At 47.9% G+C, this 143734-nt stretch overlaps 2 protein-coding genes and 1 pseudogene across 2 annotated transcripts in view; 2 read left to right on the top strand and 1 right to left on the bottom strand.

Annotated features, from left to right (window-relative positions):
• RAB10 (RAB10, member RAS oncogene family) overlaps positions 1-49416 on the bottom strand; it is a 78519-nt gene extending 29103 nt beyond the window's left edge. The window contains exons 1-2 of the mRNA XM_060754797.2: positions 48991-49416; positions 7692-7752 (exon numbers count right to left, since the gene is read on the bottom strand). Of these exons, the coding sequence (XP_060610780.1) occupies positions 7692-7752; positions 48991-49117 (188 nt within the window). The 5' untranslated portion in view covers positions 49118-49416. The remainder of the gene's footprint in view (positions 1-7691; positions 7753-48990) is intronic.
• A 13358-nt stretch (positions 49417-62774) lies between these two features.
• On the top strand, positions 62775-74512 carry LOC132761729 (zinc finger protein 431-like; annotated as a pseudogene).
• Positions 74513-81104: 6592 nt separating this feature from the next.
• Positions 81105-142358, top strand: KIF3C (kinesin family member 3C). Its single transcript, XM_060754805.2, has 9 exons — positions 81105-82987; positions 115125-115226; positions 116375-116497; positions 116721-116839; positions 121463-121582; positions 125390-125428; positions 131692-131836; positions 132992-133167; positions 140779-142358. Exons 1-9 carry the CDS (start codon positions 81341-81343, stop codon positions 140885-140887), a joined length of 2580 nt encoding a protein of 859 aa, XP_060610788.2. The 5' UTR covers positions 81105-81340; the 3' UTR covers positions 140888-142358.
• Positions 142359-143734: the final 1376 nt, after the last annotated feature.

Genomic DNA, 143734 nt, shown 5'->3' with positions numbered 1-143734 from the left:
AATCTCCCACCAGGCACACTACCCTATTCATCCATCTCACCCAGGATTTTTATATTTTGAATTCTACCCCTTGTAACTTGGTCCAGCCCACTGTGCACATTTTTATTATTTTATTTCATTTCAGTGTTTGATTTTGTATTAATTTGTTTTGTTTACATTTCATTTGCTGTATGTATTTTATTTTGATTTGTTGCAATTGTTGGGCTTAGTCTCACGTTAACTGTCCCGAGTCCCCTTGGGGAGATGGTGGCGGGTTATAAATAAAGTTATTATTATTATTATTATTATTATTATTGACACAAAAGCAAAGTATGTCACACCAAACGAGATCTATATGCTGGATTTTGTATCACAAGTCGAACACTTCCCAAGAGTCTAGGACTGTGTGATGTATTTTTGGATGATGCGCGCAGATCCAAGTAAGGTGGCCTTTTGCAGTTGACAGATCATGATTTTGTCGATGTTTATTGTTATTGTTGTTATTATTATTATTTCCCCTGAATCCCAGAATGGCTTCCACCCCTCCAGAGGAACAGTGATATGATCTTTCCAGCATGACATCCTCTGTACCTGGCATTCATCAAACTTGCGAAGGCCTTTGACACCATGAATCGTAATGTTCTCTGGACCATCCTCTTGAAAATCGGATACCCTGATAAATTAGGGAACATCATACAGCTCCTCCATGATGACATGACAGCAACAGTCTTTGACAGCAGTGGCCTGTTTACGATGGATCAGGTGTCAAACAGAAATGCAATATTGCTCCAACCTTATTTTCCATCTTCATAACAATGATTTTGCACCTTGTTGATGGGAAGCATCCCACTGGGGTGGAAATCATATATTGGACAGATAGCAAGCTCTTTAACCCAGCAGGCTGAAAGCCAAGAACAAGATCACAACCGCTTCCGTTATTGGAGTTTTTCCAATATGCTGATGATAATGGAGTCTGTGCTCATTCTGAGAAAGACCTACAAGCCACTTCAAACACCTTCTTTGCAGAAGCATATGGAAAGCTTGGCCTCCCACTGAATATTGAGAAAACCAAAGTGCTCTATGAGCAAAAGGCTCAGACCAATGCCAGAAATACTGCTTAATGATGTAACGGTACAAAATGCTGCCAATTTCCACTACTTCAGCAGCCACTTTCTCAAAAAGTTGACCTACAACACCCATTTGAGCTCTGCAAGTATAGCATTTCTTTCAAATGAAAGCAAAGAGCATTCAAGTATTGGGACGTATAGGAATAACAAGGTACTAGTTTATAAGACTATTGTCCTTCTAACTCTGTTGTACACCTGCAAAACATGGACCATCTACAAACATCACTCTTGACTTCTGGAAGAATTCCATCAGTGTTGCCTCCAAAAAAAAAAAATCCTGCAAATCCCTTGGGAAGAAGACAGGTGAACAAACATTAGCGTTCCGAAAGAAGCAAAGACCACCAGCCTTAAAGCCACAATCTTCCTCCATCCACTTTGCTGGACCAAATGCCACATTGTCCGAATGGCCAAAGATCACCATCTCCCTCAGCAGTTCCTTTCCTCTTAGGTCAAAAACTGAAAATGGAATGACGGAAGGCACCTCACGAGAACCCTTGTTGGGACCCGCCTTCCATCTGGAAATGTCTTCACTGCAAAAGAAAGCTCATGCAGATCCAGAATAGGTCTCCAAAGTCACCTATGGACCCACCATCAAGACTCTACCCTTGGAAGACAATCATAGTCAGCCATAGGGGACCATCAATGATGGATACGAGCCTCTGTTGGTAGGGCTTGGTGGGTGCCTTCCTGCCTGGCAGAAAGAAAGGGCTTTGGACTGGAGGACCCTTGCTCTTCTAACTTGGTGCCCATGATCCTATGAGGAGCGTGCCTTTGAGGCTGCCCCGAGTGGGACCCCCCCTCCCCAATTGCGACGCTTCAGAGAAAAAGAGCCCTTACATGGCACAGGAGGGGCTGCAATGGAACCTGTATTTGGGGAGTGGGGGGAGGATCTCAGGGCCCCCCATGAAGCCAGTCAGTCTGTCAGTCCGTCCGAGAGTCCAGCGTAGGCCACCCCTCCTCCCTCTTTCTTCCTCCATCCTTTGGGAGCGGCCCTCCCTCCCTCCTGCCCTTGCTGGTCTTGAGCGAGAGAGTCCCGGACCCTCCTGGGGGCCCCCCACTCGCGGTGGAGGAGCTTCTCTCGCAGGTGTAACTCCAGGAAGCGGCACTGGTCCTCTCCTGGAAGGCAGGCCTCCTCTTCCTCTACCAGCTCCTCTTTCTGGGGACCCTCACCCCCTGGAAAGGCCAGACGCCGGTGCCTCGGGGCCAGTGGGGCTGGGTGGGGGGCCTCCCCTGAGCTTGAACCTCCTCCTCCTCCTCCATCACCAGGGGCCCGTTCTTCTCCTCCTCTGTGTGTCTCTGGATGGAGGGCCTTCTGGAGCTGGCGGGGTGGCCCCCATCTGCGGTGGAGGAGCTTCTCGCGCAGGTGCCTCTCGAGAGCCTGGCGCCGTTCCACGGGGAAGAGGGGCCGGTGGGGGCCTGGGGGTCCCCTCAGCGCCTCACAGGGCAGGAAGGCCCTCAGGTCCGTCACCTCTGCTGTCGCCGAGAAGGCCCCCAATGAGGAGCGGACCACTGGAGGGATCCCCCAGAGCAGCTGGAGCCGCTTCCGTTGGACGTGGCCCTCGAGGGTCTCCTGTGCCTCTCCGCAAAGCAGCAGCGGGTCCAGCAGCGACGCCTCCAGCACCGCCCCACTCCCTCGAGATACCGCCGGAGGAGGAGGAGGAGGGGACTCGGGCCCAGGGTCCAGGTAGGTGCAGAAGGAAGGGGCCAGCCGATGCATCCTGCGCTCTGCCATCTGCCTGATGCTCTCATGTGCTTCCTGTCTTTCAGGGGCTGCTGGAATTGGGCTCCACTGGGCTGAGATATGGTCAAAGGCGCCTCTTCCTTGTCACCGACCTGGCAGTTCTGTTGACCTCGTTGCCAAGGAAATGCATTGTGAGGTGGGGCCCACCAAGGAGGAGGTGGAACCAGAATCCTAGAGTTAGAAGGGACCTCCAAAGGCCATCCAGTCTAACCACCTTCTTTCTCTCAGGAAGGAAGACACCATTCAAGCCCTTCTGACAGATAGCCTTCCAGTCTCTATTTCAATGCCTCCATCCCTTGGTAAGAACCCTTCCCCCCGCCATTGGAAACATGGACCCAAGGGAAACCCTGCCAGCCTTCCTTCTGGCAGTGGGCTTAGGAAGCATCCCCTTCAAACTACAAGAGAGGAGATTCCATCTGAACATTAGGAAGAACTTCCTGACTGTGAGAGCCGTTCAGCAGTGGAACTCTCTGCCCCAGAGTGTGGTGGAGGCTCCTTCTTTGGAAGCTTTTAAGCAGAGGCTGGATGGCCATTTGTCAGGGGTGATTTGAATGCAATATTCCTGCTTCTTGGCTGAATGGGGTTGGACTGGATGGCCCATGAGGTCTCTTCCAACTCTTTGATTCTATGATTCTATGATTCCGCCTGGTCCTCCAGAGACATGTGCATTCACATGTAATATGAAGTCCCGTGTAGCATTTCAGGAGCAACTTCTTTTCCACAGTTTGAGGTACATAGAAGAAAAATTCCCAAACACTTCCGGGGGAACTTATGCACCTGGAAGGTTCACATAGGAATGATGATAAATGGAAGGAACACAAACAAGCTCATTTGCACAAGCAACTGGGTATTTAGAATCATAGAATCATAGAATCAAAGAGTTGGAAGAGACCTCCTGGGCCATCATCCAGTCCAACCCCATTCTGCCAAGAAGCAGGGATATTGCATTCAAATCACCCCTGACAGATGGCCATCCAGCCTCTGCTTAAAAGCTTCCAAAGAAGGAGCCTCCACCACACTCCGGGGCAGAGAGTTCCACTGCTGAACGGCTCTCACAGTCAGGAAGTTCTTCCTCATGTTCAGATGGAATCTCCTCTCTTGTAGTTTGAAGCCATTCCTCCATTGCGTCCTAGTCTTCAAGGAAGCAGAAAACAAGCTTGCTCCCTCCTCCTCCCTGTGGCTTCCTCTCACATATTTATACATGGCTATCATATCTCCTCTCAGCCTTCTCTTCTTCAGGCTAAACATGCCCAGCTCCCCAAGCCACACGTAATATGAAGTCCCGTGTAGCATTTCAGGAGCAACTTCTTTTCCACAGTTTGAGGTACATAGAAGAAAAAATCCCAAACGCTTCCAGGGGAACCTATGCACCTGGAAGGTTCACATAGGAGTGACGATAAATGGAAGGAATACAAACAAGCTCATTTGCACAAGCAACTGGGTATTTCACTGCAGTCCTTAGCAAATACACACACACACACCCCTATCTGTAGTCAATATTTAGCTGGGCTCTGGAGGGAGGGCCCTTGCTTTTCGTCTGCTTTGCTTTGTGGGGTGGCAGAAGACCTTGAGGCGGCATCTAGACCGCAGAATTAATCCAGTCTAACACCACTTGAACAGCCATTTCTCAATGCCAAGGAATCCTGGGAGTAGCAGTTTGGCAGAGGAGGCTGAATCAAACAAAGGAGTAAACTACCGTAAATCACTCTGGTTTTATAGTTTCAATGGTTTTAATCTATTGCTATTTGTTGTTGATTTGATATGTGATGTTTATGTCCTGAGATGGTTTTTAAGCAACTTTTAAGGTGGATATAAGTGATTTTAATGTTTGTATATATTTATTTGTTATCAATAATTACAACCTAGTGGCATTTTTTCACCTAAACATTCAATGTCCTGGCATTGAATGTTTGCCGTATATATGTTGTGCTCTGCCCTGAGTTCCCTGCGGGGTGAGAAGGGCTGAATATAAATGTTTATATATGTGTGTGTGTGTGTGTGTGTGTGAGAGAGAGAGAGAGAGAGAGAGAGAGAGAGAGAGATTGAATTTTGCAATTGATTATGTTGTGAACCGCTTTGAGTCCGCTCCCCCCCCCCCCCCCCGGGGGTGAAAACAGTGATATATAAGTGCAATAAATAAATACATAAATAAAATATTCCATAGCATTGAAGCATGACGATTAAGGTGGTGTCAATGTATTTCTTCTACAGTGCAGATGCACCCTGTGTTCCTCCATCAAGGGCCATAGGCTCAATGGCCGGACAGGGGAGAACCAGATACGGTCCAGCTTTTGTGTCCCAGCAGCTGTTTCTGCTAGTTCAGCAACAAGAATGCACAATGGAGGACCTCCTTGTGGCAACCCCAGAGGCACTCCAAGTGGCCAGATACTGCTCAAAGGACATTTAATCAACTACCAAGTTTGCAAACTTTGTGTTTTTTATCTGTTTGTTTGTTTTGTCCTGTTAGAAATGTAATACAATGGTCTGGTTGCCCCTGACACGATAAATAATAAATAAATAAGCAACAAGAAGAGTCCTCTTGCTCAGTGTCCCCCAGAAAGGATAAGGAGAATCTGTGATCAAACTGTGAGTAGAACAGGCAGTGCAGACAGAAGGTCCAGTTAAGTCAGGAGATAAGATGACCTAGAAAGCAGCTTTGATAAAGAGGCAGTGTCTCACTTGGTCATAAAAGAAGCAAAGCGGGAGAAGTGATGCGAATGGCAGAAAACCACAGACCCAGCAGAGAAGCAAAGGGTGCAAAAAGAGAAAGTTCAAAAGGGAGAAAGGAGAGAAGGAGGGCCCAGCGAGTGCAGCAGGTGAGGCACCTGGAAGGAAGGAAAGGCAGCCTCCCAACAAGGAGGGAAAAGGGGCCATTTCAACACATGGCTCTTTTGTTTCCACCACACAGAGCAAGTTCTTAGGTTCCTAGGACACCTGGGGGGGGGGGGGAGGGGGTCAAGCCTTGGGATCGTCGTCCTTCCCTCGAAAGAAAGTGCTCCAGCGCACTTCCCATCTGGGATGGCCTAGAATCCTAGAGTTGGAAGAGACCTCCTGGGCCACCCAGTCCAACCCCATTCTGCCAAGAAGCAGGAATATTGCATTCAAAGCACCCCTGACAGATGGCCATCCAGCCTCTGTTTCAAAGCTTCCAAAGAAGGAGCCTCCACCACACTCCTTCCGGGGCAGAGTGTTCCACTGCTGAATGGCTCTCACAGTCAGGAAGTTCTTCCTCATGTTCAGGTGGAATCTCCTCTCTTGTAGTTTGAAGCCATTGTTCCATTGCGTCCTAGTCTCCAGGGAAGCAGAAAGGAAGCTTGCTCCCTCCTCCTCCTCCCTGTGGCTTCCTCTCACATATTTATACATGGCGCTGATCATATCTCCTCTCAGCCTTCTCTTCTTCAGGCTAAACATGCCCAGTTCCCTAAGCCGCTCCTCATAGGGCTTGTTCTCCAGACCCTTGATCATTTTAGTCGCCCTCCTCTGGACACATTCCAGCTTGTCAATATCTCTCTTGTGATGCCCAGAATTGGACACAATATTCCAGATGTGGTCTAACCAAAGCGGAATAGAGGGGTAGCATTACTTCCTTAGATGCTCCTATTGATGCAGGCCAAAATCCCATTGGCTTTTTTTGGCTTTTTTTGCCGCCACATCACATTGTTGGCTCATGTTCACCTTCCTCCCCACGAGGACTCCAAGATCTTTTTCACACGTACTGCTCTCGAGCCAGGCGTCACCCATTCTGTATCTTTGCATTTCATTTTTTCTGCCAAAGTGGAGTATCTTACATTTGTCACTGTTGAACTTCATTTTGTTAGTTTTGGCCCTTCATCTCTCTAATCTGTCAAGATCGTTTTGAATTCTGCTCCTGTCCTCTGGAGTCTTGGCTCTCCCTCCCAATTTGGTGTCATCTGCAAACTTGATGATCCTGCCTTCTAGCCCTTCATCTAAGTCATTAATAAAGATGTTGAACAGGACCGGGCACAGGACGGAACCCTGCGGCACTCCGCAGGACAAGAAATGGACAGCGGAGAGCAAGGGATAATAGAGGGTTCTCTATGATCCCCGGTGCGGAGTACCACCATAAAGTCCTGGAATGTACCACCATGAAGGCCTTGGCCTTTGTAAGCCGCATCGAGTCCTTTGGGAGATGCTAGCGGGGTACAAATAAAGTTTAATAATAATAATAAAAATAATAATAATGTATCCCCCAAGGATATGGGGGTTGAGCTGAAAATAAAATGGATCCAAACTGTTTAGTTTCAATGTATTGTCGAAGGCTTTCATGGCTGGAATCACTAGGTTCTTGTGGTTTTTTTTGGGCTATAGGGCCATGTTCTAGAGGCATTTCTCCTGACGTTTCGCCTGCATCTATGGCAAGCATCCTCAGAAGTAGTGTTTAGTTTCACTTATGAAAAATATGGAAGAAGAACATTGCCAGGCTCATTAAAGACTCATTTGGCATGAAGGTCAACATATGTTTACCTAAGTACAAACACATTATCTCTGGGTTTCATACTGAATGTCACATCCTGACTTTTTGGGCATCTTCTCTGTGTTTTAGTTATGACAACAACTTGTTTTGTTTCTGTACATATTACAGCTTGTGAAGTAGAAAGGTGGGGGCCTCCAAGGCATGTCAACAAGACTTTTTCAAAACGTTCTTCCTTCATATTGAATTTGTGGTATTTTTTTTCTCCTTCTGTGGTTTTGGTGTTATTCCACAACCATTTCCAACATTTGTGTAGACAGATGTTTTCACCTGCTTTTGATACAAATCATTTCTGAAAGTGTTTGCAATGCAAGCCAGACAACATGCAACACATTCCAAAAGCATCACTTACCATATCTGTAGTTTTATCTTCTTTCCTTGCAATTCAACAGTCTTGATCTTGAAGTCTATGCCTAAGAATCAAACAAAAGGAGAGGCAAAATCAGCCATCTTGAGAAGCAACGTTTGCACAAACCCAGGGAGTGAAAATATGGCAAAAACCTCATACTTTATCCACAAATATTCCAGAAGGCCCCAGCCAGTGCCTCCAAAGCTAAGTCTGCAAGCGCAAGTACAAAGCCATTCAACTTTATACCAGCAAACAGCAGTGTGCAACTAGGATGGCTGGAGCATGACAAACCGCAGAGGCAAAACTCCCCAAATTTCATGGCCTATGAAGCAATAATAGAGTGTGTGAGAGTGCAGGGAAATTTATGTGTGGACATGAGGAAAGGACAGCAGGAAGGACACAGGGACAGAGGAAGGACATAACTCTAGACTTCTGTAGGAAACCAACAATCTTGCTTCCTTTCAGGAATGAATCACTTTCCTGGCCCAAGCAATGCCAAGAGAAGGCTGGGGGAAGGCAAAGGTCTTTCATATGTTTTCAGGAAAGGCTTCAGAATCCCCCCCCCCCCCCACCCAAAAAAAGCGGACGCATGTCAAGCCATGAGTCATGCGCCTGAGTCAGGAGGAGGATCCCCGTTCTGCTGACTTCAACTTTCCCCCAGTACTTTCCCTGCAAGGGACCCGCAACCGAGATCAGATTGCTGGAAGTTGCGTACTGAAACCAAAGTGTTTCTGCAAGCAACAAGGATTCATAACCATGCAAACCCCCCATTTTGCAATAATCCTATTGGCCTCCTCACCGTTCCCTTTCTGCTGCAGCGTTGGGCTCAAGATTTAAACTATGTACCGGCAATGAATCATAGAAAGAGTTGGAAGGGACCTCATGGGCCATCCAGTCCAACCCCATTCTGCCAAGAAGCAGGAATATAGCATTCAAATCACCCCTGACAGATGGCCATCCAGCCTCTGTTTAAAAGCTTCCAAAGAAGGAGCCTCCACCACACTCCGGGGCAGAGAGTTCCATTGCTGAACGGCTCTCTCTCACAGTCAGGAAGTTCTTCCTCATGTTCAGGTGGAATCTCCTCTCTTGTAGTTTGAAGCCATTGTTCCGCATCCTAGTCTCCAAGGAAGCAGAAAACAAGCTTGCTCCCTCCTCCTCCCTGGGGCTTCCTCTCACATATTTATACATGGCTATCATGTCTCCTCTCATCCTTCTCTTCTTCAGGCTAAACATGCCCAGTTCCCTAAGCCGCTCCTCATAGGGCTTGTTCTCCAGACCCTTGATCATTTGAGTCGCCCTCCTCTGGACACATTCCAGCTTAGAGTCAATATCTCTCTTGAATTGTGGTGCCCAGAATTGGACACAATATTCCAGGTGTGGTCTAACCAAAGTGGAATAGAGCATGGGGAGCATGACTTCCTTAGATCTAGACACTATGCTCCTATTGATGCAGGCCAAAATCCCATTGGCTTTTTTTGCCGCCACATCACATTGTTGGCTCATGTTTAACTTGTTGTCCACGAGGACTCCAAGATATTTTTCACACATACTGCTCTCGAGCCAGGCATTGTCCCCCGTTCTGTAACTTTGCATTTTGTTTTTCCTGCCAAAGTGGAGTATCTTGCATTTGTCACTGTTGAACTTCATTTTGTTAGCTTTGGCCCATCTCTCTAATCTGTCAAGATCGTTTTGAATCCTGCTCCTGTCCTCTGGACTATTGGTTATCCCTCCCAATCTGGTGTTGTCTGCAAACTTGATGATCCTGCAAACTTGATGATCCTGCAAACTTGATGATCATGCCTTCTCGCCCTTCATCTAAGTCATTAATAAAGATCCTGAGCAGGACCGGGCCCAGGACGGAACCCTGCTTTGGGCACTCCACTCATCACTTCTTTCCAGGATGAAGAGGAAGCATTGGTGAGAATCACCCTCTGGGTTCGTCCATTTAACCAATTACAGGAGAGGTCTACGGCAATCGTTTTGAATATTTTATCAGTAATTACAGTTTAAATGTGTTTCGAATTGTCCTCTTCAATAATCTTGTTATTCAATTGGATTCTAGAACCTTTGTAAAATGAGATTTTAATTTAATTTCGTTTTAAATTCCTGTAAGCCACTTTGGAACCCATCCCGGGAGAGAGGCGTGGTCTAATTGGATAAATAGGCGCGTTTCCCTCTCCAAAAATATCCGCAGCGGTTCTAAACGAAATGGGAAGGTCTGGTGGTGCCATGAGCAGGTATGGAAACTGCACACATGTTGGCTTGGCAACAAGAAACAAATAAAAAAATGGGTTGTTGTAGGTTTTTTTGGGCTATATGGCCATGTTCTAGAGGCATTTCCTCCTGACATTTCGCCTGCATCTATGGCAAGCATCCTCAGGTCCCTTCCTCCAATTCTGGGCACCACAATTCAAGAGAGAGATTGACAAGCTGGAATGTGTCCAGAGGAGGGCGACTAAAATGATCAAGGGTCTGGAGAACAAGCCCTATGAGGAGCGGCTAAAGGAGCTGGGCATGTTTAGCCTGAAGAAGAGAAGGCTGAGAGGAGATATGATAGCCATGTATAAATATGTGAGAGGAAGCCACAGGGAGGAGGGAGCAAGCTTGTTTTCTGCTTCCTTGGAGACTAGGACGCAATGGAACAATGGCTTCAAACTACAAGAGAGGAGATTCCATCTGAACATGAGGAAGAACTGGATTGGCGATTTGGCATAGGAAACTGTAATGATTTAATGATGTGGTTTTTACTGTACTGAGTTGTACTATTTTAATATGTAATGAGTTGTATTTGCTGTTTTATCTGATTGTATTTGATATGTATTGTAAAGCGACCTGAGTCCCTCGTCGAGGTTGAGAAGGCCGGTATAGAAATCTTCTAAATAAATAAATAAATAAATAAAACTTCCTGACTGTGAGAGACGTTCAGCAGTGGAACTCTCTGCCCCGGAGTGTGGTGGAGGCTCCTTCTTTGGAAGCTTTTAAACAGAGGCTGGATGGCCATCTGTCAGGGGTGATTTGAATGCAATATTCCTGCTTCTTGGCAGAATGGGGTTGGACTGGATGGCCCATGAGGTCTCTTCCAACTCTTTGATTCTTTGATTCTATGATTCTATGATTCTATGATTCCAGCCATGAAAGCCTTCGACAACAAATAAAAAATTGACCCGGTTCTGCAAAGTCTTTCTGACCTGAACTGAAATGTATTTTAACAGGAGGAGACAAAATGAGTGACAGAATGGGTGCCAAAGGGGAGGAGAAGGATTACACCGTGACAAATTCTGCTGTGGCCTTCTACAATGGAGGAGCTTAGTCTGTCAAGACAGGCTGATGACACATTCTTGTATCATGGACGCCTTCCAGGATTGGAAACAGGGTCCCTAAACACCAAAAGGATACCAACCATCATACAAGAAACACGTCATTAAAACGACAGAATTCACAATGACAGTGCAGCAGAACTGCATCTTGCATTATTTAATAATAATAATAATAATAATAATAATAATAATACTTTATTTATACCCCGCCACCATCTCCCCAAGGGGACTCGGAGTGGCTTACATGAGGCCAAACCTGACAACACAACAAAAGGACAAAAAGAATAAGCAAATAAAACAATACAATTAATATTAGAGAGATGGGCCAAAACTAACAAAATGAAGTTCAACGGGGACAAATGCAAGATACTCCACTTAGGCAGGAAAAACGAAATGCAAAGTTACAGAATGGGGAACAATGCCTGGCTCGAGAACAGTACTGTAAAGTAGGAAAATAAGGTACCACCTTAAAGTGTGGGGAGGCTAAATTAACTGATTTATGAGGCCATAAAGAGGCCATAAAGCATTCCAGCAGGGGAAGCATGCGGGGAATGCGGAAGTGCTTCATCAGCGTCGCAGATGGACTAGGAAAGCGACAGCTCCCCTGGCGTCCAGAAAAAAGTTAAATAGCCTCTGTCTATGTCTGCATATGTTTGTATGTCAAAAATTGGCATTGAATGTTTGCCGTATATGTGTACCCTGAGTCCCCTGCGGGGTGAGGAGAAGGGCGGAATATAAAAGCTGTAAATAAATAAATAAAATAAATACGTGTGAAAACGATCTTGGCGTCCTCGTGGACAACAAGTTAAACATGAGCCAACAATGTGATGTGGCGGCAAAAAAAGCCAATGGGATTTTGGCCTGCATCAAGAGGAGCCCAGTGTCTAGATCTAGGGAAGTCATGCTCCTCATGCTCTATTCCGCTTTGGTTAAACCACTTTACCTGGAATATTGTGTCCAATTCTGGGCACCACAATTCAAGGGAGATATTGACTCTAAGCTGGAATGTGTCCAGAGGAGGGCGACTCAAATGATCAAGGGTCTGGAGAACAAGCCCTATGAGGAGCGGCTTAAGGAGCTGGGCATGCTTAGCCTGAAGAAGAGAAGGCTGAGAGGAGATATGATAGCCATGTATAAATATGTGAGAGGAAGCCACAGGGAGGAGGAGGGAGCAAGCTTGTTTTCTGCTTCCCTGGAGACTCAGACGCAATGGAACAATGGCTTCAAACTACAAGAGAGGAGATTCCATCTGAACCTGAGGAAGAACTTCCTGACTGTGAGAGCTGTTCAACAGAGGAACTCTCTGCCCTGGAGTGTGGTGGAGGCTCCTTCTTTGGAAGCTTTTAAACAGAGGCTGGATGGCCATCTGTCAGGGGTGATTTGAATGCAATATTCCTGCTTTTTGGCAGAATGGGGTTGGACTGGATGGCCCAGGAGGTCTCTTCCCACTCTTTGATTCTATGATTCTAAGTGTGAACCGCTTTGGGTATCTATTCTGGAGTAAAAAGCAAGGTAGTAATAGTACAAACAACAGGCGCAGCTTTGAGTTGAAGGGAGAGCCCCTTCAGGAGATTAAACACTGTTTTTCCCCTTCTGAAAATGTGCAGGAGGAGCCTGGCACAAAGACTAGGAACAATTTCTAAGAGAAGTATATTTAAGTGAGATTAATATGCAATTATATATGTAAAGAGCTCGGAAAGTCCTCAAAGTCCATGTAAACAAACTCGGGCCCAAACTGACGCCATATTAATCCTTTCCTGTGAGATTCTTTTTCTTCTTCAAACAAGGGATGGGCCTCTTCATGCTCAACGCAACCAAGACACCTAGCGCCAATCAAGGCATGCGTGCCATCCCTTATCTGACTGAGTCTGTAGTCAAACTGCCTCCAAGATGTTCCCAAAAGCCTACTTTCCCCTCAAAAGAGAAAACCAGAGAGCTGAGCAGTTGTGGTGACTCAATAAACTCCCAAAGCACAATTCAAGGTGTACAAGGCCAGCACTGGGAGACAATGCGCAAATGCCCTCCCAAGCACCCCTTTAAATGCTCCTAGTTAAGAGGTCAAGAGCAGACATGCGCAGCCCTTCTGGGGGTTTCCTTTCAACTGGAACACACAACTGCAAATGCAAAGAGACAACCACATTCATTTGGTATCAAGACAAAATCCAGATTTATTTCAGGAAGGTTTTTGCATCTAACTCCGGCATGGGCAAACTTCAGCCCTCCAGGTGTTTTGGACCTTACCTCCTACAATTCCTAAAGAGTTGAAGTCCAAAACACATGGAGGGCTGAAGTTTGCCCGTGCCTGACCTAACAGATTTCATCCAAGGCTGCAACATGCTCTATGGCTGCTTGTCGTAGAGTGGCTTCATGCCGTTTCTGACTTATGGGAACTCTAAGGCAGTGGTTCTCAACCTGTGGGTCCTCAGGTGTTTTGGCCTTCAACTCCCAGAAAACAACAAGGGAGGAGGGAGCAAGGGAGGAGGGAGCAAGCTTGTCTTCTGCTTCCTTGGAGACTAGGACACGGAACAATGGCTTCAAACTACAAGAGAGGAGATTCCATCTGAACATGAGGAAGAACTTCCTGACTGTGAGAGCCGTTCAGCAGTGGAACTCTCTGCCCTGGACTGTGGTGGAGGCTCCTTCTTTGGAAGCTTTTAAGCAGAGGCTGGATGGCCATCTGTCAGGGGTGATTTGAATGCAATATTCCTGCTTCTTGGCAGAATGGGGTTGGACTGGATGATGGCCCAGGAGGTCTCTTCCAACTCTTGGATTCTACGATTCTATGATTCTAACAGCTGGGATTTCTGGGAGTTGTAGGCCAAAACACCCGGGGACCCACAGGTTGAGAACCACTGCTCTAAGGCAAACCTATGACCAGGATTTCTGCCTTGGCCTTCTTCTGAAGCTGAGAAAGTGTGACTCACCCAGTGGGTTTTTGTAAGCCAAAAAGGGGCTTTCTACAGTTGCACTGTTTTGTTTATATTTTTAGCCTGTTTGAAATGGCCTTTTATTTTTAGTATGTTTTTAATCTTTACTTTAAAAATAGTGGAGAAATACATTTAAATCTTTTGTAGATCCAGGGAAGTCATGCTCCCCATGTTCTATTCTGCCCTGGTCTGACTACACATGGAATTCTGTGTCCAATTCTGGGCACCACAAATGAAGCAAGAAGGGAGCACCGGGATTGTGGCGCAGCTGGCTGAGTGTCAGCTGCATTAAGATCACTCTGACCAAAAGGTCATGAGTTCGAAGCCAGCCTGGGTTGGAGTGGGCTTCCAACCAATTGTGTAGCCTGTTGTCAACCTTTGCAACCCGAAAGACAGTTGCATCTGTCAAGTAGGAAAATTAGGTACCACCTTAAAGTGTGGGGAGGCTAAATTAACTGATTTATGAGGCCATAAAAAAGACTCCAGCAAAAGCACGCGGGGAATGCGGAAGTACTTCATCAGTGTCACAGATGGACGATGAAAGCGACAGCTCCCCTGGCAGCCAGAAAAAAGTTAAATAGCCTATGTGTATGTCTGTATACGTTGTATGTCAAAATTGGCATTGAATGTTTGCCATATATGTGTACATTGTAATCTGCCCTGAGTCCTCTGCGGGGTGAAGAGAAGGGCGGAATAAACGACTCCGGCCCAATTTACCTGTCCAAACATATCCTCCCCTATGAACCATCAAGATTGCTAAGATCATCTGGAGGGGCCCTGCTCTCGATCCCACCGGCCACACAGGCGCGGCTGATGGGGACGAGAGACAGGTCATCTCGGTGGTGGCCCCTCGACTCTGGAATTCCCTTCCACTGGAGATCAGAACTGCCCCTTCGATCTTAACGTTCAGGAAACAGGTGAAAACTTGGCTTTGGGGATTGGCATTCGACGAATGAGCCATGATCCTGTGATATGGATGGATGACGTCGAATAATGATTTTTGATGATGACTGACCACTGTAATTATATGATTGTATTTTGCTATTTTAATGTTTTAGTGTGATTTAGAATAAGATGTTTTAATGACTGTCTGTAATATTGATGTTGGAAACCGGCCTGAGTCTCTTGAACGGACTCGAATGTTCCTACACCTACAAAACTGCCAAATAAATAAATAAACAAACTGTAAATAAATAAATAAATAAATAAATAAATAAATAAATAAATAAATGTTGCCTCTAGGCTGGAATGTGTCCAGAGGAGAGCAACTAAAATGATCAAGGCTCTGGAGAACAAGCTCTATGAGGAGCGGTTTAAAAAGTTGGGCAGGTTTAACCTGAATAAGGGAAGGTTGAGAGGAGCCATGATGAGGGTCAGGTATAAATATGTGAGGGGAAGTCATAGAGAGGAGGGAGCAAGCTTCCTTTCTGCTGCCCTGAAGACTAGGACGCAATGGAACAATGGCTTCCAGCTACAGAAAATAAAGGAGATTCCGCCTGAATGTGAGGAAGAACTTCCTTGCTGCAAGGAGAGCTGTTCAGCAGTGGAACTCTCGGCCCCAGGGTGTGTGGAAGCTTCTTCTTTGGAAGCTTTTAAGCAATGGCTTCAAACTACAAGAGAGGAGATTCCACCTGAACATGAGGAAGAACTTCCTGACTGTGAGAGCCATTCAGCAGTGGAACTCTCTGCCCCGGAGGGAGTGTGGTGGGGGCTCCTTCTTTGGAAGCTTTGAAGCAGAGGCTGGATGGCCATCTGTCAGGGGTGATTTGAATGCAATATTCCTGCTTCTTGGCAGAATGGGGTTGGACTGGATGGCCCACAAGGTCTCTTCCAACTCAGTGATTCTATGATCCCCCCCAGGCAAGAAGCAGCCAGGTTTTGAAGCAGCAAGACCATTCATAGAATCATAGAATCCTAGAATCAAAGAGTTGGAAGAGACCTCCTGGGCCATCCAGTCCAACCCCATTCTGCCATGAAGCAGGAATATTGCATTCAAAGCACCCCTGACAGATGACCATCCAGCCTCTGTTTAAAAGCTTCCAAAGAAGGAGCCTCCACCACACTCCGGGGCAGAGAGTTCCACTGCTGAACGGCTCTCACAGTCAGGAAGTTCTTCCTCATTTTCAGATAGAATCTCCTTCCTTGTAGTTTGAAGCCATTGTTCCATTGCGTCCTAGTCGCCAGGGAATCATAGAATCATAGAATCAAAGAGTTGGAAGAGACCTCATGGGCCATCCAGTCCAACCCCATTCTGCCATGAAGCAGGAATATTGCATTCAAATCACCCCCGACAGATGGCCATCCAGCCTCTGTTTAAAAGCTTCCAAAGAAGGAGCCTCCACCACACTCCCTCCGGGGCAGAGAGTTCCACTGCTGAACGGCTCTCACAGTCAATGCTAATCAAGCTGACCAACTGCAATATTCACACTTGCCTCAAACAGACAAGAGTTCTTTCTCCCACCCTGGACATTATTCCACAGGTGTATAAACTTGATTCTATGATTCTAATTACTGTTATTAAGAGACTGTTTTGAACTGATGCTGCCCTGGCTGTAGGGTGGGATATGAATATTTCAACGAAACCCATAAATAATATATACATTAGTTGGGAGGGAGAGAAGAGGAACCCAGGGCGGCCTGGTGGGGAACCTGTTTTTCCACTCCAGAGCGGCGAGAACTCCATTTGCTTCCCATTAAATCTCTGGAGCACCTTGTGGCTTAATTGGCAGCCGGGAGGAGGGCTTGGAGGGCCATCTGTGCGCCTCCACCGTGCTCCAGCGTCATGCTCAAAATGTCACTGCACTAAGCAGTAGGGCTCCCAAGCCACAGAGCCAACACTCACAAGATGAAAGGAAATGCACAGGCTCCTCTCTCATGCGCCGCGCTAGGGTTAAACCCCACGGCTTTCTTCCCTGCGAAGAACAGAAAGCTCTGCATCCTTGGACACTCTCTTCCTAGCAGTCTTAAAAGTGAGAAAGTAAAAGCATTTGGAAAACTAGAATTGCTTGCTGAGGAGACTGGGAAATTGTATAGGATGTTCCACACAAAAGCATCACACACATCTGCTGACCGATCATAGAATCATAGAATCCAAGAGTGGGAAGAGACCTCCTGGGCCATCATCCAGTCCAACCCCATTCTGCCAAGAAGCAGGAATATTGCATTCAAATCACCCCTGACAGATGGCCATCCAGCCTCTGCTTAAAAGCTTCCAAAGAAGGAGCCTCCACCATACTCCGGGGCAGAGAGTTCCACTGCTGAACGGCTCTCACAGTCAGGAAGTTCTTCCTAATGTTCAGATGGAATCTCCTCTCTTGTAGTTTGAAGCCATTGTTCCGCGTCCTAGTCTCCAAGGAAGCAGAAAACAAGCTTGCTCCCTCCTCCCTGTGGCTTCCTCTCTCGTATTTATACATGGCTATCATATCTCCTCTCAGCCTTCTCTTCTTCAGGCTAAACATGCCCAGTTCCCTAAGCCGCTCCTCATAGGGCTTGTTCTCCAGACCCTTGATCATTTGAGTTGCCCTCCTCTGGACACATTCCAGCTTGTCAACATTTCTCTTGAATTGTGGTGCCCAGAATTGGACACAATATTCCAGGTTAAGTGGTCTAACCAAAGCAGAATAGAGGGGTAGTATTACTTCCTTAGATCTAGACACTATGCTCTTCTTGATGCAGGCCAAAATCCCATTGGCTTTTTTTGCCGCCACATCACATTCCTGGCTCATGTTTAACTTGTTGTCCACGAGGACTCCAAGATCTTTTTCACACGTACTGCTCTCGAGCCAGGCATTGTCCCCCATTCTGTCTCTTTGCATTTCATTTTTTCTGCCAAAGTGGAGTATCTTGCATTTGTCACTGTTGAACTTCATTTTGTTAGTTTTGGTCCATCTCTCTCATCTGTCAAGATCGTTTTGAATTCTGCTCCTGTCCTCTGGAGTATTGGCTATCCCTCCCAATTTGGTCCCGTCTGCAAACTTGATGATCCTGCCTTCTAGCCCTTCATCTAAGTCATTAATCAAGATGTTGAACAGGACCGGGCCCAGGACGGAACCCTGCGGCACTCGCAAAACTCTGGTCTGTGCTGATCACTTGCAAACTCTGTTCTGTGCTGAAATGCTTCTGAAACATGGAAGTTTATGCAGGATGACAAACCCACTGGCCTCTTTTCAGATGCACAGCAGAGAGCAAGGGAGAGAGAGAAACAATCACAATTTCTCCCCCAACAGCAACTTCCAGGAGAACCACAACCCTCTGGGCAAGCGGCAGGAAGTGGAATCAGGAGAAAGGTCAAGGAAGATTTTGGTGGTGTTTATAAAGAAAGAAGTTGGATGCATGGAGGATTGGGAAGGGCTCTGCCGACACCTTATTTTCTCCAAGAGATACTGAGCACTAGGCAGGGCTCCCTCTCGGTGGGGACACCTCTCCAAATCTCACTAACATGGACTAGATCACCAAAGTGAGGAAGAAGAGTGACCCACACCAAAAGACCTTCCTGTAGTGTAAAGGGGTATCCCTAAGCTGGCATCTGATGTGCAAAGTTGGTTCTTGAGATGATGGGGTTGCCTTTGAAGACGGCTCGGAAGCTCCAATTAGTCCAACGCTCGGCAGCCATGATACTAACAGGAGCGGAGCGCAGGGAGCATACAACCCCCCTGTTGCGCCAACTCCACTGGCTACCGATTTGCTACCGGGCTCAATTCAAAGTGGTGGCGTTGGCCTTTAAAGCCCTAAACGGTTCTGGCCCAACCTACCTATCCGAACGTATCTCGGCCTATCAGCCCACCAGGACCCACAGATCTTCTGGGGAGGCCTTGCTCTCTATCCCGCCTGCTTCACAGGTGCGGCTGGCGGGGACGAGAGACAGGGCCTTTTCTGTGGTGGCCCCTCGGCTATGGAACGCCCTCCCCATGGAGGTAAGATCATCCCCCTCGCTGATGGTGTTCCGAAGAAGATTAAAAACCTGGATGTTCGAACAGGCATTTGGTTAATTCGGTGCAGTTGAATGTGATGATTAAAGGATTGGTAATACGGACGACGAAACTGGATCGCGATTTTAGTTCGAAGATGCATTGGATTGTTATTGATTGTGTATTAGGTTTTTATGGTTTTAAATTGTATACTGTTGACTGTTGTATTTTGTTGTAAACCGCGTTGAGTCGCCAGTTAGGCTGAGAAACAGCGGTATACAAGTACAGTAAATAAATAAATAAATAAATAAGAATCCTTTAATTAATTAATTTATTTATTTGCTGCATTTGTTGACCGCCGTTCTCAGCCCTTTAGGGTGACTCACGGCGGTGTACAACATATAAAAGACAGTTTACAATAAAGCACGACGAAAAATCAACATATCACTAATACACACTAATATAATTACACTAAAAATAATCCGCTCCGTCTTATCGTAGAATCATAACCAAACTCGTAATCCATATTCCGTTCCAGTTGTCATTACCAGTCAATGTACACTCAGTTAAATCCCTTCTCAAATAGCCATGTCTTCAGGCTCTTACGAAAAGACATAAGGGAGGGCGCCTGCCTGATGTCAACAGGGAGGGTGTTCCACAGCCGGGGGGCCACCACCGAGAAGGCCCTCTGCCTCGTCCCCGCCAGACGTGCCTGTGAAGCAGGCGGGATCGAGAGAAGGGCCTCCCCAGACGATCTCAAGGCCCTCGTGGGCTCATAGGTCGAGATGCGGTCCGAAAGGTATTTTGGGCCGGAACCGTTTAGGGCTTTGTAGGATAACACCAGCACCTTAAATTGGGCCCGGTAGCATATCGGCAGCCAGTGGAGCTGGAACAACAAGGGCGTTGTATGCTCCCTGCGTCCCGCTCCTGTTAGTAGCATGGCTGCCGCGCGCTGGACTAGCTGAAGCTTCCGGGCCGTCTTCAAGGGCAGCCCCACGTAGAGAGCGTTGCAGTAGTCAAGGCGGGATGTGACCAGAGCGTGTGCCACCGTGGCCAAGTCAGACTTCCCGAGGTACGGGTGCAGCTGGCGCACGAGCCTAAGCTGTGCGAATGCTCCCCTGGTCACCGCTGAAACCTGGGGGTCCAGGCTCAACGATGAATCCAGGGTCACACCCAAGCTGCGAACCTGCGCCTACGCAACTTGTGGCCCTCCAGCTGTTTTGGGCTTCAGCTCACTAATATAATAATAATAATAATAATAAAACTTTATTTATACCCCGCTACCATCTCCCAAGGGACTCGGTGCGGCTTACATGAGGCCGAGCCCACAATACATTGATACAAGCAACAGCAATTACAAAACAAAACAAAATACTAATACTAATACAAAGCAATTAAAATAAATCTCATACACAAAAGAGCATAAACATTGAACAGTGGCACAAAACACATTTAAAAACTATGGCTGGGCCAAATGTAATTAAGTTAAAAATAATGCTGGGCATGAACAAGATAGAGGAGGTGGGGCGTTGGGGGAAACGTACAAGCAGTCCTAAATCAGTATAAAGAAGAGTAAGGCTGTGAAGGAAAGAGGGATTTGGGGAGGACTCACATTCACTGGATCTACGGGAATCAAGGCAGACTTGAAGAAGAGGAGATGGGAGAGACTGCTGGCCAATAGCTGGAACCACTGAGACTTCCTGCCAGGGCAGTCCACGGGTCAGGAATGATGAGAACTGCGTGGGACTTCCCCTGGAAGGATCTGAATGGCTCCGTTCACAGGCAAGACCTTCTGACACCGCTGGCAGAGAAGTCAGTGAGGCAAGGAGAGCATACCTTGACATTGGGAGCAACTCACCCACTGGGCCTTGAAGCAGGACAAAAGCACTCCAGTATCTCTGCCCAGGGGCTGCCCACTGGCGTGACAGACACCTCCAAGCCTGAACGCAAGCAGCCAGTGGCAAAGGCTGGTGGGATGCAGGTCATAAACTAGACCAGGACCAGTAAGACCCAGGCTAAACCTAGATTACATTCACAAAGGCATTTTCACTGGGATTGTGGCGCAGCTGGCTGAGTGTCAGCTGCATTAAGATCACTCTGACCAAAAGGTCATGAGTTCGAAGCCAGCCCGGGTTGGAGTGGGTTTCCAACCAATTGTGTGTAGCCTGTTGTCAACCTTTGCAACCCAAAAGACATCTGTCAAGTAGGACGACACCAAATTGGGAGGGATAGCCAATAGTCCAGAGGACAGGAGCAGGATTCAAAACGATCTTGACAGATTAGAGAGATGATTGGCCAAAACTAACACAATGAAGTTCAACAGTGACAAATGCAAGAGACTCCACTTTGGCAGGAAAAACGAAATGCAAAGAGACAGAATGGGGGACAATGAGGCCTGGCTCGAGAGCAGTACGTGTGAAAAAGATCTTGGAGTCCTCGTGGACAACAAGTTAAACATGTGCCAACAATGTGATGTGGCGGAAAAAAAGGCCAATGGGATTTTGGCCTGCATCAATAGAAGCATAGTGTCTAGATCTAAGGAAGTAATGCTACCCCTCTATTCTGCTTTGGTTAGACCACATCTGGAATATTGTGTCCAATTCTGGGCACCACAATTCAAGAGAGATATTGACAAGCTGGAATGTGTCCAGAGGAGGGTGACTCACATGATCAAGGGTCTGGAGAACAAGCCCTATGAGGAGCGGCTTAGGGAACTGGGCATGTTTAGCCTGAAGAAGAGAAGGCTGAGAGGAGATATGATAGCCATGTATAAATATGTGAGAGGAAGCCACAGGGAGGAGGGAGCAAGCTTGTTTTCTGCTTCCTTGGAGACTAGGACGCGGAACAATGGCTTCAAACTACAAGAGAGGAGATTCCATCTGAACATTAGGAAGAACTTCCTGACTGTGAGAGCCGTTCAGCAGTGGAACTCTCTGCCCCGGAGTGTGGTGGAGGCTCCTTCTTTGGAAGCTTTTAAACAGAGGCTGGATGGCCATCTGTCAGGGGTGATTTGAATGCAATATTCCTGCTTCTTGGCAGAATGGGGTTGGACTGGATGGCCCATGAGGTCTCTTCCAACTCTTTGATTCTAGGATTCTATGAAAATAAGGTACCACCTTAAAGTGTGGGGAGGCTAAATTAACTGATTTATGAGGCCATAAAGAAGACTCCAGCAAAGCATTCCAGCAGGGAAGCATGCGGGGAATGCGGAAGTGCTTCATCAGCGTCGCAGATGGACAATGAAAGCAACAGCTCCCCCAGCGGCCAGAAAAAAGTTAAATAGCCTCTGTGTATGTCTGTATATGTTTGTATGTCAAAAATTGGCATTGAATGTTTGCCGTATATGTGTACACTGTAATCCGCCCTGAGTCCCGTGCAGGGTGAGGAGAAGGGCGGAAGAGAAAAGCTGTAAATAATAATAATAAATAAGCTCATTGGGAAGCGTTCAACCTATCCTTTCCCATAGTACTGAGATGCAAGGCTGGAAGGAAGAGCTGAGAAGGCACACACTACACCAAATGGCACTGAAACATTTTGGAACTTGCCTTTATCCTCCCTTTTTCCATCTAGCCGTCTTGCCATCACCAAACTACCAGCAAAACAATGAGATGCAACCAAACACACACCCAGATTCCCACTGTTTACAGTCCTGCACAATTGCAAAAGTTTTCCACCCATTCTTATTCTTTGCAGTATAGAAATACGGCCACTAAAATGCACCAGCATAATATGCCTCATTACTGCCGCAATCTACACCACCAAATTTGGGGATCAAGCTATGCATTTTATTTATTTATTTACGACATTTATATGCCGTCCTTCTCACCCCGAAGGAGACTCAGAGCAGCTTACAAGATATATATACACACACACACTCACACACACATACATACAATATAGTACAACGTCAGTATTAAATCTATATAAATAAAAATGTAATGTTCGTTTCTGGGATTAACAGAATTGACACCAAATTTGGACACAAGACACCTAACAACCCAATGCTCCTGTTATGAATTGTAATATAAATATCTCATATGCAGGATGTATTTCATTCACTGGACCAAATTTGGCACAAATACCCAATTCGCCCAAATTTGAATACTGGTGGGGTTGGGGATGGGAGATTGATTTTATCATTTGAGAGTTGTAGTTGCTGGGATTTATGGTTCACCTACAATCAAAGAGCATTCTGTACCCCACCAACTATGGAATTGAACCAAACTTGGCACAGAGAACTCCCATGACCAACAGAAAATACTGGAAGGGTTTGGTGGGCAGTGTCCTTTGGTTTTGGAGTTGTAGTTCACCTATATCCAGAGATCACTGTGGACTCAAACAATGATGGATCTGGACCAAACTCTACACAAATACTCAATATGCCCAAATGTGAACACTGGTGGAGTTTGGGGCAAATAGAATCTTGACATTTGGGAGTTGTAGTTGCTGGGATTTATAGTTCACCTACAACCAACAGGTGTTGGAGGAAAGGTCTGAGAGTGCCTTGGACTGTGAGAAGATCCAACCAGTCCATCCTCCAGGAAATAAAGCCCAACTGCTCACTGGAGGGAAGGAGACTAGAGACAAAGTTGAAGTCCTTTGAATGCCACATCATGAGGAGACAGCAAAGCCTAGAGAAGGGAATGATGCTGGGGAAAGTGGAAGGCAAAAGGAAGAGTGGCCGACCAAGGGCAAAATGGATGGATGGCATCCTTGAAGTGACTGGACTGACCTTGAAGGAGCTGGGGGTGGTGACGGCCGACAGGGAGCTCTGGCGTAGGCTGGTCCATGAGGTCACGAAGAGTCGGAGATGACTGAATGAATGAACAACAACAACAACCACAGAGCATTCGGAACCCCACCAACGACAGAATTGGGCCAAACCTCCCACACAGAACCCCCATGTGGGCCACAGCAACGCGTGGCAGGGGACGGCTAGTATTACTATATTGTACTATACCATTATATTGTAATATTATTAGTAATATTACATGTAACATAAATATATAGTACCATATTATTAGTATTATATTGCATTACATTATAATATTATAAATATTATATGTATACACATTATACAGGGTTAGTCAAAATGCATAGGCCAATAAGCCATTCAATTGAATGGCTTATTGGCCTATGCATTTTGACTAACCCTGTATTATATTACATTATATTATTAGCATAGCACAGAAGACAAGGTGGAACTGTCCCCTGGTCCCCTCTCTCTTCACTCCAGCCCAGAGTGGCATTTGGTGCTGGGGGGGGGGGGTCCCCAACTGATGACTATGCATGGTGCCTTCCCCCTCCTGACTTGCCACTTCTTCTTTTCCTCTGCACCTCTTCTATCCATCTATGGGTAGAACTCTATGGGCTTACTGTGGCAGCCTGGCACCCTCCCATATATATGCCCCAGCCAAGAAGCCGGCCAAATTCTGGTGGACACAGTTAGGGTCATTTTCAAGACAGAATAATGGAGAAAAGACTCTACTTTCAGGAGCTGTCATCATTCTTTTAGCCAGACCAGGTAAAAGTATGCTTAGTACTTTTACCTGGTATCTTTCCACTCCTCTGACTGCAAGGCCAATCTTAAAATGTTACGTATGAAGGAAGAGGCTGGGGTTGTTTAGTCTATAGGGATAGTCAGGGTGGGGCGAGATACAAGGTGTTGGGACAATGCAGGAGAAGCACTTCCCCACAGGGACTAGTCATGTAGTTCACATAAATGATCAGCTTGTTACCAAAGAAGACACTGTGACTCAGAGGCAGAGGAAGGTCTGCAACGGCCACACCTTTTGGGGGGGGGGGGGATGATTAGGAGTGGCAATTCCCATCGGCAAGCAGGACCCTCATAGGCTGTGGATGAGCCAGTAGTGGCTGGACAGCATCCACTTGGACATCCAGGGGAGGGGGACTAAAATGATCAAGGGTCTGGAGGACAAGCCCTGTGAGGAGCGGCTGAAAGAGCTGGGCATGTATAGCCTGGAGAAGAGAAGGCTGAGAGGACACATGAGGAGGGTCACGTATAAATATGTGAGGGGAAGTCATAGCGAGGAGTGTGTAGGCTTCCTTTCTGCTACACTGCAGACTAGGATGCAATAGGACAATGGCTTGAAACTACAGAAAAGAAAGGAGATTCCACCTAAACATCAGGAAGAACTTCCTGACTGTGTGAGAGAGCTGTTCAGCAATGGAACTCTCTGCCCGAGTGTGGTGGATGCTCTTTCTTTGGAGGTTTTTAAACAGAAGATGAATGGCCATCTGTCGGGGGTGCTTTGAATGTGATTTTCCTGATTCTTGGATGGCCCTCAAGGGCTCTTCCAACGCTATGATTCTATGATTCTTCAAAACCTCACTTAACCTTTTAGGTTCATTTTCCATTAAAGGAAACCAAAACTACTCTTACTTATGACTCACTACATATTCTCACTCCAGAAGCGACCAGAAGGAATCCCACTGGAGCATTGCAACGCACCTAAATACCTGGGAGTCACTCTGGACTGTGCTCTCACCAACTAGAAGCACTGTCTGAACATCAAGCAAAAAGTGGGTGTTAGAAACAATATCATACGAAAGCTGACTGGCACAACCTGGGGATCACAACCAGACACAGTGAAGACACCTGCCCTTGCGCTAGGCTACTCTGCTGCTGAGTACGCATGCCCAGTGTGGAACACATCTCACCACACTAAAACAGTGGATGTGTCTCTTAACGAGACATGCCGCATTATCACGGGGTGCCTGCGCCCCACACCACGGGAGAAATGACACTGCTTAGCCGGTATTGCACCACCTGACATCCGCCGGGAAGTAGCAGCCAATAGTGAAAGGACCAAGGCTGAGACATCTCCCGCTAATCCCTTGTTTGGGTATCAGCCAGCATGTCAACGACTTAAATCCAGACATAGTTTTCTAAGATCTACAGAGATACTTGCTGGAACACCTCAGCAAGCGAGAGTCCAAAAGTGGCAGGCTCAAACCCAGAACCTCAATCCATGGGTGATACCAGATGAGAGACTCCCCCCTGGGCACACAGAAGACTGGGCGACTTGGAAGGCGCTGAACAGACTCCGCTCTGGCACCACGAGATGCAGAGACAACCTCAAGAAATGGGGCCACAAAGTGGAATCCATGACATGCGAGTGTGGAGAAGAGCAAACTACAGACCACCCACTGCAATGCACCCTGAGCCCTGCTACATGCACCATGGAGGACCTTCTCACAGCAACACCAGAAGCACTCCAAGGGGCCAGATACATTTAATCAACTACCAAACTTGCAAACTTTGTATTTTGTCTGTGTGTTTGTTTTGTTCTGTTAGAAATGTAATACAATTGACTGGTTGCTCTGACACGACAAATAAATACTCACTCCATACACAGTTGGCAGCCCATTCAAGTAAGGAGAAGGCCTGACCAGGTCTTATCTAAGAGCACAAATGCAAGCTCTGGAGTACAAGTTTCATTTGTTCAATGAGATCCTTCAAGAAAACTGCACCCTTTCAATTCAGAAGGACAAAAAAAAAGCAAGGAAGCTGGCTAGATAGCAAGGCAGACAGCCCGTCTGGGAAAGAACATATATATATCAGGCCCGTAGCCAGGATTTTGTTTCGGGGGGAGCTGAGTTTGATTTGGGGGGGGGCTGACTCTGAGTGAAAGGGGGTTTACCCTAGCAAACCTTTTGTATCGTTACCCCAATACCCTCATGCATATGGGATATGTTGAGCATGGTGATCAGATCATGATATGAATCAACATAACAGTTTAAATAATGTACCAGTAAGGCCTTTTCGCGAACCACCATGAGAATTTCGGGGGGGGGGGGGGGGCTGAAGCCCCTCAAGCCCCCCCCCCCGCTACATGTCATATATACACACACACACACACACATACATATACATACACACACACACATACATACACACACACACATATATATCCACAGTTGGGCAAGACTTTGATGATGGCCAATCTAAATGTCACAAAGGAGTTCTTGTAGTTTCCTTTTACAGTTCACAACACCCTCCTTGCAAAGTTTGTAGTCATTTTGATCTATCAGTCAAATGGTTTCGTTTGGGGACTAAAGGAACACAAAGACTCTCATTTGTCAGAAGGCGATACTTCACCAGATTTTGAGAGAGAAAAGGATTATTGTTTTGTCGAAGGCTTTCATGGCCGGAATCACTGGGTTGTTGTAGGTTTTTTCGGGCTATATGGCCATGTTCTAGAGGCATTCTCTCCTGACGTTTCGCCTGCATCTATGCCAAGCATCCTCAGAGGTTGTGAGGTCTGTTGGAACTAGGAAAAGAGGTTTATGTATCTGTGGGATCCTCTCGCTTCTGCATGAGTCTACCGTATACAATGCAACTGTGGACACGTCTCCCCAAACGCAACGTTGCCCAAATACAAATCAAGGAACATGAAAGGCACTGCAGACTCCTTCAACCAGAGAAATCAGCCATAGCAGAGCACCTGATGAACCAGCCTGGACACAGGATATTATTTGAGAGCACAGAAATGCTGGACCACTCTCACAACCACCATGTCAGACTACACAGAGAAGCCATTGAAATACACAAGCATGTGGACAATTTCAACAGAAAGGAGGAAACCATGAAAATGAACAAAATCTGGATACCGGTATTAAAAACTCTAAAATTAGAACAGCAGAACAACAGAGAGGAAACAAAGAAGGACATACAATCACCTCTCAACAAAATATTGCTCCAGGCACTGCCAGGCCATCAAATGCTAATCAAGGTGGTCAGTGGAAACTTTCACACCTAGCTCCAGTAGACAAGAGTCCTTTGTCTCACTCTGGTCATTCCAGATATATAAATCCCTTTTCCTAGTTCCAACAGGCCTCACTACCTCTGAGGATGCTTGCCACAGATGCAGGCAAAACGTCAGGAGAGAATGCCTCTAGAACACAGCCATATAGCCCGAAAAAAACTACAACAACCCAAAAGGATTATTCCTTCCTAAAGCCACAGCACTAACTAACTAACTTTGGGAAGTTTTACTCTCCCTGCAAAAGTACGGGGGGGGGGGGGCACTCTATGCCTATTATGGTCCCTGTGCCGCCGCTGAATGGCTATTTCAGGAGACCAGAGAAAAACAATGTCAAGATGATTTGCAATGCAGAGCCAGATTAGAGACAAGGGCAGGGCTTGAACAAAGGTTCTGCCATTTGCAAAGAGGCTGCGCGGCTTTGGGGTCCAAGGCCACTTCCCCCTCCTGGGGAGTCCGATCAAAAGGAAAGCCCAGCAATATTCCTTCCCATCCACGGACCAGCGGGGAAGAAGCAGCGAGTGTAGAAAAACACAACAGAAGAGTGTGTAAAAAGGACAGCCAAGAGCAGCCAACACTGGGGCAGTCACCATCAAAAATAGAGGTAAAAATGGTTCGGTTTAGACCTGAACCACAGATAATAATAATAATAATAATCCTTTATTTATACCCCGCTACCATCTCCCGATGTACTTTGGCCACATCATGAGGAGACAGGAAAGCCTAGAGAAGACAATGATGCTGGGGAAGGTGGAAGGCAAAAAGAAGAGGGGCCGACCAAGGGCAAGGTGGATGGATGGCATCCTTGAAGTGACTGGACTGACCTTGTGGGAGCTGGGGGTGGTGACGGCCGACAGGGAGCTCTGGCGTGGGCTGGTCCATGAGGTCACGAAGAGTCGGAGACGACTGAACGAATGAACAACAACAACCATCTCCCGAAGGACTCGGTGCGGCTTACAAGAGGCCGAGCCCAAATACATCAGTAAAAACAGCAACAACAGCAATACAGATAATACATAAGCTAGGTTCTTGTGGGTTTTTTCGGGCTATAGAGCCATGTTCTAGTGCAAACCTAGAACATGGCTCTATAGCCCGAAAAAACCCACAAGAACCTAGTGATTCCAGCCATGAAAGCCTTCGACAATACAATACATAAGCTCATAAACAAAGCAATAAACAGTAACAATAACACCACGACGCAATAAAAACCTATGGCAGGTCCAAATGTAATAATTAAAATTTAAAAAAAAATGCTGGGCATGACAAGGTGACATATAACTAGGATGGGTATTTGGAGAGAGATGGAGACAAGGGTCGCTCAGGTGATAATACGTTCATCAAAACGATATTGGATTTCTATTTCTGCAATTAGGAGTTTGGCGATTGTGCTAATGACGGAGTTCAAGGGGCAAATTGTTGCCGGCAAGCAGGCTGGCTAATGGAATCCGGTGATGGAGACTGAGCTATAGCCACTCCCAGGTCGGAACGCGGACACCTCCCCTCGGCTGCACAAAGGAAGACGAGAGTGAATTATCATTATGAATATGGATATAGGTATTCCTTACCTGCCTCTCCCTGTGTGTGGAGGCAGGGAACGACAAATAGCACAGCACATAACACCACTTAAAAGGCACAAAAACCAAATGCATTTAAAAGCATGTTAAATCCAGCGTTTAAAAATAATCTGGATAGGTCTGCTCAAAGCGCCTGGCCTTTTCAGTTGATTCACATACATACAGAATCTCAAGCTGGTGAATCTTTGCTGGCAAGTTGTTCCACAATCTGGGGGCAGCCAAAGAAAATGTCCTCCTGGTAACAGTCATCTTTCGTTTTGGCTGACTGCCGCAGATGCCTCCCAGAGGACCGGAGTGTATGGAGGAGATTATGATGGGAGAAGGCCGTTCTTGTAAGCAACCAGGACCCAAAGGCTACCATTTTAGAACAGTTCTGCACTGAAGCCAAACTCACAGCATTGCTGTTTGTTCCAGCTAGAAGAGGCAGAGATCAAGCTAAATCAGAGGCAGGCAACCCATAGCTTCGTTCTTGTGGGTTTTTTCGGGCTATATGGCCATGTTCTAGAGGCATTTCTCCTGACGTTTCGCCTGCATCTATGGCAAGCTTCCTCAGAGGTGAGGTCTGCTGGAGCTGGGAAAAAAGGGGGGTTTATATATCTGTGGAATGACCAGGGTGAGACAAAACTCCAACCATCACCCAAGTCAAAAAAGAAGCACCATCAAAGCCTTGGCAGACCGTGCAAAAAGAATCTGTGAACCCCACCTCCTCCAAGATGGACTGAACCACCTCAATTGGGCTCTACAGGCCAATGGAGACTCCACCTCAGACATCAGAAGAGCTGCAAGACCGAGAACAAGCCACGAGAGTCAAGATGAAGATCCACCCAGAGGAAAAGTGTTCCTGCCATACGTCAAGGGAACCACTGACCGCAGAGGGAAGCTGATGAGGAAACACAACATACAAACCATCTACAAACCCACCAAGAAAATCCAACAAATGCTCCGTTCAGCAAAGGACAAGAGGGATCCTCTCACCTCTGCAGGAGTCTACCGTATACCACGCAGCTGTGGACAAGAAGTCTACATAGGGACCACCAAACACAGCATTGCCCAGACACGCATCAAGGAACATGAAAGGCACTGCAGACTACTCCAACCAGAGAAATCAGCCATAGCAGAGCACCTGATGAACCAGCCTGGACACAGCAGATTATTTGAGAACACAAAAATGCTGGACCACTCCCACAACCACCATGTCAGGCTACACAGAGAAGCCATTGAAATCCACAAACATGTGGACAATTTCAACAGAAAGGAAGAAACCATGAAAATGAACAAAATCTGGCTACCAGTATTAAAAAAACTCTAAAATTAAAACAGCAGAGAGAAAAACAGGCAGGGACATCTAATCACCTTTCAAGAAGAGTTTGCTCCAGGCACAGTCAGCCCATTGTATGCTAATCAAGGTGGTCAGTTGAAAAGATTCACACCTAGCCCAACTTACAAAAGCCTTTTGTCTCACCCTGGTCATTCCACAGATATATAAACCCCCCCTTTTTTCCCAGCTCCAGCAGACCTCACCTCTGAGGAAGCTTGCCATAGATGCAGGCGAAACGTCAGGAGAAATGCCTCTAGAACATGGCCATATAGCCCGAAAAAACCCACAAGAACTGAGTGATTCCGGCCATGAAAGCCTTCGACAATACATTAAACCCATAGCTTGCTGGTATCAAGCCCCATTTTCCCTACGTCCTTATTTTATTTATTTATTTACTTACTTCATTTATATACCGCTTTTCTCAGCCCTCAGGCGACTCAAAGCGGTTAACAACAGCAAAATTCAATGCAAAAACATCACAAAACGAATATGGGACAGTTAAAAACAGTAGCACCATCAACGATTAAACATCAATATAACAATCATTAGCTTCTCATCAGTAAAATCAGAATCCAATCTCATCATCCATTATTCCGTATTCCTATGTTCAATTACGCTGCTTAATCGAATGCTTGTTCGAACAACCAGGTGTTCACTTTCCTCCGAAACGCCAACAGGGAGGGAGGGGGCCGATCTGATATCTGTAGGAAGGGCGTTCCACAGCCGAGGGGCCACCACTGAGAAGCCCCTGTCTCTCGTCCCCATCAGGCGTGCCTGTGATGCAGGCAGGACAGAGAGCAGGGCCTCCCCAGATGATCTTAATATACTTACTTACTTAGGCAATCCCTTGTTGGACGAGTAAGATGGTCTTCCATTATGGATTTCCTTGTGGGTCCGTATGTGGCTGTGGAGCCCTATTCTTGCTCTGCATCTTCTTCCGCAGTGAGGGCATTAGTTTCCAGGTGGAAGGCGGTCCCGGTCGGGGTTGGCTTGATGCGCCTTCCTCCTGGCACGTTTCTCTCTTTCACCCTCCACTCGTGCCTCCTCAAATTCTGCAGCACTGATGGTCACAGCTGACCTCCAGCTGGAGCGCTCAAGGGCCAGGGCTTCCCAGTTCTCAGTGTCTATGCCAGAGTTTTTAAGGTTGGCTTTGAGCCCGTCTTTAAATCTCTTTTCCTGTCCACCAACGTTCCGTTTTCCGTTCTTGAGTTCAGAGTAGAGCAACTGCTTTGGGAGACGGTGGTCAGGCATCCGGACAACGTGGCCGGCCCAGCGGAGTTGATGTTGGAGGACCATCGCTTCAATGCTGGTGGTCTTTGCTTCTTCCAGCACACTGACGTTTGTCCGCTTGTCTTCCCAGGAGATTTGCAGGATTTTCCGGAGGCAGCGCTGATGGAAACGTTCCAGGAGCTGCATGTGACGTCTGTAGACAGTCCACGTCTCACAGGCGTAGAGCAGGGTTGGGAGGACAATAGCTTTATAGACAAGCACCTTGGTCTCCCTACGGATGTCCCGGTCCTCAAACACTCTCTGCTTCATTCTGGAAAATGCTGCACTTGCAGAGCTCAGGCGGTGTTGTATTTCGGCGTCGATGTTGACTTTGGTGGAGAGGTGGCTGCCAAGGTAGCGGAAATGGTCCACATTTTCTAATGTGACACCATTAAGCTGTATTACTGGCCTTAATATACTAGTTGGTTCACAGGAGAAGATGCATTCAGAGAGGTAAGTAGGGCCAGAACTGTTTAGGGCTTTATAGGCTAATGCCAGCACTTTGAATTGTGCCCAGTAGCAAACTGGCAGCCAGTGGAGTTGTATGCTCCCTGAGTGCCCATCCTGTTAGCAACCTGGCTGCCGAACACTGAACCATTTGAAGCTTCCGAGCAGTCTTCAAAGGCAACCCCATGTAGAGAGTGTTGCAGTAGTCTATACAGGATGTAACCAGAGCGTGGACTACCGTGGCCAAGTCAGATTTCCCAAGGTACAGGCGCAGCTGGCGCACAAGTTTTAACTGTGCGAATGCTCCCCTGGTCACCGCTCAAACCTGTGGACCAGTAGTTTACAACCTTCAGCCCTGGAGATGTTTTGGGCTGAAACAATGGTCAGGAATCACAAGAGTTGAAATCCAACGCACCTGAGGGCAGAAGGTTGGGAATCACAGCATGGTTTTGACACTGAGGTGGTAGGAAAACCACCACCATCCCAGTGTTTTTCCACTGAAGTAAGAGCTGCGACTCAATTAAAAGGGGAAACTGCACTTTGTTCTCAGTGCCATTGACGCTCTCACAAAACCAAGGGCAGTTGCCACATAATGAGATTGGAAGTGGAATCAAAACAGTCCTCTTCTGACTTCCCACAGCTGATCTAAACCACAACTTAGGTCGGCTGGTAGGTTGTTAGGGATTGTGGAAGGTCAAAACACCAGGAGGGCCTAAGTTTGCCCATGCGAGGGCGGCTAAAATGATCAAGTGTCTGGAGAACAAGCCCTATGAGGAGCGGCTGAAGGAGCTGGGCATGTTTAGCCTGAAGAAGAGAAGGCTGAGAGGAGATAGGATAGCCATGTATAAATATGTGAGAGGAAGCCACAGGGAGGAGGAGGGAGCAAGCTTCCTTTCTGCTTCCCTGGAGACTAGGACACAATGGAACAATGGCTTCAAACTACGAAAGAGGAGATTCTATCTGAACATGAGGAAGAACTTCCTGACTGGGAGAGCCGTTCAGCAGTGGAACTCTCTGCCCTGGAGTGTGATGGAGGCTCCTTCTTTGGAAGCTTTTAAGCAGAGGCTGGATGGCCATCTGTCAGGGGTGATTTGAATGCAATATTCCTGCTTCTTGGCAGAATGGGGTTGGACTGGATGATGGCCCATGAGGTCTCTTCCAACTCTTTGATTCTATGATTCTATGTGAGAGCCGTTCAGCAGTGGAACTCTCTGCCCCGGAGGGAGTGTGGTGGAGGCTCCTTCTTTGGAAGCTTTTAAACAGAGGCTGGATGGCCATCTGTCAGGGGTGATTTGAATGCAATATTCCTGTTTCTTGGCAGAATGGGGTTGGACTGGATGGCCCAGGAGGTCTCTTCCAACTCTAGGATTCTATGCCTGACTAAGGTGAGACTCTGAAACTCATCACTCAGTTGGAAAGATGTCTAGATTTTGCAGCTTTGAGATGACACTGCCTTGTCTCTCAGTTCAACTCCCCAAATGCAAATTAAGGGCCTAACCACTGTGTCTTAAAGGAGCATAAGCTATCCTCTAATGCAAGACGCATGGCTCTCTCCGATATCCAAAGCCTAGTTGAAGAGGCAGTCAACTTGGAGCACTACAGACCAGCCCTTTGCAGGCAGGCATCCTGGAAATCAGGGCAAATGCTGGGCTCGTTGTTCACGGCTGTGCTGCTCTCCTGTTTCATCACGTTGCCTCTCATCCCGGCTTCCCTTACAGGCCCAGACAAGCAGTCCCTCTCAAAACTGTTGCAAAGCACTTAATAGGCTCAGTGTCCATTCTGATATTATCTAGATATGGAACCAAAGACACAGCTCTGAGCCTCATGGACACTGGCAGAGCCAGCGGAGTACCTGGAAGAAAGAGTTCCAAGTGGACCTCCCAAGTTCAAAGCATACATTCACTAAGATTATTCCTGCTTCTTGGCAGGGGGTTGAACTGGATGGCCCATGAGGTCTCTTCCAACTCTTTGATTCTATGATTCTGAACTAGCTGTCCCTTGCCACACGTTGCTGTGGCCCTATGTATATGCGTTTATGTGTGTGTATATATATGTGTGTGTGTCTGCGTGTATATATGGGTATATATATATATATATATGTGTGTGTGTGTCTGTGTCTATATATATATTTGTGTATTTTATATGTGCAAATGCATATTGTGTATATGTGTGCGCTTGTCTATATGAATATAGACAATATAGACACTCCGGGGCAGAGAGTTCCACTGCTGAACGGCTCTCACAGTCAGGAAGTTCTTCCTCATGTTCAGAGAGGAGATTCCATCTGAACATGAGGAAGAACTTCCTGACTGTGAGAGCCGTTCAGCAGTGGAACTCTCTGCCCCGGAGTGTGGTGGAGGCTCCTTCTTTGGAAGCTTTTAAGCAGAGGCTGGATGACCAGAAGTAATGCAAATAAATAAATAAATAAATAAATATGTCAGGGGTGATTTGAATGCAATGTTCCTGCTTCTTGGCAGAATGGGGTTGGACTGGATGGCCCAGGAGGTCTCTTCCAACTCTTTGATTCTATGAATATTTGTGTGTATATGTGTATGTATATATGTATGTGTTCATATGTATAAGTATATGTGTGTATGTATATGTATGTGTTTATATGTGTATATTTGTGTGTGTTTGTGCATATATGTGTGTGTGTATGAATGTGTGTATGTGTATCTGTATATGAGTGTATGTGTATCTGTATATATGGTGTGTTTTGGGTTTTTTTTTAAGTCTATTCCACTGGGGTTTATGTGTGTGTGTGTGTTAAGGGGTGATGGACACTTGTTAGACTGTTAGGTGTATTGTGTCCAAATTTCGTGTCGATTCGCCCAGTGGTTTTTGAGTTATGTTAATCCCACAAACTAACATTGCATTTTTATGTATATAGATCAGGGGTCCTCAAACTTTTTAAACAGAGGGCCAGGTCACAGTCCCTCAAACTGTTGGAGGGCTGGATTATAATTTGAAAAAAATATTAATGAATTCCGATGCACGCTGCACATATCTTATTTGTAGTGCAAAAAAACACTTAAAACAATACAATAATCAAAATGAACAACAATTTTATTAAAAAATGAAATGCAAAGATACAGAATGGGGGACAATGCCTGGCTCGAGAGCAGTACGTGTGAAAAAGATCTTGGAGTCCTCGTGGGGAGGAAGTTAAACATGAGCCAACAATGTGATGTGGCGGCAAAAAAAGCCAATGGGATTTTGGCCTGCATCAAGAGGAGCCTAGTGTCTAGATCTAAGGAAGTCATGCTCCCCATGCTCTATTCTGCTTTGGTTAGACCACATCTGGAATATTGTGTCCAATTTTGGTCACCACAATTCAAGAGAGATATTGACTCTAAGCTGGAATGTGTCCAGAGGAGGGCGACTCAAATGATCAAGGGTCTGGAGAACAAGCCCTATGAGGAGCGGCTTAGGGAACTGGGCATGTTTAGCCTGAAGAAGAGAAGGCTGAGAGGAGATATGATGAGGGCCATGTATAAATATGTGAGAGGAAGCCACAGGGAGGAGGAGGGAGCAAGCTTGTTTGCTGCTTCCTTGGAGACTAGGACGCGGAACAATGGCTTCAAACTACAAGAGAGGAGATTCCATCTGAACATTAGGAAGAACTTCCTGACTGTGAGAGCCGTTCAGCAGTGGAACTCTCTGCCCCGGAGTGTGGTGGAGGCTCCTTCTTTGGAGGCTTTTAATCAGAGGCTGGATGGCCATTTGTCAGGGGTGATTTGAATTCAATATTCCTGCTTCTTGGCAGAATGGGGTTGGACTGGATAGCCCATGAGGTCTCTTCCAACTCTTTGATTCTATGATTCTATGAAATATAAACTTATTAGTATTTTAATGGGAAGTGTGGGCCTGCTTTGGCTGATGAGATAGGATTGTTGTTGTTGTGTGCTTTCAAGTTGTTTCAGACTGAGGTTAACCCTGAGTGAGGGCCGGGTAAATGACCTTGGAGGGCCATATCCTGGGCCTTAGTTTGAGGACCCCTGATATAGATGGTGAACTAATCAAGTGATAAATCTAGCATGCCATGAAGCCAACAAAAAGTGTTTGTGCCATGTTAAGTATCTCAGAAATCAGTGCTTTATCTGAATACTGCCAAAGCACAAGCATGACCAGGGGAGCATTTGCACAGCTAAAGCTTGTGCGCCAGCTGCGCCCGTACCTTGGGAAGTCTGACTTGGCCACGGTAGTCCACGCTCTGGTTACATCCCGTTTAGACTACTGCAACGCTCTCTACGTGGGGTTGCCTTTGAAGACGGCTTGGAAGCTCCAACTAGTCCAACGCTCGGCAGCCATGATTTTAACAGGAGCGGAGCGCAGGGAGCATACAACCCCCCTGTTGCGCCAACTCCACTGGCTACCGATCTGCCACCGGGCTGAATTCAAAGTGCTGGCGTTGGCCTTTAAAGCCCTAAACGGTTCCGGTCCAAGCTACCTATCTGACCGCATCTCTGCTTATGAACCCACCAGGACTTTGAGATCTTCCGGGGAGACCCTGCTCTCGATCCTGCCTGCTTCTCAAGCTCGGCTGGCGGGGACGAGAGATAGGGCCTTCTCGGTGGTGGCTCCTCGGCTGTGGAACGCCCTTCCTACGGACATTAAACTAGCACCATCTCTAATGGTATTCCGCAAAAAGGTGAAGACCTGGATGTTTGTGCAGGCGTTTGAGTAATTTAGTGCAATCTGGTAATGGAACATAGGAATGGAACAATGGACGACGAACCTGGATTACGCTTGGATGATGAGAAGATTGGGTACGGTTGTTTTTTGTAATAATTGTGCATTGTAATTGCTTATTGGTAATTTATGGATAATGTGTTAAGTCAATTGTTATATGTTGTATGGAACCACTGCTGTTTCTACTGTTTTTACTGTTTGTGAACCGCTGTGAGTCGCCTTTGGGCTTGAGATATAGCAGTATATACGCAAAGTAAATAAATAAATAAGTAAATAAATAATGCTCCAGGAAACCTAACAGCTCTGTGCCACCTGCGTTTCTGGGCAATTGCAGATCGACCCAAGTTCATACCAAGGGGAAGGGTGGGGAAGATTTGGAGAAGCCCATCCCTAACACTGGCAAACCCGGACTCTGCAAACCAGCCCTTAACAGACGTGCGTTGCAACACAGAGCTTTCCCGGACAAGTTCCAATGTCACTTCTTGCCTTTGAAGAGAAACCCTCTGCTCTATTCAGGGAACTTGTGATGACTTGGGGATTTCAGCCCAGGCGTTATTTATAGCAACCCCAGCCAGGGTGCTGGAGTCATCTGCCCTGGTCCCCGGCATTTACTTCCCAAGCAGAAGTTGGACCACAACTAAAAATACAAGCAAAGTGCCCTAAATCAGCCACAGCTAAAGCTGCGCCAGGGCAGTGCCAAAAGCACAACGCTCTTCATTTTGGAGATCCAATCACCCTCCAAAGAGAAATGTGCCAGGGGACTGCACCAGATCCACGGGCCAGAAAACAGACCAACTCAGCCGCTGCTAAACGAGGCGGGCTCTCCTGATATCCTGCCCAACTTGGGAATAGGCAGATATGTTAAGACTTGTCGAAAGACTACCACGATGAGAAAAACCTGAAGTGCAAGAGCAAGAAAGCGCCCTGACTTTATCTACTTCCAGGTAAACAAGGGAAAGCTACTCTGGAAGTTTTCGTGAGTAATACACCTCGAAGTGCACACCTTTCAGTGAAGCCTTGTTTTCACAGAAAATGTCGCAGTTAACACTTTAAAAACAACTCATTTTCTGTATTGTTGAAGGCTTTCATGGCTGGAATCACTAGGTTCTTGTGGGTTTTTTCGGGCTATAGGGCCATGTTCTAGAGGCATTTTCTCCTGACATTTCGCCTGCATCTATCTATGTCAAGCATCCTCAGAAGTAGTGAGGTCTGTGGGAATTAGGACAATGGGTTTATATATCTGTGGAATGGCTGGGGTGGGGCAAAAGAAAGGAAGAGACCATGAAAATGAACAAAATCTGGCTACCAGTATTAAAAAAACTCTAAAATTACAACAGCAAAACAGCAGAGAGGAAACAACCAGGCACATCTTAACACCTCTCAACAAAAGATTTTCCCAGGCTCAGCCAGGCCTTCAAATGCCAATGAAGGTGGTCAGTTGAAACATTCCCACCTAGCTCCAGCAGAGAAGAGCTCTTTGTCCCACCCCAGCCATTCCACAGATATATAAACCCATTGTCCTAATTCCCACAGACCTCACTACCTCTGAAGATGCTTGCCATAGATGCAGGCGAAACGTCAGGAGAAAATGCCTCTAGCCCAAAAAACCCATGGCCCTATAGCCCGAAAAAACCCACAAGAACCTAGTGATTCCAGCCATGAAAGCCTTCGACAATACAGAAAATGAGTTGTTTTTAAAGGGTTAGCTATGGCAGTTCTTGCCACAAGTCTCCCAGATCCAAGTGGCATGAATCAGGTGTTTGCCTGGCAAATGCTCCCTAAATTGAGATGCCACTCCTGGAATGTCAATCTATATATATAAAAAAATGTTCTGGTCATAATGAGTACCTTAAAAACAAAAGAACCAATGAACGAAATCACACCAAATTTGGCAATAAAACATCTCACAACACAAGGAGTGACCATCACTCAAAAAATTATGATTTTTTTTTCATTTGGGAGTTGTAGTTGCTGGGATTTATAGTTCACCTACAATCAAAGAGCATTCTGAACTCCACCAACAACAATGGAATTGAACCAAACTTGGTACACAGAACTCCCATGACCACCAGAAAACACTGGAAGGGCTTGGTGAGCATTGACTTTGAGTTTGGGAGTTGTAGTTCGCCTACATCAAGAGAGCACTATGGACTCAAACAATGAGGAATCTGGACCAAACTTGGCACAAAAATTCCATATGCCCAAATATAAACACAGATGGAGTTTGGGTGAAATAGACCTTGACATTTGGGAGTTGGAGTTACTAGGATTTATAGTTCACCTACAATCAAAGAGCATTCTGAACTCCACCAACAATGGAATTGAACCAAGCTTGGTACACAGAACGCCCATGACCACCAGAAAATACTGGAAGGGCTTGGTGGGCATTGACTTTGAGTTTGGGAGTTGTAGTTCGCCTACATCAAGAGAGCACTGTGGACTCAAACAATGAGGAATCTGGACCAAACTTGGCACAAAAATTCCATATGCCCAAATATGTACACAGATGGAGTTTGGGGGTGACCCCCCCCCCCGGGTCTTGACTTCCCATTTTGAGAAATGCTGCCTTAAGGCCACCCAGTCCAACTCCCTTCATCAGGGCAAGAAAACATAATCAAAGCCCTCCTGATAAAGGGCCATCCAGCCACTCTCTCACACACATATATGTATATGACAGATGCAGTATCAAAGATTTCAAAGGGACCCCTAAAAAAGGACAATGATATGTTGCATGTTCCAGAGTAGGCAAACCAGACACTCTCCACATCAACACTGACAAAGAAACAGCAAGAAATACTGTTTACCCAGAAGCATAAAGAAATGACATAGATTAGAAACCAACACTTTCTCATTGCTTTATTTTCCAGATCACCAGACTGGGCCACAGCAACGCATGGCAGGGGACCGCTAGTTAGCTCTAAAAAGGCTGCCCTTCAAAACTTTGATCAGTTGGCCCACTGATATAAAATAATAATTATAAAGGAAGCTATTTACAGAGTAACTGGACACAAGCAGAACAACTTCCTCCCACTGTGATTTGGGGGGGGGGGGGTATTCCACCTCCAAAATGACCTGGAGGTTACAAATGCTTCTTCCATGCTCTCCTCTGCAAATCCTTACCTTTGCATCTTGTTATGACACCAAAGAAGCAGGAAACGCCTCTTCTTCCTACAATTTGGGTCAGGAGAACGCTTGTGTTGTGTTTGACATCATTCCCCGGCAACTGCTTTGAGCACAAAGCACTACCGACCAGGGCTTAATTCAATCTCAGGGGCAGTCGGGTGCTGCCCAGTCGAGACCAAAGCCCCGCAATCTCTGCTGCCTGACTCTACAACCAGCAAATGAATCCAAGAGCCCCAGCATGCAGAAAACTGCTGTGCTTGCCAGGAAATAATATCAGGCCTAAGCTTGCAACTTGAGATCTCGGAGGAGCATTGCTTCAATCATAAGGAAAGCAGAGAACTCGAGCAGACTGGCTCAGTTTGATTTCTTCACAAAGACTCAGAAGTAGTTGTAAACAGAAACAGAGGTAGCCATGGTGCCTCGTCCACGATAAATACTTTGCATTTGTGTTCCCTTAAGACCAGAGGTGCCTGCAAAACCACATGCCAGCGCAGCAACTGCACAGACACAAATGGGTCACAAATTGATGATCTCAGACTAAAATCCAACTGCTAGTCCCAACCCGTGTTATGTGAGCTTTGCCTTGCGGAGCCTCACAGATGAGAGACCTCCAAGGAATCTTCCAAATCAATAGGAGCATAGTGTCTAGATCTAGGGAAGTCCTGCTCCCCATGCTCTATTCCACTTTGGTTAGACCACACCTGGAATATTGTGTCCAATTCTGGGCACCACAATTCAAGAGAGATCTTGACTCTAAGCTGGAATGTGTCCAGAGGAGGGTGACTAAAATGATCAAGGGTCTGGAGAACAAGCTCTATGAGGAGCGGCTTAAGGAGCTGGGCATGTTTAGCCTGGAGAAGGCTGAGAGGGAGGAGGGAGCAAGCTTGTTTTCAGCTTCCTTGGAGACTAGGACGCAATGGAACAATGGCTTCAAACTACAAGAGAGGAGATTCCATCTGAACATGAGGAAGAACTTCCTGACTGAGAGCCGTTCAGCAGTGGAACTCTCTGCTTAAAAGCTTCCAAAGAAGGAGTGTGGTGGAGGCTCCTTCTTTGGAAGCTTTTAAGCAGAGGCTGGATGGCCATTTGTCAGGGGTGATTTGAATGCAATATTCCTGCTTCTTGGCAGAGGGTTGGACTGGATGGCCCATGAGGTCTCTTCCAACTCTTTGATTCTATGATTCTATGAAAGTAAACTCCTGATATCTATCCAAGTGTTGACCTACAACAGTGTTTCTCAACCTGGGGGTCAGGACCCCTGGGGGGGTCGCGAGGGGTTGTCAGAGGGGTCACCAAAGACCAGCAGAAAATATGGTGTTTTCATTGGTGATGGGGGTTCTGTGTGGGAAGTTTGGCCCAATTCTATCATTGGTGGGGTTCAGAACACTCTTTGATTGTAAATGAGCTATAAATCCCAGCAATTACAAATCTGAAATGCCAAGGTCTATTTTCCCCAAACTACACCAGCGTTCACATTTGGGCATATTAAGCATTTGTGCCAAGTTTGGTCCAGATCCATCATTGTTTGAGTCCACAGTGCTCTGTGGATGGAGGTGAACTACAACTCCCAAACACAAGGTCAATGCCCACCAAATCCTTCCAGTATTTTCTGTTAGTCATTGGAGTTCTGTGTGGCCAAGTTAGGTTCAATTCCCTCATTGGTGGAGTCCATAATGTCATTAGGTGAACTACAAATCCCAGAAACTACAACTCCCAAATGACAAAATCAACGCCGCCCAACCCCACCAGTATTCAAATTTGGGCTTATTGGGTATTTGTGCCAAATTTGGTCCAGTGAATGAAAATACATCCTGCAGATCAGATATTTACATGATGATTCATGTAAATGAAAATCACAATTATGAAGTAGCAACGAAAATAACGTTATGGTTGGGGTGGTCACCACAACATGAGGAACTGTACTAAGGGGTCATGGCATTAGGAAGGTTGAGAAACACTGACCTACAGGTTGAGCATTTCATTTAGTTTCCCTCTGAAGAAACAATTCAAAAGCAAGCCAACTACAGCAGACTTGCTGAATCAAATGGTGAAATGTACATCAGGAGCTTTATAAACCTCAATGGGTCTACTCCAGGGAAGGGTAAGAACTGACATGCAGTTTCCACAAAAGACACAAGGTTATTGGGGTTCTGTAGGGGTTTTTTGGGCTATATGGCCATGTTCTAGAGGCATTTTCTCCTGACGTTTCGCCTGCATCTGTGGCAAGCATCCTCAGAGGTAGTGAGGTCCTACCTCTGAGGATACTTGCCACAGATGCGGGAGAAACATCAGGAGAAAATGCCTCTAGAACATGGTCATATAGCCCCCAAAAAACCTACAACAACCTTGTGATTCCGGCCATGAAAGCCTTCGACAAAACACCAGGTTATGCCTGACAGGAGTAGACATCTGCCTGGATTGATTAGTCCACAGCACTCACCTTTTCCCTCAAGGACTCTCTAGTTTTGTGTAGCTGAGAGTATACATAGCTTGGAAACAGCCCCAGTGATGGAAGCCAGCCAAATGTTAGCCCAAGCCACACCTATCTAGCTCAGCGCAGTTACAAAGAAAGCAAAACCCAGACTGCAATTGTCTTCCAATAATCTTTCCTAAGTGCACCACACCCATCACCCTATCGAGCCTGCAAAACCTCCAAGAAGAGGAATCCGGTTAACTACGGGAGCTTAACCCTCCCCAAACGAAGCACACTGTACTCCCTTTCCTCACATTTATACTGCTCTACCCCAAAGTCAACACAGCCTCATTCAGAACCAAAATTCAGACTTTTGGAAAGATCAGAAACCAGCAGCTCAGTTAATGTCAACTGACTGTATGTCACAGTGTGTCCTTCCTCCGTCTGAGTCAAGGTGGCTAATAGTACACTCCAAAGACACAAAAAATCCAGCAAAGACAGAATAGGAAGGGGGTGTGCAACCACGTGTGCCTTCAAATTGCCTGTTGACGTTTGGGGAGTTCATACATGTTCTAGTGCTTTCTCAGGAAAGGAATTACTTTTAATATATGTGTGTTATGGCAACAATTTTTATGCTTATATTTTGTTTTGTTAATCTTATGGTTATGTTGTTTTTTATTTATTTTATTTATTTATTTACTTTATTTGTGTACCGCTCTTCTCATCCCTTTGGCGACTCAGAGCAGTTAACAACACAGTTTCAATATACATGGTACAAAACCATTGGACATTTAAAGCAATAGTAAACAATTAATTAAACAGCAAACATCAACATCAATATCAATATTTTTACTTTGTATGTTTTGTGATGTTACCTGGGAACCACTCTGAGTCCCCTCGGGGAGATGGAGCGGTATATAAAGTTTTTATTATATTATTATTATTATTATTATTATATTATTATTATTATTATTATTATTATTATCTCTTGTTTGGGTATCGGCCAGCACGTCAACGACTTAAATCAAGAAATAGTTTTCTTAGATCTACAGAGACACTCGCTGGAACACCTCAGCAAGCGAGAGTCCAAAAGTGGCAGGCTCAAACCCAGCACCTCAATCCGTGGGTGATACTAGATGAAAGACTCCCCGCTGGGCACACAGAAGACTGGGTGACTTGGAAGGCGCTGAACAGACTGCGCTCTGGCACCACGAGATGCAGAGCCAATCTTAAGAAATGGGGCTACAAAGTTGAATCCACAACATGCGAGTGCGGAGAAGAGCAAACCACTGACCACCTGCTGCAATGCAACCTGAGCCCTGCTACATGCACAACGGAGGACCTTTGTGCGGCAACACCAGAGGCACTCCAAGTGGCCAGAGACTGGTCAAAGGACATTTAATCAACTACCAAGTTTGCAAAATTTGTGCTTTTTTAATCTATTTGTTTGTTTTGTTCTGTTAGAAATGTAATACAATGGTGTGGTTGCTGATGACACGATAAATAAATACATTATTATACCAGAGGTGGTTTGGCCAGTTCCTTGCCCTGCAACAGAGCCCACAGCACCTTTTGTGTACTGGGAGCTTCCTTTCCAACGACTACCTGGGGCTGGCCCTGCTCAGGTGAAAGAGAGTTGCCACTGGCATCAGAGGTGTGGGCTGTCTTGGCTGGGAGAAGTCAGCCCAAGGCAGGCGGGGGCAAACTTTGCTGTTAGGAATTGTGGGAATTGAAGTCCAAAGTTTGCCCATGCCTATCTCGCTACATGAACTTGCTCCATGGATGGGAATGAATGAAGTGTTGGGGAGCACATGAGAATTATTTATTTGCTTTATTTATATGCCGCTTTTCTCAGCCCTCGGGCGACTCAAAGCGGGATAACTGCCTCCTTCACTGCTACCAAGCATTCAGCAGGGAAGATATCCTGGGCAGATGCAGATTGGATGTGGGAGGGAGAGGCAGGGGCCACAGAGGAGCCACAGAAACAGGGAAACAAAAGCTTCGACAGCAGTGTGTGGGTGCATCTATATGGCACACTTAGCCCCATCTTGCCACTTTTTGCAAAGCACTGTGATTGTATCCGTGCAAATCCCTGCAGCCCTGGTTCACCAGGAGTGTATGGGGAAAAGTTAAACATTTTCACTGGAAGACCGGGTCATTTACGGTTGGAAATGAAAGTGATGTGGAATGGCATCAATGAAATGGGGTGGGGTTGAAACGAGGAAGAAGATGAGGAGAAAGACTGACCCAGAGAAAGAAAGCCAAAGGAAGGAGAGGGATTGTTAGCCACCTTGAGTCCCCATGGGGAGAAGGGGTACTAATAATAATAATAATAATAATAATAATTCAGAACGTTGACAAAATCATGACCTGTCAACTGCAAGAGGAACCCCGGAGTAAACAGACAAACTAGAAAATGTATTGTCGAAGGCTTTCATGGCCGGAATCACTCAGTTCTTGTGGGTTTTTTCGGGCTATATGGCCATGTTCTAGAGGCATTTCTCCTGACGTTTCGCCTGCATCTATGGCAGGCTTCCTCAGAGGAAGCCTGCCATAGATGCAGGCGAAACGTCAGGAGAAATGCCTCTAGAACATGGCCATATAGCCCGAAAAAACCCACAAGAACTGAGACAAACTAGAGTTGGAAATTGACCCAGGAATGGCCAAGACAATGTAATGGAGGAGGACTGAACGAGAGGACATAGTTCTTTTTAAATTGTTTATTATGCACTGTCGTTTATGTTTAATTGGCACTTAATGTTTTTGCTTTATTAATGTATGTATTTTGTTTCGGCACTGAATTGTGCCGACTATGTATACCGCCCTGAGTCGCCTTCGGGCTGAAATGGGCGGGATAGAAATAATGTAAATAAATAAATAAAATAAAAGGCCAGATTACTTGGATCTGCGCACATTATTCGAAAATACATCACACAGTCCTAGGCGCTTGGGAAGTTTTCAACTTGCGCTATGAAATCCAGCATATGTATCTCATTTGCTGTGACATACTGTGTTTTTGTGCCAGCAAAATAATAATAATTTAGGACAAATGGTGATGGACAAGAAGGGGTGACCCTACAAGAGATACCTGCTACGCCTTTGGTGAGTAGGTATACAACCTCACCCTATTGCTCAGCCTCAACATTTTTGTCATTGGAGTATACGTATCCCCCCCGCCCCTCATGGGAAAACTTGATTCCACAATCCCCATTTTAACCTGCTTCTCCTTTTATCTCACCTGTGTTTTTAATTAGTTTTTTAATCATTTTCTTGCACATGTAGCCTGCCCATTGTCATTGCGACTATGTTTATTGTAATCTTATATCGTGAATGTATTCATATATTTTATGTGATTACAATGTAATGTAATGTTACCCCTCTATTCTGCCTTGGTTAGACCACACCTGGAATATTGTGTCCAATTCTGGGCACCATAATTGAAGAGAGATTTTGACAAGCTGGAATGTGTCCAGTGGAGGGCGGCTGAAATGATCAAGAGTTTGGAGAACAAGCCCTATGAGGAGCGGCTTAAAGAGCTGAGCATGTTTAGCCTGAAGAAGAGAAGGCTGAGAGGAGACATGATAGCCATGTATAAACATGTGAGAGGAAGCCACAGGGAGGAGGGAGCAAGCTTGTTTTCTGCTTCCATAGAAGCTAGGACAAGGAACAATGGCTTCAAACTACAAGAGAGGAGGAAGAACTTCCTGACTCTGAGAGCCATTCAGCAGTGGAACTCTCTGCCCTGGAGTATGGTGGAGGCTCCTTCTTTGGAAGCTTTTAAACAGAGGCTGGATGGCCATCTGTGAGGGGTGTTTTGAATGCATATTCCTGCTTCTTGGCAGAATGGGGTGGGACTGGATGAGGTCTTTTTCAACTCTATGATTCTATTAATATTATTTGTTGCATGTGTTTTTGGATTTATTTTGCTGTAATTTGTTGTTCAGGCTTGACCTTGTGTAAGCCACCCCGAGTCCCCATTGGGGAGATGGTGGCGGGGTATAAATAAAGATTATTATTATTATTGTTATTATTACTACTACTACGACATTAGGAGATTCCATCTGAACATGAGGAAGAACTTCCTGACTGTGAGAGCCGTTCAGCAGTGGAACTCTCTGCCCCAGAGTGTGGTGGAGGCTCCTTCTTTGGAAGCTTTTAAACAGAGGCTGGATGGCCATCTGTCAGGGGTGCTTTGAATGCAATATTCCTGCTTCTTGGCAGAATGGGGTTGGACTGGATGGCCCAGGAGGTCTCTTCCAACTCTTTGATTCTATGATTACCCTTTTCCTGATGGCAGAGAGTTCCTTAGATGTCCAAAGGCAGTTCAATCAAATATTGGAATGTGAGAAAAAGGTTGGGATATTTTACTATATGTCAGTGGTTTTGAAAAAAAAAGGCCCAGAAATAATAAATTCAAAATATGTATGATGCTGAAAGGAATTATTATAGTTAAAAATCATGACCAGTCCAGAGTTGTATGTCTTGGGAATCCTGCACCATCAACCCGGAAGAAAATATGGAAGATGATAACTGCAGCAAGAATTGTTTATGCACAGGGATGGAAGGAGCCAGCTACCCCAACACCAAAAGATCTGCAAAGTACCCAAAACGAACAAACTGATGATGATGCTGATCAGGAAGAAATCCTCAACCAGCTTCAAGAAAGACTGGGATTTACCATCTTTTCACTGAAATGATGGGAGGGAATGTCAATTGTAGAATTCATGAATTAGACAAATGTTCTGAAAAGTGTCGTAATTTAGCAATACCTAAAATGAATGGACTAATGAGGGATAAAGATCAACAGCCTGTGAGTATGAGGTTTGCAGGATTTTCTCTGTAGTTGTGTGCTCAAGGGTTAGTACAGTTTGTGTTTGCATGTCAATAGAGGCATGTGTCTGATTGGTGTGTGGGAGTTGAAGTCCAAAACACTGGAGAGACAGCCAAAGTTTGATCACACCTGGTCTAAAGAGAGTAGGATAAAAGGAGTGTGGGGCTCAAAGAACAGTCTCTATATTTCAGTGTTTGCAGATGAGTATCATTAATGAAATAAAGGCATGTGAATAAAAAAAAGAGAGGCAATTTTTCCCAGTGGAAATGATGATGATGATGATGATGATTGGGGGGGGGGAGGAAGGAAGGACAGGTGGAAGGAAGGAAAGAAAGGAGGATGGGAGGAAGAAGAACAGGAGGAAGGAAAGAAGGCAGGCAAGGATAGATGGAAGGAAAGAATGAAGGATAGATGGATGGAAGCAAAGAAAGAAGGCGGGAAAGAAGGCTAGATGGAAGGAAACAAGAAGGAAAGGAAGGAAGGAAAGAAGGGAAGGAAGGGAAGGAAGAAAGGCAGAAAAGAAGAATGGATGGAAGAAACAAAAGACAGAAAAAAGAAGGAAAGAAATGGAAGGAAGAAGGCAGGCAAGAAATATAGATGGAAAGATGAAGAAAAAAAGGATAGATGGAAGGAAGGAAAGAACAAAGGACAGGAGGAAGGAAGGAAGAAAAGAAAGAAGGAATGAAGGAAGGCAGGAAAGAAAAAGAAGGAAGGAAAGAAGGAAGGAAGGAGGCAGGCAAGAAGGATGGAAGGAAGGAAAGAATGGAGGAAAGAAAGAAAAACAGAAAGAAGGAAAGAAAAGGAAGGGAGAAAGAAGGCAGGCAAGAAAGAAAGAAAGAAAGGATGAAGGCAGGCAAGGACAGATGGAAAGAAGAAAAGATGGAAGAAAGGAAGGAGGAAGGAAAGAGAAGGGAGGAAGGAAGAAGGCAGGCAAGAAGGACAGATGGAAGGAAAAATGATGGATGGGTGGGTGGGTGGAAGGAAAGAAGAAACGAAGGACAGGAGGAAGGAAGAAAAGAAAGAAAGAAAGAACAAAGAACAGGAGGAAGGAAAGAAGGCAGGCAAGAAGGATAGATGGAAAGAAGAAAAGATGGAAGGAAGAAAAGAAAGAAGGAAGAATAGATGGAAGAAAGGAAGAAAAGAAAGAAGGAAGGCAGGAAAGAAAAGGAAGGAAGGAAGAAGTCAGGCAAGAAGGACAGATAGAAAGAAGAAAAGATGGAAGGAAGAAAAGAAAGGAAAGAAGAAAAGAAAGAAAGAAGGAATGAAAGAAGGAAGGCAGGAAAGAAAAAAGAAGGAAGGGAAAGGGAAAAGTCAGGCAAGAAGGACAGATGGAAAGAAGAAAAGATAGATAAAAGGAAGAAAAGAAAGAAGGGAGGAAGGAAAGAAGGTAGGAATGAAAGAAGGAAGGAAAGCAAAAAGGAAGGAAAGAAAAGGAAGAAGGCAGGCAAGATGGACAGATAGAAAGAAGAAAAGATAGAAGGAAGAAAAGAAAGAAAAAAAGGAAGGAAGGAAGGAAGGCAGGCAAGAAGGACAGATGGAAAGAAGAAAAGATGGAAGGAAGGAAGAAGGAAGGAAGGAAAGAAAAGGAAGAAGGCAGGCAAGAAGGATAGATGGAAGGAAGAGAGGAAAGGCAAGAGGGAAGGAGGGGAGGGTGTTTGGGGTGCCCCCTTGCCCTCCCCTCCCCTGAGGCCTGCTCACCGATGGTGGAGATGAAGGTGGTGTTGAAGGCATCGTCGGAGAAGCGGAAGAGGACGCAGGTCTTGCCGACGCCGGAGTCGCCGATGAGGAGCAGCTTGAAGAGCAGGTCGTAGGTTTTCTTCGCCATGGGGCCCGACGGCGACGCCCCGCTCCGGGACACGCCAGGCCCTCCCTCGAGCCCTCCTCCTCCCTCAGGAGAGCCCCGGCGAGGGGAGAAGAAGAAGGAGAAGAGGGGACGAAGAGGAGGAGGAGGCACAAAATGGCGGCCGGCGTGGAGGAGAGGCCAAGCGGAGAGGGAGGCGGCGGCGGTGGGGTGTTCCCGGTGGGCTCCTTCCTTCCTTTCCTTCCTTCCTTCCTTCACGGCCGGGCGGCGCTGGGCCTCATGCTCGCTCCATCCCTTCCCTTCGCTTCTTTCCCTCAGGCTCTGTCACTGTCTCTCCGCCTCACGAGAGGAGGAGGAGCAGGAGAGTAGGCCGCACGCGCGCTCACGCCACACGCACGCAGCCACGGGCGCGCGCACGTCCAGGCCGGCCGCTCCCTTCTTCTTCCTTACCCCTCTCAGCTCTCAGCTAGTGCGCCTGCGCAGAAGGAGGCGGCGCCCGGTGCGTGCGCAAGCCCGACGACGCACGTACGCACGCACGCACGCAAGCCGGCCTGCCGCTCCCTTCCTGAGAGGGGAAAAAGAGCAAGCACGCACGCGCGCGCACGCAAGGCCGGCCTTTCCTTTCTCTCTCTCTCTCTCTCTGCTCTGACGTAAGAGCTCAGCTCATGCGCGTGCGCAAAGGAGGCCACACATACACACACACACACTGGCCAATCGCGTGGCGGCGAGGTGACTCAAGCGTGGGCGGGGCCGACAAGAGGGAAAAGGGGCGGAGCTCTGTGTCGTTCAAGCTCAGGCTAGTGCGCGTGCGCAGAGGGGCTCCCTTCTTCCCCTCTCCACAAGAGAGGAATAATTTGGCGTTCAAGCTCAGGCTAGTGCGCGTGCGCAGAGGTGTTCCCTTCTTCCTTTCCCCTCCACAAGAGGAAAAGGGGCGGAGCTCTGGCGTTCAAGCTCAGGCTAGTGCGCCTGCGCAGAAGTGCTCCCTTCTTCCCCTTCTCCACAAGAGAGGAAAAGGGGCGGAGCTCTGTAGCGTTCAAGCTCAGGCTAGTGCGCGTGCGCAGAGACAGGCGGCGCTCGGTGCGTGCGCAAGCCCGACGACGCACGTACGGACGCACGCACGCACGCCGGCCTGCCGCTCCCTTTCTCAAAGGGGGAAAAAGAGCAAGGCCGCACGCACGCATGCGCACGTCTAGGCCGGCCGCTCCCTCCTTCTTCCCCTCTCCACACAAGAGGAAAAAGGGGCGGAGCTCTGTGGCGTTGAAGCTCAGGCTAGTGCGCGTGCGCAGAGGCGCTCCCTTCCTCCCTCTCCACAAGAAAGGAAAAGGGGCGGAGCTCTGGCGTCAAGCTCGGGCTAGTGCGCCTGCGCAGAGGGGCTCCCTTCTTCCCCTCTCCACACAAGAGGAAAAGGGGCGGAGCTCTGGCGTCAAGCTCGGGCTAGTGCGCCTGCGCAGAGGCGCTCCCTTCCTCCCTCTCCACAAGAAAGGAAAAGGGGCGGAGCTCTGGCGTCAAGCTCGGGCTAGTGCGCGTGCGCAGAGGCGCTCCTTTCTTCCACCCTCTCCACAAGAGGAAAAGGGGCGGAGCTCTGGTGTCAAGATCAGGCTAGTGCGCGTGCGCAGAAGCGCTCCTTTCTTCCTCTCCACACAAGAGGAAAAGGGGCGGAGCTCTGTGGCGTTCAAGCTCAGGCTAGTGCGCGTGCGCAGAGGGAGGCGTGCGCAAGCCCGACGACGCACGGACGCACGGGCACGCAAGGCAGGCCTTTTCTTTTTCCCTCACGCTCTGCTCTGACGTAAGAGCTCAGCTCGTGCGCGTGCGCAAAGGAGGCCCCACACACACATATAGATATACAGACACATACCCTGGCCAATCGCGTGGCGGCGAAGTGACTCAAGCGTGGGCGGGGCATCCCCGAAAAGGGGCGGGGCTTCGCTCTCCCTCCCTCCCTCCCTCCGAATGGGGAGAGATCTCCCTGCGACGACGGTTGGGCCAACGGTCTGGAGGGGGCGTGGCCTTGTCCGCGCATGCGCAGGGGTTTATTTCAGGCTCACCTGTTTCCCCCTTCCTTACTTGCTTCCCTGAGAGGCTCCCTGTGGAACTGACCCAGGAATGAATCCCCAGTCGTCGAATTTTAGTATATCAATGTATGTTTATATATGTATACTCTAATATATATATAATATATAGGGGACAGCTCCACCTTGTCTCCTGCATTTGCCATCAGTTGGGGACCCCCCCCCAGCACCAACTGCCACTTTGTCTCCTGTGCTATTCTAATGATAGGTTATCATATAATATATTGTGTATACAGATAATATTTATAATATTGTAATGTAATGCAATATAATACTACGACTAATACTACTAACATTCCTATTGAATATCTGCTGCTGAGTATGCATGCCCAGTGTGGAACGCATCTCACCACGCTCAAACAGTGGATGTGGCTCTTAATGAGACATGCCGCATTATCACGGGGTGTCTGCGCCCCACACCACTGGAGAAATTACACTGCTTAGCCGGTATTGCACCACCTGACATCCGCCAGGAAGTAGCAGCCAATAGTGAAAGGACCAAGGCAGAGACATCTCCAGCTCATCCCCTGTTTGGGTATCAGCCAGCACGTCAATGACTTAAATCTAGACATAGTTTTCTAAGATCTACAGAGACACTCGCTGGAACACCTCAGCAAGCGAGAGTCCAAAAGTGGCAGGCTCAAACCCAGCACCTCAACCAATGGCTGATACCAAATGAGAGACTCCCCCCCTGGGCACACAGAAGACTGGGCGACTTGGAAGGCATTGAACAGACTGCGCTCTGGCACCACAAGATGCAGAGCCAACCTTCAGAAATGGGGCTACAAAGTGGAATCCTCGACATGCGAGTGTGGAGAAGAGCAAACCACTGACCACCTGCTGCAATGCACCCTGAGCCCTGCCACATGCACAATGGAGGACCTTCTTGCAGCAACACCGGAAGCACTCCAAGTGGCCAGATACTGGTCAAAGGACATTTAACCAGCTACCAAACTCACAAGTTGTGTATTTTTCTGTTTGTTTGCTTTGTTCTGTTAGAAATGTAATATAATAGACTGGTTGCTCTGACACGACAAATAAATAAATAAATATACAGTGGAAATGAAGAACAGATTTGAAGGACTAGATTTAGTAAACAGAGAAGAACTATGGACAGAAGTCCGCGACATTGCTCAGGAGGCAGCAACAAAGTACGTCCCAAAGAAAAAGAAAACCAAGAAGGCAAAATGGTTGTCTGCCGAGACACTGGAAGTAGCCCAAGAAAGGAGGAAAGCAAAAGGAAACAGGGATAATAAGGGGAGATATGCCCAGTTAAATGTGCAATTCCAGAGGTTAGCCAGAAGAGACAAGGAACTATTTTCAAATAAGCAATGCATGGAAGTGGAAGAAGACAACAGAATAGGAAGGACAAGAGACCTCTTCCAGAAAATTAGAAACATTGGAGGTACATTTCAGGCAAAAATTGGTATGATAAGAAACAAAGATGGCAGGGACCTAACAGAAGCTGAAGAGATCAAGAGAAGGTGGCGAGACTATACAGAAGATCTGTATAGGAAGGATAATAATATCGAGGATAACTTTGACAGTGTGGTGAATGAATTAGAACCAGACATCCTGAGGAGTGAGGTTGAATGGGCCTTAAGAAGCATTGCGTAACAACAAGGCAGCAGGAGACGACGGGATCCCAGCTGAACTGTTTAAAATCTTAAAAGATGATGCTGTCAAGGTGATGCATGCCATTTGCCAGCAAATATGGAAAACACAAGAATGGCCATCAGACTGGAAAAAATCAACTTATATCCCCATACCAAAAAAGGGAAATGCAAAAGACTGCTCAAACCGCCGTACAGTTGCCCTTATTTCTCATCATGCCAGGAAGGGAATGCTCAAGATCCTGCAAGGAAGAAGACTCCAGCAAGACATGGAGCGAGAGTTGCCAGATGTTCAAGCTGGGTTTAGAAAAGGCAGAGGAACGAGAGACTAGATTGCCAATCTCCGGAGGCTGCAGAATGGAGAAAGGCAGGGAGTTTCAGAAAAACATCTATTTCTGCTTCATTGACTCTTCTAAAGCCTTTGACTTTGTGGATCATAATAAATTGTGGCAAGTTCTTGGTGGGATGGGCATCCCAAGCCCCCTTCCCTCTCTCCTGAGGGATCTGTACCAGGACCAAGGAGCAACAGTCAGAACTGACCACGGAACAGGAGACGGGTTCAAGGTTGGGAAAGGCGTCCGGCAAGGCTGCATCCTCTCACCCAACCTTTTTAATGTGTATGCAGAACACATCATGCAAGGATGTGCGGGGCTGGATGAATGCAAAGCTGGGGTGAAAATGGCTGGAAGAAACACTAACAACCTCAGATATGCAGATGACACCACTTTGATGGCCGAAAGCGAGGAGGAGCTGAGGAGCCTTCTAATCAAGGTGAAAGAAGAAAGCGCAAAAGCCAGGTTGCAGCTAAACATCAAAAAAACCAAGATGATGGCAACAAGAATGATTGACAACTGGGAAATAGAGGGAGAAACCGTGGAGGCCGTGACAGACTTTGTATTTCTAGGTGCAAAGATGAGTGCAGTTGCAGACTGTGGCCAGGACATCAGAAGACGCTTCCTTCTTGGGAGGAGAGCAATGTCCAATCTCGATAAAATAGTGAAGAGTAGAGACATCAGACTGGCAACAAAGATCCATTGCCTAGTCAAAGCCATGGTCTTCCCTGTAGTCACCTACGGAGGTGAGAGCTGGACCTTCGGGAAGGCTGAGCCAAGGAAGAGAGATGCTTTTGAGCTGTGGTGTTGGAGGAAAGTGCTGAGAGTGCCTTGGACTGCGAGAAGATCCACCCAGTCCATCCTCCAGGAAAGAAAGCCCGACTAAAGCTCACTGGAGGGAAAGATACTAGAGACAAAGTGGAAGTCCTTTGGCCACATCAGGAGGAGACAGGAAAGCCTAGAGAAGGGAATGATGCTGGGGAAAGTGGAAGGGAAAAGGAAGAGGGGCCGACCAAGGGCAAGATGGATGGACGGCATCCTTGAAGTGACCGGACTGACCTTGAAGGAGCTGGGGGTGGTGACGGCCGACAGGGAGCTCTGGCGTGGGCTGGTCCATGAGGTCACGAAGAGTCAGAGACGACTGAACGAATGAACAACAACACATATAATATTTATAATATTGTAATGTAATGCAATATAATACTACTAATAATAATAATATGATATTATAATTATATATTTATATTAAATGTAATATTACTAATAATATTACAGTGTAATTTATATAGTGCAATATAGCAATATTTAAAACTGATATTGTACTATGTTAAAAATATATTGTATGTATATATATCTTGTAAGCCGCTCTGAATCCCCTTCGGGGTGAGAAGGGCGGCATATAAATGTCGTAATTAAATAAATAAATAATATTGTATATACATATAAATACATAGAATCATAGAATCATAGAATCAAAGAGTTGGAAGAGACCTCATGGGCCATCCAGTCCAACCCCCTGCCAAGAAGCAGGAATATTGCATTCAAATCACCCCTGACAAATGGCCATCCAGCCTCTGTTTAAAAGCTTCCAAAGAAGGAGCCTCCACCACACTCCCTCCGGGGCAGAGAGTTCCACTGCTGAACGGCTCTCACAGTCAGGAAGTTCTTCCTAATGTTCAGATGGAATCTCCTCTCTTGTAGTTTGAAGCCATTGTTCCGCGTCCTAGTCTCCAAGGAAGCAGAAAACAAGCTTGCTCCCTCCTCCCTGTGGCTTCCTCTCACATATTTATACATGGCTATCATATCTCCTCGCAGCCTTCTCTTCTTCAGGCTAAACATGCCCAGTTCCCTAAGCCGCTCCTCATAGGGCTTGTTCTCCAGACCCTTGATCATTTTAGTCGCCCTCCTCTGGACACATATAATATTTATAATATTATTTTAGTAGATCAATACATATTTATAGATTATAATGTGCAATATATTGGATATACATACAAATACATATAATATTTATAATATTATTTTAGTAGATCAATACATATTTATAGATTATAATATGCAATATATTGGATATACATACAAATACATATAATATTTATAATAGTATTTTAGTAGATCAATACATATTTATAGATTATAATGTGCAATATATTGGATATACATACAAATACATATAATATTTATAATATTATTTTAGTAGGTCAATACATATTTATAGATTATAATATGTAATATATTGGATATACATACAAATACATATAATATTTATAATAGTATTTTAGTAGATCAATACATATTTATAGATTATAATATGTAATATATTGGATATACATACAACTACGTATAATATTTATAATATTATTTTAGTAGATCAATACATATTTATAGAGTATAATATGTAATATATTGGATATACATACAAATACATATAATATTTATAATATTATTTTAGTAGATCAATACATATTTATAGATTATAATATGTAATATATTGGATATACATACAAATACATATAATATTTATAATATATTTTAGTAGATCAATACATATTTATAGATTATAATATGTAATATATTGGATATACATACAAATACATATAATATTTATAATTTTATTTTAGTAGATCAATACATATTTATAGATTATAATATGTAATATATTGGATATACATACAAATACATATAATATTTATAATATTTTAGTAGATCAATACATATTTATAGATTATAATATGTAATATATTGGATATACATACAAATACATATAATATGGTGTTGTTGTTGTTGTTGTTCATTCGTTCAGTTGTCTCCGACTCTTTGTGACCTCATGGGCCAGCCCACGCCAGAGCTCCCTGTCGGCCGTCACCACCCCCAGCTCCAATATTATTATCTATATATATAAAAATGCTGTGTGCATAATTAGTTCCTGAAAACAAAAGAACCAATGGACTAAATCACACCAAATTTGGCAACAAAACATCTCGCAACACAAGGAGTGACCATCACTCAAAAAATTATGATTTTGTCATTTGGGAGTTGTAGTTGCTGGGATTTATACTTCACCTACATTAAAAGAGCATTCTAAACTTCACCAATGATGGAATTGAACCAAACTTGGCACACAGAACTCCCCTGACCAACAGAAAATACTGGAAGGGTTGGGTGGACATTGACCTTGAGTTTGGGAGTTGTAGTTCACCCACATCCAGAGAGCACTGTGGACTCAAACAGTGGTGGATCTGGACCAAACTTGGCACGAATACTCAATATGCCCAAATGTGATCACAGATGGAGTTTGGGGAAAATATACCTTAACATTTGGGATTTGTAGTTACCGGGATTCACAGTTCACCTACAATCAAAGAGCATTCTGAACCCCACCAAGGACAGAATCGGGGCAAACTTCCCACACAGAACCCCCATGACCATCAGAAAATACTCAAGGCCATCCAGTCCAACTCCCTTCATCAGGGCAAGAAAACGTAATCAAAGCCCTCCCGACAAAGAACCATCCAGCCATAGAGATAGAGAGATAGATATGATTCACACACAGAGAGAGATATAGTGTCATAGATTTGAAAGGGACCCCTGAAGAAGGACAATGATATGTTGCGTGTTCCAGAGTGGGCAAACCAGACACTCTCCACATCAACACGGGCAAAAAAAAGTAATGCTGTTTACCCACAAGCAGGAAGGAATTACATATATTACAAACCAACACTTTCTCATGACTTTAATTTCCAGATCAAACGACTGGGCCACAGCAACGCCTGGCAGGGGACAGCTAGTAATAATGATAATAATAATAATCACACAGTCCTAGACGCTTAGGAAGGGTTCGACACCATTGTGTGTCGAGTCCCGTCACTACTGAGCATGCTCAGTGGGTGCCCATAGAAGGTTCTAGCACCTTCCTCAGTCCTTGGGAAGCCACTGCGGGCAAGTCCCTGCTTTGGCAAGGCTTTTCTGGTCCAGGGTAAGGCCCCATCTTGCCTGGAAAGGCGGTTGTTAAGGCCAATTTGAAACCTTCTGTAATTGGAGGTGACCCTCCCTCCTAAGGGCTCAGTAAAAAATATAGTTTAGGATCAGGGAATCCTGGTCGATTAACACCTGGCTGAGGCAAGGAGGAGGAAAGAGGCCGAGGTGCAGCTGAGGGAGCAAGCCAGAAGGACGCCATTTTGTGTTCCGCCCGCCATTTTGTGTCCAGTTCTGTCAGTACTGAACATGCCCGGTGGGTGCCCACAGAAAGTTCTAGCTCCTTCCTCAGTCCTTGGGAAGCCACTGCGGGCAAGTCCCTGCTTCAGCAAAGCTTTGCTTGGCCAGGGTAAGGCCCCATCTTGCCTGGAAAAGGCGGTTGTTAAGGCCAATTTGAAACCTTCTGTAATTGGAGGTGACCCTCCCTCCCCAGGGATCAGTTAAAAATATAATTTAGGATTAGGGAATCCTGGTTGAGTAACACCTGGCTGAGGCAAGGAGGAGGAAAGAGGCCGAGGTGCAGCTGAGGGTCTCAGGCTCCTGAGGGAGCAAGCCAGAAGGACGCCATATTGTGTTCCATACTTCTCTGTATGCAGCCACAAGTCATTGAAAATGGCTAAGTGTCTCAGTGCTGACACGCGTGTCATAGGTTCGCCATCATGGGTTTAGGATCAGGGAATCCTGGTTGAGTAACACCTGGCTGAGGGCGCAAGCCAGAAGGACGCCATTTTGTGTTCCGCCCGCCATTTTGTGTCGAGTTCTGTCAGTACTGAACATGCTCAGTGGGGGTCCATAGAAGGTTCTAGCACCTTCCTCAGTCCTTGGGAAGCCACTGCAGGGAAGTCCCTGCTTCGGCAAGGCTTCGCTGGGCCAGGGTAAGGCTCCATCTTGCCTGGAAAGGCGGTTGTTAAGGCCAATTTGAAACCTTTTGTAATCGGAGATGACCCTCCTTCCCCAGGGCTCTGTAAAATATAGTTTAGGATAAGGGAATCCTGGTTGATTAACACCTGGCTGAGGCAAGGAGGAGGAAAGAGGCCGAGGTGCAGCTGAGGATCTCAGGCTCCTGAGGGAGCAAGGCAGAAGGACGCCATTTTGTGTTCCGCCTGCCATTTTGTGTCGAGTTCTGTCAGTACTGAACATGCCCGGTGGGGGTCCATAGAAAGTTCTAGCTCCTTCCTCAGTCCTTGGGAAAGCACAACTGGCAAGTTCCTGCTTTGGCAAGGCTTTGCTGGGCCAGGGTAAGCCTCCATCTTGCCTGGAAAGGCGGTTGTTAAGGTCAATGTGAAAGAAACCTTCCCTGGACCCGTGATTCTTGACAATTAGCGGCCCATTTCCGGCCTCTCCTTCCTGGGCAAGGTTCTTGCCTCCATCTTGGTTGTTTAACACGTGGCTGAGGCAAGGAGGAGGAAAGAGGCCGAGGTGCAGCTGAGGATCTCAGGCTCCTGAGGGAACAAGCCAAAGGGACGCCATTTTGTGGTCCACTCGCCATTTTGTGTCCTGTTCTGTCAGTACTGAGCATGCCCGGTGGGTGCCCACAGAAAGTGGGCACCCACAGAAAACTATAAATATATGAAATATAGGGTATAATCATAGAATCATAGAATCAAAGATTTGGAAGAGACCTCCTGGGCCATCCAGTCCAACCCCATTCTGCCAAGAAGCAGGAATATTGCATTCAAATCACCCCTGACAAATGGCCATCCAGCCTCTGCTTAAAAGCTTCCAAAGAAGGAGCCTCCACCACACTCCGGGGCAGAGAGTTCCACTGCTGAACGGCTCTCACAGTCAGGAAGTTCTTCCTAATGTTCAGATGGAATCTCCTCTCTTGTAGTTTGAAGCCATTGTTCCATTGCATCCTAGTCTCCAAGGAAGCAGAAAACAAGCTTGCTCCCTCCTCCTCCCTGTGGCTTCCTCTCACATATTTATACATGGCTATCATATCTCCTCTCCGCCTTCTCTTCTTCAGGTTAAACATGCCCAGTTCCCTAAGCCACTCCTCATAGGGCTTGTTCTCCAGACCCTTGATCATTTTAGTCGCCCTCCTCTGGACACATTCCAGCTTGTCAATATCTCTCTTGAATTGTGGTGCCCAGAATTGGACACAATATTCCAGGTGTGGTCTAACCAAAGCAGAATAGAGGGGTAGCATTACTTCCTTAGATCTAGACACTAGGCTCCTCTTGATGCAGGCCAAAATCCCATTGGCTTTTTTTGCCGCCACATCACATTCCTGGCTCATGTTTAACTTGTTGTCCACGAGGACTCCAAGATCTTTTTCACACGTACTGCTCTTGAGCCAGGCATTGTCCCCCATTCTGTCTCTTTGCATTTCGTTTTTCCTGCCAAAGTGGAGTATCTTGCATTTGTCCCTGTTGAACTTCATTTTGTTAGTTTTGGCCCTTCATCTCTCTAATCTGTCAAGATCATTTTGAATCCTGCTCCTGTCCTCTGGACTATTGGCTCTCCCTCCCAATTTGGTGTCGTCTGCAAACTTGATGATCCTGCCTTCTAACCATTCATCTAAGTCATTAATAAAGATCCTGAACAGGACCGGGCCCAGGACGGAACCCTGCTGATGGCACTCCACTTGTCACTTCTTTCCAGGATGAAGAGGAGGAAGCATTGGTGAGAATCACCCTCTGTGTTCGTCCACTTAACCAATTCCAGATCCACCTCACCGTAGTTTTGCCTCGCCCAGAAGGTCATGGGGGACCTTGTCGAAGAAGGCCTTACTGAAATCCAGGTACGCTACACCCACGGCATTCCCCGTGTGCATCTACCCAGCTTGTAACTCTATCGAAAAAAGAGATCCGATGAGTCTGGCATGACTTGTTTTTGATAAATCCATGTTGACTCTTAGCGATGACCGCATTTGTTTCTAAGTGTTTGCAGACCACGTCCTTGACAATCTTTTCCAGAATCTTGCCCGGTATCAACGTGAGGCTGACTGGACATTGGTCATTGTTTGGGTCATCGTTTTTTCCCTTCTTGAAGATTGAGACCACATTGGCCCTCCTCCAATCTGCTGGAACTTCTCCCGTTCTCCAAGAACTCTCAAAGATGGTTGCCAAGGGTTCCGAAATGACTTCCGCTCGTTCCTTCAATACTCTGGGGTGTAGTTGATCTGGCCCTGAAAGGGGACTGGAACTCATTTAGAGCGGCCAGGTATTCCTGGATGACTTGTTTCCCAATTTGGGGTTGGATGTCCTCTAATCCCTCACCCACTCCATCTTGGGTGTTCCTTCTCTGGTGTAGAGCCAGCCCTTGAAATGTGAGAGGAACCATACACATTCCTTCCATAATAAGGTTGCAAAGAACGTTCTTCTCAGTCAGGATTTTCGTCGCCATGGAGAGAAGCTGAGGGCACCTATGAAAAGAGTTGGAGGCCCCTTCTACGCGGCCATATAACCCAGATTATCGAAGCAGATACTCCACATGATCTGCCTTGAACTTGGTTATAGGAGTCCACACTGCCGTATAACTCAGTTCAAAGCAGATCATCTGGATTTTACAATATGGCAGAGTCGAGGGGGCCTGTGAGGCTTCATGGTACTCTGGTGCGTTATTCAGGCCCCTGAGAACAAAACCTGAAGGAATTTTACCTCAGGATTTTACCTCAAGACGCTTGAAAACCATGGGGATATAAAAATGCATGCACTGAAAGGGCCGGATCACTTAGGAAATGTTATATTTCTGGTGTAAAGTAAGAGCAAAATGTCTTTAAAGATTTGGTTGGATGTAACAGTTATTCAGACCTATTAGAAGGAAACCTGAAGGAAGGAGGGAGTTCCAGAGGGCTGGAATGTAAGTGGAAGGAAACCGATATAACCAAATGTGTAATATATTCTTGGTGGCAAGCTCTTTCACCTCAGCAGACTGAAAGACCAAACCAAGTTCACAATAATGTCTGTTATAGAACTCCAATATGCTGATGATAATGTACTCTCTGCACATTCAGGAGAAGACCTACAAGCCACTCTAAACATGTGGTCATTCTGTGGCTTTCCAGATATTGATGACCTACAGCTCCCATAGGCCTCTTGGGTAGCCTGACAAATTTCGGTGTGTGTTTGCTGGGAATTGTAGTCCATCAACCGCTTGCCACTCCTGCCTTGGGCTCAGTCCTGTGGGTCATTCCAGATGCAGGTGTTTTGGGGTCCAAATGACCATAGGCTCAGTTATTCTGACATCTAGGGAAACCTCAGGCTTGATCTGCTCTTGGAGTGATTTCGTTGTCTCTTGGTGGTCTGTGTATGGCCGCATGCCTGCGTGAAGCACCTCCATGTGTACTCCCTGCAGGTGTGCCTGAGTCCGAACTTGGCCTGCAGAGTCTCCAGACACACGGAGAGAAGACAACCCAGTGAACTCCTCCTCTGTGGAAGAAGGTGCCAGAAAGATGCCCCCGGGACAGGTTAGCCAAGTCCCTCCCTTCCTTCTGTTGTTTCCTTCCTTCTCCTTCTTTCCTTCCTTCTTTCCCTTCCTTCTTTTCTTCTTTATTTCTCTCCTTACCCCTCCTTCCTTCCTTCCTTCCTTCCTTCCTTCCTTCATTTCTTCTTTATTTCTCTCCTCCCTTCTTCCTTCCTTCTTCCCTCCCTCCCTCCCTCCCTCCCTCCCTCCCTCCCTTCCTTCCTTCCTTCTTCCCTCCTTTCCTTCTTTCTTTTCGTCTTTATTTCTCTCCTCCCTCCTTTCTTGCCTTCTTTCCTTCCTTCTTTTCTTCTTTATTTCTCTCCTTCCTCCTTCCTTCCTTCCTTCCTTCCTTCCTTCCTTCCTTCCTTCCTTCCCTTCCTTCTTCCCTTCCTTCTGTCATTTCCTTCCTTCCCTTCTTCTCTTCCTTCCATCCTTCCTTCCCCCTCTTCCTTCCTTCCTTCTTTCTTTCTTTCCTTCCCACCTGCCTTCCTTCTTTTTTCCTTCTTTCCTTCTTCCCTTCCTTTTTTCCTTTTTCATTTCTCTCCTCCCTCCCTCCTTTCTTTCCTCCCTCCCTCCCATTCTTCCTTCCTTGTTCCTTTCTGTCCTTGCTTTCCTTCCTTTCTTCATTCCTTCCTTTTTTCCTCTCTCCCTTCCTTCCTTCTTCCCTTCCTTCTTTCCTTCCTTCCTTCCTTCCTTCCTTCCTTTCTTTCTTTCTTTCTTTCTTCCACCCTTCCATTCCTTCTTCCCTTCCTCCCTTCTTCCCTTCCTTCCTTCCTTCCCTCCGCCGTCCCTCCTTTCTTTCTTTCTTTCTTTCTTTCTTTCTTTCTTCCCTTTCATTCTTTCTTTCTTTAAGATAGGGCCCTTGGGGGGGGGGTCTTCAACTGGGACCACCAACCCTTCCTCCCAAGGGCAGAATGACTGGACTCCTGGGTTTGGGGCTGGGCTGGAAAGACCTCTTTGGAGGAAGGAGGCCCCGACTGGGAGAACTGGTGTTTTCAGCTCCACGGAAGGCAGTCGTTGCGAAGGATTCCGTTTGTGGTTGCCTTGCCTTGACGTCCGGGATGGGAAGAGTCTCTTTCGGTGGAAGGTCTTCACTGTATGGACTGCAAATCCCATCCTCGGCCTGAGAGTTCTGCCAATGCGTCATGCAGATGGGGAAGAGCATCCCCTTGCCAAGTGACATCTCCTTTCCCGTATGCAATCCAGCTCATCAGGAATCCAGACCGAACTCTGGTCTTTTCCCTCGTGTACTCCTCTTCAAAAGGAAATGGGAAAAGGGCCAAACATGTCCCGCTCTTGTCTGCCTTCTGGAGCAATCCGGCCACTCTTTGGGAGGCACCAACGTTCCCCTCCAGTTTGGAGAAGCCCTTCCCTGAGTGGCACCTATTTTCTGTTGCAAGTGACCTTGAACTTCAAAGATGTGGCCATCTACTTCACAGAGGAGGAATGGAGGTTGCTGGGCAAGAAGCAGAGGGCCTTGTATGAGGAGGTCATGATGGAGACCTATGAGAATGTGGCCTTCCTGCGTAAGGACCTCCAAAGCATTCCCTTTCCTCAGGAGAGTCAGGGCCCTTTCAGTTCCTCAACCTTGAATGTCCTCTTCAGCTCAGGTCCTTGTTTTCCAGGAACATCAAGGGGTTCCCCTTAGCAACAGTGAGCAATTCCCAACCAGTCCTTCTCTGGGTCTGGAAGGTGCCTCTGGGAAGGCCCACAAGAGTCCAGAAAGCGAAGGCTTCCCAGGCAGCCCTGGGCTCTCAGGTCCACTCGTGTGTCCTTCAGAGTAATCACAACCCGTTAACACTGGTCTTGTGGTTTTGCCTAAATGCATGCCCATGTTTGTGGATGGGTATACTCTGGTAGAGAGGCAGAAATGGGACCCTGAGAGGAGAGTGTCCCCGCTTGTCATCCCAAGAGCAAGGTCACATTTGGCCCAAGGCTATCAGCCCAGTTGCCCTCTTCTCACCCCGCTCAACCGACCACCATCCCATTGGCCTGCAGACCCATCCTTCTCGTTTCCAATTTTGACAAGCCTATTGGGTGGCCTGATTCTTCTTGCTGTAGTCCCTCACCCCTCCGTCCTCTGCACGCCTGACTACTCTCCACTTCTTCCTCCATTCTCGTGTCCCCATTAGCCCTACAAAATGTTCTTCTTCCCTGAATGTCTGGATTCACACTTGTCTATCCTTGTCCTTCTTTATAGGAGATAACTGGTGGGCCACAAAAGCAAGCATGAAGGGCAGTCGCCATCTTGGGCGCAAGTTGCATCTTGCCCGACATCTCCAAACCCACAAGTGTCAGCACTGTGGGAAATGCTTTTCTCGGAAGGGACACTTTGAGCTTCACCTGAGAGTCCACACAGGAGAAAAACCCTTCAAATGCCAGCACTGTGCGAAAAGCTTCACTTGGAAGGCAAGCCTGGAGCAGCACCTGAGAGTCCACACAGGAGAGAAACTCTACAAATGCCAACACTGTGGGAAAGGCTTTGCTCAGAAGAGAGACCTTAAGTGTCACCTGAGAGTCCACACAGGAGAGAAGCCCTTCAAATGCCAGCACTGTGGGAAAGGCTTTGCTCAGAAGGCACACTTTGAGCGTCACCTGAGAGTCCACACAGGAGAGAAACCCTTCAAATGCCAGCACTGTGGGAAAGGCTTTGCTCAGAAGGCAAACTTTGAGCGTCACCTGAGAGTCCACACAGGAGAGAAACCCTTCAAATGCCAGCACTGTGGGAAAGGCTTTGCTCAGAAGGCAGACTTTGAGCGTCACCTGAGAGTCCACACAGGAGAGAAACCCTTCAAATGCCAACACTGTGGGAAAGGCTTTGCTCAGAAGAGAGACCTTAAGTGTCACCTGACAGTCCACACAGGAGAGAAGCCCTTCAAATGCCAGCACTGTGGGAAAGGCTTTGCTCAGAAGGCAGACTTTGAGCGTCACCTGAGAGTCCACACAGGAGAGAAACCCTTCAAATGCCAACACTGTGGGAAAGGCTTTGCTCAGAAGAGAGACCTTAAGTGTCACCTGACAGTCCACACAGGAGAGAAGCCCTTCAAATGCCAGCACTGTGGGAAAGGCTTTGCTCAGAAGGCACACTTTGAGCTTCACCTGAGAGTCCACACAGGAGAGAAACCCTTCAAATGCCGGCACTGTGCGAAAAGCTTCGCTTGGAAGCCAGGCCTGAAGCAGCACCTGAGAGTCCATACAGGAGAGAAACCCTTCAAATGCCAGCACTGTGCGAAAAGCTTCACTTGGAAGGTAAGCCTGGAGCTTCACCTGAGAGTCCACACAGGAGAGAAACTCTACAAATGCCAGCACTGTGCAAAAAGCTTCGCTTGGAAGCCAGGCCTGAAGCAGCACCTGAGAGTCCATACAGGAGAGAAACCCTTCAAATGCCAACACTGTGGGAAAGGCTTTGCTCGTAAGGGATACCTGAAGTGTCACCTGAGAGTCCACACAGGAGAGAAGCCCTTCAAATGCCAACACTGTGGGAAAGGCTTTGCTCAGAAGGCATACCTTGAGATTAATCTGAGAGTCCACACAGGAGAGAAACCCTACAAATGCCAGCACTGTGGGAAAGGCTTTGCTCAGAAGGCAAACTTTGAGCGTCACCTGAGAGTCCACACAAGAGAGAAACCTACGAATGCCAGCTCTGTAGGAAAGGCTCTGCTGGAAAGGCCGACCTGAAGCGTTACCTGAGATTCCACACAGCAGGGAAACCCTACGAATGCCAGCACTGTGGGAAAGGCTTTGCTGGGAAGGGGATTATGTCTTTCACTGAATGTGGAGATGTTCCTTGTGGAGAGCGGGGATTATGTGGTGCCTGTGCACCTTTGGTGACCTCATTGGAGGCAGGAACACACAGAGGGTTACCTCTCTTTCCCAGCCTTCTGGAATTTAATATACAGTGCTTTTATGAGACTGTACCCCACTCTCCTTATGCTGGTCTTGACCATAGAAAGGTTTGTCTTCTGTCTGTTATTACAGGCTGTGTTTTTATTTAATTTTAGTTGTTAAGACATAATTCATGTTTATATGTTGGGTTGTTACATTTGTTAGTATGGATGTATTGTTGTATTCGGACATTGAACGTTTGCCTTTTATCTTTGGAACCTGCCCTGAGTCCCTCCAGGAATATAGAGCAGAATATAAATAAAGTTTTATTATTATCTTATCTTATCTTATCTTATTTTTTATTACTATTTTTATTATTTTTTATTACTATTATTTTTTATTTTTATTACTAGCTTGGGGACCCGGCACTACCCGGTTTATTTGAGTAAGGAATTGTGTATCAAGGTTGGTCTTTATCAGTTATTTATATGACTCACAGTGGTCTCAGGAGGATAGTGAAGGTACTGGATGATGGGACTTGCAGTACCTTCACTCACTTGGTGGAAGACCTTTGCAGAGAGCTAGAGAGGGGGATTTTGTCCCCGTTGGTTCTTTTGGATCTCTCAGCGGCTTTCGATACCATTGACCATGGTGTCCTTCCGGGTCGTCTCGCTGGGAATGGACTTGAAGGCATGGCTTTACAGTGACTGTTCTTTCCTGGAGGGCCATACCCAGAAGGTGGTGCTGGGGGACTTCCGTTCGAACCCCTAGAATCATAGAATCATAGAATCAAAGAGTTGGAAGAGACCTCATAGACCATCCAGTCCAACCCCATTCTGCCAAGAAGCAGGAATATTGCATTCAAATCACCCCTGACAGATGGCCATCCAGCCTCTACTTAAAAGCTTCCAAAGAAGGAGCCTCCACCACACTCCGGGGCAGAGAGTTCCACTGCTGAACGGCTCTCACAGTCAGGAAGTTCTTCCTAATATTCAGATGGAATCTCCTCTCTTGTAGTTTGAAGCAATTGTTTCGCGTCCTAGTCTCCAAGGAAGCAGAAAACACGCTTGCTCCCTCCTCCCTGTGGCTTCCTCTCACATATTTATACATGGCTATCATATCTCCTCTCAGCCTTCTCTTCTTCAGACTAAACATGCCCAGCTCTTTAAGCCGCTCCTCACAGGGCTTGTTCTCCAGACCCTTGATCATTTGAGTCTCCCTCCTCTGGACACATTCCAGCTTGTCAATATCTCTCTTGAATTGTGGTGCCCAGAATTGGACACAATATTCCAGGTGTGGTCTAACCAAAGCAGAATAGAGGGGTAGCATTACTTCCTTAGATCTAGACACTATGCTCCTCTTGATGCAGGCCAAAATCCCATTGGCTTTTTTTGCCGCCACATCACATTCCTGGCTCATGTTTAACTTGTTGTCCACGAGGACTCCAAGATCTTTTTCACACGTACTGCTCTCAAGCCAGGCATTGTCCCCCATTCTGTATCTTTGCATTTCGTTTTTCCTACCAAAGTGGAGTATCTTGCATTTGTCACTGTTGAACTTCATTTTGTTAGTTTTGGCCCTTCATCTCTCTAATCTGTCAAGATCGTTTTGAATCCTGCTCCTGTCCTCTGGAGTCTTGGCTCTCCCTCCCAGTTTGGTCCCGTCTGCAAACTTGATGATCCTGCCTTCTAGCCCTTCATCTAAGTCATTAATAAAGATGTTGGAACAGGACCGGGCCCAGGCTGTTGACCTGTGGGGTTCCTCAGGGTTCCCTTTTGTCCCTATGCAGATCAACATAGACATGAAACCGCTTGGAGAGGCCACCCAGTATTGCAATGCTTTTAGTTGTGAGCTGCTTTAAGTGTCCGAATTATGATTTTTGACACCCATTTGGTTTCAGCCACCTTTCTAAGGCACCTCCACCCCCACCCCACCCACCCCACTCCCCGTTTCTCATCCCAATCTCCTGCTCCTGGCCCACCATACCTTTGAATCACGGCCCCCTTCCAGGGCTGAATGTGACCCAAGAATCAGCCCCCGTCTCCTTTCCTCCAGGAATTCTCAAGGATGATCGCCAAGGGTGCTGAACTGACTCCTGCCTGTCCTAATCCCTTCAGATCAGTGGTTCTCGACCTCCCTAATGCCGCAACTCCTTCACAGAGTTCCCCATGTTGTGATGATCCCCAAACATAAAACTATTTTCATTGCTACTTCATAACTGTAATTTTGCGCCTGTTATGAATTGTAATGGAAATATCTGATCTCCTGGATGTATTTTCATTCACTGGACCAAATTTGGTACAAATACCCGATATACCCAAATTTGAATACTGGTGGGGTTTGGGGGGGGGGGGTTGATTTCGTCATTTGGGATTTGTAGTTGCTGGGATTTATAGTTCACCTACAATCAATGAGCATTCTAAACTCCACCAGTGATGGAACTGAACCAAACTTGGCACACAGAACTCCCATGACCAACAGAAAATACTGGAAGGATTTGGTGGGCACTGACCTTGAGTTTTGGAGTTGTAGTTCACCTACATCCAGAGAGCACTGTGGACTCAAACAATGATGCATCTGGACCAAACTTGGCACACAGACCTAACACGGCCAACTTTGAATACTAGTGGGGTTTGGGGAGGATTGACCCACAACTTTGGGAATTGTAGTTCACCCACATCTTTATGCATTTTCTATTGGGAGCATTCATTAAAAAATAAGGAAATACTGAGTTTTTTCCCTAATAAATAGCATTACAAATTACCTAAGCTGCTGCTCCTCCTCCTCCTGATGCTGCTGGGCCACTCTCAGTCCCATGTCGAGTGGGCACTTTCCCCCCTGCCTTGAAGGGACTTGCAAGCCTTCCCTCCAGCCTCGCACGCTCTCCCTTGCACACTGCCATGTGCTGAACATGCCTGCTCTCAGAGGCGGCCCTAGGTAATTTTCAACGGTAAGCAAACAGTATTTTGGCGCCCCCCCCCCCCAACCAATCATTGATATATATTTTCTGTTTGTTGTGGGAGTTCTGTGTTCCATATTTGGTTCAGTTTCATCATTGGTGGAGTTCAGAATGCTCTTTGATTGTAAGTGAACTATACATCCCAGTAATAGTTTACTTTGCCGCATTTGCTCCCTTGCCTGGCCCGCTTTGGATCCGGAAGCATGCCTGAAGACCCCGGCATGTGCACCAAAAGTCACCTCTTCTCCTCAGCCATTGGGGCCGAGAGAGAGAGAGAGAGAGAGAGAGAGAGAGAGGTGGAGATGCCCACTTTTCCTGAAGGTAGGCGCAAAAACAAAGGAGGGAGCGGAGGTGGGAGATACCTCCAGCCGGAGGGGCTCTCTCTCTCTCTCTCTTGGTCCCAATGGCTGAAGAGAAAGTCAGGAGAAGAAGTGACTTTTGGTGCGCACGCTGGGGTCTTCAGACACACCTCCGGACCCAAAGTGGGCCAGATGTGGCGGCTCCGCCCCTTGGCCCACCCGTGGATTGGGGAGAGGAGAGGAGGCGGGTGGAGCGCCGGGGGATCGGGAAAGGGAGCCGGGCATGGGGAAGGGATAGAACGCGGAGAACGATTGAGTGGCGGCTCTGCTTGCGCACCCGGTGGCCGAGTGGAGCAGGAACGAGAGGGGCTAGGTGAGGCTCAAGGGCCCGGCCCCTTTGGGAAGAGGATCACCGGGCAGCGAGGCAAGAAAGCCGAGGCTCCCCCCGGACTGCGAGGGCTGTTGTGAGCTGAGGGGGGGGGCGCTCCTCAAGTGGCGGTCGAGGGGCATTTAGAGAGGCGCCTCTGCACCCCTGGCAAAAAAAAGTGTTCTGCGACCGCTTACTTCGCGTAATGGACGAGCCGCCCCTGCCTGCTCTCCCCTCCCTGCTTGGAGACTCAGAAACAGCCCTCCCCTCGACTGAGAGGCCGGCCAATCACAGTGGAGGAGAGCTTTTGGCGGGAGGATTCCTTCCCAAAAAAGGAAGCGGAGGACAGATGGAGAGATCTTCCGCCTTCTCCGCCAAAAGGCGCTTCTAAGACCATCAGGAATATGTGTTTTCTGATGGTCTTTGGCACCCTCTAACATGCCCATTCGACCCCCAGGTTGAGAAACGGTGCTGTAATACATATGTCCTTAAGGACTTGAATGCATTCAGATTAGTCAGGTATTCTTTTATTGCCCCTTTACCTGTTTTTGTGCTGCGTTTCCTTTATTGCCTCCTTTGCTCCTGGACATTTTAATCCATTGAGATTGGCCAGGTATTCCTGTGCTGACCCCTTACCTCTTCTGTGCTGCGTTCCCCTTACTTATTTCCCAGCTGCATGTTGCTCAAACCCCAACCGGAAGGAATTGCAGGGGGAGAGCTCTGGATTGAAAATGATATTTCAGGCCACATGGACCTGGTTTAGGTGTCTGTAAAGGCCAAGGGAGGCTGTGGGATGTACCTGGGGATGGCTGCATGCAAACCAACCTGGAGCCGTTTCCTTGTTGCGGGAAGCCAGGCTTTCTTTCCTTCCAGCTTTAGTCCCAGATGACCTTTTTGCAAATTGTCTGCCTGCCTGGAAGTAACTGGAGCGTGAAACTGCAATCGAACCAAGGGCAGGAGGACGATGGAGAGGAGGAACATGCCAGAAGGTACCAAGCTGATGTTACAAGACTGGGCTGGGTTTAGTTAGATGGATGGAGGGATGGAGAGATCAACACCCTGAGATTTAAACATGGTGGGACTGCATTGGTTTTGACCCTGACCCAAATTGGAGCTCTTTCAGCAGGGAAGTGCTCTGGCTTCAGAGTTGAGCACCTGGACTCCAAAGACAATCATGTCCTCTGCTCTCATGTCCTCTGAGAGGAGTCAGCAGCAAATTCGAAAGTAGAACACATGATGTTCTGGGAGATGTCTACTGCTCCAGTGGCTGTGAGAGGAGTGTCCATTCAGTTACCAGCAGATCTGGAACCCATGCCTTTTGGGACCGGTGGTGTTTATATTTTCTGGAGCAGCTTTGGAGGCATCCTGGAGAAGGCCTGGCTCTATTCCAAAGCATAGGTCATCAAGATCATTGGGCTGGGGTTGGATGGATGGATGGAGAGATCAACACCCTGAGATTTAAACATGGTAGGACTGCATTGGTTTTGACCCTGACCCAAATTGGAGCTCTTTCAGCAGGGAAGTGCTCTGGCTTCAGAGTTTAGGCCCTGGGCTCCAAAGACAATCATGTCCTCTGCTCTCATGTCCTCTGAGAGGAGTCAGCAGCAAATTCGACAGTAGAACACATGATGTTCTGGGAGATGTCTACTGCTCCAGTGGCCGTGAGAGGAGTGTCCATTCAGTTACCAGCAGATCTGGAACCCATGCCTTTTGGGACCAGTGGTGTTTATATTTTCTGGAGCAGCTTTGGAGGCATCCTGGAGAAGGCCTGGCTCTATTCCAAAGCAGTGTCCATCAAGATCATTGGGCTGGGTTTAGATGGATGGATAGAGAGATCAACACCCTGAGATTTAAACATGGTGGGACTACATTGGTTTTGACCCTGACCCAAATTGCTGCTCTTTCAGAAAGTGCTCCGGCTTAAGGTTTTAGCCCCTGGACTCCAAAGAGAACCATGTCCTCTGCTATCATGTCCATTTGGTTACCAGCAGATCTGGAACCCATGCCTTTTGGGACCAGTGGTGTTTATATTTTCCAAAGCAGCTTTGGAGGCATCCTGGAGAGAACCTGGATCTATTCCAAAGCATAGGCCTTCAAGATCATTGGGCTGGCTTTGGATGGATGGATGGATGGAGAGATCAACACCCTGAGATTTAAACATGGTAGGACTGCATTGGTTTTGACCCTGACCCAAATTGGAGCTCTTTCAGCAGGCAAGTGCTCTGGCTTCAGAGTTTAGGCCCTGGGCTCCAAAGACAATCATGTCCTCTGCTCTCATGTCCTCTGAGAGGAGTCAGCAGCAAATTCGACAGTAGAACACGTGAAGTTCTGGGAGATGCCCACTGGTCCAGTGGCTGTGAGAGAAGTGACCATTCAGTTACCAGCAGATCTGGAACCCATGCCTTTTGGAACCAGTGGTGTTTATATTTTCTGGAGCAGCTTTGGAGGCATCCTGGAGAAGGCCTGGCTCTATTCCAAAGCATAGGCCATCAAGATCATTGGGCTGGCTTTGGATGGATGGATGGAGAGATCAACACCCTGAGATTTAAACATGGTGGGACTGCATTGGTTTTGACCCTGACCCAAATTGCAGCTCTTCCAGCAGGGAAGTGCTCTGGCTTCAGCGTTTAGGCCCTGGGCTCCAAAGAGAACTTTTAGGAAATCTGCAACTCTGTTGATTTCTGAACAAGTTTCACACTTGATGTCTCTTAATGGGAGAAGAATGCCACCTCTGCCATTGGGAAGTCCAGTCATTTAGACCAAGACACGTCACATACTGTTTAAGATAGAGAAATGGGGAGATGATGATGATGATGATGACAATACATCAAGTGTGCAGTCCATACCTGAAGGGATGTCGTGGAGGAGAGGAAGCCAGCATGTTTTCTGATGATGATGATGATGATTATGATGATGATGCATCAAGTGTGCAGTCCATACCTGAAGGGATGTCGTGGAGGAGAGGGAGCCAGCATGTTTTCTGCTGATCCAGAGACAAAGACACGGATCAATGGGTCCAAATGACAAGGGAAGTGATTCTCCTTAAATATTAGGATGAACTCCTTGGCTACGAGAGTTGTTTGAGAGTGAATAGACCACCTGGGAAGGTGTCAGATCTCCTTCCCTGGAGAATTTAAGCAGAGGCTGGATGGCCATCTGTCAGGAGGGTTTTGATTGTGCCTTCCTACCTAGCAGAAGGGATCTGGACCAGGTGGCTTCTGAGTAATTGACCTTGAGCTTCATTGAATCATCAGATCAAAGAATCCTGGGGCTGGAAGGGGCCCCAAGGGCCATCCAGTCCAACCCCTTGCAAGGCAGGAACACACAGAATCAAATCCCCAGGAATAAGGAAGTCGGCCTGCCATCTGTCCCACAGGCAACTCATCACCATCATCATTATTGGCGATCCCTCGTGTCCGAATCTGATTGCTTGGAAAGTGTAGGATCTTGGCGGTGGGTCCATCAGTGACTGTAGAGACCTAGTCTTTACCTGCACGGTCTTTCTTTCGCAGTGAGGACATCCATTTCCAGGTGGTCAGGCTTGGCTTCAAGTGCCTTCTTCCCCTTGGCATACTCCTCCTTGCAACTACTTGGCAGAACACTGTACAGAATGCGTGAAGGGCACATTTACATGCGTGTTGATGCTTGCGTGAGTCTTCAGATGGAAAGATGCTTCAATGATGACGAATGGGGAAAGCCAGCCTGCCTCCTAATGTGGAACCCTGACTCCACGCCGACGTTGGTGGGATTCCTGCTTTGAATCCCTTCCAACTGCATAATACCGTGGGAGAATTATTTTGTCATTCCCAATCCAGTGAGAGATCTGTGGCTTTGATAAATGGCATGGGGCCTGGAGCGTGTGCTTAATCGTCATCCTGCTGTAGCGTGTGCTTTGCCTTACCCTCGGAGCAATACGGGCAAAGGGCCGCTAGATGCCCTCACAACACTGGCTGAATGGCGTGTGCGTGTGTGTGTGTGTGTCATCCCTCTCTATAGGTATTAGGAACCTCTTTCCAGGCACCCCTGTAGGGTCAACAACCTGGAGGAAGAGGAGGAGGAGGAGGAGGAGGAGGAGGAGGACTGGGCTGAGGGAAATCCTGCAAAAGGAAGAGTAACCCTCCAAACAAGTCCTGGGATTCACCACCTGCATCCTAGGGATAATGAGAACTGGGAAGTCCTGGCCCTTGAATGCTCCAGCTGGAGGTCAGCTGCGACCAGCAATGCTGTAGAATTCAAAGAGGCACAAATCATAGAATCATAGAACCAAAGAGCTGGAAGAGACCTCCTGGGCCATCCAGTCCAACCCCATTCTGCCAAGAAGCAGGAACATTGCATTCAAATCACCCCTGAGAGATGGCCATCCAGCCTCTGCTTAAAAGCTTCCAAAGAAGGAGCCTCCACCACACTCCCTCTGGGGCAGAGAGTTCCACTGCTGAACGGCTCTCACAGTCAGGAAGTTCTTCCTCATGTTCAGGTGGAATCTCCTTTCTTGTCGTTTGAAGCCATTCCTCCATTGCGTCCTCGTCTCCAGGGAAGCAGAAAGGAAGCTTGCTCCCTCCTCCTCCCTATGGCTTCCTCTCACATATTTATACATGGCCCTCATCATATCTCCTCTCAGCCTTCTCTTCTACAGGCTAAACATGCCCTGCTCCTTAAGCCGCTCCTCATAGGGCTTGTTCTCCAGACCCTTGATCATTTTCGTAACCCTCTTCCTCTGGATACCTTCCAGCTTAGAGTCAACATCTCCCTTCAATTGTGGAGCCTAGAAATGGACACAATATTCCAGGTAAAGTGGTCTAACCAAAGCGGAATAGAGCATGGGGAGCATGACTTCCTTAGATCTAGACACTAGGCTCCTCTTGATGCAGGACAACATCCCATTGGCTTTTTTTGCCACCGCATCACATTCCTGGCTCATGTTCACCTTCCTCCCCACGAGGACTCCAAGATCTTTTCCACACGTCCTGCTCTCGAGCCAGGCCTCCTCGCCCCCCATTCTGTCTCTTTGCATTTCGTTTTTTTCTGGAGGGCAAAAGAGAGAAACGTGCCAAGAGGAAGGCGCATCAAGCCAACCCTGACTGGGACCACCTCCCACCTGGAAACCAATGTCCTCACTGTGGGAGAACCTGCGGGTCAAGAATAGGGCTCCACCGTCAACTACGGACACTGATCTTGGAATACTATCCTACTCAGACAACGAGGGATCACCTAATAAGGGACAAATCAGGCGTTTTGTCATGCGATGGGACTTCTCTTCCTCTCTGGAGCTTGGCAGGCCGTTTGGGGCTCAGGAGGCAGCGCAATGGATTCTCCTCATGCGCCTTCACTCAGCCGGACCCACAGCTTTCTCACTCACTGTGTGCTGTTCTTCTGGGAGCGGAGAAACCCCTCCCTGTGCCCGGGTGATCCGTTGGCAAAGGGACCTGGCTGGGATTGAGCCCGAGCACAGCCGGGAGCCCCGCCTTCACCTTGGTATGAGCCGCAGCGGGGAGTTCCGCAGTTCCTGGACCAAAGTTTGGGACCAACAGATGAAATGCGCCCCAGCAGCCAGCTCGAAACCCGGGAATGCCTGAGATTTCTTTTTGCTTTCCCCTTCTCCATACTATGTAACATTCCCCTAATAAAGGTGCTTGAAACTGCAACTTTTTATCTCTCCGCTTGATACTTTTGTGTCCTTCTATGCCTCAGACTAACTCAAACGGACAATAAACCTTTTTCCGGGCTCCGGAGAGCCGTGAGCCTGCGGGAGGCGCCTCCGGGCGCCCCCCCGGACCCCAATCTGCGTCCGCCCGGACCGCGGATACGGAAAACGCCATTTTGGACCCCCTTATCCGCGAAAATTCATAAAATGGCGGATCGCCGCCGTTCAAATTTTATATTTTTCTGCTATTAATTTTAAGACTAACTGCCATCTCATTTTCCTCATTTTGGACTCCTGCGCTCGGGGAATAATCATTTTGTTTAAAGTATTATTATTTGACAGAAATCAGCTGTTTGTCAATTTGGCCGGGTTCTTCCAAGACAGCCCGTTTCTCCTCAGCGCTGCTCGCTCCCTGCCTGGACCCAGCAACCGGGGACCCACTGCGGCCCCCTGTAGGAGACCCCGGGAAGGCAGCCAGGCGTGGGTCCCAGTCTCTGACCTGGGAGACATAGTTTTCCAAAGGACAGACAAGGACACTGCCCCACCATTGCAACCCGGAACTCCTCCTTGGACTCTTTTTGCCCTCTCCTCGTCCCAGACTGTTTTCTGCCATATCTTTGGACACAAACCTTCAGACCAGGCTTGCCCTGAAGAGCAAGCAGCCTCCGTTTCCGCGTGCCTTCACCAGGAGACCATGAATTTCTTCAAATAATAGAAAATCAACTATTTTAATAAACTTTGCTTGGGATGGGGATGGGATTGCCTTATGAAATATATGAAATGTATGTAATGAAATATCATATAGAATGTACTGTATTTCCCCTTCCCGCCTTTCCCTTTGACCCTTGCCCCATAAAGATGTGACCTGGGGATTACTGCCTTGAGGGGGAACTCCTTTGTCCTCCCGAAACTCTTCTTGATTGTTTCATTTGCATGGACCGTACTGTTGTTTCCCCCCAACCCTGGCCTTCGGAGCAGACCAGCGAGGGGAGGGGGCCAACAGAAACTCGGAAACAAAGATTGATTAAATCACCCAGGTATTGTTGATCCCCCTTTGAGGTCCGATATCGAAAAAGCCTTTTCATATTTCCTCCCAAATCCCATCACAGACCAGGAAACCCATTGTTCCCCTATCTGACACCCCGCCAAGTGAGGACAAAGCCTCACTTTCCAGCTGGCGGATGCCCTTAAGGTTGTCATTTCCTCAGCCATTGTTGGTTTCGTCCCGCCCCCTAGCTGCCGGTTGGTCCATCTTCCGAGGCGCTAGGAAGGCGCTGATTGGCCTCCCAGAGGCGGCGGGGCCCGCTGATTGGACCAGAGGCGAGGCGTGCCGCCAAGCCTCCTCCCAGCTGTTCCGCGGCCAGCCAATCAGGGCGAAGCCGGCCGGCAGAGGGCGGGTGGGAATTTTGAAACTGTTTTCCTTTGTTTGAACTCTATAAAATGCTTGGAAAATTCTGTAAAATTATGCTTGCGGTGGAATGATCCCTGCAATGCATCTGATCTCAGCTGAATCACAAATAAACCTCGGTTGCTGAAGAACTTCTTCCACCTTGATGAGGCATTATTATTTGTAATATTTTTACTCTTTGGATTGGCTCTCGCTGGCCTCACCAAGGGTCCAGGGCCCTTTTGAGCGGTCCTCAGGGGTCTCCTCCGCCGGGAGACCTTACTAAAAGCAGCTCGATATCAGGATTGTGTCTTCCTGTGTGGCAGGAGGCGGCTGGACTGGGTGGCCTTCGGGGTCCCCACTGCCTCCTGGCCTGGATCCCTTTCAAGTCGAACATGACCCCCCCCACCCTCCAGAGATAGTAACTTATAGTTTTGCTAAGGGCAAGGGCGCCAGGCTGGATAACAAGGGTTAAGCCTTGGTCAGTTTGGTGGGTATCATTTAATCAAGGCTTTATGCTCTATTCCAGTGGTTCTCAACCTTCCTAATGCCGCGACCCCTTAATACAGTTCCTCATTTTGTGGTGACCCCCAACCATAACCCTAACATTATGAATCGCCATGTAAATAATGATCTGCAGGATGTATTTTTATTCACTGGAGCAAATTTGGCACAAATACCCGGTATGCCCAAATTTGAATACTGGTGGGGTTGGAGGGGAAATTGCTTCTGTCATTTTGGAGTTGTAGTTGCTGGGATTTATAGTTAACATGTAAACAAAGAGCATTCTGAACCCCACCAACAATGGAATTGAACCAAAGTTGGCACAGAGAACTCCTATGATCAACAGAAAATACTGGAAGGGTTTGGTGGGCGTTGACCTTGAGTTTGGGAGTTGTAGTTCGCCTACATCCAGAGAGCACTGTGGGCTCAAACAATGATGGATCTGGACCAAACTTGGCATGGATACTCAATATGCCTAAATGTGAACACTGATGGGGTTTGGGGGAAATAGACTTTGACGTTTGGGAATTGTAGTTGCTGGGATTTATAGTTCACCTACAATCAAGGAGCGTTCTGAACCCCACCAATGATAGAATTGGGCCAAACTTCCCACACAGAACCCCCATAACCAACAGAAAATATTGTGTTTTCTGATGGTCTTTGGCAACCCCTCTGACACCCCTTCGCGACCCCCTCAGGGGTCCCGACCCCCAGGTTGAGAAACACTGCTCTATTCTCATATGTTTACAGCAGAAAGTAACCCATTTATTACTGAAAATCATGCCACAAAAGTTTTTAAAAGTTCCTATAAAGTTCATGAAAGTTCATAAGAACTCATTAAGAGTTCATGGGGTCGGGGGTGCATGAAAGTTCAGGGGAGCACTTAGCAGTCGGAGTCCATTCATAAAAAGGAGGAGAGATAAGGGATTACGGGATCAATTCAGCCTGGTGTCCTTGGCAAAACTATGAATTCCCTGGTTTTGAACCATCTTTTACAGAGCCCTGGAAGGGGGGTGGTCACCTCCGATCACATGAGGATGCCTGCCGTAGATGTGGGTGAAATGTCAGGAGAGAATGCTTCTGGAACGTGGCCAGATGGCCCGGAAAACTCAAAGCAACCCAGTGATTCCAGACATGAAAGCCTTCAACAACACACCTCAGATTTCAATTATTCCAACCTATGTGTCTCCATGTGTATGGAACCACACGCATGGCCTGTTTGCGGTCCTTTTCTCTCTCTCCACAGAAGTTAGAACATACTAAAAACACGTAGGCGATTAAAAAAAACAACAACTTCCCCCTTCCCCAAAATGTGGGAACACATAGGGAAAGGCGGGGGGGGGGGCTTTGGTCCTTGTAACATCCCATTTGTTCCAATGCTATGGTCAGCCAAGCCTGACTTAACTGTCCTTGGCACACCAAAGTGTGTGTGTGTGTGTGTGTGTGTGTCCATTGGTGCCAGTCTGGCTGGACAGCCCTCCCTCCCTCCCTCCCTGGAAGCCAGCCATGATGCTTCTGTCCACATTGCGATGGCAGTGGCACAGAAACATCCCCAGCACATTGGAGTTCTATAACAGATGTGGTCTTCCTTAGGCAATCCCTCGTAGTCCAAGGACGATGGTCCAAGTGTGGTGTCCTGGGGGTTGACCTGCATCTTCTCCCACAGTGAGGGCATTGGTTTCCAGACAAGAGGTGGTCCCGGTCGGGGTTGGCTTGATGCGCCTTCCTCTTGGCACATTTCTCTCTTTCGCCCTCCATTCGTGCCTCTCCACATTCTGCAGCACTGTTGGTCAAAGCTGACCTCCAGCTGGAGCGCTCAAGGGCCAGGGCTTCCCAGTTCTCAGTGTCTATGCCAGAGTTTTTAAGGTTGGCTTTGAGCCCATCTTTAAATCTCTTTTCCTGTCCACCAACATTCCGTTTTCCGTTCTTGAGTTCGGAGCAGAGCAACTGCTTTGGGAGACGGTGGTCGGGTATCCAGACAACGTGGCCGGTCCAGTGGAGTTGATGTTGGAGGACCATTGCTTCAAAGCTGGTGGTCTTTGCTTCTTCCAGCACGCTGACGTTTGTCCGCTTGTCTTCCCAAGAGATTTGCAGGATTTTCCAGAGGCAACACTGATGGAATCGTTGTAGGAGTTGCATGTGACGTCTGTAGACAGTCCACGTCTCATAGGCAAATAGCAGGGTTGGGAGGACAATAGCTTTATAAACAAGCCCCTTGGTCTCCCTATGGATGTCCCGGTCCTCAAACACTCTCTGCTTCATTCGGAAGAATGCTGCACTCGCAGAGCTCAGGCGGTGTTGTATTTCAGTCTTAATGTTGATGTCTGTAGACAGTCCACGTTTCGCAGGCGTATAACAGGGTTGGGAGGACAATAGCTTTATAAATAAGCACCTTGGTCTCTCTACGGATGTCCCGGTCCTCAAACACTCTCTGCTTCATTCGGAAGAATGCTGTACTCGCAGAGCTCAGGCGGTGTTGTATTTCAGTCTTAATGTTGATGTCTGTAGACAGTCCACGTTTCGCAAGCATATAGCAGGGTTGGGAGTACAATAGCCCCTTGGTATCCCTACGGATGTCCCGGTCCTCAAACACTCTCTGCTTCATTCGGGAAAATGCTGCACTTGCAGAGCTCAGGCGGTGTTGTATTTCAGCTGCAATTTTGATGTCTGTAGACAGTCCACATCTCACAGGCATTTAGCAGGGTTGGGAGGACCATGGCTTTATAGACAAGCACCTTGGTCTTCCTACGGAGGTCCCGGTCCTCAAACACTCTCTGCTTCATTCAGAAAATTGCTGCACTCGCAGAGCTCAGGCGGTGTTGTATTTCGGTGTCAATGTTGACTTTGGTGGAGAGGGGGCTGCCAAGGGAGCAGAAATGGTCCACATTTTCTATTGTTACACCATTAAGCTGTATCTCTGGCATTGGAAAGGGATTGGCTGGTGTCTGCTGGAACAGAACTTTGGTCTTCTCGATGTTCAATGACAGGCTGAGCTTCTCGTATGCTTCTGCAAAGATGTTTAGAGCTGTCTTCTTCTGAATGCGCACATATGACATTGTCATCAGCATACTGGAGTTCTATAACAGATGTTGTTGTGACCTTGGTTTTGGCTTTAAGTCTGCTGGAAGCTTTGCTTGGAAAGATAAGTGTTCAAATGCCTTTGTTTCGTGGTTTTGATTCTTGGATTCTATGATTCTATGACGGTAAATACATAAATAACACACTTTCAACCCAACTTTCAACCCAACATCATAGAGTGGGCGTGGCTCAAGGTTCTGTGTGGCCCCGCCCCCATGTTGGGGCTCCTCCCCTGCGCCTGGGAAGACCAGTGAGGAGGGGTGGTGGGAGGGGCGTGGTCTCCTTTAGCCCCGCCCTCCTGGTGGCTCCTCCCCCTCCTTGGCCTGTGAAGCCAGCGCCAATTTGGGAGCCTGGAAAGGGGCGTGGCTAAAGAGAAATGAGAAGAAAGGGGGCGTGTCTCTGTGTGGCCCCGCCCCGCGCTAAGACTCCTCCCCTCCGCCAATGAGGAGTGGCGGTGGGAGGAAGGGAGGGGCTCTGTGTGGCCACGCCCCCGTGTTTGGGCTCCTCCCCCTGCGCCTGGGCAGTCCAATGAGAGGCGGCGGGAGGATAAAGGGGCGTGTTTTCCCTAGGCCCCGCCCATGACGTGGCTCCTCCTCCTCCTCTGCGACTGGGATAACCAATAAGAGGCGTGTTGGAAGCGAGGGGCGTGTTCTCGCTAGACCCCGCCCACGTCGTGGCTCCTCCCTCTCACTCCACTCAGAGTTGAGGAGAAGAAAGGGGGCGTGATTTTGTGTCGCCACGCCCCGTCTTTGGGCTCCTCCTCCTCCTCCTCCCCTGCGCCTGGGAAGCCCAATGAGAGGCGGAGGGAGGGTCGGAGGGGCGTGTTTTCCGTAGGCGTGGCTCCTCCCCCTCACTCCATTCGGAGATAAGGAAGGGGGCGTGGTTGTGTGTGGCTTCTCCTCCCCTGCGCCTGGGAAGCCCAATGACAGGCGGCGAAAGGGAGGGGGCGTGCCTCTGTCTGGCCCCGCCCCCTCTTAGGGCTCCTCCTCCTCCCCTGCGCCGGAGAAGCCCAATGAGAGGCGGCGAGAGGGAGAGAGGGGCGTGTTCCCTCTAGGCCCCGCCCGCGACGTGGCTCCTCCCTCTCACTCCACTCAAAGCTGAGGAACAGAAAGGGGCGTGACTATGTGTCGCCCCGCCCCCTTATAAAGGGCTCCTCTGAGACTGGGATAACCAATAAGAGGCGTGTTGGAAGGGAGGGGCGTGTTCTGCCTAGGCCCCGCCCACGGCGTGGCTCCTCCCCCCTCACTCCACTCGGAGAACAGGAAGGGGGCGTGGTTTTGTGTGACTCCTTCCCCTGCAACTGGGAAGCCCTATGAGAGACGGCAGGAGGGAGAGAGGGGCGTGTTTTCCCTTAGGCTCCGCCCATGACGTGTCTCCTCCCTTTCACTCCACTCAGACTTGAGGAGGAAGAGGGGGCGTGACTCTGTGTGGCCCCGCCCCGTTTTTGGGCTCCTCCTCCTCCCCTGCGCCTGGGAAGCCCAATGAGAGGCGGCAGGAGGGAGAGAGGGGCGTGTTCTCCTTAGGCCCCGCCCACGACGTGGCTCCTCCCCCCTTGCGTCCCTCCCGCCCGCGACGCTTTGCGGCTCATTCATCGCCGGGCTGCGTGAGGAGAAGGAGCGTCGAAGAGGCGAGCAAGGAAAGAAGGAAGGAAGGAAGGAAAGGAGGAGGGAGGAGCCGCCTTCGAGTAGGCCCGGAATGCGTTCTCGGCGTCGCCGCCGCCGCCGCCGTGGGAGCGGGTCGTGAGGAGAAGAAGGCGAAGGAGGAGAAGCAGAAACCGAGCGAGGGAGGGAGATGCCTTCTCCCGGGGGTGGCGCCGGTGGAGGAGGAGGGGAGGCGCTGCGGGTGGTGGCGCGCGTGAGGGGCCTGTCCCGGCGCGAGGCCGCCCTGGGGGCGGAGAGGGCCGTCTTCCTGGACCGGGAGCAGGGGCAGGTGCTGCTCAGGGCGCCCCCCACCGAGGGGACCAATTCCACTTCCACTTCCGCCTTGAAGAGCTTCTCCCTGGATGGTGTCTTTGGGGGCGGCGCAGGCGAGGAGGGAGCGCTCTTCCAGTCGGTGGCGGCGCCCGTGGTGGAGGCGGCACTCTGCGGGGTCAACGGGACGTTGCTGTGCTACGGACAGAGCGGCTCCGGCAAGACCTTCACGCTCTTCGGACCCGGCGGCGACGGCGGCGAGGAAGCGGGAGAGGCGGAGATCGTAGCGGATGATGATGACGACGCGGAGGAGGACCACCACCACGGCAAGGAGAACGTCTCTGCCGACGCCGCCACGCCGTGCCGTGGTTTGCTCCCGCTCGCCGCTGACCTCCTCTTCGCCCGCATCGCCGGGGCGGCCCCCGAGCAGCGCTTCCTGGTGCGCGCCTCCTTCCTGGAGGTCTACCTGGAGGAGGTGCGCGACCTGCTCTCCCCCTCGGCCTCCACGGCTTCCCCGCAGCGGCTGGAGCTGAAGGAGAGCCCCGAGCGCGGCGTGTACCTCAAGGACCTCTCCGCCTTCGTGACGAAAGACGCCGCCGAGCTGCGGCACGTCCTGCGGCTGGGGCAGCGCTGCCGGGCCCGCGGGGTCACCGCGCTCAACCCCCGCAGCTCCCGCTCGCACGCCGTGCTGCTCCTGACGGTCGAGTGCAGCCAGGACGGGGAGGCCGAGCCCGTGCGGGTAGGCAAGCTGCACCTGGTGGACCTGGCCGGCGGGGAGAGGCAGGGTCGCGGAGGCGGCGGCGGCGGCAACAACAACGTCGGCGGCGGAAGGGAAGCCGCCCGCATCAACCTGTCGCTGTCCGCGCTGGGGCACGTCATCTGGGCGCTGGCGGAGGGGCGGTGCCGCACGCACGTGCCCTACCGGGACTCGAAGCTGACGCGCCTGCTGCAGGACTCGTTGGGGGGCTCTGCGCGCACGGCCCTCCTCGCCACGCTCAGCCCGGCCTCGCTCTGCCTGGAGGAGAGCCTCTCCACCCTGCGCTTCGCCGGGAGGGCCAAGCGCGTGCGCAACCGGCCCCGCGTCAACGAGGACCCCAAGGATGCCCTCCTGCGCGAGTTCCGTGCCGAGGTGGCCCGCCTCAAGGCCCAGCTCCAGAAGAGGGGCATGCTGGGCGGAGGCGGGCTCAAGCACCGGCACAAGAAGAAGGGCTCCCACGTGGAAGGCGAGGAGGAAGAGGAGGAAGACGACACCGAGGACGACAACGACGACAACAACAACAACCGGCATGGGGACAGGTCTACTACTCGGCAGCAGCGGCAAGAAGAGGAAGGGCGGCTCCTGGAGAAGAAGGTGGAGGGCTACCTCAAGGACCAGAAGGAGCGCCTGGAGCAGGAGAAGGCCGCCATCCAGGATGACCGCAGCCTGGTCAGCGAGGAGAAGGCCCGGCTCCTGGAGGAGAAGGAGAGCATGCTGGGCGAGCTGCGCAAGGAGCGACAGGCCACCGAGCACCTGGCCGCCAGGTACAAGGTGAGTGAGAAGCAGGTGGCGGTCTCCCCAACGCAGGAGATGCCCCAACGCTAACTTGGAGGCAGGCCCTCGGCCCAGTCATAAGCTGTGTTCGTGTGGCGAGCGTTAGGGAAAAGTACCGTATTTCCCGGCATACAAGGCGACTGGGGGTATAAGACAACCCCCCGACTTTTCAACACATTGTTTTTCATTGTTTAAGACGACTCCACATTCCATGGAGATTGGACTCTGCATCTTTGCCTGCCTAAGCTCTAAATTGCTTACAGCCACATCCAACGTCAGCTCACTCTGCATGCTGTGACCTAATGATCAACTTTTAGTATCCTGTTTACGTTTTGGATGCTCTGCTATATTTTAGGGTATTGTATTTTCCGGCGTACTACATGACATTTTAGGCCTGGAAATATTATGAAAATTCGGAGGTCATCTAGTACACCCGTTATAAAATCAAAATAATAATAATTAAAAGAAAAAAATAAAATCCAACTGCCTTAGGAGGGAGAGAGGAGGGTGGAGGGAGGGCACAGGGAGGAGGAGGAGGAGTAGCAGGCGGGATTGACATGGAGACCATGTCAATTGTTTACAGTCACATCCTACGTCAGCTCACTCTGCATTCTGTGCATGCTGTGACCTAATGATCAACTTTTAGTATCCTGTTTACGTTTTGGATGCTCTGCTATATTTTAGGGTATTGTATTTTCCGGCGTACTAGATGACGTTTTAGGCCTGGAAATATTATGAAAAGTCGGAGGTCATCTAGTACGCCGGGTATAAAATCAAAATAATAATAATTAAAAGAAAAAAATAAATTCCAACTACCTTAGGAGGGAGAGGAGGGTGGAGGGAGGGCACACGGAGGAGGAGGAGCAGCAGGCGGGAATGACATGGAGACCATGTCAATTGTTTACAGTCACATCCTACGTCAGCTTCTCTGCATTCTGTGCATGCTGTGACCTAATGATCAACTTTTAGTATCCTGTTTACGTTTTGGATGCTCCGCTATATCTTAGGGTATTGTATTTTCCGGCGTACTACACGACATTTTAGGCCTGGAAATATTATGAAAAGTCGGAGTTCATCTAGTACGCCGGGAATAAAATTATAAAAATAGTAATTAAAAGAAAAAAATCCAACTACCTTAGGAGGGAGGGAGGAGGGTGGAGGGAGGGCACGGGGAGGATACTTGGATACTTTTCTACTGCAAGCCTTTAGTTAGTTGTGTAGAACGGATACTTTTCTACTGCAAGCCTTTATTTTAGTTGGCTGTTTAGAACGGATACTTTTCTACTGCAAGCCTTTACTTTAGTTGGCTGTGTAGAACGGATACTTTTCTACTGCAAGCCTTTACTTTACTTGGTTGTGTATAATGGATACTTTTCTCCCTGGAGCAGCAGGCGGGATTGACATGGAGACCGGCCGGGGATGATGGCCTCCTAGGCTGTCCCCATAGCCCCTGCCGCTCTACCCACTCTACTTTCAAGGCCCTCCTCCTCCCTCGCCTCTCGCCTCCTCCAAAGGCCACTGGGCTTGCCTTAGGCACGAGGAAGCGCCTTCGGACAACGACTCCCAGCAGCCCCGGGCAATGGCGTGCCTGGGATGTGCACGCTGAGGCATTGTGAGAGCCGTAGGAGTCAGGAAACTACAGCTCCCAGAATGCATCAGCGAGCACATCCCAGGCACGCTACCACCTGGGGCTGCTGGGAGTCATCCGAAGACGCTTCCTTGGGCCTATACGAGCCCAGGGGACTTCGAAGGAGGTGAGCGCCAGGGGCAGAGGAGGGCCATGAAAGTAGAGCAGGAAGAGCGGCGGGGACCGCAGGGATAGCCCAGCGGGCGATCACCCCCGGCCAGTCTCCATGTCAATCCCGCCTGCTGCTCAAAGGCTTGCATTAGAAAAGTATCCGTTCTACACAGCCAACTAAAGTAAAGGCTTGCAGTAGAAAAGTATCCGTTCTGCACAGCCAACTAAAGTAAAGGCTTGCAGTAGAAAAGTATTCGTTCTGCACAACCAGCTAAATTAAAGGCTTGCAGTAGAAAAGTATCCGTTCTATACAGCCAACTAAAGTAAAGGCTTGCAGTAGAAAAGTATCCGTTCTGCACAGCCAACTAAAGTAAAGGCTTGCAGTAGAAAAGTATCCGTTCTGCACAGCCAACTAAAGTAAAGGCTTGCAGTAGAAAAGTATCCGTTCTGCACAACCAGCTAAATTAAAGGCTTGCAGTAGAAAAGTATCCGTTCTATACAGCCAACTAAAGTAAAGGCTTGCAGTAGAAAAGTATCCGTTCTGCACAACCAGCTAAAGTAAAGGCTTGCAGTAGAAAAGTATCCATTCTACACATCCAAGTAAAGTAAAGGCTTGCAGTAGAAAAGTATCCGTTCTACACAGCCAACTAAAATAAAGGCTTGCAGTAGAAAAGTATCCGTTCTACACAGCCAAGTAAAGTAAAGGCTTGCAGTAGAAAAGTATCCGTTCTACACAGCCAACTAAAGTAAAGGCTTGCAGTAGAAAAGTATCCGTTCTACACAACCAATTAAAGTAAAGGCTCGCTGTAGAAAAGTATCCGTTCTACACAGCCAACTAAAAAAAGGCTTGCTGTAGAAAAGTATCCGTTCTGCACAACCAGCTAAAGTAAAGGCTTGCTGTAGAAAAGTATCCATTCTACACATCCAAGTAAAGTAAAGGCTTGCAGTAGAAAAGTATCCGTTTTACACAGCCAACTAAAGTAACGGCTTGCAGTAGAAAAGTATCCGTTCTACACAGCCAAGTAAAGTAAAGGCTTGCAGTAGAAAAGTATCCGTTCTACACAGCCAACTAAAGTAAAGGCTTGCAGTAGAAAAGTATCCGTTCTACACAACCAACTAAAGTAAAGGCTCGCTGTAGAAAAGTATCCGTTCTACACAGCCAACTAAAAAAAGGCTTGCTGTAGAAAAGTATCCGTTCTACACAGCCAACTAAAAAAAAGGCTTGCTGTAGAAAAGTATTCGTTCTGCACAACCAGCTAAAGTAAAGGCTTGCAGTAGAAAAGTATCCGTTCTGCACAACCAGCTAAAGTAAAGGCTTGCAGTAGAAAAGTATCCGTTCTAAACAGCCAACTAAAGTAAAGGCTTGCAGTAGAAAAGTATCCAAGTATCAATAGGTTCTTGTAGGTTTTTTCGGGCTATAGGGCCATGTTCTAGAGGCATTTCTCCCGACGTTTTGCCTGCATCTATGGCAACCATCCTCAGAGGTAGTGAGGTATCCAAGTGTTCTCCCCGTGCCCTTCCTCCACCCTCCTCCCTCCCTCCTAAGGTAGTTGGATTTTTTTCTTTTAATTATTATTTTTTTAATTTTATTCCCGGCGTACTAGATGACCTCCGACTTTTCATAATATTTCCAGGCCTAAAATGTCATCTAGTACGCCAGAAAATACAATACCCTAAAATATAGCAGAGCATCCAAAACGTAAACAGGATACTAAAAGTTGATCATTAGGTCCAACATTAGGTTTACAGTTGGATGTGACTGTAAACAATTTAGAGCTTTAGGCAGGTAAAGATGCAGAGTCCAATCTTTATTAATAATGACATTCCTTCATAGTAAATAATTGGGCCTGAGTTACTCTAACGCCCATCTCTTCTAAGGTTTGAAAGAGGGGGGGGGGGGGAATGCCAATCACTGCATCTCTGACACACACGTAGAGAGAGAGCTCAAAGCACACAGCACCGTCTCAGATGTCAGAAGTTAAAGTAAAGGCTTGCTGCAGTAGAAAAGTATCCATTCTACACAACTAACTAAAGTAAAGGCATGCAGTAGAAAAGTATTCGTTCTACACAACTAAAGTAAAGGCTTGCTGTAGAAAAGTATCCGTTTTACACAACTAACTAAAGTAAAGGCTCGCTGTAGAAAAGTATCCGTTTTACACAACTAACTAAAGTAAAGGCTCGCTGTAGAAAAGTATCCGTTCTACACAGCCAACTAAAGTAAAGGCTTGCTGTAGAAAAGTATCTGTCATTTTGCTACTGTTGTGAATCGTCATGTAAATATCTGATATGCCGGATGTATTTTCATACACTGGACCAAATTTGGCACAAATACCCAATACACCCAAATCTGAATACTGGTGGGATTGGAAGAGGGTATTGATTTTGTCGTGTGGGAGTTGTAGTTGCTGGATTTATAGTTCACCTAAAATCAAAGAGCCTTCTGAACTCCACCAACGATGGAATTGAATCAAACTTGGCACACAGTTTGGTGGGCATTGACCTTGAGTTTTGGGAGTTGTAGTTCACCTACATCCAGAGAGCACTGTGGACTCGAACAATGATGGATCTGGACCAAACTTGGCACAAATACTAAGTATGCCCAAATGTGAACACTGGTGGAGTAACTGTTAGGAGTAAATAGACCTTGTCATTTGGGAGTTGTAGTTGCTGGGATGCATAGTTTACCTACAATCAAAAGAACATTCTGAACCCTACCAATGATTAAATTGGGCCAAACTTCCCAAGGGCAGCCCCACGTAGAGCGCATTACAGTAGTCCTCTGCACCGCTGCACAATGCGTGTGTTTGCCAAAACCACGTTGGCATTTGGCAAGGCAGAAGATCCCTGTTTCCTTTGATCCGGGGGAGTTGGGGGCTTGCGTTGGCTTGCCCCACAGCAGCCGCCCTTCCTCATAGCACTGTGGGTGGAGAATTAGCCTTGTGCATCATTTCGGGTCGATGCTCGGCTGTCATTCTGGGTGCGCATCTCCTTGAAGTGTATTGCTTTCCTACCGAAGGACTTTGAGCTTCCTTTGAGCCCCCCACCCACCCACCCACCCACCCACCGGGGTTTTGTGTCAGATTCCTTTGCATGGGTGATTACGATGAGGATGGTGATGCTTTCTTCCATCTGGCCCCTCCGCAGGAAGGCAACAAAGCTCTGGATTTGGGGAGGGGGCAAGTGGGAGGGGCTTAGCCCCCTCCCTCCTCAATCCGTGAGGGTCTTTGCAATCACAACAAAGCCACCCAGGGACAATCCATCACAGGCCGGGCGGGGTGGAGGTCACTCTTGCGGCGGTCCGCATTGTCCGGCGGGGCCAATTAGATCCCGCATCCCTGGAGGGGGTTCCTTTTGTCCTTACAAGACGTGCCCCCTCCTCTCAATTTGCCCCCTCTCTCCTTCCTTCCTTCCTTCTTTCCTTCTCCGCTCGTTAAGCCCGCTCTTTAGCTCTTCCATCTTCCTTGCTGAGTGTCAACAATAACAAATAACAAACATGGCTCCCCATGGACACTGCTAATTGGGGAGTGAGGGGGGGGCACAGGAGCTGTTGGAGGCTAGTTCCAAACCACTGCCCCCAATTCTGGAGGTCAGTGTCAGTGTCCAGTCCCGGCCGCTTTCAGATCTGACCAGGGTGTGGCCCAGGCTCGAGATCGGAACCCCCTTTGACCTCCTTTGGGGAAAATGGAGTGGGAGAAACCTTAACTCAGGCCTGGGCCAACTTCGGCCCTCCATCCAGGTGTTTTGGACTCCAACTCCCACCATTCCTTACAGCAGTGGTCCTCAACCTTCCTAATGTGAATGCTAGTGGGGTTGGGGGAGGATTGGTTTTGTATTTTGGAAGTTGTAGTTGCTGGGATTTATAGTTCACTTATAATCAGAGCATTCTGGACTCCACCAGCGATGGATTTGAACCAAACTCGGCTCCCATGACCAATGGAAAACACTGGAAGGGTTTGATGGGCATTGACCTTGAGTTTGGGAGTTGTAGTTCACCTGTATCCAGAGACCACTGTGGACTCATGCAATGGTGGAATACTCAATATGCCCAAATGTGAACACTGGTGGAGTCTGGGGAAAATAGATCTTGGCATTTGGGAGTTGTAGTTGCTGGGATTTATAGTTCACTTATAATCAGAGCATTCTGGACTCCACCAGCGATGGATTTGAACCAAACTCAGCTCCCATGACCAATGGAAAACACTGGAAGGGTTTGATGGGCATTGACCTTGAGTTTGGGAGTTGTAGTTCACCTATATCCAGAGACCACTGTGGACTCATGCCATGGTGGAATACTCAATATGCCCAAATGTGAACACTGGTGGAGTCTGGGCGAAATAGATCTTGGCATTTGGGAGTTGTAGTTGCTGGGATTTATAGTTCATTACAATCAAAGAACATTCTGAACTCCACCAGCGATAGAATTGGCTCAAACTTCCCACATGGAATCCCCATGCCCATCAGAAAATACTGTGTTTTCTTATGGTCTTTGGCGACCCCTCTGACACCCCCTCGCGACCCCCTCAGGGGTCCCGACCCCCAGGTTGAGAAACACTGCCTTACAGCCTCAAGCCCTTTCCTTTTTCCCCTTAGCCGCTTCACCAGAAAAGGAGAAAGAATAGGCCTGAGGCTGTGAAGAATGCTGGGAGTTGGAGTCCAAAACACCTGGATGGAGGGCCCAAGTTGGCGAACCTTAACTCAGGTATAGGCTAACTTGGGCCCTCCCTCTGGGTGTTTTGGACTCCAACTCCCAGCATTCCTCACAGCCTGGGGGCATTTCCTTTCTCCCCCTATGTGTTTGTTTTGAAGGCCAGGCTAGGTACTTCATCCAGCAGCAACTGTCATTGCTGAAGCTCATTCACCCTACTGCTGGCAGTAGAACAGGCATGGGCAAACTTGGGCCCTCCCTCCAAGTGTTTTGGACTCCAACTCCCAGCATTCCTCACAGCCTCAGGCCCCTTCCTTTTCCCCCTCAGCCACCTATTATTTTTTATTTTTATTATTTACTAGCTTGGGGACCCGGAGCTGCCCAGGTTATTAGAGAAAGTGGGTAATGGCGGTTCTGTATGCCAAGTTTGGTCTTTATTGGTCATTGGATAACAGCTGCATTGTTTTCAGGGAGTGAAGGAACTTGAAGTCCCATCATCCATGGTCCACCCTCCTCCAAACAGCAGCAGGATATAGAATGGGTCATGGGGGCTCTGTGTGCCAAATTTGGTCTTTATCAGTCATTGGATGAGGGTGGCAGTGGTTTCAGTAAGTGAGTGAAGGTACTGCAAGTCCCATCATCTATGGTCCATCCCCCTTAGAACTGCCATTAGTACTCTGTCTGCTAAGTTTGGGCCCAGTCTGTGATTTGTAGGGGCTACAATGTTCTGTGGGAAGTGAATCGGGTGAAGGTACTGCAAATCCCATCATTAGTGGCCCATCCTGCCCTGAACCGCACCAGTTTTTAAAGTGGGCCATTGGGCCTCTGTGTGCCAAGTGTGTTCAGGGTGGTCAGTTAGAGACCATATGCAAACCGTACCGCTGTGGCAACCAATCAGAAGCTTGGAACTTTCAGGCTGGCCAATCAGAGACCATATGCAAATAGCACCACAGTGGAAGCCAATCAGAAAGCTGGCACATACCCCTCCGGTCGCACCGCCATACTTCCGCCGCATACAAACTTTGCCTTTTATTATATTTAGAGATGTCACTCCTATCCCGCCCATTTTAACCCAAAGGCGACTCAGGGCAGCGTACGGACCGGCAATAGATGCTATTTCTATATAAATAAAAATGTAATGTTCGTTTGTGGGATTAACATAACTCAAAAAACCACTAAACCAATTGACACCAAATTTGGACACAAGACACTTCTCAGGCCATTGAGTGACCGTCACTCATAAAGCACTGAAAAACACAACACAAAAGACTTAAAAAGCCAAAAAACAAAATTACATTACAACACATGCACAAAACCACATGCACACACATATATAAACCTATACACAGACATATAGACAGACTGGGCCACAGCAACAAGTGGCAGGGGACGGCTAGCATCTATTTAAATAAAAATGTAACGTATTGTCGAAGGCTTTCATGGCTGGAATCACTAGGTTCTTGTGGGTTTTTTCGGGCTATAGGGCCATGTTCTAGAGGCATTCTCTCCTGACGTTTCGCCTGCATCTATGGCAAGCATCCTCAGAGGTAGTGAGGTCTGTTGGAAGTAGGAAAAATGGGTTTATATATCTGTGGGACAAAGGACTCTTGTCTGCTGGAGCTAGGTGTGAATGTTTCAACTGACCACCTTGATTAGCATTTGATGGCCTGGCAGTGCCTGGGACAATCTTTTGTTGAGAGGTGATTAGATGAATAAACCCTTTTTCGTAGTTCCAACAGACCTCACTACCTCTGAGGATGCTTGCCATAGATGCAGGCAAAACGTCAGGAGAGAATGCCTCTAGAACATGGCCCTATAGCCCAAAAAAACCCACAAGAACCTAAAAATGTCATGTTCGTTTGTGGGATTAACAGAACTCAAAAACCACTGGGGGAATTGACACCAAATTTTGACACAAGGCACCAAACAACCCAATGTATGTCCTTCACTGAAAAAAATGATTTTGTCATTTGGGAGTTGTAGTTGCTGGGATTTATAGTTCACCTACAATCAAAGAGTAATCTGAACTCCATCAACGATGGAATTGAACCAAACTTGGTACACAGTTCTCTCCTGACCAACAGAAAATACTGGAAGGGTTGGGTGGGCGGTGTCCTTTGGTTTGGGAGTTGTAGTTCATCTACATACAGAGATCACTGTGGACTCAAACAACGATGGATCTGGACCAAACTCTACGCGAATACTCCATATGCCCAAATATGAACACAGGTGGAGTTTGGGGGAAATAGAATCTTGACATTTGGGAGAGGTAGTTGCTGGGATTTGTAGTTCACCTACAATCAGAGAGCATTCTGAACCCCACCAACGATAGAATTGGGCTTATTTATTTATTGTGTCAGGGGCAGACCAAACAGTTGCTTTGCATTTTTTAACAAACAAACAAGAATTGGGCCAAACCTCCCACACAGAACCCCCATGACCATCAGAGTCTGCTCACACACATACATAAATCGGTTAAAAGCAATTAAATCACATCATAAATACATAATAAAACCATCAGCTATAAAAACTATATAAATCTATAAAAACAATGTCTTCTGGTCCAATTCCTCGTCCGTTTACATCATCCTAACCGTTCCGTGTACGTATTCCAGTTTTGTGTTTTATCTGATCACGCTGAAGTTCCAAACGCTTGCTCCAAGAGCCAGGTCTTCACTCTTCTCTGAAAGGTCAGGAGGGAGGGGGCCGATCTAATATCCCTGGGCAGGGAGTTCCACAGCCAAGGGGCCACCCCTGAGAAGGCCCTGTCTCTTGTTCCCGCCGGATGCACCTTAGAAGCAGGTGGGATTGAGCGTAGCGCCTCCCCAGGTGAGCTTAAATTCCTAGAAGGTTCATAGGGAGAGATGCGTTCGGATAGATAAGCTGGAAGAGGAAAAGGAAAAAGCCGGAGTGTGAGGAATTGTGGGAGTTGTGGGAGTAATGCTACCCCTCTATTCTACTTTGATTAGATCACACCTGGACTATTGTGTCCAATTCTGGGCACCACAATTCAAGAGAGATATTGACAAGCTGGAATGTGTCCAGAGGAGAGCGACTAAAATGATCAAGGGTCTGGAGAACAAGCCCTATGAGGAGCGGCTTAGGGAACTGGGCATGTTTAGCCTGAAGAAGAGAAGGCTGAGAGGGGATATGATAGCCATGTATAAATATGTGAGAGGAAGCCACAGGGAGGAGGAGGGAGCAAGCTTGTTTTCTGCTTCCCTGGAGACTAGGGTCTGGAGAACAAGCCCTATGAGGAGCGGCTTAAGGAGCTGGGCATGTTTAGCCTGAAGAAGAGAAGGCTGAGAGGAGATGTGATGAGAGCCATGTATAATAAATATGTGAGAGGAAGCCACAGGGAGGAGGAAGCAGATCAAGGGTCTGGAGAACAAGCCCTATGAGGAGCAGCTTAAGGAGCTGGGCATGTTTAGCCTGAAGAAGAGAAGACTGAGAGGAGATATGATGAGGGCCATGTATAATAAATATGTGAGAGGAAGCCACAGGGAGGAGGAAGCAGATCAAGGGTCTGGAGAACAAGCCCTATGAGGAGCGGCTTAAAGAGCTGGGCATGTTTAGCCTGAAGAAGAGGATGAGAGGAGATATGATAGCCATGTATGAATATGTGAGAGGAAGCCACAGGGAGGAGGAGGAGGGAGCAAGCTTGTTTTCTGCTTCCCTGGAGACTAGGACGCAATGGAGCCATGGCTTCAAACTACAAGAGAGGAGATTCCATCTGAACACGAGGGAGAACTTCCTGACTGTGAGAGCCGTTCAGCAGTGAAACTCTCTGCCCCAGAGGGAGTGTGGTGGAGGCTCCTTCTTTGGAAGCTTTTAAGCAGAGGCTGGATGGCCATCTGTCAGGGGTGATTTGAATGCAATATTCCTGCTTCTTGGCAAAATGAAGTTGGACTGGATGGCCCATGACTGTGAGAACCGTTCAGCAGTGGAACTCTCTGCCCCGGAGTGTGGTGGAGCCTCCTTCTTTGGAAGCTTTGAAACAGAGGCTGGATGGCCATCTGTCAGGGGTGATTTGAATGCAATATTCCTGCTTCTTGGCAAAATGGGGTTGGACTGGATGGCCCATGACTGTGAGAACCGTTCAGCAGTGGAACTCTCTGCCCCGGAGGGAGTGTGGTGGAGGCTCCTTCTTTGGAAGCTTTTAAGCAGAGGCTGGATGGCCATCTGTCAGGGGTGATTTGAATGCAATATTCCTGCTTCTTGGCAGAATGGGGTTGGACTGGATGGCCCATGAGGTCTCTTCCAACTCTTTGATTCTAGGATTCTATGAGTTGAATTCCAAAATACCTGGAGGGAGGGCCAAAGTTTGCCCAGGACTGAAATAGACCCTTTCCCACACTGCAGACAATGCAAGCTCCTCTGTGTTTGACCGCTCGGCATTTTGCATGTGCTCAGAGGCAGTCTTTGTTGTTTACCAATCAGAACCAGGGATCAAGGGCATCCGGGCTTGGTTTGGATGGACAGGATCCAATCTGTGGCTGACCTTTACCATCGTCCACAGCTGCGTCCCCTTGAATGCCCGCCTGTGTCCAGCAAAGATGCACAAGCGCACGGCCACTAGCAAGCCGGCCTTTGGGGGAGGAGCAGGGACGCATGGGTCAACATCCTCTGGGAAATAAAGGGGGGCATTGTGCCTGGACAGAGAGTGAGGTTCACTCTCTGTCAGAAGTCAGGGCAATAATAAGAAATGAGAAGGCGGCACGACAGCCATGTTTGAACGGCTGGAAGGAGGTCAAGCTCGTTTTCTTCTGCTCCAGAGGTTCCGGCCCCATCTGCACTGCCATATGATGCACTTTCAAGCTGCAGGGAGAGATTCCCCCAAAACATGGGGCAGAACTTCCTGAGCGTCAGTGGGGTTGGACAGAGGAGGAAAGCAGGATGTAAACAGAAATACAACAGTAACCATTCTATAGATTCTTGTGGGTTTTTTTGGGCTATATGGCCATATTCTAGAGGCATTTTCTCCTGATGTTTTGCCTGCATCTATGGCAAGCATTCTCAGAGGTACTGAGGTCTGTTGGAACTAGGCAAAAGGGGTTTATATATCTGTGGAATGACTGGGGTGGGGCCAAGAGCTCTTCTCTGCTGGAGCTAGGTGTGAATGTTTCAATTGACCACCTTCATTAGCATTTGAAGGCCTGGCTGAGCCTGGGAAAATCTTTTGTTCAGAGGTGTTAAGCTGTGCCTGGTTGTTTCCTCTCTGCTGTTTTGCTGTTGTAATTTTAGAGTTTTTTAATACTGGTAGCCAGATTTAATACCTCTCAACAAAAGATTCTCCCAGGCTCAGCCAGGCCTTCAAATGCTAATGAAGGTGGTCAGTTGAAACATTCACACCTAGCTCCAGCAGAGAAGAGCTCTTTGCCCCACCCTGGTCTTTCCACAGATATATAAACCCTTTTTCCTAATTCCAACAGACCTCACTCTCTCTGAGGATGCTTGCCATAGATGCAGGCGAAACGTCAGGAGAGAATGCCTCTAGACCATGGCCCTATAGCCCGAAAAAACCCACAAGAACCTAGTGATTCCAGCCATGAAAGCCTTCGACAAGTACAATAACCATTCTAGTTTCTCCTTTGTTGTCAGTGTTATTTTTGCACCTGCTGGAAATATGCATAATGTTTTCCTTCAACAAAAATGTTTTATACTTGCTGGAAATATATATATGTTTTTCCCTAATCCAAAAAGAAAACCCCTCAATGCAGGAACAGCCAGGGAAATGCAGACGTGGATGCCTTGACCCACAGACCGAGGAAGGAGGCCGCCCTCCTTGCTCTCCTCCCAGCCATGAAATTGCTTTTGCTGCAAGATGATCCCGGTCTTTTTCCGCTCCGAGATTCCCCGCTCTGCTCCCTTTCATGTTTTACTGCCATTGTTCTGGACGGTTCTTCCCTGGGGAAAGGCTGCCTTTTCCGCTCATTATCTCCGGGTTTGTTGTCGTCGGCCTCCTTTGCAGTTTCCTCCTTTGCCTTCTGAACGGAATGTGTGAGTTTGGTAGTTGGTTAAATGTCCTTTGAGCAGTCTCTGGCCCCTTGGAGTGCCTCTGGTGTTGCCTCAAGAAGGTCCTCCCTTGTGTATCATGTGGAAGAAGGGCTCAGGGTGCATTGCAGCAGGTGGTCAGTGGTTTGCTCTTCTCCGCACTCGCATGTCGTGGATTCCACTTTGTGGCCCCATTTCTGAAGGTTGGCTCTGCATCTCGTGGGGCCAGAGCGCAGTCTGTTCAGCACCTTCCAAGTCGCCCCGTCTTCTGTGTGCCCAGGGGGCAGTCTCCCATTTGGTATCAGCCATTGGTTGAGGTTCTGGGTTTGAGCCTGCCACTTTTGGACTCTCGCTTGCTGAGGTGTTCCAGCTAGTGTCTCTGTAGATCTAAGAAAACTATTTCTTGATTTAAGTCGTTGACATGCTGGCTGATACCCAAACAGGGGATGAGCTGGAGATGTCTCTGCCTTGGTCCTTCCACTATTGGCTGCTACTTCCCGGCGGATGTCAGGTGGTGCAATACCGGCTAAGCAGTGTAATGTCTCCATTGGTGTAGGGCGCAGACACCCTGTGATAATGCGGCATGTCTCATTAAGAGCCACATCCACTGTTTTAGCGTGGTGAGATGTGTTCCACACTGGGCATGCATACTCAGCAGCAGAGTAGCACAGCGCAAGGGCAGATGTCTTCACTGTGTCTGGTTGTGATCCCCAGGTTGTGCCAGTCAGCTTTCGTATGATGTTGTTTCTAGCACCCACTTTTTGCTTGATGATCAGGCAGTCCTTCTTGTAGGTAAGAGCACGGTCCAGAGTGACTCCCAGGTATTTGGGTGCGCTGCAATGCTCCAGTGGGATTCCTTCCCAGGTGATCTTCAGAGCTCTGGATGCTTCTCTGTTCTTGAGATGAAAGGCATATGTCTGTGTTTTAGATGGGTTGGGGATCAGCTGGTTTTCCCTGTAATAGGCAGTAAGAGCACCTAGAGCTTCGGAAAGCTTCTGTTCTACCATCTCAAAGCTCCCTGCTTGAGCGGTGATGGCAGGATCATCAGCATAGATGAGACTCTCTGTCCCTTCTGGCAGTGGCTGGTCATTTGTGTAGATGTTGAACATGGATGGAGCAAGCACGCTCCCCTGAGGCAGGCCGTTCTTCCGTTTCCGCCATCTGCTTCTCTGGTCCTGGAACTCAACAAAGAAGCTCCTGTTTTGTAGCAGGTTTCCTATGAGGCGGGTGAGGTGGTCGTCCTTTGTGAGATTATACATTTTTCTCAGGGGGAGGTAGCGGTGGTTCACAGTATCATAGGCTGCATAGGATGATGGTCCTCCAAGGTTGGTGTCCTGGTGGCGGGTCCGTAGGTCAATGTGGAGCCCTATTCTTGACCCGCTTGTTCTCCCGCAGTGAGGGCATCGGTTTCCAGACGTAAGGCGGTCCCAGTCGGGGTTTGCTTGCGCGCCTTCCTCTTGGCACGTTTCTCTCTTTCGCCTTCAATTCGTGCCTCTTCAAATTCTGCAGCACTGCTGGTCACAGCTGACCTCCAGCTGGAGCGCTCAAGGGCCAGGGCTTCCCAGTTCTCAGTGTCTATGCCAAAGTTTTTAAAGTTGGCTTTGACCCCATCTTTCAATCTCTTTTCCTGTCCACCAGCATTCCTGGGTTGTTGCAGCACTGCTGGTCACAGCTGACCTCCAGCTGGAGCGCTCAAGGGCCAGGGCTTCCCAGTTCTCAGTGTCTCTGCCAAAGTTTTTAAGGTTGGCTTTGAGCCCGTCTTTCAATCTCTTTTCCTGTCCACCAGCATTCCTGGGCTGTTGCAGCACTGCTGGTCACAGCTGACCTCCAGCTGGAGCGCTCAAGGGCCAGGGCTTCCCAGTTCTCAGGGTCTATGCCAAAGTTTTTAAGGTTGGCTTTGAGCCTGTCTTTCAATCTCTTTTCCTGTCCACCAACATTCCTGGGTTGTTGCAGCACTGCTGGTCACAGCTGACCTCCAGATGGAGCACTCAAGGGCCAGGGCTTCCCAGTTCTCAGTGTCTATGCCAAAGTTTTCAAGGTTGGCTTTGAGCCCATCTTTCAATCTCTTTTCCTGTCCACCAGCATTCCTGGGTTGTTGCAGCACTGCTGGTCACAGCTGACCTCCAGCTGGAGCGCTCAAGGGCCAGGGCTTCCCAGTTCTCAGTGTCTATGCCAAAGTTTTCAAGGTTGGCTTTGAGCCCGTCTTTCAATCTCTTTTCCTGTCCACCAGCATTCCTGGGTTGTTGCAGCACTGCTGGTCACAGCTGACCTCCAGCTGGAGCGCTCAAGGGCCAGGGCTTCCCAGTTCTCAGTGTCTATGCCAAAGTTTTCAAGGTTGGCTTTGAGCCCGTCTTTCAATCTCTTTTCCTGTCCACCAGCATTCCTGGGTTGTTGCAGCACTGCTGGTCACAGCTGACCTCCAGCTGGAGCGCTCAAGGGCCAGGGCTTCCCAGTTCTCAGTGTCTATGCCAAAGTTTTTAAGGTTGGCTTTGAGCCCGTCTTTCAATCTCTTTTCCTGTCCACCAGCATTCCTGGGTTGTTGCAGCACTGCTGGTCACAGCTGACCTCCAGCTGGAGCGCTCAAGGGCCAGGGCTTCCCAGTTCTCAGTGTCTATGCCAAAGTTTTTAAGGTTGGCTTTGAGCCCGTCTTTCAATCTCTTTTCCTGTCCACCAACATTCCTGGGTTGTTGTAGGTTTTTTCGGCCATGTTCTAGAGGCGTTCTCTCCTGACCTTTCGCCTGCATCTATGGCGAGCATCCTCAGAGGATGTTGGAACTAGGAAAAATTGTTTATATATCTGTGGAAAGACCTGGGTGGGGCAAAGGACTCTTGTCTGCTGGAGCTAGGTGTCAATTTTTCAACTGACCACCTTGATTAGCATTTGAAGGCCTGGCTGAGCCTGGGGGAATCTTTTGTTGAGAGGTGTTAAGATGTGCCTGGTTGTTTCCTCTCTGCTGTTTTGCTGTTGTAATTTTAGAGTTTTTTTATACTGGGAGCCAGATTTTTTTCATGGTCTCTTCCTTTCTGTTGAAATTGTCCACATGCTTGTGGAGTTCAATGGCTTCTCTGTGTAGTCTGACATGGTGGTTGTTGGTGTGGTCCAGCATTTCTGTGTTCTCAAATAATATGCTGTGTCCAGGCTGGTTCCTAAGGTGCTCTGCTATGGCTGACTTCTCTGGTTGACTTAGCCTGCACTGCCTTTCATGTTCCTTGATGCGTGTGTTGAGCAATGCTGCTGCGTTTGGTGGTCCCAATGGAGACTTCTTGTCCACAGCTGCATGGTACACGGTAGACTCCTGCAGAAGTGAGAGGATCCCTCTTGTCCTTTGCTGAACACAGTAGCATTTGTTGGATTTTCTTGGTGGGTCTGGAGATAGTTTGTATGTTGTGTTTCCTCATCAGCTTCCCTCTGCGGTCAGTGGTTCCCTTGATGTCTGGCAAGAACCCTTTCCCTCTGGGTGGGTCTTCCGTTCTTGAGTTTGGAGTAGAGCAACTGCTTTGGGAGACGGTGGTCGGGCATCCAGACAATGTGGCCTGTCCAGCGGAGTTGATGGCAGAGGACCATTGCTTCAATGCTGGTGGTCTTTGCTTCTTCCAGCACGCTGACATTTCCCCGCCTGTCTTCCCAAGAGATTTGCAGGATTTTCCGGAGGCAGTGCTGATGGAATCGTTCCAGGAGTTTCATTTGACGTCTGTAGACAGTCCACGTCTCACAGGCATAGAGCAGGGTTGGGAGGACCATAGCTCTATAAACAATCCCCTTGGTCTCCCTATGGATGTCCTGGTTCTCAAACACTCTCTGCTTCATTCAGACAAAAACTGCACTCGCAAAGCTCAGGTGGTGTTGTATTTCAGTGTCAATGTTGACGTCTGTAGACAGTCCACGTTTCACAGGCATATAGCAGGGTTGGAAGGACAATAGCTTTATAAACAAGCCCCTTGGTCTCCCTACGGATGTCCCGGTCCTCAAACAGTCTCTGCTTCATTTGGAAAAAAGCTGCACTCGCAAAGCTCAGGTGGTATTGTATTTCAGTGTCAATGTTGGCATCTGTAGACAGTCCACGTTTTGCAGGCATATAACAGGGTTGGAAGGACAATAGCTTTATAAACAAGCCCCTTGGTCTCCCTATGGACGTCCCGGTCCTCAAACACTCTCTGCTTCATTTGGAAAAAAGCTGCACTCGCACAGCTCAGGCGGTGTTGTATTTCAGTGTCAATGTTGACGTCTGTAGACAGTCCACGTTTCACAGGCATATAGCAGGGTTGGAAGGACAATAGCTTTATAAACAAGCCCCTTGGTCTCCCTACGGATGTCCTGGTCCTCAAACGCTCTCTGCTTCATTCGGGAAGATGCTGCACTCGCAGAACTCAGGCGGTGTTGTATTTCAGTGTCAATGTTGACATCTGTAGACAGTCCACGTTTCACAGGCATATAGCAGGATTGGAAGGACAATAGCTTTATAAACAAGCCCCTTGGTCTCCCTACGGATGTCCCGGTCCTCAAACGCTCTCTGCTTCATTCGGAAAAAAGCTGCACTCACAGAGCTCCGGCGGTGTTGTATTTCAGTGTCAATGTTGACGTCTGTAGACAGTCCATGTTTCGCAGGCATATAGCAGGGTTGGGAGGACAATAGCTTTATAGACAAGCCCCTTGGTCTCCCTACGGATGTTCCATTCCTCAAACACTCTCTGCTTCATTTGGAAAAAAGCTGCACTCGCAGAGCTCAGGCGGTGTTGTATTTCAGTGTCAATGTTGATTTTGGTGGAGAGGTTGACTTTGGTGTTTATCCAATGTTCTGCCGGCCCATTTATGGCAGATATGTAAGACTCTACTGTAATAATAATAATAATAATAATAATAATAATAGTCATTGTCATCATTGTTTTATTTCTTATTGGCTTTTCCCATGGCAGGCTAGGCATGATTTGAGGTGGCCCCATCCTTTGAGAAGCCTCTTTGCAAGGTGCAGTAGTTTGTGCATCATATTATGGCTCTGCAGACCAGGGCCCAAGTCCCCAGACGGCTGCGGTTTTTCATTGGGTCACCTTAATTAGGAAGTGGCACTCTCTCGGCCTCGGAGGAAGGCCACCCTAGCAACCCCATTTATGACTTAGATGAAGGGCTAGAAGGCATTATCATCAAGTTTGCAGATGACACCAGATTGGGAGGAATAGCCAAGACTCCAGAGGACAGGAGCAGGATTCAAAACAATCTCGACAGATTAGAGAGATGAATGGCCAAAACTATCAAAATGAAGTTCAACAGTGACAAATGGAAGATACTCCACTTAGGCAGAAAAAACCAAATGCAAAGATGCAAAATGGGGGACAATGCCTGGCTCGAGAGCAGTACGTGTGAAAGAGATCTTGGAGTCCTCGTGGACAACAAGTTAAACATGAGCCAGGAATGTGATGTGGCGGCAAAAAAAGCCAATGGGATTTTGGCCTGCGTCAATAGGAGCAAAGTGTCTAGATCCACGGAAGTCCTGCTCCCCATGCTCTTGATCAGACCACACCTGCAATACTGTGTCCAATTCTGGGCACCACAATTCAAGAGAGATATTGACAAGCTGGAATGTGTCCAGAGGAGGGCGACTAAAATGATAAAGGGTCTGGAGAACAATCCCTATGAGGTGCGGCTGAAGGAGCTGGGCATGTTTAGCCTGAAGAAGAGAAGGCTGAGAGGAGACATGATGAGAGCCATGTATAAATATGTGAGAGGAAGCCACAGGGAGGAGGAGGGAGCAAGCTTCCTTTCTGCTTCCTTGGAGACTAGGACGCAATGGAACAATGGCTTCAAACTACAAGAGAGGAGATTCCATCTGAACATTAGGAAGAACTTCCTGACTGTGAGAGCCGTTCAGCAGTGGAACTCTCTGCTCCGGAGTGTGGTGGAGGCTCCTTCTTTGGAGGCTTTTAAACAGAGGCTGGATGGCCATCTGTCAGGGGTGCTTTGAATGCAATATTCCTGCTTCTTGGCAGAATGGGGTTGGACTGGATGGCCCAGGAGGTCTCTTCCAACTCTTTGATTCTATGATTCTATGAAGTAACTCCCATGATAGATGTGGGTCACTCCACCGTAGCCCGGAATCTCTTCCAGTTCTGTGATTCTACGAGTCGCAGTCCCTTGGCCGCGGAGGAAAGCCACGATTGCAACCCCCTTAGCAAACTCCCGTGATAGATGTGGGTCACTCCACCGTGGCCCGGAAGCGCCGTCACGATGCCAGGCTTATGCCAAACCAGGCCAGTAGGCCAACTCCTGCAGAAAGTGGGATTAGCTCAGGAGGAAGGAATGTGCCGGACCCATGTATGAGAAATGCCCCACTTCTGAAGGCACAGAAGTGGGGCCCCTTTCCCCCCAAAAGTCCACAGTTGCAGGAAAGCCATTGGAATCCTAGAATCATAGAATCCCAGAGTTGGAAGAGACCTCGTGGGCCATCCAGTCCAACCCCATTCTGCCAAGAAGCAGGAATATTGCATTCAAATCACCCCTGACAGATGGCCACCCAGCCTCTGTTTCAAAGCTTCCAAAGAAGGAGCCTCCACCACACTCCCTCTGGGGCAGAGAGTTCCACTGCTGAACGGCTCTCACAGTCAGGAAGTTCTTCCACATGTTCAGGTGGAATCTCCTCTCTTGGAGTTTGAAGCCATTGCTCCATTGCGTCCTAGTCTCCAAGGAAACAGAAAGGAAGCTTGCTCCCTCCTCCTCCCTGTGGCTTCCTCTCACATATTTATACATGGCTATCATCATATCTCCTCTCATCCTTCTCTTCTTCAGGCTAAACATGCCCAGCTCCCTAAGCCGCCCCTCATAGGGCTTGTTCTCCAGACCCCTGATCATTTTAGTCGCCCTCCTCTGGACACATTCCAGCTTGTCAAGATCTCTCTTGAATTGTGGTGCCCAGAATTGGACACAATATTCCAGGTGTGGACACAATATTCCAGGTGTGGACACAATATTCCAGGAAGGCGTTTGTATGTCTGGTCAAGCCAAGAGTCATCTTGCCCCTGGATCAGGCCCATTCAGGATGATCCAGTGGAAAGAGTGGCGGGGGTTTAGTGCAGGAAAACAATCTGCCCCACGTAGAGCGCATTACAGTAGTCCAATCTAGAGGTGACCAAGGCATGGACCACCCTGGCCAGATCCGCCTTCACGAGGTACGGTCGCAGTTGGCGCACGAGTCTCAATTGTGCAAAGGCCGTCCCGGCCACCGCCGACGCCTGAGCCTCAAGCGTAAGCGATGAGTCCAGGAGGACACCCAAACTGCGGACCTGTGGCTTCAGGGGGAGTGTAACCCCGTCCAGCACAGGTTGCCACCCTATACCCCGATTCGGTTTGCAATTGACCAAGAGGACCTCTGTTTTGTCGGGATTGATCTTCAGCTTGTTCTTCCTCATCCAGATAGACACAGCGGCCAGGCACTCGTCCAGCACTTGGAATTGGGTGGAAACGAGTAGTAGAGTTGTGTGTCATCTGCGTAGAGGTGGCACCCAACTCCAAAACTCCGGATGACCTCTCCCAGCGGTTTCATGTAGATGTTAAAAAGCATGGGAGACAGAATAGAGCCTTGCGGGACCCCACAGGTCAAGGGCCAGGGGTCCGAGGAGGCATCTCCCAGCTTCACCATCTGGGAACGACCTTCCAGGAAGGACCGAAGCCACGACAGAACCGTGCCCCTGAGACCCATCCCAGAGAGATGACCCAGAAGGACATGGATCTGCAGTTCCAAATGGCATTATATGGCCTCTTTGGCCCAGATGGGATGGGGCTGGTCTGGACAGCCCTTTGGCCGGCTCTCCTCACAAAGGCTTGGCTGGCCACCACCCTGAGGGAGTCCTCTTCCTCCTCCTCTTCTTGACTTCTCTTTGGAAACCCAGTTCCACGGCTGACCTAATTCCGAGAGAGAGAGTGAGAGGAACCGCTGCCCAGCCGGGGCTTCCTTTGGGGAGGAGGCGTATTTGCGTGCTTGCACATGCGGCACGGCTTTGGAGATGTGATGCTTCCTGGCAGCCCAGGCAGGAGCCGCCTTGCGCTAATGGTGCGCTCTGTGCCTGCGCATGGATAGAGCCGCGCGGGGCCAGGCTGCAAATGCCAGCTCCTCTCTCCATCTGGTTTGCGCTTAAGAGGATGAGCCCCCGCCTTCCAAGAAAGGCAGCGGTTGATTCAACCAGAGAGAGCGCTAGAGCTGGAAGGGGTCCCCAAAGGCCACCCAGTCTGACCCCCTTCTTCCTTTCTGACATCGAATCCTAGAATCATAGAATCAAAGAGTTGGGTTGTTGTAGGTTTTTTCAGGCTATCTGGCTATGCTTTAGATCAGGGGTCCTCAAACTAAGGCCCGGGGGCCGGATGCGGCCCTTCAAGGTCATTTACCCGGCCCTCGCTCTGGGTCAACCTAACTATGAAACTACTTGAAAGCACACAATAACAACAACAATCCTATCTCATCAGTCAAAAGCAGCCCCACACTTTCCATTGAAATACTAATAAATTTATATTTGTTAAAATTGTTCTTAATTTTAATTATTGTATTGTTTTTAAATGTTTTTTGCAGTACAAATAAGGTATTTGCAGTGTGCATAGGAATTTATTCATGTTTTTTCGAATTATAATCTGGCCCACCAACAGTTTGAGGGACTGTGACCTGGCCCTCTGTTTAAAAAGTTTGTGGACCCCTGCTCTAGAGGCATTCTCTCCTGACGTTTCGCCTGCATCTATAGCAAGCATCCTCAGAGGTAGTGAGATGGTGAGACCTCACTAACTCTGAGGATGCTTGCCATAGATACAGGTGAAACATCAGGAGAGAATGCCTCTAGAACATGGCCATATAGCCCGAAAAAAACCTACAACAACCCAGTGGCTTTATAAACAAGCACCTTGGTCTCCCTACGGATGTCCTGGTCCTCAAACACTCTCTGCTTCATAAGTACAGCCAATGTTGTATTTCTGTCTTAATGTTGATGTCTGTAGACAGTCCATGTTTCGCAGGCGTATAGCAGGGTTGGGAGGAAAATAGCATTATAAACAAGCACCTTTGTCTCCCTACGGATGTCCCTGTCCTCAAACACTCTCTGCTTCATTCGGAAAAATGCTGCACTCACAGAGCTCAGCCAGTGTTGTATTTCTGTCTTAATGTTGATGTCTGTAGACAGTCCACGTTTCGCAGACATATAGCAGGGCTGGGAGGACATTAGCTTTATAAACAAGCACCTTGGTATCCCTACAGATATCCCGGTCCTCAAACACTCTCTGCTTCATTCGGAAAAATGCTGCACTCACAGAGCTCAGGCGGTGTTGTATTTCTGTCTTAATGTTGATGTCTGTAGACAGCCCACGTTTTGCAGGTGTATAGCAGGGTTGGGAGGACAATGGCTTTATAAACAAGCACCTTGGTATCCCTAAAGATATCCCAGTCCTCAAACACAGTCTTCTACATTTGGAAAAATGCTGCACTTGCAGAGCTCAGGCGGTGTTGTATTTCTGTCTTAATGTTGATGTCTGTAGACAGTCCACGTTTCACAGGCGTATAACAGGGTTGGGAGGACAATAGCATTATAAGCAAGCCCCTTTGTCTCCCTATGGATGTCCCTGTCCTCAAACACTCTTTGCTTTATTCGGAAGAATGCTGCACTCGCAGAGCTCAGGCAGTGTTGAATTTCGTGTCAATGTTGACTTTGGTGGAGAGGTAGCTGCCAAGGGAGTGGAAATGGTCCACATTTTCTAACGTTACACCATGAAGCTGTATTTCTGGCATTGGAGAGGGATTGGCCGGTGACTGCTGGGAGAGCACTTTGGTTTTCTCAATGTTCAATGTTTATAATGCTGTTGTCCTCCCAACCCTGCTATACACTGCAAAACGTGGACTGTCTACAGACATCAACATTAAGACAGAAATACAACACCGGCTGAGCTCTGCGAGTGCAGCATTTTTCCGAATGAAGCAGAGAGTGTTTGAGGACTGGGACATCCGTAGGGAGACCAAGGGGCTTGCTTATAATGCTATTGTCCTCCCAACCCTGCTATACGCCTGCAAAACGTGGACTGTCTACAGACATCAACATTAAGACAGAAATTCAACACCGGCTGAGCTCTGCGAGTGCAGCATTTTTCCGAATGAAGCAGAGAGTGTTTGAGGACATCCGTAGGGAGACCAAGGGGCTTGTTTATTCCAAACTGCATTATGTGTCGGTGCAGATCCAGCCTAAGAAATGGGTGTACAGTTGTCCGTCTTGTCAGCGTATAACAGCATTGCATGTTTGCCGTATTTGTGTTGTGTGACTGCTCTGAGTTGCCTTCGGGGTGAAAAGGGCGGGATATGCATCCTGTAAATAAATACTGTAAATAGAAAGCCAGCTGGTCTGAAACATTGCAGAAAAAGTATTGTGATTTTCCTAAGGTGGAGGAGATGCTTGCAGTAGAGTAAAAGAGGAATAATGAATAGATAGAAGGAGTTTGTGATGTCTTAAAGGGGCTTTAGGGGGCTGGGGTCTTTGTGTGGTTCAGTCCCTTGAGATGGGTCTTCTATGCAAGATCCGACTCCCGGAATGGTGGCCAGTTCTGGGGAGGAGGGTTTCTGCCTCTCTTCTTTGCCGAGAAGCAAAACATCCGGGAAGGAGCCTCTTGAGCATCTCTGAGGATGCAGATGGGAGGGCCCGTTGCTAGGCAACCGCCGTGCGGGGAATTGGCCTTCTCTCCGCTGCTTTGCAAGAAAGGATTCCTAAGTGCCCTCAAATTGGCCGGCTTTGCAGCCGCTTCCGCCAGCGCAGTGGCTCCAGATGTTCCCTTCCCAAAGGCAGCCGGCCAAGGAGGTGGCTTGCCTTTCCGCATCCATTTCGTCTCCGGCCTTTCCAAGCCTAGCTGTGCAGTCCCTGCCTCTTCTTGCACGCTTCCTCCTTCCCCCTTTTAATAGTTGTAACAGGCCCTTCTATTTCGTAATGCTCTTCAATGGGTATGACACTGGGAAGAAGCAGATGGGCAAAGAATTAAATGTGCATATTAGGGATAATGTGTCTTCCTGGACCTGGAGAATTAGGCCAAAACCAAGAGGATGAATGTCAATAGGGAGAAATGTATGATACAACTAGTTAGTAATGAAAATAACATGCACAAATCTAAAATGTGGGGCCACTTGACTTGGAAACAGTGCATGCAAAAATGACCTAGGAGTCTTAGTAGACTGTGAATATGGGTCAAGAGCAGGCATGGGCAACCTTTGGCCTTCCCTCCAGGTATTTTGGATTTCCACTCTCACAATTCCTAACAGCCTCAGGCTCTTTCCTTTCCCCCCTCAGCTGCTTAAGGGTTTTCTCCCTCTCTTTTCCTGTAAATGAACTGATCGTCTTTGCCTCTGAACACTCTGTCAGATAGAGTGCTTTGTTTTCTATCAATACTCTCATTATCTTGACTTTTATTCACTTCTGCACCTGACAAATCGTCAGGCAGTTGCTCTGAGGAAGACAGCGATGGGCCCCTCCCAGGAATGTGGCCTTGTGAATCTTCCTGAGACAGCTAGAGCCTCTTGTCTGAGTTTAACTCAGGCCCAGACAAACCCTCACCCCATTGCCTACAGACCCAGCCCCACCATCAAGTGTAGATAGAAGGCAAGGTTTTTGTAAACAGAGACAGAGTGCTTAGGCGCAAAGAAGATAAGTTAATTTACAGGTAAAGAGAGATAAGAAACCTTTTTTCTGGTGCTAAGGTAAAGAGAAATGCTTTCCTTTTTATTTTGGGATTTGGAAAAGCCTTATATTGATTCACGGGAATTGTTGCAATTCCCGACGGTCTTGCTTCCAAGTCTTCTTAATTTCATGCACCAAGTTTTTGCCAAGCTCCTGTTTTGCGTATTGGATTTTTCATGCTGCCTTGTTTCATGGATTGTTGTTCCAATGGATCTTATTTTGCCCTGAAGCTCATGGACTATCCTTTGTTTTGGGAACTTTACTTTTTTTGCTAATTTTACTGCTTTACCGACATATATTCTTCAATCAACTGCTTGCTGATTTTCCCAAGCTCATAGGTGTTCCTTCTCTGGTGTATGACAGGCATTTTTCTAGCATTTGCTTATGGGTGCCTTAAATACCTCCCCGCTTAAGGAGTACCTATTTATCTACTCATGTTGCTGTTTTTGAAATTATTCTATGTTTTGGAACTTTACTGTTTTTGTTATTTTTACTACTTTGCCTACATATAGTCTTCAATCAACTGCTTGCTGATTTTTCCAGGCTGGTGTGGTGTTTAAGGTCAGAGGTGTTCCTGCTCTGGTGTACGACAGGCATTTTCCTTGCATTTCCTTGGGGGTGCCTTAAATATCTCCCCGCTTAAGCAGTACCTATTTATCTAAAGGCAGGAGTTCACCCTGACCCAGGCTTTGAACTGTCAACCTTTTGGTTGGCAAGATTTATTGCAGTTGGTTATTAACCTGCTGTGCTAAAGCCCGGCCCTCCTTTGCCCCATTCAAAAGATGGATCGTGTCATTGTTTTGGCCCACCTTCCCTTATTCCATTCCCAAAAGATGCCATTTCAACCCAGAGGGATGGGTCAACTTGGATTCAGAAACATTTCCTGTTTTGTTCCTCAACGAAATTAGATGTGAAAGGTTGCATTTCGGAACAATATTAGTTGTGTATTGGGGAAGTCCTGGGCCTTTGTGGATGCGCCTGTCCCTTTAAGCAGCGCGGGCTTTCGGTGAAGGCCTTGGTTGCCTCCCCTGTGTTGCTTTTCCTGTTCCAAAAAGAGTTTGCCCTCCAAGGTTGGAAAGAGAACACTTTGGCCATCTGTTCTTCAGTTAGTTGTGGGAGATTCCAAATGTGCAAAACAGAGAAAATATTCAGTCCTATCCTATGATTAATCGCATTAGTATTACATTACTAATTTATATACTTCCCTTTTTGTAATTTTGGGACTCAAAGCAGGCTATTGTTGTTGTTGTGTGTAAAATCTTTTCCAACTTTTTATTTATCTATCTATCTATCTATTTATTTATTTATTATTTAAACGTCTATGCCGCCCCTCCCTTGGGGCTCGGAGCGGCTTACAAGAATGGCTAAAATCTAACAAAATTTAAAAGCATTTTAAAAACAATTTAAAAACAACACTATCAAACATTAAAAGCCTGTCGAAACAGGTATGTCTTCCATGCCCTGCGGAAAGCTGGTAAGTCCTGCAAGGCACGGACTTCAGGTGGCAGAGTATTCCAGAGCGATGGTGCCACTGCTGTGAAGGCTCTGTGCCTGGTTGCTGTTAGGTGCAAGGTCTTGACACTGGGGACCTCCAATAGATCTTGGTCCTCAGAACGGAGGGATCTCTGGGGTTGGGAGGGGGTGAGGCGGTCCCTCAGGGACATCGGCCCCAGACCATGCAAGAAAGAATGAAAATGAAGGAAGGAAGGATGAAAGGAAAGAAGGAAGAATGAAAAGAAGGAAGGAAGAATGAATGAAAGGGGGGAAGGAAGGAAGAAAGAATGAATGAATAAAAAGAAGAAAGGAAGAATGAAAAGAAGGAAGGAAGGAAGAATGGAAGGAAGGAAGGAATAACCAAAAGCAACAACCATTGTGTTCCTAAGCTTGGAAGAAAGAATGAAAAGAAGGAAGGAAGAATGAATGAAAAGAAGGAAGGGAGAATGAATGAAAAGAAGGAAGGAAGGAAGAGTGAATGAATGAAAAGAAGGAAGAATGGAAGAATGAATGAAAAGAAGGAAGAATGGAAGAATGAATGAAAGGGGGAAAGGAAGGAAGGAAGAATGAATGAAAAGAAGGAAGGAAGAATGAAAAGAAGGAAGGAAAGAAGAATGAATGAAAAGAAGGAAGAATGAAAAGAAGAAAGAAAGAATGAAAATGAAGGAAGGAAGAATGAAAGGAAGGAAGGAAGAATGAATGAATGAATGAAAGGGAAAAAGGAAGGAAGGAAGAATGAATGAAAGGGGAAAAGGAAGGAAGAAAGAATGAATTAAAAGATGGAAGGAATTAAAAGAAGGAAGGAAGAATGAAAAGAAGGAAGGAAGGGAGAATGAATGAAAAGAAGGAAGGAAGAAACAATGAAAATGAAGGAAGGAAGAATGAAAAGAAGGAAGGAAGGAAGAGTGAATGAATGAAAAGAAGGAAGAATGAAAAGAAGGAAGGAAGGAAGAATAAAAGAAAGGAAGGAATCAGCAAAAGCAACAACCATTCTGTTCCTAAGCTTCAGAAAGGGCTTCCAAGCATTAGAGAGAAGCCTTTCCAAACTGCAGGCCAAAGCGTGCTGCCGATCACAGTGGCGCATAGTGTGCGCATGCATGGGATGGCACCGGGACTTTGTGTGAAGCCGGATTGCCGTTCAAGGGATTGTCATTCCTGCAGAAAAATAAGCCATGCATAGGCAGAGACACATCACCCAATGGTGTGCAAATTGCAAAATAGTGTGAGGTGCTGCCTGCATGCGTTTGATGTCACTCAAGGGACGCATCCTGCAAACGTGGCGTGATTCCACACCTGCCTCTCACAATAATGCTCAGCAAAGGTGCATTGATGGCTGTGCGGGTCTCAGCAAAATCCGGTTAGCCGAATGGGTAGAAATCTGGAAAGATGGAGTCTGCAAAAATCTCCAACCCAGGCCCCAATAGGCAGGGGGGAGGAGGAGGAGGAGGGGGCCGCGATGCACAGAAAGGGCATTGTGCGCAAAGGAAGGGGGGAGACGTGGCGCATAGCTATCTCCCTGCCAAAGGAAGCCCCTCCGCCACCGTTTGCAGTGACCTATATAGTGTAATATATGCAGGGAATGTGGAGCAGCCCCCTCCTCGAATTGCACTGGGTCCGTGGGGGGGCAAACGGGCCAAATATCCCAGGAGAAAATGGGGCTGCTCTCGCTCCCAAATTGGGGGGCCAATGGGAGCCACAATCCCCAAAAGGGTCTTTTGTGAGCCGGGGGTTTTGCAAAGGGGGGAAAGACAGGCCTGAGCCTCGCTTTGTGGCCAAACAAACACCCTCCTTTTGCAGTAAACAAACTCACAGTAAACGTGAATGAAGAATCCACGTATTTGCACTCTGGCTCTGCCTTTCAGAACCTTGGATCTCTCTCTCTCTCTCTCTGGTTGATATCATTGCTGAGCCGCCTGGGATTTGGGCAGATATAATCCTCTAGATTACAACAGGCACAAATTGGTTTACCTCCAAGCGCTTGGGTTTAATTGGATTGTGCAGCCGGACGATGGGAATGCCGTCCTAACACATAAATCCAGCTTGTTGTCTATCATCGTCATCATCGGACAGTCAGGAATCATCTGCCACGCTGCCTGTTGTTTTATTTATTTATTATTTACTGTATTTGTGTCCCGCCTTTCTCAGCCTTTCGTGTCCAAATTTCGTGTCAATTTGCTCACTGGTTTTTGAATTCTGTGAAATGACTGGACTGACCTTGAAGGAGCTGGGGGTGGTGACGGCCGACAGGGAGCTCTGGCGTGGGCTGGTCCATGAGGTCACAAAGAGTCAGAGACGACTGAACGAATGAACAACAACAACAAAACACATACACCGAAAGGGGGAAGGAAGGAAAGAGAAAGGGGAGAAGGAGGGAGAGAAAGAGGGAAAGAAGGAGAGAATGGAAGAAAGATAGGTAGAGAAGGAAGGAGATAAGAAAATTAAAAAGTGAAAGACGGAAGGAGAGAAGGAACGAAAGTGTGAAAGAAGGAAGGAAAGAAAGAAAGAGACAAGGATCTCTTTTTTCGAGAGAGTTACAAGCTGGGTAGATGCGGGGAATGATGCCGTGGATGTAGCGTACCTGGATTTCAGGAAGGCCTTCGTTGACAAGGTCCCCCATGACCTTCTGGCAAGGAAACTGGTCCAATGTGGGCGAGGCAAAACTACGGTGAGGTGGATCTGGAATTGGTTAAGTGGACGAACTCAGAGGATGCTTCTCCCCAAGGCTTCCTCCTCTTCATCCTGGAAAGAAGTGATGAGTGGAGAGCCGTCAGGAGGGTTCTGTGCTGGGCCCGGTCCTGATCAGGATCTTCATCCATGACTCAGATGACTCAGATGTTCACATTTGGGCATATTGAGTATTTGTGCCAAGTTTGGTCCAGATCCACCATTGCATGAGTCCACCGTGCTCTCTGGATATAGGTGAACTACAACTCCCAAACACAAGGTCAATGCCTATCAAACCCTTCCAGGGTTTTCCATTGGTCATGGGAGCCAAGTTTGGTTCAAATCCATCACTGGTGGAGTTCAGAATGCTCTTTGATTATAAGTGAACTATAAATCCCAGCAACTACAACTCCCAAATGACAAAATCAATCCTCCCATCCCAACCCCACCAGTATTCAAACTAGGGCATATTGGGTATTTGTGCCAAATTTGGTCCAGTGAATAAGAATACATCCTGCATATCCGATATTTATATTATTTACATAATATTTACATAACGATTCATAAGAGTAGCAAAATTACAATTATGAAGTAGCAATGAAAATAATGTAATGGCTGGGAGTCACCACAACATGAGGAACTGTATTAAGGGGTCGCGGCATTAGGAAGGTTGAGAACCACTGCTCTAGAGGCATTCTCTCCTGACATTTCGCCTGGGTGGCCATCTTGTCGGGAGGGCTTGATTGGGCTGGATGCCCTCTCGGAACCCCTTCCAGCTCTGTGCTTCTCTGTGCCTGTGTGGGGCGAGACGTGCAAGGAAGTGCATGGCCTTTGCCTGCAGCTGTGGGGCCAACAGCTGGCCGGAAGGAAAGAAGTGGGCCCGGCCTTGGCCAGCAGCCCAGCACTGCATCGGAAATCCTTCTGCACAAAGGGCGCTTTGGCTCAAGCAAGAGTCCCGGGAAGGTGGCATGTGTGGGTGGGGTCAGCTGTCAATTCCTTCACCCCTTTCCATGGGTGCATGTGCACCGGAGAATGAATGAGTGCAGCCTGTTGCTACTAGAACTCCCACGGCTCACTGCGATTGGGACCCTGGTGTTGCACCTGAGAGTAGATTCACCTTGCTGAAAAACACCAAACTGCACACAGTCTTTATGGTTTATTAAAAATAAAAGGTAAAAAAGTTCTTAAAAGCAAAGGTTAATGTTCCAAAAGATCAGGATAACATAGCACTTGAAGCATAATCCAAAAGGCATCAGCAAAGCAAGAGAACATGACAAAGTCCTGGAACCATGAACACAAAGAGTGCAGGGTAATCGAGCCTAGCTTAGTCAAGCTCCTTAAGTAAACACGAGGTTGCTTTGGTGAAGATCTGGTCTCAACGCCCTGTTTAATACTCTTTGCAAAACATGAAGGTGTTTCTTTGGCCTCTGGCCTCCCTCTTGTTAGCTATTCTCTCACTCCTTCGAACACGGAATTCCAACCGGTCGGCCCGATCTAAAGTAATGCCTCCACCTTCGTAACTCTTCCACAGATGGCAGTACTGGTATGCGGCTGGTACTGGCTTATTCAGTAGACTCTCCCCTACAGTTTCATTTGGGTGGGAAGCCTTAGCATTGAATGGTTGTGTTGTTAAAGTGTCAAGTATGGAACCCTATTCAGATGGTTGGTCAATGCGACTTAAGCAACTTGCAGTCATTGAATTCTTGACAGCAGAAAGTGTCACCTCAACATCTTTAAACTTACTCGCCCAACGACGCAGAGTACTCACATCAACACAATCCCCATAAACAGCTTGCATTCTCTGATGAATCTCCTTTGGGGTGACACCTTGTGCTGTCAAGAATGCAATGACTGCATGTTGCTTAAGTTGCATTGACCGACCGTCCGCGCAGGGTTCCATACTTCGCACTTTAACAACACAACCGTTCAATGCTAAAGCTTCCCACCAAAATGGAACTGTAGAGGAGAGTCTACTGAATAAGCCAGTACCCGCCACAACCCAGTACTGCCATCTGTTGAGGAGTTACGAAGGTGGAGGCATTACTTTCCATTCAACCCTCGTAGTTTTACAAGGTCTCACCCAACTGGCCAAACTACAATTCTGAGGATTCCATAGCAGCGAAAGTAGGGTCAAACTGCATTAATTCTACAGTGTAGATGCCCTTTTTTGGGCCTTGCTGGCTGGGAATTGTAGTGCGAGGGACTCTGCCTCCCCAGCAACAGAAGGGATGTTCCTCTGCGTTTCTCTCCATCTGCTTCTCTCCTTGGAAAGAAGGAACTCTTTGGCAGCTTCCTTCCTGTCTAGTTACGTTCTTCCTGTTGATGCCATCTGTTTCTTCCCGGGATAATCATTGGCCCCTTTTTGTTCCGTTTTGGCATTTACGGATCCCTTTCCAGCTCTGCGATCATGCACAATGCAGAAAAATCATTTCTATGAGAATGGGAGAACGTACTTAAATGGGACTTAAAAACACATTACAAGCCCTCTTTAAAAAGTAATTTATAGCCCAACATGGACGCACAGCAGAAAGGACTTTAAAAAACCCCAAAAACCCAAAAGACATTATAGCGCATGCATGAAAATGATTCCCTGACACCGGCCCCCTCCATTTGTACTTGAGCCAAGTGTGAATGTTGCAATTGCCCCCCTGGATTACCTTTGAATAATCTTGCACCTTAAAAGAGTGGTGTTGCACTCCAGGTCCGGAAGAAGCCCTCAGACTTAAAGCACACCACACGGAGAGTGGAGAATCACATCTTCTTTTATTAAAGCTTAGTAAATAGCCAGAAGAAAGAAATGCTTGCAAGAAAATCAGAAAGTTCCAAAAAGTATTAGTCCATAAATAGCAGTAACCCAAAGCAATGTCCACACAAGAAATATAGGCAATCCAAGACAGCATTAATCCGGACAGGAGTCAAGCAAGATGCAAAGACAATCCAAAAGGCTAAAAAAACTCCACAGAAACAAGATCCCTTGAACAAGATTTCCATGACACAAGAACTTGGTTTCCAAACAATGCCTGATCTGACAAGATTTTCTACAGGCAAACCTTAAATCCCAAAAACTGGTTTCGTTTTCCATCTGAACATGAGGAAGAACGTCCTGATTGTGAGAGCCGTTCAGCAGTGGAACTCTCTGCCCCGGAGTGTGGTGGAGGCTCCTTCTTTGGAAGCTTTTAAGCAGAGGCTGGATGGCCATTTGTCAGGGGTGATTTGAATGCAATATTCCTGCTTGGCAGGATGGGGTTGGACTGGATGGCCCAGGAGGTCTCTTCCAACTCTTTGATTCTATGATTCTATGATTCCCCCAGTCTTTGACTTAAATTGACAAATTCTTTCAGATCTACGTAAACATTGGGCCTCTTGTTGAATCTGGCTAATCTCCAGCCACCGACTCTGCTTATCTGACTCCTCATTAACTTGACCAGGTGTCAGACTGTTTTCCAAACTAGAATCTAGATTGCTCACAGGCAGAGGGAGTAAACCTTTCTCCCGAGGCCTGACAGAAACATTCTCATGAGAATCTGCCCTTTGCACCGAAGCCTCTCTGTCAGTGTCTGCATGAAACTCATTGACCAAAGTGTCTCCATCTTGCACCTTGGAGTCAGGCCCAGCATCCCCCACATCAGAAGCAACAGGGGACTGATTTCCCTCCTCATTACCCACATCAGACACAGAAACAACAGGAAACTGGAACACAATCACAGGTTCAAGCCCAGGGTCAGGTTCAAGCACAGGCTGAGTCCCAACAACTAGCTTCTACCTGTCAGCAGGAAATCTTTGGTGAGACAAGTTCCCTAGCTCAGATTGTTCCATGTCAAGAAATCTTCTGTTTCTGAGGGCCACAGCAACGGGTGGGCGGGTACAGCTAGTAAATAACAACAACAACAACAACACAATAATAAAACCCTTTCTTCCTGTAGGCCATGGAGAGCAAGCTGCTGATCGGAGGGAGGAACATCATGGACCACACGAACGAGCAGCAGAAGATGCTGGAGCTCAAGCGCCAAGAGATTGCCGAACAGGTAAGGACCCAGGAGCCCCGCTTTGGCAGGAGGTTTTCGGGTGCGGCTGCACCGTCCCAGGAATACCGCTTGGCCCCTTTGAACTGCCCTGGCTCAGTGCTGTGGAATCACAGGAGTCCTGATCGGATGAAGCCTTCAGCGTTCTCTGCCCCTGGAAACTATTTGTGAGCCATCACCAGGTCTTCTCTTTGTCAACTTTTCCTTCCATTTTGTCCAGGAACTGCTCATGCAATGCTTTGTTGTGCCAGTTGTTAGCTCTGGTTTGGAGTGCAGTTTTCTTGTACTGGATCTTTGTCTGCTGTGCTTTGAGATATTATTATTATTATTAGTAGTAGTAGTAGTAACCACAAGATGGGTCCACAGCAAACCAGATCCCTCTGCTGGCTGTTGTATTGGATCCCACGTCAGACCCTTCCCAAGTGCCTAGGACTGTGTGATGTATCAGCGAATAAAGCATGCAGATCCAATTAGGGTGGCCTTTTGCAGCTGACTGGTGGTGATTTTGTCAGCGCTGATTGTTTTTAAGTGCAGGCCACGGTCTTTAGTCCATGCGTGCAGTATGCCGATCACCACTGGGCCCCCCCTTGACTAGCTTGTGCCAAAGTCTTTGCAGTTCGATCTTGAAATCCTCATATCTACTACTACTACCACTACTACTACTACTACTACTATAGAGGTGATTGTCCAAGCAGCTACCTTTCCCAAAGCTTTGGGCCTGAGTTACCCTTTGTAGAATGGGACCCAGCGGCTGATGGTTGGGGGATTCTGGGAGTGGTTGTCCCAGGAAAATAACTTTTTTAAAAGTTCTGAGCTGGGACGTGAGGTTCCTTAATATTGGCTGATGGTGGGAGTGTTCTATGAAAGATCATACTCACAGGTCACCTTTTGAAGGTCGTGTCCAGCACTGGTCAGGCCTTCCCCTCTGGCCTAGTGGCTGGAGGAGTCTGAGCGTGGTTGTCCCCCAACACGTAACGTAACGGGCCATTCTGCTCCTCATCGATGGCTGATGTTGGGGGCATTCTAGGGATTGCCTTCACCAAAAGGAACTCTCTGGCAGCGCTATCCATCAGTGGTCAGCTAGCCTTCCTCTCTGGCCGCCCTGCATCCTGGCACTGACCAAGGGGGTTTGGGGGTGTCTCGATCCGCAGAAGCGCCGCGAGCGAGAGATCCAGCAGCAGATGCTTCTGCGCAACGAAGAAACCACAGAGCTGCGGGAGACCTTCACCTCCTTGCAGCAGGAAGTGGAGATCAAGACCAAGAAGCTGAAGAAGGTGAGCGGTCAGCGAGGGGAGGGGAGGGGGAGGCGGTCAGGGGTCCTGCGTCTCCCTTGCATTGGGTCAGCGGGCCCCCAGCGCCATGATGGTCTCTCCGGCCATCCCTGGAGAGACCACCTCTGTAGGGATGCCTGCGCCTTCGTGTGTCATTCTGGAGGGTCAGTGGGGGCCCTTTGCACATGCTCACAAACTCCTTGTCCCTCCTCTTCCTCCCTCCCAGCTCTACGCCAAGCTCCAGGCGGTGAAGGCCGAGATCCAGGACCAGCACGACGAATACATCCGCGTCCGGCAAGACCTGGAGGAGGCCCAGAACGAGCAGACCAGGGAGCTCAAGCTCAAGTGGGTGCCGGGTCCCGAACCCCCCGCCGTCCATTAGATTTGGGGAGCTCAATTGTTAGAGTTGGGAAAGGGATGTACTCAAGTGTCAGTGACACATGCAAGAGACTCTACTGAGGCCACAAAGTGACCAGTCTGCTCCTGTGCAGATCTGCCACTCTCCATAGGTACACCATCTCTCTCCTTCCCATGGAGTAGAGCATGGTGGGTGGAACAGACTCCTCAGGTCTGCCACACTTTGAGCATCATTAGACTGAGTCTTTTATAGGAATATTCTGTTGATGTCATCCCAAAGTTGTGAATGAATGATAGACGTCTTCCATCCTGGATCCATCCCAGAATGGGGGACGATGCGTGGCTCGGAAAAGATATTGGAGTCCTCGTGGGGAGGAAAGGGAACATAAGCCAGGAATGTGATGCGGTGGCAAAAAAAGCTAACAGGATATTGGCCTGCATCAATAGGAGCCTCGTGTCTAGGTCCAGGGAGGTCATGCTCCCCATGCTCCAATCTGCCTTGGTCAGACCACACCTGGAATATTGTGTCCAGTTCTGGGCACCACAATTCAAGAGAGATATTGACAAGCTGGAATGTGTCCAGAGGAGGGTGACTCAAAGCATCAAGGGTCTGGAGAACAAGCCCTATGAGGAGCGACTTAAAGAGCTGGGCATGTTTAGCCTGAAGAAGAGAAGGCTGAGAGGAGACATGATGAGGGTCATAGATAAATATTTGAGGGGAAGTCCTAGGGAGGAGGAAGAAGACTTCCTTTCCGCTGCCCTGGAGACTATGATGCAATGGAGTCATGGCTTCAAACCACCATATATTCTGGCGTATAAGACTACTTTTCAACCCAAGAAAATCTTCTCAAAAGTCAGGGATTGTCTTAAGCGCAGGAGTCGTCTTATACGCTGGAGTAGCCTTATGCATGGGAGTCGTCTTATAGAGCGGGTGCTGAAACTTCCAATCTGGATTGGAGAATCTGTGGTTGCTGCATATGGTGGTGGTGGTGGTGGGGGGGGGGGGGAGCGGAAAAATGGCAGTGGCCGCCTCCCTGCCGTATGAAAGCATTAAGGGTGATGCTGTACAAGTATGGTAGAAGAAAATCCATTCATCGGGATTTGTGGAGTCCTGATGGTGAGGTGAAGGGGCATCTCACCGGGAAGGTGTAAGTCAGTGTTTCTCAACTTGGGGGTCAGGACCCTGGGGGGGGGGGTCATGAGGGGGTGTCAGAGGGGTCACCAGATACCATCAGAAAACACAGTATTTTCTGATGGTTCTGGGGGTTCTGTGTGGAAGGTTTGGCCCAATTCTATCGTTGGTGGAGTTCAGGATGCTCTTTGATTATAGATGAACTATAAATCCCAGCAGCTACAACTCCCAAATGTCAAGGTCTATTTTCCCCAAACTCCACCGGTGTTCACATTTGGGCATATTGAGTATTTGTGCCAAGTTTGGTCCAGATACATCATTGTTTGAGTCCACAGTGCTCTTTGGATGTAGGAGAACTACAACACCCAAACTCAAGGTCAGCAGCCACCAAACCCTTCCAGTATTTTCTGTTGGACATGGGAGTTCTGTGTGCCAAGTTTGGTCCAATTCCATCATTGGTGGAGTTCAGAATGCTCTTTGATTGTAGGTGAACTATAAATCCCAGCAACTACAACTACAAAATGACAAAATTATATTTTTTTAGTGACGGTCAAAAAAAACCCCAGTAACTACAACTCCCAAGTGACAAAATCACCCCCCAACCCCTCCAGTATTCAAATTTGGGTGTATCGGGTATTTGTGCCAAACAGTGAATGAGAATACATCCCTGTATATCAGATATTTACATGACGATTCAGAACAGTAGCAAAATTCCAGTTATGAAGTAGCAATGAAAATAATGTTATGTTTGGGGGTCACCACAACATAAGGAACTGGATTAAGGGGTCGTTACATTAGGAAGGCTGAGAACCTCTGGTGCAAGTGAAGGGCGGAGCAAGCTGCACGTGTCCGGGTGCCCGGGGTATGGAAAAAAGAGACGGAGTGGCTCTGGGCCCAGAAAAACACGCGTCTTTTACCTGTCTGGCCCGCTCTTGCATCCTATTACCGTCCCTCCTTCTCTGCCTCTCAGATCTCGCTCCTGAAGACTGCGGTGAAGCGGTGCAGGTGCGCAGGTGCAGGATCTGAGAGGCAGAGAAGGAGGGACGGTAATAGGAAAATTACCATATTGAAATCAAATCTGATGCTTTTTAAATTTTTATTTTGTGTTCGTTAGGGTAGTCACCGGGATTGTGGCGCAGCAGGCTGAGTGTCAGCGGCATTAAGATCACTCTGACCAAAAGGTCATGAGTTCGAAGGCAGCCCGGGTTGGAGTGGGTTTCCAACCAATTGTGTGTAGCCTGTTGTCGACCTTTACAACCCGAAGGACAGCTGCATCTGTCAAGTGGGAAAATTAGGTGCCACCTTAAAGTGTGGGGAGGCTAAATTAACTGATTTATGAGGCCATAAAGAAGACTCCAGCAAAGCATTCCAGCAGGGAAGCATGCGGGGAATGCGGAAGTGCTTCATCAGCGTCGCAGTGGGTTTCCAACCAATTGTGTAGCCTGTTGTCAACCTTTGCAACCCGAAAGACAGGTTGCATCTGTCAAGTAGGAAATTAGGCACCACCTTAAAGTGTGGGGAGGCTAAATTAACTGATCTATGAGGCCATAAAGAAGACTCCAGCAAAGCATTCCAGCGGGGAAGCATGCGGGGAATGCGGAAGTGCTTCATCAGCATTGCAGTGGGTTTCCAACCAATTGTGTAGCCTGTTGTCGACCTTTGCAACCCAAAAGACAGGTTGCATCTGTCAAGTAGGAAAATTGGGTACCACCTTAAAGTGTGGGGAGGCTAAATTAACTGATTTATGAGGCCATAAAGAAGACTCCAGAAAAGCATTCCAGCGGGGAAGCATGCGGGGAATGCGGAAGTGCTTCATCAGCGTCGCAGTGGGTTTCCAACCAATTGTGTAGCCTGTTGTCAACCTTTGCAACCCAAAAGACAGGTTGCATCTGTCAAGTAGGAAAATTGGGTACCACCTTAAAGTGTGGGGAGGCTAAATTAACTGATTTATGAGGCCATAAAGAAGACTCCAGAAAAGCATTCCAGCGGGGAAGCATGCGGGGAATGCGGAAGTGCTTCATCAGCGTCGCAGTGGGTTTCCAACCAATTGTGTAGCCTGTTGTCAACCTTTGCAACCCAAAAGACAGGTTGCATCTGTCAAGTAGGAAAATTGGGTACCACCTTAAAGTGTGGGGAGGCTAAATTAACTGATTTATGAGGCCATAAAGAAGACTCCAGAAAAGCATTCCAGCGGGGAAGCATGCGGGGAATGCGGAAGCGCTTCATCAGCAGATGGACGATGAAAGCGACAGAAAACGTTAAAAATAGCCTCTGTGTATGTCTGTATATGTTTGTATGTCTAATTGGCCTTGAATGTTGGCCATATATGTGTACACTGTAATCCACCCTGAGATCCCTGTGGGGTAGAAGAAGGGCGGAATAGAAAAGCTGTAAATAAATAACAAATAAATGATGGGGGGTACAAGAAAGGAGATTCCACCTGAACACGAGGAAGAACACACCAGGGCAGAGAGTTCCACTGCTGAACAACTCTCATAGTCAGGAAGTTCTTCCTCATGTTCAGGTGGCCTCTCCTTCCTTTGTTGTCGTTTGAAGCCATGGCATCCTAGTCTCCAAGGCAGCGGAAAGGAAGCCTGCTCCCTCCTCCCTGTGACTTCCCTGGCTTCATCTCTTGATTCTCGGCCCTCCACATGTCTCCTCTCAGCCTTCTCTCTTTTGAAAGGAACGACATCCTTGCGTATCATATGACTTTTGCAAATACATGATTAACTCAAAACTCAATCTACAAAAGAGGAGATTCCACCTGAACATGATGAGGAAGAACTTCCTGACCGCGGGATCTGAGAGGCAGAGAAGGAGGGACAGTAATAGGAAATAGGAAAATCAAATCTGATGCTTTTTAAATTCTTATTTTGTGTTCATTGGGATAGTCTTATATCCCAAACTCTAAGGGGGGGGGGGGGTTACAAGAAAGGAGATTCCATCTGAACATGAGGAACAACACACCAGGGCAGAGAGTTCCACTGCTGAAACGCAGGGAGGAGGGAGCAAGCTTGTTTTCTGCTTCCTTGGAGACTAGAACACGAAACAATGGCTTCAAACTACAAGAGAGGAGATTCCACCTGAACATTAGGAAGAACTTCCTGACTGTGAGAGCCGTTCAGCAGTGGAACTCTCTGCCCCAGGGTGTGGTGGAGGCTCCTTCTTTGGAAGCTTTGAAACAGAGGCTGGATGGCCATCTGTCGGGTGATTTGAACGCCATATTCCTGCTTCTTGGCAGAATGGGGTTGGACTGGATGATGGCCCAGGAGGTCTCTTCCCACTCTTGGATTCTAGGATTCTAGGATTCTTCTTCAAGCTAAACATGCCCAGCTCTTGAAGCCGCTCCTCATAGGGCTTGTTCTCTAGCCCCTTGATCCTTTGATCCACCCTCCTCTGGACACATTCCAGCTTGGTGATGATGGTGAGGAGGAGGACAACGACTCACCTGGTGTCCCACTCTCCTTCTGCTTCCCCAGGTACCTGATCATTGAGAACTTCATTCCTCCGGAGGAGAAGAACAAGATCATGAACCGGCTCTACTTCGACTGCGAGGAGGACCAGTGGAAGTTCCAGCCTTTGGTGCTCAGCGCGGCTGGGTGAGTGAGTCTCTGCCAGGAAGGCTCCTTTGCAAGGTCTCCGTTGCAGCCATGGGCCTCACGACTCTGGGATTTCGAAAGGAATTCTACCGTCTGAGAAGGAGTCTGTTCTGCACCGGCAGAAAAGTAACTTCTAAACTGCTTGTAACTGTTGTGGGGGAGAATCAAACCACTTAATTTGGAAATGTAACTTCGTTCCACTCATATTTACCCCAAGGGAACTAATTACAAGTCACGGAGCAACTTTTGAAAGTAACTACATTTTTGCATATCATATGACTTTTGCAAACACATGAATAATTCAAAATTAGTTAATCTTCAGTTAATTACAAATATGTTACTAGCAGATATTCTCAAACTGCTTGTAACTGTTGTGGGGTGAACCAAACCACTTACTTAGGAAATGTAACTTCGTTCAATCCTTATTTACCCTGAAGGAACTAATTATAAGTCACGGAGCAACTTTTGAAAGTAACTACATTTTTGCATATCATATGACTTTTGAAAATACATGATTAATTCAAAAATAGTTAATTCCCAAACACTTAATTACAAATATATTACTAGCAGATATTCTCAAACTGCTTGTAACTGTTGTGGGGTGAACCAAACCAGTTACTTTGGAAATGTAACTTCGTTCAACCCTTATTTACCCCAAAGGAACTAATTACAAGTCACAGAGCAACTTTTGAAAGTAACTACATTCTTGCATATCATGACTTTGCAAACACATGATTAATTCAAACTTCGTTAATCCCCAATTAATTACAAATAATTACAAATATGTTACTAGCAGATATCCTCAAACTGCTTGTAACTGTTGTGGGGTGAACCAAACCACTTACTTTGGAAATGTAACTTCGTTCAACCCATATTTACCCAGAAGGAACTAATTACAAGTCACGGAACAACTTTTGAAAGTAACTACATTTTTGCATATCATATGACTTTTGAAAATACATGAATAATTCAAAATGAGTTAATCCCCGAACACTTGTCCAACCCTTATTTACTCCGAAGGAACTAATTACAAGTCACGGTGCAACTTTTGAAAGTAACTACATTTTTGCATATATTATGACTTTTGCAAGTACATGATTAATTCAAAATTAACACTTAATTACAAATATGGGTTGTTGTAGGTTTTTCCGGGCTATATGGCCATGTTCTAGAGGCATTTTCTCCTGACGTTTCGCCTGTATCTATGGCAAGCATCCTCAGAGGTAGTGAGGATGCTTGCCATAGATGCAGGCGAAATGTCAGGAGAGAATGCCTCTAGAACATGGCCATACAGCCCGGAAAAACCTACAACAACCCAGTGATTCCGGCCATGAAAGCCTTTAACAATACAATTACAAATATGTTACTCAAACTGCTTGTAACTGTTGTGGGGTGAACCAAACCAGTTACTTTGGTTTGGTTCACCCCGAACAACTAATTTACCCCGAAGCAACTAATTACAAGTCACGGAGCAACTTTTGAAAGTAACTACATTTTTGCATATCATATGACTTTTGCAAACACGTGATTAATTCAAAATTAATCCCCAAACACTTAATTACAAATATGTTACTAGAATACAAATATTCCTAAACTGCATGTAACTGTCGTGGGGTGAACCAAACCAGTTACTTTGGAAATGTAAGTTTGTCCAGCCCTTATTTACCCCAAAGGAACTAATTACAAGTCACGGAGCAACTTTTGAAAGTAACTACATTTTTGCATATCATATGACTTTTGCAGGTACATGATTAATTCAAACCTCGTTAATCCCCAAACAGTTAATTACAAATATGTTACTAGCAAATATTCTCAAACTGCTTGTAACTGTTGTGGGGTGAACCAAACCACTTACTTTGGAAATGTAACTTGGTTCAACCCTTTTTTACCGCGAAGGAACTAATTACAAGTCACAGAGCAACTTTTGAAAGTAACTATATTTTTGCATATCATACGACTTTTGCAAGTACATGATTAATTCAAACTTCATTAATCCCCAAACAGTTAATTACAAATATATTACTAGCAGATATTCTCAAACTGTTTGTAACTGTTGAGGGGTGAACCAAACCAGTTACTTTAGAAATGTAACTTCGTTCAACCCTTATTTACCCCAAGGGAACTAATTACAAGTCACAGAGCAACTTTTGAAAGTAACTATATTTTTGCATATCATACGACTTTTGCAAGTACATGATTAATTCAAACTTCATTAATCCCCAAACAGTTAATTACAAATATGTTACTAGCAAATATTCTCAAACTGCTTGTAACTGTTGTGGGGTGAACCAAACCACTTACTTTGGAAATGTAACTTCGTTCAACCCTTATTTACCCCAAGGGAACTAATTACAAGTCACAGAGCAACTTTTGAAAGTAACTATATTTTTGTATATCATATGACTTTTGCAAACACATGATTAATTCAAAATTAGTTAATCCCCAAACACTTAATTACAAATATGTTACTCAAACTGCTTGTAACTGCTGTGGGGTGAACCAAACCACTTACTTAGGAAATATAACTTCGTTCAACCCTTATTTACCTCGAAGGAACTAATTACAAGTCATGGAGCAACTTTTGAAAGTAACTACATTTTTGCATATCTTATGACTTTTGCAAACACGTGATTAATTCAAACTTCATTAATCCGCAAACAGTTAATTACAAATATGTTACTAGCAGATTGTATTATTTTTGGGTATGTAAATTCATTCTGCCATAATTCACCCCAAAATAACTGCGTACAAGTAATTGACGTTTGAAAGTAATTACATTTTTGGATGTGATATAACTTTGGGGATATACGTATTAATTCCAGCCTCATTAATTGCAAAACAGATAATTACAAGTATGTTACTACTAGACCTCACTACCTCTGAGGATGCTTGCCATAGATGCAGGCGAAATGTCAGGAGCGAATGCCTCTAGAACATGGCCATACAGCCCGAAGAAAACTACAACAACCCCTATGTTACTAGTAGTTTGTATTCTTTTGGAGAAGTAACTTAATTTCACCCTTGTTCACTGCAAAGTAACTAGTTACAAGTAACTAGTTACAAGTAGTTTGTATTCTTTTGGACAAGTAATTTAGTTTCACCCTTGTTCGTTGCAAAGTAACTAGTTGCAAGTAGTCTATTCTTTTGGACAAGTAATTTAATTTCACCCTTGTTCACTGCAAGTAACTAGTTACAAGTAGTTTGTATTCTTTTGGACAAGTAATTTAGTTTCACCCTTGTTCATTGCAAAGTAACTAGTTGCAAGTAACTAGTTGCAAGTAGTCTATTCTTTTGGACAAGTAATTTAATTTCACCCTTGTTCACTGCAAGTAACTAGTTACAAGTAGTTTGTATTCTTTTGGACAAGTAATTTAGTTTTACCTTTGTTCATTGCAAAGTAACTAATTGCAAGTAACTAGTTGCAAGTAGTCTGTATTCTTTTGGACATGTAATTTAATTTCACCCTTGTTCACTGCAAAGTAACTAGTTACAAGTAAGTAGTTACAAGTAACTAGTTACAAGTAACTACCCACCAAATGAAGACTTTTTCATTCAGGCAGAGCGTTCAATGGATGGAGCAGTGATGTTTATGCAAAGTGTTCAAATCTTCAGATTTTAAATGTGTTTTTAACTGTTTTACTCTCTTGAGAACGTAATGCTGTTATTTAATTCCTTTTCCAACTTTTGCAAAGACGAGAGAGAGAGAGATTTGAACTGGAACTTGGTCTAAATGCCTCGGATCTCCCCCAAAAGAACGCGTGATCTTGACCCACGAACTAACGGCTCCGTGTCCTCCCTTTCTTTTAGCCCAAGACCCACGAAGGCTCAGATCAAGTTAAAAACAAGGTACACGAAAACAAGGGGGAAATGGAGAAAGTAACTACATTTAGCATTCCGTCAACCGTTGCGCTAAAAGCAACGAATCCCAGCAGTTAAAAACACATTTAAATTTAGTCCAGAAGTAGAACGCACCGCATGTCAACATCATCTTCCTGCTGCAAAGCCCTTCCTGGGGGCATCTGCACTGCAGAATTAACGCAGTTCGACGCCACTTGAACTGCCAAGGCTCAACGCTATGGGATCATGGGATTTGTAGTTTGCACTGGTTGTCAGAGCAGACCCAAGACCTTGCAGAACGACAACTCCCATCCTTCCCTTGCCTTGAGTCAGGGCACTTCATAATAATAATAATAATAATAATAATAATAATGAGTCAGTGTGGGCACACCCCGAAATATAAAGGTCTTCTGGGAGAAAGGGGGTTTCCTGCAGCAGGGAGTTCCACAGGTTGGGTGGATCTAAACCTTCAATCTCTAGCCATGGCAGTGCCTGATGAACCCCACTGGGTTTGTGGGGTCCCTGTCCATTAAGAGGGTCCCCCAAAACAGAGCCTCATTAGCTTCCCTGCCCTATTTTTTTGAGTGGAAGGGGGTCCTCATAGGATGGGGAGGGGTCTCCCAAAACAGGGCCTCATTGGCTTCCCTGCCCTATTCCTTTGGGTGAAGGGGGTCCCCATAAGAAGGGGAGGGGTCTCCCAAAACAGGACCTCATTGGCTTCCCAGCCCTATTTCTTTGAGTGGAAGGGGGTCCTCATAAGATGGGGAGGGGTCTCCCAAAACAGGGCCTCATTGGCTTCCCTGCCCTATTCCTTTGGGTCGAAGGGGGTCCCCATAAGATGGGGAGGGGTCTCCCAAAACAGGGCCTCATTGGCTTCCCTGCCCTATTCCTTTGGGTCGAAGGGGGTCCCCATAAGATGGGGAGGGGTCTCCCAAAACAGGGCCTCATTGGCTTCCCTGCCCTATTCCTTTGGGTCGAAGGGGGTCCCCATAAGATGGGGAGGGGTCTCCCAAAACAGGGCCTCATTGGCTTCCCTGCCCTATTCCTTTGGGTCGAAGGGGGTCCCCATAAGATGGGGAGGGGTCTCCCAAAACAGGGCCTCATTGGCTTCCCAGCCCTATTTCTTTGAGTGGAAGGGGGTCCTCATAAGATGGGGAGGGGTCTCCCAAAACAGGGCCTCATTGGCTTCCCTGTCCTATACCTTTGGGTGGAAGGGGGTCCCCATAAGAAGGGGGGGGTCTCCCAAAACACAGCCTCATTAGCTGTCCAGCCCTATTCCTTTGGGTTTCAGAGGGTCTCCATAAGATGGGGAGGGGTCTCCCAAAACAAGACCTCATTGTCTTCCCTGCCCTATTCCTTTGGGTGGAAGGGGGTCCCCATAAGATGAGGAGGGGTCTCCCAAAACAAGACCTCATTGTCTTCTCAGCCCTATTCCTTTGGGTGGAAGGGGGTCCACATAAGATGGGGAGGGGTCTCCCAAAACAGGGACTCATTGGCTTCCCAGCCCTATTTCCTTGAGTGGAAGGGAGTCCCCATAAGAAGGGGAGGGGTCTCCCAAAACAGGGCCTCATTGGCTGTCCAGCTCTATTCCTTTGGGTGGAAGGGGGTCCCATTAGAAGGGGAGGGGTCTCCCAAAACAGGGCCTCATTGGCTTCCCTGCCCTATTCCTTTGGGTCAAAGGGGGTCCCCATAAGAAGGGGAGGGGTCTCCCAAAACAGAGCCTCATTGGCTGTCCAGCTCTATTACTTTGAGTTGAAGGGGGTCGCCATAAGATGAGGAGGGGTCTTCCAAAACAGGGCCTCATTGGCTGTCCAGCTCTTTGAGTTGAAGGGGGTCCTCATAAGAAGGGGAGGGGTCTCCCAAAACAGAGCCTCATTGGCTTCCCAGCCCTATTCCTTTGGGTGGAAGGGGGGTCCCCATAAGAGGGGGAGGGGTCTCCCAAAACAGGGCCTCATTGGCTTCCCAGCCATATTCCTTTGGGTGGAAGGGGGTCCCCATAAGAAGAGGAGGGGTCTCCCAAAACAGGGCCTCATTGGCTTCCCAGCCATATTCCTTTGGGTGGAAGGGGGTCCCCATTAGAAGGGGAGGGGTCTCCCAAACAAGATCTCATTGGCCTCCCTGCCCTATTCCTTTGGGTGAAGGGGGTCCACATAAGATGGGGAGGGGTCTCCCAAAACAGGGCCTCATTGGCTTCCCTGCCCTATTCCTTTGGGTCGAAGGGAGTCCCCATTAGAAGGGGAGGGGTCTCCCAAACAAGATCTCATTGGCTTCCCTGCCCTATTCCTTTGGGTGGAAGGGGGTCCTCATAAGAAGGGGAGGGGTCTCCCAAACAAGATCTCATTGGCTTCCCTGCCCTATTCCTTTGGGTGAAGGGGGTCCACATAAGATGGGGAGGGGTCTCCCAAAACAGGGCCTCATTGGCTTCCCTGCCCTATTCCTTTGGGTCAAAGGGGGTCCCCATTAGAAGGGGAGGGGTCTCCCAAACAAGATCTCATTGGCTTCCCTGCCCTATTCCTTTGGGTGAAGGGGGTCCACATAAGATGGGGAGGGGTCTCCCAAAACAGGGCCTCATTGACTTCCCTGCCCTATTCCTTTGGGTCGAAGGGGGTCCCCATTAGAAGGGGAGGGGTCTCCCAAACAAGATCTCATTGGCTTCCCTGCCCTATTCCTTTGGGTGAAGGGGGTCCCCATAAGAAGGGGAAGGGTCTCCCAAAACAGGGCCTCATTGGCTTCCCTGCCCTATTTCTTTGGTTGGAAGGGGGTCCCCATAAGATGAGGAGGGGTCTCCCAAAACAGGGCCTCATTGGCTTCCCTGCCCTATTCCTTTGAGTGGAAGAGGGTCCCCATAAGAGGGGGAGGGGTCTCCCAAACAAGATCTCATTGGCTTCCCTGCCCTATTCCTTTGGGTGAAGGGGGTCCACATAAGAAGGGGAAGGGTCTCCCAAAACAGGGCCTCATTGGCTTCCCTGCCCTATTTCTTTGGTTGGAAGGGGGTCCCCATAAGATGAGGAGGGGTCTCCCAAAACAGGGCCTCATTGACTTCCCTGCCCTATTCCTTTGAGTGGAAGAGGGTCCCCATAAGAGGGGGAGGGGTCTCCCAAACAAGATCTCATTGGCTTCCCTGCCCTATTCCTTTGGGTGAAGGGGGTCCCCATAAGAAGGGGAAGGGTCTCCCAAAACAGGGCCTCATTGGCTTCCCTGCCCTATTTCTTTGGTTGGAAGGGGGTCCCCATAAGATGAGGAGGGGTCTCCCAAAACAGGGCCTCATTGGCTTCCCTGCCCTATTCCTTTGGGTGGAAGGGGATCCCCATTAGAAGGGGAGGGGTCTCCCAAACAAGATCTCATTGGCTTCCCTGCCCTATTCCTTTGGGTGAAGGGGGTCCACATAAAATGGGGAGGGGTCTCCCAAAACAGGGCCTCATTGACTTCCCTGCCCTATTCCTTTGGGTCGAAGGGGGTCCCCATTAGAAGGGGAGGGGTCTCCCAAACAAGATCTCATTGGCTTCCATGCCCTATTCCTTTGGGTGAAGGGGGTCCCCATAAGAAGGGGAAGGGTCTCCCAAAACAGGGCCTCATTGGCTTCCCTGCCCTATTCCTTTGAGTGGAAGAGGGTCCCCATAAGATGAGGAGGGGTCTCCCAAAACAGGGCCTCATTGACTTCCCTGCCCTATTCCTTTGGGTCGAAGGGGGTCCCCATTAGAAGGGGAGGGGTCTCCCAAACAAGATCTCATTGGCTTCCCTGCCCTATTCCTTTGGGTGAAGGGGGTCCCCATAAGAAGGGGAAGGGTCTCCCAAAACAGGGCCTCATTGGCTTCCCTGCCCTATTCCTTTGAGTGGAAGAGGGTCCCCATAAGATGAGGAGGGGTCTCCCAAAACAGGGCCTCATTGACTTCCCTGCCCTATTCCTTTGGGTCGAAGGGGGTCCCCATTAGAAGGGGAGGGGTCTCCCAAACAAGATCTCATTGGCTTCCCTGCCCTATTCCTTTGGGTGAAGGGGGTCCACATAAGATGGGGAGGGGTCTCCCAAAACAGGGCCTCATTGACTTCCCTGCCCTATTCCTTTGGGTCGAAGGGGGTCCCCATTAGAAGGGGAGGGGTCTCCCAAACAAGATCTCATTGGCTTCCCTGCCCTATTCCTTTGGGTGAAGGGGGTCCCCATAAGAAGGGGAAGGGTCTCCCAAAACAGGGCCTCATTGGCTTCCCTGCCCTATTTCTTTGGTTGGAAGGGGGTCCCCATAAGATGAGGAGGGGTCTCCCAAAACAGGGCCTCATTGGCTTCCCTGCCCTATTCCTTTGAGTGGAAGAGGGTCCCCATAAGAGGGGGAGGGGTCTCCCAAACAAGATCTCATTGGCTTCCCTGCCCTATTCCTTTGGGTGAAGGGGGTCCCAATAAGAAGGGGAAGGGTCTCCCAAAACAGGGCCTCATTGGCTTTCCTGCCCTATTCCTTTGAGTGGAAGAGGGTCCCCATAAGAGGGGGAGGGGTCTCCCAAACAAGATCTCATTGGCTTCCCTGCCCTATTCCTTTGGGTGAAGGGGGTCCCAATAAGAAGGGGAAGGGTCTCCCAAAACAGGGCCTCATTGACTTCCCTGCCCTATTCCTTTGGGTCGAAGGGGGTCCCCATTAGAAGGGGAGGGGTCTCCCAAACAAGATCTCATTGGCTTCCCTGCCCTATTCCTTTGGGTGAAGGGGGTCCCCATAAGAAGGGGAAGGGTCTCCCAAAACAGGGCCTCATTGGCTTCCCTGCCCTATTCCTTTGAGTGGAAGAGGGTCCCCATAAGATGAGGAGGGGTCTCCCAAAACAGGGCCTCATTGACTTCCCTGCCCTATTCCTTTGGGTCGAAGGGGGTCCCCATTAGAAGGGGAGGGGTCTCCCAAACAAGATCTCATTGGCTTCCCTGCCCTATTCCTTTGGGTGAAGGGGGTCCACATAAGATGGGGAGGGGTCTCCCAAAACAGGGCCTCATTGACTTCCCTGCCCTATTCCTTTGGGTCGAAGGGGGTCCCCATTAGAAGGGGAGGGGTCTCCCAAACAAGATCTCATTGGCTTCCCTGCCCTATTCCTTTGGGTGAAGGGGGTCCACATAAGATGGGGAGGGGTCTCCCAAAACAGGGCCTCATTGACTTCCCTGCCCTATTCCTTTGGGTCGAAGGGGGTCCCCATAAGATGGGGAGGGGTCTCCCAAAACAGGGCCTCATTGACTTCCCTGCCCTATTCCTTTGGGTCGAAGGGGGTCCCCATTAGAAGGGGAGGGGTCTCCCAAACAAGATCTCATTGGCTTCCATGCCCTATTCCTTTGGGTGAAGGGGGTCCCCATAAGAAGGGGAAGGGTCTCCCAAAACAGGGCCTCATTGACTTCCCTGCCCTATTCCTTTGGGTCGAAGGGGGTCCCCATTAGAAGGGGAGGGGTCTCCCAAACAAGATCTCATTGGCTTCCATGCCCTTTTCCTTTGGGTGAAGGGGGTCCCCATAAGAAGGGGAAGGGTCTCCCAAAACAGGGCCTCATTGGCTTCCCTGCCCTATTCCTTTGAGTGGAAGAGGGTCCCCATAAGATGAGGAGGGGTCTCCCAAAACAGGGCCTCATTGTCTTACCAGCCATATTCCTTTGGTTGAAGGGGGTCCTCATAAGAAGGGGAGGGGTCTCCCAAAACAGGGCCTCATTGGCTTCCCTGCCCTATTCCTTTGGGTGGAAAGGGGTCCCCATTAGAAGGGGAGGGGTCTCCCAAACAAGATCTCATTGGCTTCCCTGCCCTATTCCTTTGAGTTGAAGGGGGTCACCATAAGATGAGGAGGGGTCTTCCAAAACAGGGCCTCATTGTCTTCCCAGCCATATCCCTTTGGGTTTCAGGGGGTCTCCATAATAAGAGGGGGGGGGTTCCCAAAACAGAGCCTTCTTTTCTACTTTGTGGAATGAAGGGGGGGTCTCCCAAAATAGGAATCCTCTCAAGCAGCCCCCCTCTTTGTTATCCACACCCTTTCTTGTGCATTAAAGAGGGGGGGGTCCTCATAAAATGGGTTCCCCCCCACAAAACAGACCCTCCTTTCCCCCTCAGCCCCTTTTGTGTGGGGTGAAGAGGGGTCCCCATAAGCTCAAGGGACTCTCAGAACGGATTCCTGTTTTGGGGTGAAGTAGACCCTCCCTCTTCTGCTCAGCCTGTTCCCTGTGGGGGTGAAGAGGGGGCTCCCCGTTGGGGTTGTGGGTCCCACGCAAGGCGTGGCTGTGGGGTGAACGTAGGCCAACCCAAGTTCTGACCCTGCCTCCCTTTCCTCAGCCACAGCAGCGTCAACGGCGCCCTCAGCAGCAACGCGGGGGCCACGCAGATGAAGCGCCGCCCGGCCTCCGCCGTGGGCTACAAGCGGCCCATCAGCCAATACGCCCGGCTGGCCATGTCCATGGGCTCCCACCCACGCTACCGGGTGAGTCGGGGAGGCCTCGAGCAAGGGCACATACGCGGGGGGGGGGGTCACCCTCTTTTCCAGGCCTGGGCCAACTTGGGACCCCTCTCCAGGTGTTTTGGACTTCAACTCCCACCATTCCTAACAGCCGGAAGGCTGTTAGGAATTGTGGGAGTTGAAGTCCAAAACACCTGTGTTATAGAGCTAAAATTTAGGGGTCTTTGCCAGGAGGCAGAGACCAATTAGACTCATCAAAGAGTTCTTTTCCCCTGGCGAGACAGAGAAGCATCCCATATTTTTCCCTGATTTCCCAATGAAAAGTCTCACCAGTTGAAGAAAAGCCATCGAGGTTTAATGCGATTCAACTGGATCATTCGCCAAGGCTAAGCATGAGGGGAGTACACCAATACAGTCATATTTATAGCAAATTCAAAGTTGCAGAGTTCAAACTCCCCGCCCCGGCTTCCCTGTTGTTCCCCGACGTGATTGGGCGATGAGCGAACAGCTGGGAGGCGGCCCTCCCGCCCCCGGCGCCTCTGGACCAATCAGGAAGCTCCAGTGGTCTGTAGGATCCAATGGGGAGATCTCTGCCACCTGGTGGCAACAGCAAATCAGGAGAGGGAGGCAGGATGAGGGAACACAATAGAGTCTATGAGTGAGTTTTGGAGGGGAAAAGGAAATGCCATGTGGCCTGCGAGACAAAGGAAAAGTCTCAAAACAGGGCTAGTCTATTGTCCCTTGAAATATATATTATGTCTACATAGTTCATATTATCCATAGGAAGGTCCATAAAGGGAAATATATCCATGAGGGGGAAAGAGAGTCCCTTGTTGGTGAGGTGGGGGACCCTCAGGAGCCCAGGTGTGCCTCAGGTGGGAAAAGTCAAATATTTTTGTGACGTGTTTTCGGTAATAAATTGGTTACCTTCTGCTATAAACATATGAAAACAGGGTATAAAGCCTTGATTAAATGATACACACCAAACTGACCAAGGCTTAACCCTTATTATCCAGCCTGGTGTCCTTGCCCTTAGCAAAACTATAAGTTGCTCTCTCTAATGGGGGGTCATGTTCCACTTCACCTGGAGAGCTAAAGACCCCCCAAGTGGCCCCTTCCCGAGGCTGCCTCCTTCACGGCCTCCCTTTGGGCCGCGTCTCGCTTGGCTCCCTCTTGCAGGCCGAGAACATCATGTTCCTGGAGCTGGACGTCTCCCCGCCGACCATCTTTGAGTTCGAGGTCACGCGCGACCCTGCAGAGCAGGACCCCCGGGCGCTGCACCTGGAGCGCCTCACCCGCCTGGACAGCCTCCTGGAGCCGCCGGCCGCCTCCCGCATCCGGAAGTCCCGCTCCTGGTGAGCCAACACCGAGGGGACCTGGCTTCTGTGTATCGCAGTGTTTCTCAACCTGGGGGTCACGACCCCTGTAGGGGTCGCAAGGAGAGGTCACAGGGATCACCAAAGACCATCAGAAGGCACAGTATTTATTTTCCGTTGGTCTTGAGGGTTCCACATGGGAAGTTTGGCCCAATTCTGTCCTTGGTGAGGTTCGAAATGTTCCCAAATGTCAAGGTCTATTTCCCCCCAAACTCCACCAGGGTTCACATATGGGAACATTGAGTATCTGTGCCAAGTTTGCTTGAGTCCACAGTGCTCTCTGGATGTAGGTGAACTACAACTCCCAAACTCAAGGTCAATGTCCACCAAACCCTTCCAATATTTTCTCTTGGTCATGGGAGTTCTGTGTGCCAAGTTGGGTTGAATTCCATCGTTGGTGGAGTTCAGAATGCTCTTTGATTGGAGGTGGACTATAAATCCCAGCAACTAGAACTCCCAAGTGACAAAACCAATTTAATTTGCTTTTCATTCCTGTATTGCAGTCTTAATGTTGTCAATAAGGGTTCATGGTATGATATAATATGAGGTATAGCATTTGTAAGTCATATTTTTATTGGTGGAGTTCAGAATGCTCATTGATTGGAGGTGGACTATAAATCCCAGCAGCTACCACTCCCAAATCCCAACATCAATTCCTCAAGCCCACCAGTATTCAAATTTGGGTGCATTGGGTATTTGTGCCAAATTTGGTCCAATGAATTAAAATACATCCTGCATATGTTGGGGGTCACCACAACATGAAGAACTGTACTAAGGGGTCGTGACATTAGGAAGGTTGAGAAACACTGGTGTATCGGAATGGGGATATGTGTTTTGCTCATGGGGAGGCTGCCCTTGGGACCAGCATGGAGCGGCCAAAGTCCAGCAAGGAGGACTGCCCATGGGGAGGGGGCCAAAGGGGACATTGGGTCTTTCCTCCCACCGACCCCACAGGTAGAGACACTCCACTTGCTTGATTTGTTTGTTTGTTTATTTGTTTAGGACGTTTATATTCCGTCCTATCTCACCTCCACAGAGGGACTCAGGGCAGCTAACAACCGGCCCAGCATAGTGCCCACAATAAGAAAAGCATATTATTATTGTTACATCCCGAATAGACTACTGCAACGCACTCTACGTGGGATTGCCCTTGTGTTGCGGAATATACGTTACCCGAGATCATTTAGAGCACAATCAGGAAGGAAGAGGACGGAGACAGCAGTTGATTTCAGGCTTTTTACTATCAAGCTCGATAGGGTGCACAGAAAGCAATATCTGTCGCAAGTTGGAAGTCAGATTTGCTTCAGTATTTATAGCATAAAGTCACTGGTTTATACATGCGCAGAAATGTCCTGACATTTACACAGTACAATCATTAACAGTTGTTCTTCATGTATCGTTGCCAAGAACACTCTTTTGGAAAGGTCATGATGACTCCAAACATTTGTCCACCTTCGGTAATAAATTGGTTACCTTCTGCTATAAACATATGAAAATAGGGCACAAATTATTAACTTTTATAATTATTAACTTTTTACCCCTTATTTCCAGATGACATGTTCAATTGGTCTTAATTTCCTTGATCTCTTAATGATTTGTAGTTTTATATATTTATAACATAAGACTTGATTAAGGCCATCTCTTTTTAGTTAAATTCAGCCTCAATTATTTAGTTGTTAATATGAAACAACTATAACCCATGTCGGAGTCACCATTTGTTTAAAATAAAAGAATTTCTGAAATTGCCTGCTATTTACATTAAATAGTCAGGAGATGACGCTCTCTCATTATATGATCTTAAGTGTTTCAGTCTTGGATCAATAATATTGATTTTCTTATGAGCAGTCAGGTTACTGGTCAATGTCCAGCTTAAAGCTAAACATTCGGCTTGTTCAGATATTTGTTTTTTTAGAGCAAGCCATCCTAACCTCTTTATTGATTTATACCATCTGCTGATTTTCTCCCTTACTCTGCAAAATCTCCTTTTAACCGTCAGAACTAAGGTAAGACTTTTTGTTCATTTTAAATTATGATTATTATTTTTCTCCTAACGGCTGCCACACTTGAAGACTGTTCGGAAACTTCAAGTGGTCCAGCAAGCGGCAGCCAGATTGCTCACCGGAGCGTCGTACAGGGACGCACACCACCCCCCAGCTGTGTCAGCCCCACTGGCTGCCGGTTCAGTTCCGAGCACAATTCAAGGTGCTGGTTTTGACCTACAAAACCCTGTATGGTTCCTGTCCAGTGTATCTGTCCGAACGTATCTCCCTCTACGTCCCACCCCAGAATTTGAGATCATCGGGGGGGGGGGCTGCTCTCGACCCCACCTCTATCACAAGTGAGGTTGGTGGGGACGAGGAGCAGGGCCTTCTCAGTGGTGGCCCCTCACCCGTGGAACTCACTCCTGAGGGAAATTAGGGCATCAACATCCCTCCTCTCCTTCCGGAGGACCTTTGGGCAATCTGATAACTAGACAAGGACAACCGGACGAATAGGGCTGACAGGACTGACAATTGTGGAATTGGAATTTGAACTATGAGATAGCGAATGCTGACCGTCAATGAGGAGAAATTGGTGTGTATTGATTTTATGGTTGTAATGCAAGAATTGTTGTTAATTGTTAATTGATGTTATTTTGTCTTATTGCTGTTATGTGATGCGGGCATGGAATTGTGCCTTGCTTTTGTAAGCCGCCCTGAGTCCCCTTTCGGGGTGAGAAGGGCGGGGTAGAAGCAACCGAAATAAATAAATAAATAAATAATATTATTTTATTTATTTGCAGCTTTTCTATTCGGCCCTTCTCCTCACCCCGCAGGGGACTCAGGGCGGATTACAGTGTGCACATATATGGCAAACATTCAATGCCAAATTTTGACATACAAACATATACAGACATACACAGAGGCTATTTAACTTTTTCTGGCCGCTTCCATTGTCCATCTGCGATGCTGATGATGTACTTCCGCATTCCCCGCATGCTTCCCCGCTGGAATGCTTTTGCTGGAGTCTTCTTTATGGCCTCATAAATCAGTTAATTTAGCCTCCCCACACTTTAAGGTGGTACCTTATTTTCCTACTTGACAGATGCAGCTGTCTTTCGGGTTGCAAAGGTCGACAACAGGCTACACACAATTGGTTGGAAACCCACTCCAACCCGGGCTGGCTTCGAACTCATGACCTTTTTGATCAGAGTGATCTTAATGCAGCCGCACCACAATCCCGGTGCATAAATAGACACAATATAATAAAAACAGTATAAAAACAATATAAAAACATTAAATACAACGCTGAATTCAGGAGGGAGGGGGCTGATCTAGTATCCCTAGGGAGGGCATTCCACAGCCGAGGGGCCATCACCGAGAAGGCCGTGTCTCTCGTCCCCACCAAACGCAGCTGCGATGGTGGTGGGACTGAGAGCAGGGCCTCGCTGGATGATCTTAAGGTCCTGGTGGTTCTTAGAGGGAGATACGTTCGGACAGCTCAACTGGGCTATTTATTTATTTATCGTGTCAGGCAACCAAACAGTTGTATTATATTTTTGACAGAACAAACAAACAAACATACAAAAGACACAGAGTTTGCAAGCTTGGTAGTGGATTAAATGTCCTTTGAGCAGTCTCTGGCCCCTTGGAGTGCCTCTGGTGTTGCCGCAAGAAGGTCTTCCCTTGTGCATCATGTGGCAGGGCTCAGGGTGTATTGCAGCAGGTGGTCAGTGGTCTGCTCCTCTCCACACTCGCATGTTGAGGATTCCATTTTGTGGCCCCATTTCTTGAGGTTGGCTCTGCATCTCGTGATGCCAGAGCGCAGTCTGTTCAGCGCCTTTCAAGTCGCCCAGTCCTCTGTGTGCCCAGGGGGGAGTCTCTCATTGGGTATCAGCCATGGATTGAGGCTCTGGGTTTGAGCCTGCCACTTTTGGACTCTCGCTTGCTGGGGTGTTCCAGCGAGTGTCTCTGTAGATGTTAGAAAACTTTGACGTCATTGACGTGCTGGCTGATACCCAAACAAGGGATGAGCTGGAGATGTCTCTGCCTTGGTCCTTTCACTATTGGCTGCTACTTCCCGGCGGATGTCAGGTGGTGCAATACCGGCTAAGCAGTGTGATTTCTCCAGTGGTGTAGGGCGCAGGCACCCCGTGATGATGTGGCATGTCTCATTAAGAGCCACATCCACTGTTTTAGCGTGGTGAGATGTGTTCCACACTGGGCATGCGTACTCAGCAGCAGAGTAGCACAGCACAAGGGCAGATGTCTTCACTGTGTCTGGTTGTGATCCCCAGGTTGTGCCAGTCAGTTTTCGTATGATATTGTTTCTAGCACCCACTCTTTGCTTGATGTTCAGGCAGTGCTTCTTGTAGGTCAGAGAACGGTCCAGAGTGACTCCCAGGTATTTGGGTGCGCTGCAATGCGCCAGTGGGATTCCTTCTTTCCCAGGTGATAATCCTCAGAGCTCAGGATGCTTGTCTGTTCTTGAGGTGAAAGGCACATGTCTGTGTTTTAGATGGGTTAGGGATCAGCTGGCTTTCCCTGTAATAGGCAGTAAGGGCACCTAGAGCTTTGGAAAGCTTCTGTTCAACCATCTCAAAGCTCCCTGCTTGGGCTGAAACCGTTTAGGGCTTTATAGGCTAACACCAGCACTTTGAACTGTGCCCAGTAGCAAACTGGCAGCCAGTGGTGCTGGCGCAACAGAGGAGTTCTATGCTCTCTGAACACCACTCCCGTTAGCAACCTGGCTGCTGCCTGCTGGACCATTTGAAGCTTCCAAACAGTCTTCAAAGGCAACCCCACGTAGAGTGTGTTGCAGTAGTCTATTCGGGATGTAAACAGAGCTCTCGTTGGCAACTTGGCTGCTGGACCAATTGAAGCTTCTGAACAGTCTTCAAAGGCAACCCCACGTAGAAGGTGTCGTAGTAGTCTATACGGGATGTAAACAGAGCTCCCGTTAGCAACCTGGCTGCTGCCTGCTGGACTATTCGAAGCTTCCGAACAGTCTTCAAAGGCAATCCCATGTAGAGTGTGTTGCAGTAGTCTATACGGGATGTAAACAGAGCTCCCGTTAGCAACCTGGCTGCTGCCTGCTGGACCATTTGAAGCTTCCAAACAGTCTTCAAAGGCAACCCCACATAGAGTGTGTTGCAGTAATCTATACGGGATGTAAACAGAGCTCCCGTTAGCAACCTGGCTGCTGCCTGCTGGACCATTTGAAGCTTCCAAACAGTCTTCAAAGGCAACCCCATGTAGAGTGTGTTGCAGTAGTCTATACGGGATGTAAACAGAGCTCCCGTTAGCAACCTGGCTGCTGCCTGCTGGACCATTTGAAGCTTCCGAACAGTCTTCAAAGGCAACCCCACGTAGAGGGTGTTGCAGTAGTCTATACAGGATGTAAACAGAGTTCCCGTTAGCAACCTGCTGCTGGACCAATCGGAGCTTCCAGTCTTCAAAGGCAGCCCCACGTAGAGGGTGTTGCAGTAGTCTATACAGGATGTAAACAGAGCTCCTGTTAGCAACCTGGCTGCTGCCAGCTGGACTATTTAAAGCTTCCGAACAGTCTTCAAGGGCAACCCCACGTAGAGGGTGTTGCAGTAGTCTATACAGGATGTAAACAGAGTTCCCGTTAGCAACCTGCCTGCTGGACCAATCGGAGCTTCCAAACAGTCTTCAAAGGCAGCCCCACGTAGAGTGTGTTGCAGTAGTCTATACAGGATGTAAACAGAGCTCCAGTTAACAACCTGGCTGCTGCCAGCTGGACCATTTGAAGCTTCCGAACAGTCTTCAAGGGCAACCCCACGTAGAGTGTGTTGCAGTAGTCTATAAGGGATGTAAACAGAGCTCCCGTTAGCATCCTGGCTACTGCCAGCTGGACTATTCGAAGCTTCCTAACAGTCTTCAAAGGCAACCCCACATAGAGGGTGTCGCCGTAGTCTATACGGGATGTAAACAGAGCTCCCGTTAGCAACCTGGCTGCTGCCAGCTAGACTATTTGAAGCTTCCGAACAGTCTTCAAGGGCAACCCCACGTAGAGTGTGTTGCAGTAGTCTATAAGGGATGTAAACAGAGCTCCCGTTAGCAACCTGCCTGCTGGACCAATCGGAGCTTCCGAACAGTCTTCAAAGGCAACCCCACATAGAGTGTGTTGCAGTAGTCTATACGGGATGTAAACAGAGCTCCCATTAGCAACCTGGCTGCTGCCTGCTGGACTATTTAAAGCTTCCGAACAGTCTTCAAGGGCAACCCCACGTAGAGGGTGTTGCAGTAGTCTATACAGGATGTAAACAGAGTTCCCGTTAGCAACCTGCCTGCTGGACCAATCGGAGCTTCCAAACAGTCTTCAAAGGCAGCCCCACGTAGAGGGTGTTGCAGTAGTCTATACAGGATGTAAACAGAGCTCCCGTTAGCAACCTGGCTGCTGCCAGCTGGAATATTTAAAGCTTCCAAACAGTCTTCAAGGGCAACCCCACGTAGAGTGTGTTGCAGTAGTCTATAAGGGATGTAAACAGAGCTCCCGTTAGCAACCTGTCTGCTGGACCAATCGGAGCTTCCGAACAGTCTTCAAAGGCAACCCCACATAGAGTGTGTTGCAGTAGTCTATACGGGATGTAAACAGAGCTCCCATTAGCAACCTGGCTGCTGCCTGCTGGACCATTTGAAGCTTCTGAACAGTCTTCAAAGGCAACCCCACGTAGAGTGTGTTGCAGTAGTCTATACAGGATGTAAACAGAGTTCCCGTTAGCAACCTGCTGCTGGACCAATCGGAGCTTCCAGTCTTCAAAGGCAGCCCCACGTAGAGGGTGTTGCAGTAGTCTATACAGGATGTAAACAGAGCTCCCGTTAGCAACCTGGCTGCTGCCAGCTGGAATATTTAAAGCTTCCGAACAGTCTTCAAGGGCAACCCCACGTAGAGGGTGTTGCAGTAGTCTATACAGGATGTAAACAGAGTTCCCGTTAGCAACCTGCTGCTGGACCAATCGGAGCTTCCAAACAGTCTTCAAAGGCAGCCCCACGTAGAGTGTGTTGCAGTAGTCTATACGGGATGTAAACAGAGCTCCCGTTAGCAACCTGGCTGCTGCCTGCTGGACTATTTGAAGCTTCCAAACAGTCTTCAAAGGCAACCCCACATAGAGGGTGTTGCAGTAGTCTATACGGGATGTAAACAGAGCTCCCGTTAGCAACCTGGCTGCTGCCAGCTGGACTATTTGAAGCTTCCGAACAGTCTTCAAGGGCAACCCCACGTAGAGTGTGTTGCAGTAGTCTATACGGGATGTAAACAGAGCTCCCGTTAGCACCCTTCCTGCTGCCTGCTGGACTATTTGAAGCTTCCGAACAGTCTTCAAGGGCAACCCCACGTAGAGTGTGATGCAGTAGTCTATACGGGATGTAAACAGAGCTCCCGTTAGCAACCTGGCTGCTGCCAGATGGACTATTTGAAGCTTCTGAACAGTCTTCAAGGGCAGCCCCACGTAGAGTGTGTTGCAGTAGTCTATTCGGGGATGTAAACAGAGCGTGGACTACCGTGGCCGTGGGATGCTCTAGTTCTGCTCCATTCTTCTTCTTCTTCCATGACCTTCTCTCTCTCTCTCTCTGGCTTCCTCTCCAGGGTCCAGGCCCCTCGCTCCCTGCCCTCGTCAACCAGCCACGTCTCGCTGGTCTCCGGCTCACAGACCCCTCCCACGGTGGTGGCAGCAGCAGCAGTGGCTCATCAGTAGTGTCTGTCCCCCCCCCCCACCCACCCCCCAATCCCCTCTCCCCCCCTCCCACCCTCCGTGGTCCAGGGAGGGTCTCCCCTGCACTAACTCTCCCCTGTCTGTAGCTCCTTCTTGTCTATGTCTGTCTGTCCATCCGTCTGTCTGTCTGTAGGAGGAGGAGATGGCTCCTGGGTGGGGGGGGGGGTGCCCTCCTTGGATCTCTCCACTCTATTTATTTAACATATTTATTTATGGTGTGTCTTCGTGATGATGATGATGATGATGATGATGATGATGATGATGATGATGATGGGGGTGGTGGTGTTAGACTGAGTGGTGCCCCTCTTCGGCCAATGCACAATGTTCCTAGAAGGCAACCCTGGCTTTCTCCTCCATCCTGTGGATATTCAGAGCACATTCTTTGGGGAAGAGGCTGCTGAGCATGATGCGCTGGGTGGCCACAGTGGTTCATAGGGGTCCTCCCACCCCACCCCACCCCACCCCACCTCCTTTTCTCAGAGATACTGGGAGTCGTAGTCGGCCTTGTGGCGTGTGTGTGCAGGAACTCATCTCCTCTCCCACCTTCTGACCCCAAATCCCATAGAACAGACTCCATGTTTGCACAGAAAGAACATGGGCTCCCATTGTGGAAATGCTGCATGAGGGCGGGGTGGGGTGTTGGCATTATTCCATGCTCCTCTCCCTCCGTCCCTTGACAGAAACAACATGGCTCAAGCACTGAGCTTCTGGTCACCCACTGTCATGTTCTGCAGTTGGTGGTGGTTGGTAGTGGTAGGCCTAGCAGTTGGTGATGGAAGGGTTAATGTAAGTCTTAGTTCTAAAGGGTTGAGTAAACTGTAAGTAAGAGTTCATGGGTGAAAGCAATTAAGGGTGGAGGCATGCAAGAGATAGGCTGCATCTGGGTGTCTCTGGATATAAGGAGGTAGCCTTGGGACTGATCTTTGGGAGAAAAGTATTTTGTCACGATGCCAGGGCTCTGCCTTATTCAGGTGGAGATGAACCAAACAAACTCCCAGTTTGTGTTAAAAGAAACAGCATGGTATACAAGAGATAGGCTGCATCTGGGTGTCTCTGGATATAAGGAGCTAGCCTTGGGACTGATCTTTGGGAGAAAAGTATTCTATCATGATGCCAGGGCTCTGCCTTATTCAGGTAGAGATGAACCAAACAAACTCCCAGTTTGTGTTAAACTATTTTGGAAAAGCATGGTATGCAAGAGATAGGCTGCATCTGGGTGTCTCTGGATATAAGGAGCTAGCCTTGGACTGATCTTTGGGAGAAAAGTATTCTATCATGATGCCAGGGCTCTGCCTTATTCAGGTAGAGATGAACCAAACAAACCCCCAGTTTGTGTTAAACAATTTTATTAAAGCAACTCACCTCCTCGCCTATCTTCTGCCCTCAAAACCCATAGAACAGACTCCCTGTTTGCACAGAAAGAACCTGGGATCCCATTGTGGAAATGCTGCATGAGGGCAAGGTGGGGTGTTGGCATTACTCCGTGCTCCTCTCCCCACCCCCCACCCCCCATGACGGAGCGCCCTCTCCCTCCGTCCCTTGACAGAAACAACATGGCTCAAGCACTGAGCGTCTGGTCATCCACTGTCATGTTCTGCAGTTGGTGGTGGTTGGTGGTGGTAGGCCTAGCAGTTGGTGATGGAAGGGTTAATGTCAGTCTTAGTTCTAAAGGGTTGAGTAATCTGCAAGTAAGAGTTCATGGGTGAAAGCAGTTAAGAGTGGAGGCATTCAAGAGACAGGCTGCAGCTGGGTGTTTCTGGGTATAAAGAGCTAGCCTTGGGACTGATCTTCAGGAGAAAAGTATTCTATCATGATGCCAGGGCTCTGCCTTATTCAGGTAGAGATGAACCAAACAAACTCCCAGTTTGTGTTAAACTATTTTGGAAAAGCATGGTATGCAAGAGATAGGCTGCATCTGGGGGTTTCTGGGTATAAAGACCTAGCCTTGGGTCTGATCTTTGGGAGAAAAGTATTCTATCATGATGCCAGGGCTCTGCCTTATTCAGGTAGAGATGAACCAAACAAACTCCCAGTTTGTATTAAACAACTTAATTAAATCAACTCACCTCCTCGCCTACCTTTTGCCCCCAAATCCCATAGAACAGACTCCCTGTTTGCACATAAAGAACCTGGGCTACCATTGTGGAAATGCTGCATGAGGGTGGGGTGGGATGTTGGCATTATTCCATGCTCCTCTCCCCCCCCCCCTTCTCCCCATGACAGAGTGCCCTCTTCCTCCATCCCTTGACAGAAACAGCATGGTATGCAAGAGATAGGCTGCATCTGGGTGTTTCTGGGTATAAGGAGCTAGCCTAAGGTCTGATCTTTGGGAGAAAAGTATTCTATCACTATGCCTGGGCTCTGCCTTATTCAGGTAGAGATGAACCAAACAAACTCCCAGTTTGTGTTAAACAATTTAATTAAAGCAACTCACCTCCTCTCCTACCTTCTGCCCCCAAATCCCATAGAACAGACTCCCTGTTTGCACAGAAAGAACCTAGGCTGCCATTTTGGAAATGCTTGCATGAGGGTGGGGTGGGATGTTGGCATTATTCCATGCTCCTCTCCCCCCCCCCCCACCTTCTCCCCATGACAGAGTGCCCTCTTCCTCCATCCCTTGACAGAAAAAGCATAGTATGCAAGAGATAGGCTGCATCTGGGTGTTTCTGGATATAAGGAGCTAGCCTTGGGATTAATCTCCAGGAGAAAAGTATTCTGTCATGATGCCAGGGCTCTGCCTTATTCAGGTAGAGATGAACCAAACAAACTCCCAGTTTGTATTTAACAATTTAATTAAATTAACTCACCTCCTCTCCTACCTTCTGCCCC

The sequence above is a fragment of the Anolis sagrei genome, chromosome 1, assembly GCF_037176765.1.
Source record: "Anolis sagrei isolate rAnoSag1 chromosome 1, rAnoSag1.mat, whole genome shotgun sequence".
Lineage (NCBI taxonomy): Eukaryota > Metazoa > Chordata > Lepidosauria > Squamata > Dactyloidae > Anolis > Anolis sagrei.
Note: the sequence above shows the minus strand (reverse complement) of the source record. Positions and strands in the feature narration are given on the sequence as shown.

Coding starts and splice junctions, on each gene's coding strand:
- KIF3C (XM_060754805.2), top strand. CDS start 81,341: ATGCCTTCTCCCGGGGGTGGCGCCGGTGGAGGAGGAGGGGAGGCGCTG. Junction 116,498..116,720: donor AGACCAAGAAGCTGAAGAAG/GTGAGCGGTCAG, acceptor CCTCCCTCCCAG/CTCTACGCCAAGCTCCAGGC. Junction 131,837..132,991: donor GCTCCCACCCACGCTACCGG/GTGAGTCGGGGA, acceptor TCCCTCTTGCAG/GCCGAGAACATCATGTTCCT.